Below are 143,469 nucleotides of genomic sequence, written 5' to 3' on the forward strand. Positions count from 1 at the left end.
GCTGCTTTATCACCGAGAGCACGTCGCCGGGCACGAGTGCTGCCAGCTCGTTCTGCCATCAGAACGCCGCAAGGAAGTCCTAGAAATGGCCCATGATTCCGCATGGGCAGGACACCTTGGCGAGCGGAAAACTCTACAGCGCATTAAGGCGTCATTCTACTGGCCAGGGGTAGCCCGCGATGTCAAGCAGCACTGCCGCACGTGCCATGATTGTCAGATGAGAGCCCCTATGCGAACACAGGACCGCGTGCCGATCTCACCTTTAGCTAGACCGGGCGTCGCATTCCAGGTGGTAAACATGGACTGTGTAGGCCCGCTCGAGCCGCCTTCCGCTAGAGGACACCGTTATGCTTTATGTGTAGTGGCCGTCCATTCAAGGTGGCCAGAAGTAATATGTTTGAAGGCCTTGACTGCGAGGGCTACTTGCGACGGGTTACTACAGATATTTGCGCGACTAGGTGTCCCAGAGACGATCTGCTGCGATCAGGGCACAAATCTCACGGCTAAGTTGACGCAGGAGCTCCTTGCAAAGCTAGGCGCATGTCCTCGTTTCTCTACGCCGGACCACCCGCAGAGCAACGGGTTAGTCGAAAGGTGGAATGGGACATTCAAGTCCATGCTGCACCACACCATAAACGAACACGGGAGAGAGTGGGACAAATTCGTTCCGTTCCTCCTGTGGGCCTACCGCGAGGTGCCCAACGCTAGCACGGGGAGGTCGCCGTTCGAGCTGATGTACGGAAGGCTGCCGGTGGGCCACTCACCATCCTACAGAAATCTTGGACGGGGGAATGGGCAGTTCCAGACTCATTGGGAGTCCCCGCGGCGCAGTACATGCAAAAACTACGGGAAACGATGGCTGAGGCCAGTGCAGCAGCCGACGAGAACTTAGACGCAGCTCAGCGCACTTATACCAGCCGCTACAATCTCAGAGCAACAGACAAGGGGTTCAGGGAGGACGAACAGGTATTGTGGCTCGAGAAGCAAGGCGGGAACAAGTTAACGGAGAAGTGGGTGGGGCCGGTCAGGATCGTTAGGCAGCTGCGGCCCTACACTTACGTCATTGAGCTAGAAGATGGGTCGCCCCGTTCGGTGCACGCAAATAAGCTGCGGCCGTACCACGCGCGCGTAAGTGCGGTCGGGTTAATATTCGAGGGCGATGAGGAGTTCGGCCACGTGCCGACGTTTCCTACCCCTGCGGACCCAATCAATGAGCTGCCGCCCGACGCATTAAGCCATCTGAACGCGTCACAACGCTCGGAGGTCGACGCGTTGGTGGCCCGAAACAGTCACGTTTTCGGAGACAGGCCAGGTACTTGCAACGTAGCAGTGCACCGCATCAAGCTCAAGGCAGGCGCGGAGAGGCAACCGGTCTATCCGTACAAGGTGCCGATGGCCTTTAGAAAAGAGGTGGAGAAGCAAGTTTCCGAGCTTAGGGAATGGGGCCTGGTTTACCCCGTGGAAAGCCAATACGCCCATCCGGTGGTCTGCGTGGCAAAGCGGGACGGAGGAGTGAGACTATGCTGCGACTACCGCAAACTCAATAGCATCACCGAGCCGGACGCTTACCCCATGAGTATACCTGACGAGCTCCTGCTGAGAGTGGCGAAGGCGGAGTACATCAACTTGATAGATATGCTGAAGGGATACTGGCAGATACGGCTGGACGAGGAGGCGCAGGCTCTCACCGCATTCGTGACGCCGCACGGCCAGTACGCGTGGCGGGTTATGCCGTTCGGTCTCAGAAACGCCGGCTCAACTTTTCAGCGCATAATTAACGAAGTGCTAGCTCTCCACCGCGAGTATGCCTGTGCATACATTGACGACCTCGCAATATTTTCCGAAACGTGGGAAGATCATCTCGAGCACTTAGAAAAGGTATTGGCTGCGATCGGAGCAGCGGGGTTCACCGTCAATGCGAGTAAGTGCCGCTTCGCAAAGAAGGAGGTGCGGTTCTTGGGGCACATCGTGGGATCGAATAGCCACCGCGCCGACCCAGACAAGTTGAAGGCAATCGATGAAATTCCCGTGCCGCAGACGAAGAGGCAATTGAGAAGTTTCTTAGGGCTTGCCAACTACTACCGCCAGTATGTGCCTCACTACGCGTAGGTGGTGCTTGCACTGACAAACCTCACTACGAGGCGGACACCGCAACAACTCCCCTGGGGAGACGAGGCCCAAAGGGCATTCGACGAGGTCAAGGCTAGGCTAAAGTCTGCGACAGAGCTACGCGCACCAGATCCCACGCGAGAATATGTCCTCGCCACAGACGCGTCCGACTTCGCCGTCGGCGCGTGTCTAGCGCAACTCGACGAGGAGGGTAGGGAGTGCCTCGTAGCTTTCCTGAGCAGGAAACTGAGTCCGGCCCAGGCTCGTTGGGCCACCATTGAAAAGGAGGCTTATGCCATCATTTGGGCACTAGAGAAACTCGAGGAGTGGGTGTTCGGCACTAAGGTGCGAGTGATCACCGACCATAACCCTCTTCGCTACCTCACCCTTTGCAGTCCACATAGTGCTAAGCTCACTCGATGGTCGTTGGCTCTGCAAAAGTACAACCTCACAATAAAAAACAAAAAAGGGATCCAAAATGCCAACGCCGACGCCCTGTCAAGGCTTGTGGGTGCCGGCTAATCTCCAGCGGGATCTCTGTGTGTACGGGCGAGGGGTCGTTTTTTTTTCTCTCTCTGTCTCTCTCTCTTTGCTTTTGCGGTATGGGGAGATAAGTGGGAGAAGGCTTTGACTTTGCACGCGGCGCGGGAGGCCATCGGGAGCTCCCGGCCGCCGGGGCTCGGGCTTGTCGAGCTATTCTGGTGTGTTGTGTTGCACGCTAGGAAAACCATGCAACACAGTTGGTGCGGAGGTGTTACGCTCGACTCCTTCCGCTAAAGCGCCGAAGCATCGGGACGGCCCCTTGGTGCCGTATGTGTTAAAGACGCGTAACGCCGGTCTACAAAGAATCTCCAGACATCTGGAAACTGTCAATAGACAGGACTTCGGAGAGGCGTCGGCGTGGCGGCCCCGGCACCCCGAAAGCAGGGAGCGGCGTCAACAAGGGGACCCCCTGGTGGTTTATGGGGGGACATCCGCTGCACGGGAACGGCTCAACTCCCATTAGCGGTGCCGAACCCAAACGAAACGCAACGGCATGGTGTGTCGGCGGCTGTTCTGTGTTGTTTGTGGCCAGCGCGGTTGCTGGCGTGCTCGCGCTTCGGTAACGGCTTCCGGTCTTCCTGGAACCTTTCGGCGCAAGTGCGACGCCGGCCCTCCGTCCCCGCGGCTCGCTGTGAAGTGCAGGTGTCAGACTTGTGTCTCGGCTGACGAATGGCTCGACCTTAACGGCTTGTCATCGTTTTTGCGAGGGATCGGCCGGACAGCATCTTCGAGGAAGTGGCGAGGGTGAACTGGGGGACGTCCTTGTGGGCGGACCACTACAAATGGACACGTGACCCAGTTCACAGTGATTCGACGCATGCTTGATTAACTAAATTCCCCAACTAGGGACCTGGGGACAGGACACCCTATTTAAGCCGCTGTTCGGCATGGAAAAAGGGGGCTTTTTCTTCAACCTTGTAACCTTGTCTACCTACTTTCCTTTTTGTCTCACCTTTAATCATGTATTAAACCTTTGTATTTTACCTGTTACCTTGTCTGGGAAGTTCGTTCTTTGTGCCGACAGAGAGAGAGAAATTATGGTAGGGAACACAACTGGGCCAATTGTACTTTGGCTAGTAACCATGCAACCAGTTGAATGGATCTTATAGTGGTGCTCCAAGTAAGTGGGACTAAGCTTAGTTAATTGCTTAATTCCCCAAATAGCCTATTAACCTTTCTAGTCAGGCCATATAAATAAATAAAACTGAGTAGGAGTTTGGTCGAGTTGTGGAATCAAACCAGGTTCTCCAGAGTGAGACGAGCACGCTACCACTCTACCATGCCAGCTCGATGGTTTGGAGTGAACAAAGGCGCGTCTAGTGAATACGGCGTCTTCCTTCACGTGCGAGGGAGGCTACGCAGAGACCCTACAACTTTATAGGGGAACTAGATTGAGGTATCCACCACCACACAGAGCACTGACTAGGGAAGAGGCTGTAGGATGGCGTAGGCTACAGACGAACACTTTTCCTAACCTGTACATATACAGCAAAATGTCACCAACGCAATTCAGATCAGACTGTCCCTGGTGCGGCTGTACACCTACACTCTATCACATTACCTGGGAGTGCGAAAGAAACATAGCATTCCACAATTATCAACCACCGAGTGAGGAGCAATGGGAGAGCTGTCTCTCCAGCAGCGAGCTCGAGGTCCAGAGGGCCTTGGTACAGCACGCTGTTGAAGCGGCACGACTCAGTGGAGCCCTGGACTGAGGGCCCACCCTTGCTCGAAGACTCAAGTCGCCAGCGCCCAAGCAGGACGACCAAGAAGTCTTCATCTCCGCGAATCTCTTGAAAGAGCAATAAAAGTTTTCTCTCTCTCCTTCACTCCCATCTCTCTCCCTTTCCTTACGGCGAGGTTCAGGTGTCCACAGAGCTATGCGAGCCAGATACATTTCCTTTCCACAAAAACTAATTTACGTACGAACAAGGCGTAGAGCCCAACGGGCGATGGCGTTCTGTGCACTCCCTGGCAGCGTTGCAACACGCTGTCGCGTTCCACTCTTAGAGGTGAAGCTGAACACAAAGGCTTTCGCTTCACCGTACTTTAGGTCAACAAAGTGCCCCCCAGAATTTTTATACGTTCTTGCTTCGGCCGTCGTTAGCTTGAGATAACATTTTTTTCCCGAGGACTCTACGCATAAAATATATTGAATGTGGCATTGGCCTGAAGAACAACACGGCGACGACGCCAGGCGGAGCACGTGACATGGGAACGCGGAAGGGCGTGATTGGCTGGCGCTCGGCCTAACGTGGCCTGCTGTCCGAGCACACACGTCAGCGACACTCTGGAAGGAGCTCGCCATTGTACAACGAGCAGGCCCCAACTTCAGAAGGTGTTGCATGAGGCTCCTGGAAGGCACCGTTGGGGCTGCGTAGGGCCTGAGGTGTGCCTCGGATTGGACGCAACCGGCAACTATCATTTTACAACGGCTCCCGAGGCAAGGCATCACTCAAGGTGAGAACAATGAGTAATTCTAAACGATAATTCACCCATGAATACTTTTGTTTTAAATATCCCCATAACGATGCTCGGCAGCTCTAAAGGAACTCCCCCATTACTCCGTCTCTGGTAAAGGGGCTTTGCGTCACCGTCCAAAGCGTTTTTTTCACTTGAATCGCTTCGGCGAGCAAAGCGTTCTGGTGCGTCCACCGTGTTCGACGGGCGTCTCTGGCGCACGTCTTACGTCCCAAGAATAGCTGGGTCTCGAGACTACTAAGGCGAAAGCCTTTAATGCCTCATACTGTCGTTAGCAGCCTTGTCGGCAGCCGTGTCGGCAGATGTGTCCGCGTTTTGACGGGTATCCACCGAGATATGCGAGACAGTTACTGCTTAATTTCCTTTCCGCAAATACAATTTTCAGTTTCTTCATTACGGCCCTTTTCTCCTTTCACCCGCCGCGGTGGCTGAGTGGTTACGGCGCTCGGCTGCTGGCCCGAAAGACGCGGGTTCGATCCAGGCCGCGGCGGCTGAATTTCTTTGGAGGAGAAATTTAGAGGACCGTGTACTGTGCGATGTCAGTGCACGTACCAGGTAGTCGAAATTTCCGGAGCCCTCCACTACGGCGTCTCTCATAACCTTAGTTGCTTTGGGACGTTAAACCCCATAAACCAACCAACTAAACCAATCTTCTCCTTTCACTCCCACTTCCTCCCTTTCTGTACAGTGCGGTTTGGGTGTCCACTGAGATGACCGAGAATTACTGCACCATTTCGTTTCCTCAAAAAGCGTTGCGTTCAAAGGGCAAGGCGTCGCGCCCAACGGGTGGTGGCGTTCCGTGGCCTGCCTGGCAGCGCTGCAACATGCTGTCGCGTTTCACTCCTAAAGGCGAAGTTTGAGCGTCATTAATCAGCCGTTAATTAGTATTTAGTCATTAATCAGCCGTTAATTAGTATTTAGTCATTAATCAGTAATTAGCCCCTAATTAGTTGGTTGGTTTATGGTTTATGGGGTTTAACGTCCCAAAGCGACTAAAGCTATGAGAGACGCCGTAGTGGAGGGCTCCGGAAATTTCGGCCACCTGGGGTTCTTTCACGTGCACTGACATCGCACAGTACACGGGCCTCTAGAATTTCTCCTCCAAAGAAATTCTAGCCGCCGCGGCCGGGATCGAACCCGCGTCTTTCAGATCAGCAGCCGAGCACCATAACCACTGAGCCACCGCGGCGACGCTAATTAGTAATTTGTCATTACTTCGTCATCAATTATGTGTGGCGTCATCCAGTGGTGACGTCACTAGTCTCACATAGGCAAAGTGGTGCTGTAAACGCTTTCGCCTCTACGCACTTTAGACAGCAAATGTGCCCCCTGAATTTTTTTCTTCACATCCTTAGGCGGTACTGGAGCACCTGTGAGCCTAGTGGCAGGCAGAAACCTAAGATATTTGTGCATTTAGCGGAACTGCACGGCCAGCCGTCGCACTTAGCACAGCTCGAGGGCGAAGATGCAGACGACCATTAATTAAGGCTGTGTGCTCAGTCGTGGAGCACGATTTCACACTTGATTCACAGCATAGCTCTACCTGCCGCTGAGGTTCAGTGATTGCGGAGTTCGGATACTGAGCTGGAGGTCCATGGTTCAATTCTGGCCATGGCGGCCGCGTTCTGAGGGAGGCAAAACGCAGAAATGTGGTATGTGCTGTGCGTACCACAGAATTTAAAAATGTGAATGTAATGTTTGAGTAGCTTTTAATAGTTTATCGTATGGGATTCTACTAACCATACCCATTTTTGTACTCTAATCTGCGTTAATTCACCAATTGGTTGGTTTGAAAGGAAAGGAAATGGCGCAGTATCTGTCTCACATATCTCGGCGGACACCTGAACCGCCTCGTAAGGGAAGGGAGGAAGGTAGGAGTGAAAGAGGAAAGCGAGAAAGAGGTGCCGTAGTGGAGGTCTCCGGAATAATTTCGACCAGCTGGGGATCTTTAACGTGCACTGCCGTGGCACAGCACACGGGCGCCTCTTGCGTTTCGCCTCCATCGAAACGCGGTTGCCGTGGTCGGGTTCGAACCCGGGTACTTCGGCTCGCTAGACGAGCGCCGTACCACTGAGCCACCCGCAGCGGGTCAAATTCACCAATTCCCACAAATCCGGTTGTCCTCCCCCATGAGTGGTTAAAAATGCCTGTTTGGTTGCCTTTATATTGCCACACTGTTGGCTCTCTGACGGCGCCACCTGGTGGCCGAACCTTGGCTCCAGGCGCGTGGCCGCGCGTGGCCGCGCGTCGTCTTCGTTCTGCATGAGCTCGGCGGTTCGGCGGGCTTCGTCCTAGGAAACGCTGCGACTTTTGGTGTGAAATTGTCGGTGACATTTGGTGGAGCCGTGCTGGGTACCATCCCATGTACGCTGACCCCGACGACAGCCGTGACGCTTCTCCCCGACCCGCGGACGCCACACCCGTCCACAAAACGAGCCGTCGCCTGCGAGGCCTGCAACCCGAGTTCGAGCCACTAACAAGGCCTGTCAGAGCGATGACGTCCACCACTGGCAGCCAGACAGGTCAGTCCTCCGGCAGTGCCCCGCCGTGCGTCCTTCTCGCACCTCGGTCGCCACCATCCTTCCACGGCGACCGGTTTGAGGATGTAGAAGACTGGTTGGCCAATTTTGACCGTGTGGCCGCATTTAACCAGTGGGACGACGAGCGGAAGCTGCTGAATGTATATTTCGCACTGCTCGACTCGGCGAAAACGTGGTTTGAGAACCACGAGGCGTCCTTTTCCAACTGGGCAGCTTTTCGCCGTGAGTTGCTCGCCACATTCAGCTCGAGTCAACGGAAGGAGAACGCTGAACTTGCCCTTCGCTCCAGGTCACAGCAGTCCAACGAGAGCGTGGCCATGTTTATAGAGGACATGACACGCCTCTTCAATCGGGCCGACCCTACCATGCCAGAAGCTACAAAGGTGCGGCACCTTATGCGTGGGGTGAAGGAGCAGCTGTTTGCTGGCCTCATGCGCGACCCTCCGCTAACCGTCGCCGCCTTCGCCAAGGAAGCTACCTCCATGGAGCGCTCGTTGCTGGAACGGAGCGCCAATACGGCCGTCAGGCAAATGTAGCGGCCACTCAATACTTCGCGCCCTTGCCAGGCCCCGGGGATGAGGCGCTGCGAGAGATTATACGGAGCATTGTCCGCGAAGAACTGCGACACCTCCGCATGGATGCTCCGTCGGCAAGCATACCTTCTACAGGGGACGTCATCCATGACGAAATTCAGCGTGTGGTGCAGCCACCACCAGCACCACTACCGGAGCCACACGTCATGTCCTACAGCGATGCCCTGCGCCGACCTGCTCCCATGCCGCAAGAGTTTCGCCCAGTTGCCGGACCTCGAACATCCCATCGTTACGTGCGCCCCGTCGAGCAGCAGCAGAACCTGCGCCCTCCTGTCAGCAAAGCGCACGTGTGGCGCACGCCCAACGACCGCCCGCTCTGCTACCACTGCGGGGAGCCTGGCCATATTCTGCGGCATTGCCCGTACCGGCGTATAGGTTTGAGAGGCTTCCCGCCCGACGCGCCTCGACCTCGCTATGGTGAAAGACCGCAGGACATCGACGAGTACCTCGCCGCTCACGTGCTGCCCCCGGCCTCGCAGCAGCGCCAATCGCGATCGCCATCCCCTAGGCGCTTTGCTTCGCCCAGTCGGCCCTCAACATCTGGTCAGTTCAGACGCACGTCCCCTCGCCGGGAAAACTGAAGACGGCGTCCTCCGGGGGTAGGGCCGCCGCCACTGTACAGAGTCAACAGCCTCCACCCGACGATTCGACGCCCCTGCCCGGGGGGTGGCGACCCGATCCGACGACCTCTCCGACGACCTCTCCGACGACCTCTCCGACGACCTCTCCGACGACCTCACCGACGACCTCACCGACGACCTCACCGACGTGCTGCGAACGATTAGTTTCATCTGAAATTTTTGTAACCGCCGACAGTTATCAAGTGACTGCACTCGTCGATACCGGCGCTGATTTTTCTGTGATGAGCAGTCAACTCGCCACGACTCTCCGTAAGGTTCTGACGCCTTGGTGTGGACCCGTCATTCGCACCGCCAGTGGCCACGTAGTGACGCCGATCGGCGCCTGCACCTGCCGCATCCAGAGTCTCCACTCACCCTGCCACCCTGGCAGGTGGCAGTTAGTGGCTGATCGCGAGAGTTCGCTCGCCGTTGTCAGCGCGAACGCAAACGGCTAGCCCACATCTGTCTCATCCCCCCCCCCCTACCCACCCCACGTACCTATAAGACCGATTCAGGCGTCCACTGACCAAGGGAGCCAGTTATGGGCACTTCCTTTCCTTAAAATGATTGGAGTGTAAAACGTTCTCGACGCCAACACCAATGAACACAATGAACGCCTGCAGCTTCTGGCTTCAGTGCCAGGCTTCTGGCACAACCTTCTCAATTCCTGCAGCGCGCATCTCTCTCTCATTACCTCACGCACCTTAAAGCGCGATTAAGGTGTCCGCTGTTCCAGGGAGCCAGTTATTTTCCTTTCCTTAAAAACGTTGCGAACGCCAATGAACACAACGAACGCCGACGGCCTATGGCTTCAGCGCCATCTTTCTGGCACAACGCTGTCAATGCCAAGCATGAAGCGCAGATCTGTCACTACCGCCACATAGATGAAAGGAAGACTGAGGTGTCCACTGTTCCACGAGAACAGTTGTGCGATTTCCCTCTGGTTCAGGTGTCCACCGAGATGTGTGTGACAGATAGTGCGCGATTTCCTTTGCCCGAAAAACAATTTACCCATTTTGCCCTCGCCTTTCCAAGCTCCCGCTCCATTGGTTTCGCAGCTTAAAGCGCGACTAAGGTGTCCACTGCTGGCTACAGCGGAGACCGGCGACGGATAACGGCGACGGCGGCGCCGCGAAACGGAGAAACGGGCTTCAAAGATCTGCTCTACAAAATCAACGGAGTCTACAACGTTGTCAACACCAGCGCCAGTGAACCCAGCGAACTCCGGCGGCCTATTCATCCAGTTCCGCGTTTCCTCCTCAGCGTGCAACGCCAATACAGGCAGCGCACATCTGTGTCTACCGGCACGCAGGTGAAAGCGCGATTGAGATGTTTTTCGTGGCCCACTCAGCGACTATTAAAGGCATTAAGTTAAACTTTTCATTTTACAGTGTAGGAGGCTTACTGCTTTCGCTCTAAAAACATCCATGTGATTATGTACCCCACTACACTAATTGGTTTGCAGTGAATTCGTGGTCCGCATTGGTCGTCATTGCATATTTCCAACTGCAGGCAACCAACCGCTCCTGTCTCCCGTCAGGCTCTGACATTCCTTGATTTAGCAGGTATGTGCATGATCCTCACAGGATTTTAAGTGGAGTTATCTTCTAGGCACGAACTTCCTAACATCGTCTCCCTTTTTTTTTTCTTTTCCTACATGGGTGCGAATCGGACATCAGTGTGGAAGCACTTTCGATCCTGTCATAGCGCGTGGAGTGCATTCATCACGTGGGTTCTCTCTGCTTCGATAACAGGTATGAGGGAGGGGAAAGGCAGCTCTCTCCACTTTGAGCTAACACCGGGCGCGTAACACTGCATATTATATATTGATATTACTGTGCAAGAAAAATAAATTGGTCCTTGAACACCAGGAACGCTGGCTCCAAATGTTGCATAACTGCATACCCACGAATTGCTTCTTAACGTCCCAAAGTTACTCAGGCTATGAGACGCCGTTGTGAAGGGCTCCGGAAATTTCGACCACCTGGGGTTCTTTAACGTGCACTGACATCGCACAGTACACGGGCCTCTAGAATTTCACCTCGATAGAAATTCGACCACGGCGCACGAATTTCCACCCCACACATTTCCTTTTCATGTACTAATAAGCATCAGCACGTCTGGATTACAACACAACCTTATAGTGCAATGCTGACCTGGACAATAGCCGTGTCTTAAAACATTTCTTTCTGTGACCCATCCTAATGTAAGCAGCTTCAGCCTTATGTGTTAAATTCATTAATGGTGATGATAATGGGGACACGCCTCCCTAATTAAGAAGCCTGAGGGCAATGGTTGCAAAGTTAACTATTCAATATTAGTGAATCAGCCTGCCAGTTAGTTGGCATGTCTAAGCTCTACATCGCTGAAAATGCTAGTGCCGAAAAACAGTGCTCTTGTAGCTCAAAAAGTCTGCTTTTAAAAATTGTGTAAAAACTATGGGGACACTTTGGCAGCATAAAACTGCGCTAGGCGAAAGCCTTTGCCGCGCTACTTCGACTGCGAATGACTGCGATTGTTTGTTACGCCCGTACCGCTTGTGAGCAATCCTCATCCACTAGCTGCCGCACACCGAGTGACGACGGAGCAGCGCTCGAAGCTGTCGCGCCAAAAGCTGCACTTGTCAACGAAGATGTCACCTTTTGGCAGCTGCGCTCGTCGATGGGTCACCCCAGGCGCTGGATATAACGCCGGAGGGACGTACGGGAGATCAAGACATTAGAGAGTTTTAGTATTGCGGGCTTTGCGTAATTGCGTGCATAGCGGAATAGCGGGTCCAGACTGCGCATGCGCAGAACGCTAACGGAGAAATAGCGTTAGCGTACGAACGCAATTTTCAGAAGTTACCGTTGCGGCTTTTGCACCCTTAGCGTGAAAACATGGCGGCGTCCTTCCAAGCGAGAGCCGCCCGCTTCAGCCGATTCAGCAGTCCTTGCGATTCCGGTCGGCATGTTTACCGGCAACTACTGGTGTAGTTGCTTTTCGCTATCACTTACCTTGCTTCGACGATAAAGTATAAGCTGCCATTCAGCCCAGTTTTTGAGCTACGCTCCGATTCTGGAGCGCATAAGCCTAATGGGACCTCCAGCTGCACTGCTACCGTCTGCAACTGCCCGAAACGCAGCCGAAACCTAGCACAAACGTCCGGAACAAAACAAAGTAGATTTTGAGCGTTTTTGCGGTGTTTTATGGACTTAAATGATGTAAAGCGAGTTTATATTGAATTTATAATGTTTTTTTTGACATCACACGTCATGTGATGGCAAATATCCTTGCTCGAACGGCTTCAAGTTAACATTGCCTTGACTAGATGGCGCCACTGTTCTACGCTTTTATTTCATTTTATTTAAATTTTGGGGTCATTTTGCAGATGAAAATAAGCACTACAGTAATAATTCGTTTAAAAAACTCGGAAATATTATACTTTGGCTAGTTAGCGCCAGTGTCGACCATTTTAGAAGGACCACTCGCATCCATGTCGAGCAGGTGGCGTTTAACGTTTTCAGAACGCTACACTAAAACTGTCTGTGGGGATAACTTGCTTGCCGTACGCTAACGTAATTTCCCTTAGGTCCGCTATCACGCTAACGCTATACTAAAACTCTCTATTAAAGGCTTTCGCCTTAAAATCTTAGTGTAACACCCTGTAGAAGTGCAGATGGAGCACCGTGCAGCTGTTTCGCGGTCAATGTGCGCCCTTTGTCTTATTCGCAGCCAGTTTGGCCCGCTGGTAGTGTTGATAATGTTTTGGATTTTGTGCCTTTGCTGTCATTCGCTTGTTGTTTGCACGCATATTTTTAACAGGTTAATTATAGTACGTTTTGCAATTTTACCCTCATTTAGGAGAGTGTAGGTGTTTTACAAACTGCGTCTAATAAGTATATATTGAACGTGTGTCTGCTACATGAACTGAAGTCTGTTTTTCTTTGCAGGTCCAGTGCCCATTGCAGGCCGAGAACAGCGCCGCTGGGCCGGAGATGCCACCAGTTGTTCTGAATATCACGGGTAAGTTCGTCGTTTCTTCTATTGAAAACGAAACATGTCTTTTTTATTTATAAAACCCAGGAATCCCTTAGCGAAAAAGAGGATGTGCTAAAAATGCATTTGAAACATATTGTGTTAATTTCATATTTATTTCACATTTTTTTCTCCGTATGCTTAAACTGCAATACGAATGCTTTTTAAGTGTACTAGGAATAATTTTTCGAACATTCTTAAAAATACGTGAAAAATACATTTTTGCCCGCTTAGCGCATTTATAATGCATTAAAAATATACATTAGAAATAGACTCAAAATATACATTTAATATATTAAAAATACATTTACTCGGGCTTAAAAAAATGCCTACTGGGCGGCTCGATGAAATGAGACGGGTTAATCAAATCGTACACGAGTATTTATCATCGATTAACAGGAGTCTGAAATTATAAGGTCACGTGACTAAATGGGAACGGCAGATACCTACACACAGCATACCAAGACGACGGTGACGCGGCAAACTAGAAATCCTACGACAAGCGTTGTTGTTGTTGTGACTGAGAGAAGGATGAAAAGGAAATTGCACGGAACTGCTACTGGCTCTAGCCAAGCCACCACCGCTGCCAACGTGCAGATAGAGGAGAGGTAAGAGATCAGAGGAGAGAGAAAAAGACAAGAAAAGACGCGCGTCGCAGCAACAACTGCGTCCGCCGGAGCGGACGCTGCTGAAAAAATAAGATAAGCGAGGTCAGATACGACAAGCGCTCTGCTTGGCATGCCTTATATATACCCACCGACAACGACGCACTATCTTGCCCGGTGAGGCCTTTTTTTGCGCAAAGACTGTGAGCTGCCAAATTATCGCAGAAGTACCCTACTGATCGCGTTCGAATCTGCAGCTAATCAAGAACGGATCTGCTAGTTGAAACGTGCGTCAGGCATAGGTCAGGAGTCGAACTGTCAACCAAAATAAACATGCGCGTCTAAGGAGCCGGTCGGCCTTGCCAGTCGGGGTCCGTTCCGCTGGCGTATTCGGGCCCAGAAGTACCGAAGGCGCTTTTGCTAGTATAATTCTATCACGTTCTCACACGGAAATGTTGAAATGACATCTGAGTCGAATGTCATTCGAGAATTGGAATGACATTCGGAATCGACGGACTCCCGCGGTGCTACACGACACTTTCCAAACGCATTCCAAAGCCTCAGCTCGTTTTCAGTGTAAGCGACGACGACGGCGGCGGTCACACTAGTCCGACAACGGCAGTATATATCACGCTCAACAACAGCATATGATTACAGTGAAATATCTAGTTTACTATAATATGATTGTAGAGGGACATGTTTTTCAGGCCAACGACACCGACGAATCCGGTCGGCGGACGTTCAGCCTTGTCGGCGGCTGAGCGAGAGCACGGTTATGAGGCGGCGGTGTGAATATGCTCGCGCTTCTAAATGAGCGAAACGAACGGCTATATTTCACATGTGCACACCTGAACACTCACCAGCGATAAGCGCTTGCCAAATCAATTTCAGTCGACGACGGCTCTCGTCCCTTCCGCGACGACTAGGCCCAGCGAGTCCGCAGGGTTGGATCAGTGATTGCGGCAGTTGTGAAGAGCGAATCACAAGCTTTAGCGAATGCAAATGGTCACCGTGTGTAGTTTTGGCAACAGTGACCTGAAATCAACTATTGCTTACATCGCAGGGCACGCGTACGGTGAACGGGAAATGCCGGTGCGACCCAGACTGCCGAGCCGTGCTTTACGGCCAGCAGCAGTCGTCGCCGTCGCTAGCTTGTGGATAACAAGTTAGGCCGTTTCAGTTAAAGCGAACAGTCGCCAAACATACTTCTGGATAAAGTAGTTTAAAAAAATTGCTGGTCACGTCGGAGAAACCCGGGACAAGAAGCGAGAAGCGCCGATCCGGCGCGATGCGAACAACCCGGCGGCCAAATGTTTTTCAGGCGTGCGATCGCATCATCGCTTCCCACATATTGTTGCACTGCGTGAACAAGCACGAGTACAACCAGTAAAAAAGAAACCAGATTGTTTAAGAGAACTAAAGCGCAGATTGCGTTTTACGTTATGAAAATAGCACTAGCTGTTCGTACGCAGCGATGTAAACAACAGTATGAGTGCAGTCGTCCTCATCGGCGCACTCCTGGGGAAATTTCATGCTGACGCGGTTAATATTCATATGCGTAATATTATGTTCAAGCACTCTATTAGACAGAGCACGTGTAGCAGCGTTAGATGACATTCGGTTGGAAGGCATTCGAAGCGCCCGTGTAGCAGAGGTATAAGTGGTGATCAGCCTCCTGATAGAGGTTACCATAAAGAAAAGGATGACAAGAAAGGGAAAGTTTTCTTTAAGGAACGAAACAGCGCAACTAAAACGAAGGACCAAGAAAAAGAGACACGAACACGCGCTGACACGAACACGTGGGAGCCTGTAGGTGCTTACCTTTCGCCAATGGTTTTCCTTTCTTTTTATGTTAGTAGTTTGCGACGACGACGTGAGGCTGTGACGCAGCGATTAGAGATTATTTTTATGTGGTTTCCCGATTAAAACAGTCAGTTGTAAGTCAGCGCGTGTTCGTGTCTCTTTTTCTTGGTCCTTCGTTTTAGTTGCGCTGTTTCGTTCCTTAAAGATGCAATACCAACTCGCCCACTATGCTATGTTGGAATGTTTTCACTCTTCGCTGAAACGTCATTTCGAGCCCTAGATAGTTCCACGGTTGCTTGAAGTGTAATGCAAATATGTTTTATAGAATTTAAGTATACTTCAGACTGATTAATGGAGTATTTACGAAAATACTCTTTAAATACATGGCCAACACCAAAATGTGATTTCCCGAAACTCGATTTCGAGCATTAGATTGCTCAACGACAGCTTGTAGTGCGCTGCAAACATGCTAATGCGGACTGCCAATTTGCTAGAATTTCAGTATTCCTTGGACGAATTAATAGGTATTTACGGAAGTGCACTTCAAATACATTGACAACACGCAAATGCCGTTCCCGAAACGCGATTTCGAGCCCTCGATTGTTCAACGGTAGCTAGAAGTGTGGTGCAAATACGTTAAAAAAACTGCCCATTTGTTAGAATTGAAGTATACTTCGGATGAATTAATTTCATATTTACGAAAGTACACTTTTAATACATTGACAAGATGATAAAACCGCATACATATACGTTTACAAGGACTGCCCGTTTTTTTGAATCGAAGTATACTTTGGATGAATTAATTTCATATTTCCGAAAATACACTTTTAATACACTGGCAATATGCTAAAACAGCATACATATTTTTTCACGTATTTGAAAAGTGCTCGAAGTCGGGTATTTTTGACACATTTTAAAAATATATTTCAAATACCAAGAATGAAATTTCAGCAACGTACTTCCTACATATATTTAGTGTATTCACGAATACGAAATATGTTCAAAATACAATTTAAATAGCCCACCGTATATTCCAAACGCATTAGTTTTTGCTAAGGGATGCCTAACAGGAGAAATGCCTGAAGCACTGTATTCCAACAGATAGTGAGCGGATAGTGACCGAAGTGCCCATCGTGGGAGGTGGCAATTGAATTAATGATTGGTCGCTCGGTAAGATCAACCTGGGCCGCAGGAGGCCTCCCTCTTGGACCACCAGCCATTGCGGGGCAGTGGCGCATCCCTTAACCGCGGCACCACTGCACCAGGAGAGGTATGAGGACTTGAGGGTATGACGGGATGTTGTAATGGGTTGATTCACATATATGCAGATGTCCATTCGCTACTTTGCATTCATAGATCCCTAGGAGTCCTCATACCTCTCCTGGTGCAGTGGCGCAACGCTTAACCGCTGCACCACTGCGCCAGGAGGGGTCTGAGGACTTGAGGGTATGACGGGATGTTGTAATGGGTTGATTCACATATATGCAGATGTCCATTCGCTACTTTGCATTCATAGATCCCTAGGAGTCCTCATACCTCTCCTGGTGCAGTGGCGCAACGCTTAACCGCTGCACCACTGCGCCAGGAGGGGTCTGAGGACTTGAGGGTATGACGGGATGTTGTAATGGGTTGATTCACATATATGCAGATGTCCATTCGCTACTTTGCATTCATAGATCCCTAGGAGTCCTCATACCTCTCCTGGTGCAGTGGCGCAACGCTTAACCGCTGCACCACTGCGCCAGGAGGGGTCTGAGGACTTGAGGGTATGACGGGATGTTGTAATGGGTTGATTCACATATATGCAGATGTCCATTCGCTACTTTGCATTCATAGATCCCTAGGAGTCCTCATACCTCTCCTGGTGCAGTGGCGCAACGCTTAACCGCTGCACCACTGCGCCAGGAAGGGTCTGAGGACTTGAGGGTATGACGGGATGTTGTAATGGGTTGATTCACATATATGCAGATGTCCATTCGCTACTTTGCATTCATAGATCCCTAGGAGTCCTCATACCTCTCCTGGTGCAGTGGCGCAACGCTTAACCGCTGCAACACTGCGCCAGGAGGGGTCTGAGGACTTGAGGGTATGACGGGATGTTGTAATGGGTTGATTCACATATATGCAGATGTCCATTCGCTACTTTGCATTCATAGATCCCTAGGAGTCCTCATACCTCTCCTGGTGCAGTGGCGCAACGCTTAACCGCTGCACCACTGCGCCAGGAGGGGTCTGAGGACTCACACAATCTGAAACAGAGAATGAACGTCTGCATATGTGGCAGTTAACCCATTAACTGGAAAGCTGTAGCAACGGCTGGAACATCTGTTCAGAAGGATGACTGGGATGCAGATATACTGGCTGAATCATCTGTTCATGGTTGTAGCACTCATCTGCAGCAGTCACCAGTCATGGCCATGACTGCCTGCCATCGCACTCTGCAGGGCTCTGTTTTTACCATCCCTGAACGAGTGAAGAAAAACTTGAGGGAGCTAGTGACTGAGGAGAATACCCCGGGCGGCATAAACGTAGCTCGGCTGGAGTGCTGAAAGCCTGCTTCAATAAGTTTGGAGGTGAGCACCCTTTTTACCTGTTCCGATTGCATTGAACATACAGGTGCCACAGTCTTCGGAAAACAGAAGCTACAAAAAATGCTTAATTTCTGGCCTGTCTGCCACGAACTGAAGGGCGCCCCTCACTGTTCAGTCGCACCTTCAAGCATCGAGCTTTTTCAGCTTTCTTGTGGCCTGCGTGTTCCGAAAACTTATCCTCTCATGCTCCTTGACCTAGCTTATGTCTGTGCTTAAGCCCCACTGCATTGATTTGCCTCTTCTTTTGTGTGTTTACTTTGTTTCTGTTCTCCTAACCATCTAACAATATGCTTTGAAATGACTGAAGCCTTGACTACGGATATACGTTTCATTTAATTCATTTACTAGAACTTATCTAAATAATGGCTTTTCGAAAACTGTATGAACGGGATGGGAACATTGTCCATGTACAGGATGACAGTTTTCGAAGAGCAATATTTAGAGACCACAAGGCGCTGTATTTGAGTTCCACGAAAGCCCAGAAATACAGCACTGAAGGTCAGGAACCTTTTGCATTGTTTTAATTTCTGTTAGGATGTCTGTGTCATTCATTACTTGCATGATAATGATGAGCATGGTTCAAGCAGATCCCTGGGTGTGGTTAAAATGCTGTTAAGATGCAAGGTATTCATCAAAAAAATGCCAGAAGGGACATATCACACCGTACATCAAGAGCGAAGGACAAGGAGCCTGGAACAACTGGCAGATGTTATCACAATGAAGGCTTGTTTTGCCAATTTCGAAAATTGGAATAAAAATGCAAAAAGATCAAGCATAATTTGACTGACAGCTGCACCTGTTAATGCACCTCATATATTTTGATTTTTGGATTGTAATTGTTGTAAATTTAGGCCGCGGTTCGGCATTTACTGGTCAAAGTCGAACCATCATCTAAACTGTGTACTCGGTGTCACAGCACAATGTACTGTGTAGTCAGTCTCAGCTTGTGTACGCAATGATCGCTGTGGATGCAATACTGTGTGGACATGCCCTTTGGTGGCCTCAGTTTGTCGGCATCATTAGAAAGCAGTTTTTCTCACCTGCTAGGAAATGGCAGTTGGGATGGGGATTCAGTGGATCTTTTCAGCCAATGTGTACTGGAATGAGTGCAGAAATAGCGTGACTCATTATCTGAGGATACTATTACGGTGGCATGTAGGTTCTATTGCAGTGCGCAAGGTTATACTATACTGTGCAAGCATAATCAGCCTGTGGAGTCTGGATGTGAAGTATTCTGCCCTCTGAAATTTGCCTGTCGAGGGGTTTCCTGTTCTATCCTTGGGCATGAATCACCAGTGGAAGGTACCATAGTCTGTTTAGTGCAGAGGTTAGAGATAGTTTGCACTTCAAAGAGACATAGGGTGTTTTCTGAATATTTTCCATTCATTACGTTGGAATCTATGTTTCACTCTCTCTGCATTGCACTAGATTAAAAATTATATATGAGTATTGATACAGTAGAAGAAATCAAAGCTGGGCTGCACTGATGAAGGTGTTGCTTTTTGTAACGTGACTATACAATAATGCAACAACTTCTTCACACCTGCAAACATAATACCACATTACTGAAACTGAGCTGCCTTTCTAAACTGCTTTCACCACTTGCTTTTGTGATGCAGTCTGGCGTTGACGCTTCCCCCACAATGAAATCCGAAGAAAACAGTACGACTTCCACAGTGCGCATCCATCTTCACTACTGAATGTGACGCCATTGGGGTAGCTGTAGAAAAATAGTGAAGGAGAACCTCCCGAACAGCATTATTTACTCGCTCAGTAAGTGTACTTACAGCCCTTAATTCTAAAAATGCAATTATTCCGCTGCTTTGTGCTGCCGGGTACCAAGTCATGTGCTCGGTACTCTGCTTTGTACCACGTCATGTTGGAGTTAAAGACAACGAGAGCGCAGACTTGTGCGTTGGTCAAGTACCTTTTAAGGACTGCATGAACGGTGTACACCATAAATTAAGCAGAAAATGCAGTTGGCTTGGAGCAACGAAGTAAACAACAAAGTACCCTCACTAACTCCACTTTTAGGTCATTGGAAGTCATGTTTGCGCTAGGAGCGTTTCATTGAAGTTATTTTGTCTTCTCCGTATAGGCCCGCACGCCTTACACACAACTTTCTATTGACAAATGAAGACAAACCTGTTTTTGAAGTTCAGCAATATATGGAGTGCACGAATATTTTATTATCACGCATAAAAGAAGAGAAACTAAGGAAAATGTATTTTACTCAGTTATATAATAAGCACACTCCTGTACACTCAATGCTACTCTAGGGTGAATATTCAATTATCGACATATCTTGTTTGCTTAGGTTTTTAAGAGAGACAGGTCTCCTTAACGAACTCTTAAATTTCACCCACTGCTTCGCTTAATTTTTGATACACCTCAGCCCCCTTCTCATTCCTGGGCAGAAGGCTGAGGTCTTGTTTTATTGGTTTGGCGGCTCAACATCCTTGCCCAGCCTGAAGCTGTCGTGGTTACCCGACCTTCTTTAAAGCTTTTACCATTAGCCATTCTTAAATTTCTTTTCCTGTATCATTACTAAGTAGCTTAAACTTTTCAGACCCTGTAGTCCACCCGATTACCTTCCACATTTTCTTAAAAGCCACAGAAAACTTCTCCTATACCTTGAGTTTGGCGCATGATGGCCTGAGTTGCCTATGCGCCATTAAACCCAACACAAAACAAAATCTTAACGCTTCTTCTTATGGCTTGTAATGTTACGTAACAAGGCAGGCAGCTGCAGAGTTTATTACGGTGAGGACCAACGTCAAGAAAATTTACTGCATGTAAGTAAAAAAAAGGGAGCATCCTCCGCAGACTTTTTTTCACTCTGCTTCTGAAATTCTACTCCTGAATTATATTAGTGTAAATGTTCCTAAGAAGTTCCTGTTGTTTCGTTTGCTGGTATATTCTTTGTTTCCACTCATAAATTGACAGTGTCTCGTGATATGTCTTGTGGCAAATAGGCAACCTCAACTGGCTCACGCAAGAAGTTTTGACATTATCCAGTGCTCCCACTAAAAGATATGTTTGAAATTTACAGCAGAATAAACCATTGTTCATTTTAAATTTGGTGTGATTTATGGCGCGATCAGTGCATAAGAATTGGGCAGCGGACAAATTCTTGTAATACTGATATGTATCGTGAAGCCTAGTAGAGTTTGTGTGCCTGAAATCTGTCTTTGAATCAGGCTGTAACACTGGTTCTTTTTATTTCTTTTCTCTTCCTTCTTTTTGATCTGAAACAATTTTAAGGCGCCGGCAACCAACTGTCTGAGGTGCTCGATTCTGAACTGTTTTCTTGGAACGCTGCAGAAGGCTTTTACTGAGAATTTTTTGATCTGTGGATGCACCCATTTTTATGTACGCATATGTCAGATACCATGATCAGTGAGGATGATGGTGATTACATAATGGCATGACCCTTTATACCCCAGCCCCTTGCACAGATGTGTGGGTGCATAAAAAAAATTATCTTCAATGCCTAGGAAAAATGTACATGTTCTGGCCCTGTCTTGCTAGTTTGGTACAATGCCCAAAAATGAGCCTCTAGTAGCTTCATCGAAAAGGCACACACTTATGGACTCCTCCATGAGGCTGGAAGTGTGACGTTCATTTGTGTTTTGCCATGAGAAGGAAACAGCTTTACAATTTTTTATGCCAAAGCATAGATTTCCTCTAACATGACGACTCTGATTTCTGCTGTGGTGATAGTCGCATCAATAAACTACTAAGCCATATTCGTGTGTGTTCATTTTCCAAATTAATGATTTAATTTTTCTGTGTTTTCATGCTAAACATTGTAAGACTACCTTTAAGAGCAATAATTTAGCATAGAAATGGGAGTTTTCTGGTTAGTTTTTTTATGGACATGAAAGGGATAAATGATGAACTAAAAGCTAATAGTTTCAGCCACCAGACGTTACACCTTCAGTTTACTGTAGCACCCATTTGAGTTTCCGCAACAAAGCTGCTGCAGCACAGTAATGTACACCTGTTCGACAGTAGTTTTAATAGATCGTAGTCGCCACTTCAACCAAGAAATGCAAAAACACTGTTATCGCATCTAGTAGCAGAAGCGTGACGCTTTTTACTGGCGATGCAAAGCAAACGGTGCCTTTCATCAAGAGTTGCATTGGAGAAAGTGTAAACTATAATGAAATTTGACCTACTCCTGAAAGGAAACAACACCACGCACTTAAACCTCATAATGCGATACACCGAAGAAGTCAAGGTTCTACCACAGGATGACTATTATGCTTGTTTTATGCAATTTTCGATGTGAAATTAAAATGACACATCCTTGTTTCGATTTTTCAATAGGAAGCACGATATTTTCATTTCCATTTAGTGGCGATCAGCTACACCCAGTGCTGTGGCTAGCACATTGACAAACTCCCTAGCAGTGCACGGCTTTATCTCTGTGCTCCATTCCAATGTGCTTTCTCCATATCATACGGCAGATAGTTCAGGTAAGCATCACAAGAAATTCATTCTTAATGAATACACCTACTGTTTATATGACAGAGCACGAAACCACATGCATGAAATTTGATTTTTGAACAAAGGAGCGCTAGTGAAGAAATACAGCTCCCAATCATTTATGACTGACCTCCTTCTGACATGCTGTTTCGGTTTTGGTTTCATCCACTGACTGCTGGCTGTTACGTGTAGTTGGCCTTTAGGTCACATGAGACGCGAAAAAACCTGAAGTCTAAAAGCTGATATGTAGTTTTAAATCACTACAACTCTTAAATCAGCCAGCTTCAAGTGCTTAAATGACAGCAAGCAACGTATCAACAGTTGTATAACCATTTTTTTTTGCCTTAGGTGACCCAAAGGCCAACTACACGTGACAGCCGTCGTTTGGTTGATGAAACGGAAACAGTGTCAAGAAGAAATTCTAGTTTAAATTTCTTAGCGGTTGTAGGCGAATATCATGCGGTGATGAATTTATATTCATGTCTAACGCATCATTTAAAAGACAAAAAAGTGTAAACAAGAATTTGCGTCTTTAGTTCTTTAAGACATCCATTAATAGATTATTGCTGCGTATTGTGATGCCACTCCTTCCTGCCACCATGTAAAGTTCTAGGCCAAGCAGTTTTAAAGAGTGTAGTGTATGAATTCAAGATGACATTCATTCACGGCAACCTCTGTCATAGAGGAAATGCAACGTAAAATGGAGGCCATGATTTTGAAAGGTCACGGGGTCTCAACCAGGCTTATAAGCCATGAATTAAATATTTCAGTAGGCATGGTTTTAAATATTTCAGTAGGCATGGTTTCCAGTGCGAGTCATGGTGATTTGATAATGTCAAAGAATCAGTTCCCGGTGGATGCCATGATTTTGTCACCTCTGCAACAAAAAAGGCAGTCTCTCTAGTCATCGACCACATAAAAAAACACTTGTGCTAGAGCCAAATAGTTATCCTATCCTATCCTATCTAGCCATCGACAGAGTATGTAAGCATTAAATGCTTTACCGTACTGGGATGTAGCATTGTCTGAAATAGGTTGTAGATAGTTCTAGCCACATTATTGAAATCAGCCATGTTTAAGGCATGCCATGCTTCATTACACCACAAAGCACGTCTGCTGTCGACCTCGCTGAAGTGTAAAAGGAGCCAGAGACGCATATGCTTACGAGTCAGCGCCCAGGCCTGTTAGGCAAACTGTGTCCCTAGTGGAACTAAACCTCGTTTCGAGGTCTCGTCCCTGCGAAGCACATGCCTAACGTCTATGGAGCTTCTTGTTGCATGAGCGTGCGCACTCCAAACATCCTTCTTTCCACCATCGTCACTGTTTGTTTATTGACACCCCGCGTCTGTTCAATATGTATCCTCAAGCTGGGGCACACACAGACAAAACTGGCTGGCGTCGTGGCTCACAAGCGATGAGGAGACGGAATTTGCATCCACACAACTTTAGGCGTTGCCTCTGGTAACACGACCTTCGTCGTAATTGCTGAGCCCTTGGAGGCCCACCGCCAGTGTCTCAGCGGTTATGGCGCTCGGCTGCTGGCCGAAAAGACGCAGGTTCGATTGCGGCTGCGGTGGTCAAATTTCGATGGAGGCGAAATCCTAGAGGCTCATGTACTGTGCGATGTCCGTGCACGTTAAAGAGCCCCAGGTGGCCTACATTTCGGAGCTCTTAACTACGGTGTCTCTCATAGCCTGAGTTGCTTTGGGACGTTAAACCGCCATAAACCAAACCAGCCTTTCGAGGCCCGCACTGCAAACTACTCTTCACGGAGCTCCATGTCTTGTAGCACTCATTTAGCTACATGTCGCTAAGATAGCTATGGGAGAATTTTGGAAAGTACGGTTTCAGTTCAGCGTGACTCAAGGACAATGTTCCCTGAATTTGCTGAGAGTGGTGGCTAAAAAGCATGACATGTTGCCAGGAATATAGCCAACAGAATTTAGATTGCCAAAAAAATCCAGGAGATTTTCATTCTGAAATTGTTCTGGGTGTTCAAACATAGATCCACCACCACGGTCCAGAGACCCAAGAAGAGTGCCTGTGTAGGGAGCACGAGGGGTGGCAAACTGCGAAGAAATTTCATGTTCAGTGGTCCCCTGGAGAGATGATGGCAACAGATTTTGGGATACAGACGTGTGCTTTATCATTACAATTCGTGTCAGAGAAGGAAATTACTGCGGACACTTAGGCGTCATTATTAAATGCATTATGCGAAAAGTAAATAAATGGTAAAGGTAAATCCAAACCATGTGACAGGTGTCAGCCACCTCTTCAGTGTTTTCACCTGCCAGTGAGCGCGGGATCGAAGTGTTTTAGTAGTGCTGGCACAGCATTGTATTCGAGAATAATTGGAGCAGAGCGCATTCGTTTGCTTTACCTTGTCCCCTTCCAGGGCCTGAGTACAGGCGATGCCCATCCTTATAATGGAATGTGAAGTCTTTGAAGGAGAGTAAGCAACCACCTTCAGGTTCCAGGTGTTTAGGAGCCAATGTGAACGCCAGGTGCATGTGTGCTCGGGCCGCCGCGTCTACAGCTTCGTTTCCTGCTAGGTCCTGATGGCACTAATCTCAATTAATTAGGCTTAATCCTTTGCCAGTGGTTGGCCTACTTCCAACATTTAGGGATTCCTTTGGAATATTTACGACTGGGTCAAATTTTAAATGCTGCCGCATTTTCGTAAAGTCTGTTTAAGGCGGCCCGATGTTTTTTCACCTCGCCGCTCTTTTAGAACACGCTCTTCTACCTTGGTGGAGTTTTCCTGGAGGTCATAGCAGCTTCGATCTTACCCTCCAAGCAGCCGTCATACTTTCGCGTAGCGTGTGCGGCGTTTGTTTGTCGCAGGCGTCGTCGGCACTTTGGCACGGCGAGCGTCTTTGATCTTTTCAAGTTTGCATATATACCTAGAAGTGGTGGCCCATTTGATGGTAGTCTACAGGCATCTGCACTTTACTCTTCTTCCCTCGGGCTGCCACGTGCTACTAAACTTTCTCGGCGGCTATTGCGCGTCGCAAGCTACGAGTTTGTTTCCTTCGTGCGTGTCATCTACAATAGGAAATCGTAGAACGAGAAGAAACGAACCCTCCGCGGTGGCTCAATGGTTAGGGCTCTCAGCTACTCAGCTGGAGTACCCTGGTTCGAACCCGACCGCGGCGGCAGCGTTTCGATGGAGGCCGAACGCAAAGGGCGCCCGTGTGCTGTCTGATGTTGGTGCACGTTAAAGATCTCCAGGTGATCGAAATTATTCTGAAGCCCTCCACTACGCCACCTCTCCCTTTTTTTCAGTCCCTTCTTTATCTTTTCCCTTAAGCAGCGGTTTAGGTGTCCACCGAGATATGTGATACAAATACTGCTACATTTCCTTTCCTAAAAAGCAATTCATTTCAGGAAGGAACGCTTACTGAAAACTCCGCTGTTAGAGTGCGTTCTTGGTTTTCGGCTTTATAGTCCGCGCTCGGCTGCTGTGTTTTTGATGCTTACTACAGCTAACACCTAACTCACATTTCAGCTTGTAGCTGTGACGAGATTCTTCAGTGAGAAATCAGAATTTAACCTCCTCCTCGTGCGTGAAGCCTCTAAGTCACAAAAGGAAAGGCGCATAGCTGGCTCCCTGGGGTCAGCGAACGCCTCAGTCACGCTTTGAGGTGCGTGACGGGGATGAGATTTGCGTTACATGCGTTGACTTTGACAACGTTCTGTTTTATGAGGTTCAGCGTCCCAACCCAACTCAGGCCATGAAGGACGCCGTAGTGAAGGGCTCCGGAAATTCCGACCACCTGGGGTTCTTTCGCGCACTGACATCGCACAGTACACGGGCTTCTAGAATTTCGTAGCCATCCAAATTCGACCTCCACGCCGGTACGAACCATCGTCTTAGCGGCAAGGCAGCAGTTGAGTAATTGGCCGCCGTCGTTCATCGAGTTCATTGGCGTTGGCGTTACAACGCCATTGATTTCGAGGAAAGTAAAGGCACATAACTGGCTCCCTGGGTCAGTGGACACCTCAGTCGTGTTTCGAGTTACGTGGCGGTGGGCAATGTGCGCTGCATGCATTGGCGCGTTGGCGCTGAAAACGTTGCAGCTGAAGCGCTGCAGTAGAGCAATTGACCGCCGGCGTTTCATTGGCGTTGACTATGTTGTAGACCATTGATTTTGAGGAAAGGAAAGTCGCATAACTGCTTCGCTGGTTTAGTGGACTCCTCAATCGCGCTTTTAGTAACGTGGTGCTGAAACGAGCGCTGCGTGTGTTGACAACACCCACGGAAGTGCCTTAGTGGTTGCGCGCTCAGCTACTGAGCAGGAGTTCCTGCGTTCGAACCCGGCCGCGACGCCGTGTTTCGATGGAGGCGTAACTCAGAAGGGCGCCCTTGTGCTGTGGAATGTCAGTGCACGTTAGAGATCCCCACGTGTCGAAATTTTAATGCGAAAGCATCAGATGCCTGTGTTAACGCCGGATGTGTCCGCAAGGTGCGCCGCCGGCGGTTCGTCTCCTGTGACGTCTTTAGGTATGTGATGTCATCAGCCATATGACATCAGGAATCATGTCAGTCATGACAGTAATAGCGAAGCTTGATATAAAGCACCCACGGTGGTTTGATCAGATGTCGCCTAGGCAGACGAAATCCCAGCGATGCCATCCCTGGTTGACCTCAGTGCTGTGGCAGTGTTCCCGAAAACACTCACGAAAATTTTGAGCAACCATTCGTCCTACAGCATTCCCTGTAGTGTCATAGCATTTCTCTTTTCATATAGCTTACATGTTTTATTCAAGTGGGAGGCTATCTTGCTACAGGGATCCAAAACGATGACATATGCACCTTCAGTTTGCATGCTTTAACCTTCAGTGTCAAGCATGCACCACCAGTTGCATGCTTTAGGTGTCCACCGTGATGTAGAGATTTGAGCGGTCTTCACCCTTTCCTTTCCTCAAAAACATTTCCTTTCCTCAAAACACATGCCTTTGAATTCCTCCATGTAAGCAGACGTTAGTGCCCTGAAAATTTTTTTCCAATAGGCCGCCGGTGTTCATTAGGTTTTGTGGGTTAACGTTGTAAAAAAATGGGTATTTGAGGAAAGGAAATGGCGCAGTATGTCTCGTATCTCGTGAGGACACCTGAACCACGCCGTAAGCGAAGGGATAGTGGAGGAAGTGAAAGAAGAAACGAAGAAAGGTACCGTACCGGAGGGCTCTAGAATAATTTATACCGCGTGGGAATCCTTTTAACGTGCACCGACATCGCTTAGCGCACACACACTTTCTTCTACCGCACTACAAGGGAGCGAAATTCCAATATTAGACTGTCTTGCGTCAGCATGCCTCCGTTTCTTTTTCCTAATCCCCGTTTTTATATATTTCCTTTTTCGCGTGAATAAACCTTTAGTTGAAAGATATCGCCTGTCTCGCCATCTTCTCCCTTGTCTTCGTTGTTTAGCACTATGATGTATAACCTCACGCAGCCATCCTTCTGCCTCTGCCAGCTATGCTTGCTTCCTCTTGGGATCCAGTCAGTTGCCTTTAAAAACCATCGGTTGCCTTCACATTGCATGACCTGCCCGAACCCATTTCTTAATTTTGATTAGGATGTCATCAACTTGATTAGTTCTCCGACCCACTTTGCTCATCCTGTCCCTTAACAATACATCTAACACTTTCTTTTCCATTGGCCGCCGTGGTGGCTGAGTGGTTACGGCGCTCGGCTGCTGACCTGACAGACGCGGGTTCGATCCCGGCCGCGGCGGTCAAATTTCGATGGCGGCGAAATTCTAGAGGCCCGTCTACTGTGCGAAGTCAGTGCACGTTAAAGAACCCTAGGTGGTCGAAATCTCCTGAGCCCTTCACTAAAGTGTTCCTCGTAACCTGAGTTGTTTTGGTACAGTGAACCCCCAATAAACCAAACCAAACCCTTTCCAAAGCTCGATGCGTCTTCCTTAGGCTGAACTATTTTAAGTATAGCCTCAAGGTTTCTGCCCCATAGGCTAGTACCGGTGAAATACCGCTGTTATAGGTATACTGTCCTCTTAAGGGATATTTGTAAACTACCATTCATGTTCTGAGAGAACCTGCCAAGTGCACTTTATCCCATTTTAGTAGTTATATTACTCTCGTGAGCTGGATCAGTAGTTACAACCTTCCCTTCCGGCCGCGGCGGCCGAATTTAGATGAAGGCGAAATTCTAGAGGCCCGTGTGCTGTGCGATGTCAGTGCCCGTTAATGAACCCCAGGTAGTCGAATTTCCGGAGCCCTTCACTACGGCGTCCACCATAGCCGGAGTTGCTTCGGGACGTGAAACCCCAGTAAACCTAGACCTAAACCATAATCGGGGAGAAAATATGTCGCCGGTAGCTAAATTCGCTGATTGGCTGTCGGGAAGTGACTTCACCCGAAGATCATTTCAGTTGGCTGGAATAAAGTCAGTACACCAGATGGAAATCACCAGACCGCAAATAACGTCACCAGAGTGATAGTGACATCACTTCTGGTGAAGGCAGCAACAGCTTCTAATGCTTTCGAATTGCCAACTCGTAATGAAAATGCTGTATGTGTAAATTTTTTCTTCTCTCACCCTGTCCTGATCCTTTTCTCACTCGGCCTAATGTGTCATCCAGACTGAGGTGGATACCACGCCCTTCCTTTCATCACTCCTCCTCCGAGAGGATTTGTATGAGAGAAAGGCGCTCCTTGTTAGCTGGGTGGTTATCGTATTTGGCTGTTGAGGGCGTAGACACGAAATTGAATCCAGGCGGTGGCGACCGCATTCCACGGAGGTGATGCGCAAAAATGGCTCGCGATTTAGCATTGCCAAGTACGAAATGTGCGAAAGAATGGGACTTCTGCAGGTGGACACCACAGCGAAGTACGTGTACCTGAATGCGTGACTGAGGCGTCCACAGGCCTAGGGAGCCAGTTAAGCGCGTTTAATTCCCCCCCCCCCCCCAAAAAAAAAAAAAAAAGATTGACGACGATTACGTTACTTCCTATTCCGAAGGTTGAGCGCAGCGGATCAGCTGTTCCAGCTTTTCGATAGATTGAGGGAAAAAATTGGAGCAAGACATGTATGTACAATTACAGACAACTTGTTATTTTTCACAGATATTCCTTTTTCAAGAAACACTCCGCTAACAGTTCTTCATTGTCATGAAGGAAGCTTTGCGGCAGGAGAAATAGATGGATTTATGCTCGACTTGCTGCACCAATGCCTGGTTCTGAAAGAAGAGGTTTTTGCAAGTATTTCTCAAGGTTGTCACAGTTGCGGGAGGCGTTACGAGCGATAGGAACGGGGTGTTCTCCCCCATAAGTGGTAAGCAATTTCTGTTTGGTTGTCGTTATATCTACATTAAAGTCCCCGCCCACCCTGCCACCCTGGCAGGTGGCAGTTAATGGCTGATCGCGAGAGTTCGCTCACCGTTGTCAGCGCAAACGCATACGGCTAGCCCACATCTGTCTCATCCCCCCAACGTACCTATAAGCGCAATTCAGACGTCCGCTTCTGGCTTCAGCGCCGCGCTTCTGGCACAACCTTGTCAATGCCTGCAGCCCACATCTCTCTCTCATCACCCCACGCACCTATAAGCGTGATTAACATGTCCACTGTCCCAGGGAGCCAGTTATTTTCCTTTCGTTAAAATGACCGGAGTGTTTAACGTTGCCAACGCCAATGAACACAACGAACGCCGAAGGCCTATGACTTCAGCGCCGTGTTACTGCCGCAGCGTTGTCAATGCCAGCGCATGCAGCGCAGATCTGTCACTACCGCCACATAGCTTAAAGCAAGAATGAAGTGTCCACTGTTCGATGAGGGCAGTTGTGCGCCTTCTCTCTTGATCAGGTGTCCACCCTGATGTGTGAGACAGATAGTGCGCCATTTCCTTTGCTCAAAATCCAGTTTACCCATTTTGCCCTCTCTTTCCAAGCTCCCGTTCCATTGCTTTCGCTGCTTAAATCGCGACTAAGGTGTCCACTGCTGGTTGCAACGGGGAACGGCGACGGACAACGGCGACAGCGACGCCGCGAAACAGGCGCCTAAGAGCTGCACTACAAAATCAACGGAGCCTACAGAGACTGGAGGTGGTGGCGAAGCGCGGCTATGGCCGCTTACCTTTTTTTTTTTTTCTTTGCAGCCAGCGTCCGCTTCGGTGGACGCGGTTGCTCCGACGCACGTCATTTTTTCTTTTCTTTTTCTGTTTCCTCTGATCTTTTAACTCTCCTCTATCTGCACTTGGCAGCGGTGGTGCTCGAGCTGACCCACAGGCCCGTGCAATTTCTTTTTCATAATTCTATCTGTCGCAACAACTACAACAGCAACAACGTTGTCACCACCAGCGCCAATGAACCCAGAGAACCACGTCGGCCTATTCATCTTGTTCCGCGTTTCCTCCTCAGCGTTCAACGCCAACACAGGCAGCCCACGTCTGTGTCACTACAGGCACGCAGCTCAAAACGCGATTGAGTTGTTTCGTAGCCTACACAGCGACTCTAAATATCTTTAGTTCAACTTTTCAATTTACAGTGTAGGAGGCTTACTGCTTTCGCACTAAAAACACCCGTCTGCGTATATGTATCCCACTGCACTACTTTGTTTGCAGTGAAGTCGTGGTCGGCATTGGTCGTCATACTATATTTCTTACTGCAGGCAACCGTCCCTGTTTCCCGTCAGGCTCCGACATTCCTTGATATAATAGGTATGTGCATGATCTTCACAGAATTTGAAGAGGGTCTCTCTTCTAGGCTTGAGCTTCCTAACATTGTGTCTTTTTTCTTTTTTTCTTTTCCTACATAGGAGCGAAGCGGACATGAGCGTGGAGGCAATTTCGATACTATCACAATGGGTGGAGTGCAGTCATCACGTGGGTTCTCTGCGCTTCGAAAACAGGTACGAGGGAGGGGAAAGGGAGCTTTCTCCACTGTGAGCTAACACCAGACGCAAAACACCGCATATTATATATTGATATCAATGTCCAAGAAAAATAAATTGGTCCCTACACACCTGGAACGGTGGCTCCAAATGTTACATAACTCATACCCAGGAATTGCATCTTAACGTCCCAAAGTGACTCAGGCTATGAGAAACGCCCTGGTGAATGGCTCCGGAAATTTCGACCACCTGGGGTTCCTTAACGTGCACAGTCATCGCGCAGCACACATGCATCTAGAATTTCACCTCCATAGAAATTCGACCGCGGCAGTCGAATTTCCATCCCACGCATTTCCTGTTTCATGCACTAATAAGCATCAGCACGTCTGGATTACAACACAACCATTTAGTGCAATGCTTACTTGGACAACAGCCATGTCTTAAAACATTTCTTTCTGTGACCCACCCTAATTTAAGCATCTTAATACCAGCCCTATGCGTTAATTTCATTAATGGTGATGATGATGGGCACATGCCGCTCTAATTAAGGAGCCTGAGAGTAATAGTTCCAAAGTTAACTATTCAATATTAGTGAACCAGCCTTCCAGTTAGCTGACATGTCTCAGCTCTACATCGCTGAAAATGCTAGTGGCGAAAAACAGCGCTCTTGTAGCTCAAAAAAGTCTAAGTTTGAAAATTGTGTAAAAACTATAGGGACACTTTGGCAGCCTAAACTGCGCAAGGCGAAAGCCTTTGTCGCTCTGCTTCGACTGCCAATGACTGCCAATGTTTGTTACTGCTGCACCGCTTGGGAGCCATCCTCCTCCACTAGCTGCCGCACATCGAGTGACGATGGAGCAGCGCTCGACGCTGTCGCGCCAGCAGCTCCACCTGTCGACAAAGATGACGTCACCTTTTGGCAGCTGCGCTTGTCGATGAGTCACCCGAGGCGCTAGATGTAACGCCGGACGGACGGACGGGAGAATGAACCATTAAAGGCTTTCGCCTCAAAATCTTAGTGTAACACACTGTGTAAGGGGTAGCAGCAGCTCTGAGAGAAGTAGCTGTGGTGATGAGATTTGGAATTAATCTAGGGCAGGGGGGAGTTAAAAGTTGTGCAGCTGGAGCACCGTGCAATTGTTTCGCCGTCAATGAGCGCCCTTTCTTTTATACACAGCCAGTTTGACCCGATGATTGTGATGATAATGGTTGTTGATTTACTTTGAATTTGCTGTTCTTCACGCGTTGTTTGCCCGCAATTTTAAACAGGTTAAATATAGGACTTTTTGTCATTCTACCTTCACTTAGGAGAGCGTAAGCGTTTTATAAACTGCGTCCAGTTAGCATGTATTGAACGTCTGTCTGCTACATGACCTGAAGTCTGGTTTTCTTTGTAGGCCGGGAACAACGCCGCTGGCAGGAGATGCTACCACTTAATCTGAATATCACGGGTAAGTTCGTCATTTCTTCTACTGAACACGAAACATGTATTTATTTATAAAAGCCAGGAATGCCTAACAGAAGAAAGGCCTTAAGCATTGTATTCCAGCTAGCCCTCTTTTATTGGGCCACGCCATCTGTTGGTCCACTTCATGTGCCGGCCAGGTCTAGTGTTCATTTCCGCTGGGGAATTAACTCGATTATGTTTTCTAATTTAAATTCCTCCTTTTTGTCTCTGAAGTTTCCAAAGTCCCTTTCTCTTTCCAAGAAGGCTGCGGTATCGTAAAACCGAGCTCCAGCATTTTCATTAGCCTCTGTGTTTGAGCTCGGTAGGAAAGTGCTGATATTATAAAACTGCTTTACTCACCTGTGTTTCTAATGAAATGTTTCTCTTGGCACGAGTCTAAGTGTTCGAACGGCAAATGGCGTAGTTATTAAATATCCAACAATGCATAAAAATAATTAGTCTGCAAATGTCGCGTGCGAAAGAAGTCCACCATCAGCTATTGTTGTCCCCCCAGGGCTGTCAAATTGCATTGTGTCTAGCTTTGCACGGTGGCATTCTGCAGGTACCACCTGTTTTAGCCATGACACTTAATAAAAGAAAAGTTGCGCGGCTTTAAAGACCATACGTAGACAGCTGATTAGACAGGGCCTTTTGGCAGTGCCCTTCCTGTTCACTGTCACTGCCTGTTGAAAGATGCAGAACATTTGGTTTATTACTGATCCGCTGGGAACAAATCGATGCTATTATCTCTCATGGTAAAGATTGATTGTGTGTCTTTTTAGAGGTGCGTGAATATCTATTAGTCAGCAGCAAACCTTATTATTACTGGGAAAACTGAATTAAAAAATTGTCCCGGCACAATGTTTGAAGTTGATGTCCACACTGAAAAGGACGAGTGCTGCCGATTTGAGTTCTTAACAGGTATAGCATAGCCTTTGGGAAAATTTGGTGTTGACGCATGCAGTTTAGTTCCAAAATTTACGACTGATGGCTGCACGTGTATTTTGTGCCTTTTGTTTCTTTAACTTACAAACGCTCTTTTTGGTGAGAGTGGCCTCTCCGTCATTAAATGCCGCACTCTATATCGACGCCGGTCGAATTTTCGTCAGCGTCCCTTTAAGAATCAGCCACCTTGCCCAGCATCGGATTCTATTAGCCTTGATGCGTTGAGCTGAAAACCAGTTCCTACAAGAATGCTTGAAGCTTATTCTCGCCACTTAGCACTTAGGCATCATTCATAGCACAGCGACACTTAGGTGGGTTTAGTGTGTGACGACGATTGCTAACCGCCCTTGAGTCTTCGAGTAGTCTCTCCTCGCAATGCTACATCCTAGGCAAGCTAATATGCAACCATTTGATTGCATATGCATCAGCATTGGCAAGTTTTTAGGGATAATGCGGAGATAGCATGCTTGTAAGTATTGGGGATGTTAAGCCTAAATATGCATACAGCGGGGCAGCGTTTAATGTCCCGTTACCCAGAAAATTCTGGCGTCGGCGTTGTGAGTGAAAAATCACGAGCATGCATCTGGCAGGTGATGTGCAGAGAACAACATAGGAGGCAGATTGACCACCAAGGTCACATGACCTTGCGGAGTCATTCACAACCAGCCCAACGGATAATGAGCGAATTGCCCATCGTGGCAGGTGGCAATTTAATTAATGATTGGTCCAGACAAGGGATGTAGCGCCGAAACAGACAACACGCAGCAAGATGGACGGGACAGGCGCAACTTCCAACTGATTTATTCACCGCGAATGCGAATGGATATGACATACAATCAAGAAGTATAGCAGGAACCACACATGCGCGGGAGGGTTATACAAAATTTGAAGAAATAGATGGGTCACACGGGTGTATCAATCCCGTGCATCTAAAAAAGCAGTTTCATTCTTGCATATTGCAATTGAGGGGGTACTAACACAGTCGCTACAGTTGCTTTAGATATAGAAAGCCTCTAACAGTTCACGGGCTGTCTGGTCCCTACTTCTGCTTATTAACTTAAGTTGCGCCTGTCCCGTCTATATTGCTGTGTGTTGTCTGTTTCGGCGCTACATCCCTTGTCTGGAAACATGCACCAACTAGCCCCCCAACAAGTATTACTCAGTTAATGATTGGTCGCTCGGGGAGATCAACCTGGGCCGCACAAGAACCGCTGCTGGGAGCACCTGCCATCGCAGGGTAGTGACGCATCATTTAACTGCTTCACCACTGCGCCAAGAGGGGTATGAGGACTACCACGAATCTCTGAGTCTAAAATAGAGAATGGCCACCTGCACATGTAGATAATCTATTACACTATCACATCATAGCCTCAAGGCGGAGCTTTAGTTAGTGTCCCCTTCATTTTTTTCTTTTCCGTCAGCGATACGTCCAGAGACATGTACGGGGCCGCTGGTGTGCACCATGAAGTCGCAGGTACCGGTAGCAGCACAGCATGGACTTGTCCCGCCCGTGCTCTGGTAAGTCCGTGTCTCTTCATCTCCTGCAAATGGCAGTTCCCGTAGGCAGTAACTTTTAGCGGCTCAGATGTCACCGAGAAACTACGCTGTGCAACAATGTTTTCCTTGTTGAAATATTCAAAGCTGTGACGTTAAGGACAAGCACTAATTAAAGACTCCAGGAGTGCGAGTCAAAAAGGATAGTGACGTATTTTCCATTCAGGCGTTGCCATTCAAACAAACGCATTGAAATCAGTACATTAAGATTTTGCGGCCTTTTCTAGTTAACAAGCGCTCCCTTTTCATTGAAGGTGATAACTTTTTTTTTTGGAGCGTGGTAGCCAACCGATATTGGCCGACATCAATCAGCCCGTTACTGATGTAAAGGGCGATGAACGGCGCGGGCACAAAAAGAAATGACGTTGTGAAACGTGCGTCGCCAAATACATTCTCGCAGCATGCATTATTGCTGCACCATAGACGAGCCGTGAGCCTTTTTAGAAACAAGTACAATCGACATCCTTTTCGTTAAGTGGCACCGATTGGCTTCGTAAGGGCAGGAATCAAATAATGTATGTGAAGCGGCTGCATTTGACAGCAACCAAAGGCGACTATCGCTTTTACGTCTGCACGCACTGGACCACTATGACCAAAGTGAGCTTTGGAATGATGGCGGTAGCTGGGAGGCATGTGTTTGCTCCTTCAGAGTAAATTGGTATTACATTCCGCAGCCTTCGCAGTTGGTGCTCATTACTTCTCTAGAGTATCGACGGCGAAATCATTAAAATAATGGCATCAGGCAGGAGCAGATTTGAAAAGCCACATGCAGGCACAGAATACCAGGAACACTGTACTGGAATTTTATTTGAGTTCTATATTATGGTTTTCTTTGAACAATGTACACCTTTTTCTTGGCCACCCTCAAGTTTAGTACCAGCACATAGGAAGTGCAGAGTATGTCACACCGCCGTAAATCATATTAGTAGTTGCGTAGAAAATGGTAGAAGAATTTGCACGTTCACCGATAGCAATGTGTTCAGAAAATTTAAAATACCGTTAAAATAATCAAGGTAGCTGCTTTGTACAGAATGTGAAGCCTGCGTTGAAGTACAAATATTTTTGGTACATCTACTCGATAAGTAACAAGCCAAGCAGAACTAGTAATCAGCATAACATTGCAAATGGATTGTTTTGCTCTGGTATTTTGTAGGACTGGACTTTGCCAATACATATCCAATATTATCCCTATTATATGTGCTGCTTGGGAACGTTGTTCTCATTCGTGAGAATGGGCGAAAAATGTGTTCACAGAGCCACTGAATGGACAATCGAACCGGCTCTCAGCCTTAGTGCACTGCCCCCCTCATTATTCTCTATACACACTGTATTTCGCCAACTCATTTGCCTATCACTGCAGTTAACTGGCACAGTTTCGATGGAGCGCCTTCTTTCCTGATAAGAAGAGAACAAAATATAGACAAGAAATGCACTTCACCGGTGTCGTGAGCACAAAGTGGGGCCAGAAGGTGGGGGCCCCTATGAGCGATTCACTGTAGCAGTCCACCTTTGCCCCATGGCGTTTCTATAAGGGGGGCCAGATCGGCTCCATGTGGGCTGGCCTCTGGTCATTCACATTGGTCCCATGAGGAAGCGGTGTAAGCAACCTAAGTGGAGCTAAATGCTGGTTCCGCTCTAAATTTGCCATAAATGGGCACACAACCAAGCTCCCCATGCGGCCCTGCACTGGACCCAATTGGGCATGAGGACGAACGACTGTTTCGTATGTCAGTTGGCTTTTGGAATACACACGTACAACCGATGATAGTTCTACAAGGACATGTCCGAGGTGCGCTTGGTCACACGTTCTCGAGAATGCATCGATATAGGCATTTTAAGCACGCCGCACTCTGAAGGACAACATACCTGCTACATGTGATATGCACGGCTAAAGCAGGAAGCCCGCAAACTCTACTGGGAGCTACTTTAGGTCTATATAGGCAGCTCATATCTAACTGCCCTAATGTGACATGCATTCAACGTGTGTGAGAAGCCCAGCTCCTTTAAGCGTCAGAGCAATCGGGTAATGCAGGCATCACGCACGTATTCTGCCTTTGGGAGAGTTAGGGAGTGCTTATGAGCAATAAAAACCCAACAAGCACAGAGAGAGAGACAGAGAAGACTGAATATGCTGAGACAGGGAAGACTGAATATGATGAGTTGACGTGTTTGCATGCCAGCGTACACGGTTGTGATTTGTCGCGAGTGTGGCTCACAGCTAACTTCTTCAGGAGAAAGCAGGGCTTCGAATATAAAGTTTACTTCCCAATCTGGGCGGAATACGATGATCTTTTTTAGTGGAAGGAAGGTCTATCTCAAGTTATGTTCATCGATAAAGTTAAAAAATAAAATGAAATGGCCTGGAAATTTTCAGCTCAAGCATCAAAAACCTGAAAGAACCCTTGCCAGCAAAAGATAGTCCTGCACCTAATTTGAGGTGAATGCGAACATCACCTTCCATTGGTCATATAGATCATATTTTGTCACAGTAGTGTCCAATGCGGGACGCTCCCCGTGCCTCTGGTCTGGCTCGCACATTCGGCGCTCCAGCTGGTATACGTGCTTGCCAGCGCTAAGCACCGGCACTACCTACGTCTATATGTGATGTCGTAGACTGCGAATGGTGTGCGCTGTTAATTAGAGTTCTATTAGCGGCGCTGACGCGAAACGCGATTGGGGTCCAATTGTTAAACATTCTACTCTCACATTTTGAACCTTTCTGGGAGCAAAAGAAAGGAAACGCAAAGAAAGCACCGGTGGCGGTTTACATCCTTTCTCGGGGACGTCCTGGATGTCCGGACAACTGTTAAGCCCATAGCTGCAAATTGGTAGTTCGCCCAAGTAATTTGTAGGAATGGATTTCGGTTTGTAGAAGCTTTTATCGCACTTACAGAGAGCATCTTTAAGCACTTGTAACTCACATTCTCTCTTTTATCACCTTACAGGGTCCGGCCTTTTTACAGGGTCCGCAGCCCTGTCGTCATGTGGGTGTAGGTGCGCCGACGTCACCCAGACCGACAACGTCTCGGCGTCGATGTTGGCCTGTGGAAGTCACCGCTCGGAGGTGAGGACGACTTGGGGCGTTTGTGGAACGAGTTTGCTCTAACCTCCTGACAATGTCATTGTGTTGCCTGTCGCAGTTGCCTGCACTGCTTTTTCCAGCACAGTTTGTTCCCTGGACAAAATGCTTGGCAAACAACAAAGCCTAACAAAAAAAGTCCAACACCATCTCGAAGACGTTGAAATAACGAGCGTTAGCTCTTTGGTTTGCTAGAATTGACCTCTATCCACCATGTTGGACCATGAAGTCATCAGTGTCACGTGGCAGGTGGCTGTTTGTAGATGGCGCTACAAGTTTTAATGCGAGATGTGCTGTTTTCTGGTTGCTGCCACAGATGGCGCTGTTATCTCAGGGTGGTAGCAGACCCCCCGAAATCTCCAAACGTGATGAGTAAGAGCTAACGCTCTTAAAAGTTTCAGGCGCGTTTCGAAAGCGTTGGTAGCAATTTAGAAAGATATTTAATGCAGAAGCGTTAAGGGTCCTGTTAAAAGCAAAACCCGTCGTCGTCGGCGACGGCATGAGCTAGAAATCGCAGGGAAGCAGGTGGCCCACCTGCCACATGGACGCGTGCTCTTGTGATACCATCACAACCTGCGCACCGTGGCAGCGGGCAACAGGCCCACCGGCATTTAAGGAAACCGGCCACTGTGGCAGGTAGCATTTAAATTATTGATTGGTCGGGAGAGGTTTCCCTGTCTCAAAAAGCCTCATTTGTGGCTGTGTTTCAAACAACCGCTCGGAGGGGCAGTGGCGCGGCGCTTAAGCGCTGAAGCACTCTGAACGTTCAATCGTCTGCATGACGGTACTAATTACGTTTACGCGTTTCGATGCCAACGTTGACGCCAAATCTGTAGGCAGTCAAATAAGCCCATATACGAGCAATTGTTTGGAAAGTGCCATGCTACAATGGCTGCCTACACAGGGATCATAGCTGAGGTGACACTCTGTGCTAAATTTCTGCTCTAGAATCAGGAAGGACATATATTTGTTGTCAGCTGTAGCGATATAAACTGAGCTTGGAAATGTGCGTTTATGCCGCGGGGATGGCATCAACACTGCGCCGTCTCCACGTCATGCAACAAATGATTTAATCTTGTTATAAAGATGGAAGCATTAAAATTTGTGACAGTGTCACCAGGAGAGACAACATCCGGTCCACATTATTTCCTTCTCTTTAAGGCTAAGCCGATTGAATTGGAAATTAATGCTTGCGAAAAAAAGAACAACCTGACAATCTTTCCTATCTAGCATTGCAGATCCCAAATATTCCTATATTTGAAGCCCCTCCCCCTGTTATCTTTTCACCGACAAATTTATACTTGAGGGCACCGTACCTTCTCAGAACAAATAGTCTACACAATGCATGGTGCATATTGGTTTTCATATCAAGGAGCATCTGCTCACTAAAGAACTAAAGCTCCGACGTCAAATTCATATTACGAATCCTTTTCGCAGAGTTTCAGGCCGTGTGGCACACTCTTGGCATGTAGAGCAAACCTTGTTTTCCTTTTTTCCCTACGCAGGCTAGGTTCTTTTCTTGCGATTGCGTTCTCCCCATGAATGACTGAAAGAAGGCTGAATTATGAAATAAAGTAGTTAGGTTAAGAACAATGCGCGAATGACGTGAATCCTAATTTTCGAAATTATAGCAAAGAGGGAGGATGGGGTCGAAACTGTTGCGGCCGTTGAATTTCGACGGAGGAGAAATTCTAGAGGCCCGTGCACTCTACAATATCAGTGCACGTTAATGAACCCTGGTTTGTAGAAATTTCTGGAGCCCTTTATCACGGCGTCTCCATAGCCTGGATTACATTGGGACGGTAAACCCCCCCCCAAAACCCATAAATGATGACAGTGATGATTGCAAATAATCACTGTTAATAACGTTACGTTACTCCAATAAGTTTCCGTTCTGAAAACAAAGAAATGTTTGTTATCGGAAGGCCTTCCTCCTTCGGTAGTCTTTTGACACTGACGTTTTTTTCTTAGTTACTTTTCCGCTCCAGACATAAACCAGCTATTTGTGGTTTGTGAAAGTATTATTTAGGGTATTCTCTTTTTTTCCTATCCTACTATAATTTCCAAAAGTAGGATTGCAGTATCTAAATCCTAAAAGACAATGTGCACACCGAGAAAATGCATCAGTGCAGAGTGCAGTTAGTATTCTCCGCTACATTTATACGACATTCGATAGGCTGGGGCAACCAAAAGGACATAAAAATAATATGCCCCTGACATTTATGCGACAGCCCCATTCACGAGGTGCTCATCGCAGGATGCTGTCGGCATTTGGACGTCACGACTGCTAGAATCTTCAATAATGTACAGCTCGCCAAACTCGCCATCTTGCTTCAGTATCTCGGACTTGTGGTTCAACCGTCGCCTTGTTTGTTGTGAACTTCAGGAGCTGTTCCGGTCCTCTAGGTTGACAGTGAGTCGGTAAGTTCGCGAGCCAATAGTTTTGTCCCGGCGTAGACTTTTACCGGGTCCTTGCAATACAACTGATGAGTGTATGAGCTACCTCGATGTGACCGCCGCGGTGGCTCACCGCCTGTCCAGGGCAGTTGCTCTAGCAAATAAGATGAACTGCAATTCTTAAGCCTTGTTGAAGTGATTCGTGCCATTTGTGAAGCCGCTAAGAAAGTACCACTGCTGCTAGGCGTACGATTCCCGGCTTGTAGAATACTTTTCGCTGCCGTTGAACTTCTCAGCAGGATTCCGTGCGCAAGTCGCAAGAATTTCATTGGAAAGGAGAAGTGTAGAAGCTATACTTCTTTCTGATCGAATATCGAAGGTGCCAATAAACCGGAAATGATAGCAGCTATTTTCCTGGTACGAAAATCATGCGAACACCAAGACCGCTTAATTGAGGTAGTTCTATACTAGAGGCCGTATTCTAAAGCTGCCCATTTAACGTACTTTATTTCGCGTCTATTCGTTTCTTCATCATTTGTCACTCATATCGTCTGTGCCGCCGAGCGTCTGTGGCAAGCGACCTGAGCTTTGAGTGATTGGCGACTGGACCTTATCATTGACTGAAATTGGATGCAGTAAGCAGTCATTGTTAATGCGCATCGCAGCGCTCTCTCGAAAGCAGGAGACCGGACCTGAAAACTGTCTGCCATTGGCTCCGATATGCAACTAATGGTGGCCGGGTCGCTTGCCAGGTACGCTTGAAAGCCTAGTGCATAGCTGACTGTCCGCTGACAGGGGAGCGAATGGGCTCCAAATGGACAACGAAATGTGGACAGCTTATAGGCTACTGCCGCTGGCTGCACATTGGATGCACCCGCCATACACAACTTATACTCATGCGAAAGAAAAAATTCTGGCAGAATTAGTGCTACGATCTCATGGAGACAACTCTAACACCTTGCCCTTCTGTGCATTTTTTTTAGCGAGTTCTTTTTTATCTCTCCATACTTTTCAGGCCTTCTGTTTGCGGTATTTTAAGAGAAGCATATATTTTGCCCCTGCTTACCACTTTTTAAATCATTATATTTTATAGAAATAACAATGCAACACCAAGAAATGTAATTTTGAACTGTTTGTTATAATATAATAATAATGCTTTATTTCCACCAAATCAAATACAATTTGATGGAGGAGGGGAGAAAAAAAGCGGCTATCCGCTTGACGGAGTTCTCCTCTCCTGTTCAGACGGCAGTGACATAAAACGAGGAACTAAATTGAACATCAAGTCACAGATGAATAAAAACATCAATATAAGCAATGTCTGTAACCGAACAGAATACGCAGAAATCAAAAGGGGGTATCAGCAACGCAAAAGGGGTATCAGCACAGTAGACGACCAGTCGTCAAATAACAAAAAGGGTGGAGAGCAATTCATAAAACAGGAGTTGATGTATTAGCACTTAACCAAATGAACAATCATACTACGCACAGAGGAGATGGTGATTTCACGGAGGTTTACGCCTGCTTCAATTAACTGGTTTTGTAAATACGGTAGTTGGTAATTAATTCTTTGACGACCGTAGCTAGTTCTTGTGAATGGTAAAACCCATTGTGGTTTGTGGCGATGCGGATATGGTGAATCGGACTGATGCAAAGGAGCCATAGAGGAAATGGTGTCAACATGGCGCTTTTGCTCAACTGTATACACGCGCAGCAGTCTGTAAGCACAGAGGTTTAATATGGTAATAATGTTGAGGTTAGTTATCAAATCCTGAGTTGTGTGTCTAACGGGCAAGTCATAAACTATACGAAGGACGTTTTTCTGAAGTACTAATATCTTGTGTAAGTTAGTATGTTTTTTTGTTGCCCACACTAATGTGCAGTAGTTTAGGTGTGAACAGAACAGGGAATTATATAAGAGAAGTTTGACTGTGGTAAAATATGTCTGTGGCGTGATAGAAAACCTTAAATGTCTTCAACATGACATGACTGACATGGTCATCCCACAGCATATTTTCGTGAAAATAAACACCAAGTGATTTGAATGATTTTACTATTTCAATTTTTTGTGATTTATAAGAGAGAGCTAGTTCTGCACCACAAGTTTTATTCTTCGGACGGAATATTACAGGCTTGGATTTTGACACATTTATTGAAAGAAAATTTGAGTCTCACCATTCCTATAGATTCTTTAATATGCGTTTAGCATGCATGTTTAGATCGTCACAGGTATCACCAGGTATAAGGATAGTAGTGTCATCGGCATAAATGATAAAGCGGGCAGAAGTGTCAATAGTTACAATGTCATTAATGTAGAGATTGAACAGCAGAGGGCCAAGGATGCTGCCCTGAGGGACACCGGTATTAACTGAGCGTTGTGATGATTTGCAGTTCCTAATCTGAACATATTGTTTTCGAGATGAGAAATAAGATTTCAAGAAATGCAAAGCTTGTCCTCGTATCCCGTATAGTTCAAGCTTTTCGAAAAGAATACTGTGACTAATCCTGTCGAACGCCTTCGTGAAATCCGCAAATATGCCTAGTACTAACATTTTGTTTTCAAAATGTTCTAATATATATTCCTTTTCGTGAAGAAGGGCAAGCTCTGTTGATTTATTATGTCTGAATCCATACTGTGAACTAGTAATTATGTTATGAGATTGCAGAAATTTTTCCATTCGTATTAGCACGATTTTTTCTAAACCTTTAGAAAATACTGGAAGAATACTAATTGGTCTGTAATTACCAAAGTCATTTTTATTACCCTTTTTATACAGGACAGTCACCTTTGCTATTTGCATATCTGAGGGGAAGGTTGTGGTTTCTAGACATAGGTTATATATATAAGCAAGAGGAGTAGAGATGTATTCAATGATATTGTTACGAGGTGGCAAGCCTAGAAAAAGGACGACATGATGACAGATGATAACATGATTTAATGGCTGAGGACCTAGCGCGAGCGCTCCGTCCCGCGCCACTGCCCTCTTTTTCTTCGTAACATGACCCGGGTCCTCCGAGCGATCGTCCCGATCGATTGCTTAAATTTTCAATGATGAGGTGGCGATGACCATGATCACAAAGGATAGAAGAAGAGGAAAGGCTTGCCATCAAGATGAACGAGATGATCTGGTGAACGGTTGTCCCCGGAGCATCAGGTCCAGCGGTCGGTCGCCACAGCCGAAGGTCAGGGATTAAGGACTCGCCGGACAGCTTGGGCGGGGGTGCCGTCTTGATTCGGGTCGTCGTCGGGTCATGCGGCGTCTGGTCCTGGTCGTCGTGTTTTGTGGTCAGGGCTGGGGACGGGGCGGGGTAAAGCGGCTGGTCGGTTTTGGTCCGGTCGGGCTCGGGTTGTGCCGGCGGCGGAGTCCAGGTCCCCTCGGCCAACGACGAAGGCGAGCAGAAGGTGGCGATGCTCCAGGGACCAGGATGACGATGTACCCCGAACCTCTACCAAATGTTACGAGGTGGCAAGCCTAGAAAAAGGAGGACGTGATGACAGATGATATAATTTAATGGCTGAGGACCTAGCGCGAGCTCTCCGTCCCGCGCCACTGCCCTCTTCTTCTTCGTAACAATATATTTCACAGGGCGAATCTGGATGTTGTTGACGTCACAAGAAGTGGAGTTTGATAATTCATGGAATGTTTGTATAATTTCCCTTTCATCAATAAGTGTAAGGAAAAGTGGCAGGGCACCTATTTATAGGATAGATCTATGGTGCCGTTCAGGTGCAGGTTGACCATATTGTGTGAAATGAGTGTTAAATGCTTCGGCTAAGTTTTCTCCTACATAATCTTTTCCGTCATGAGTCACCTTATCAATGGCAGCGTTGACATATTGGCATCAAGGGATCGCAGCTTTTTCCAAAGTATGTCAGGACGGTCGACTGAGCCAAAGTAATTCCCATAATAATGTCTCTTCCCATTGCGGATGTCATTGTTTAACTTATTTAAGTATTTCTTGAATTGTTCAAGAATAGAAATGTTTTTTTGATGCAACAAAAGAACTGTACAGTTTGTTCTTCTGTTTTATACGCGCAAGTAGCTCTAGTGATATCCATGGTTTCCGTACGTTCCTACCTTTTCGTTTGTTTTTAAGAGGGAAATGCTTGTTATACATAGAGTTAAACTTTTCTGCAAAGGCTTGATAAGCGTCATTCGCGTTGGTTTTGTTGTATACATCGTTCCAGTTTACACCGCACATCTCCGCACGAAAAGCGTCGAGGGAAGCTGCTGTTATGACTTGGATAAAAGATGCATTCTGCTTTCTGAATTTGGGTTTCACAATCTGATAGAATCAATAGATTCCCATGTGGTCACTCAAATCACAAGTTACCCCGGATATTATGGATGAAGGATTGATATTGGTGATAAATATATCAAGAAGTGTTTCGGAACTCGAGGTTATACGGGTCGGCTCTTTGGTAGTAATCGCCAAACAGAACCTGCGCAGAATTATACCGAAGTTGACACTATTTGCTGCATTGGATAACATGTCTATGTTAAAATCACCGCTTATGACTAGCTCATAATTATGTTCGTTTATAAAAGTAAGAAAGGACTCGATGTATTCAAAGAACAAAGAAATGTCACCGCTCGGTGGACTGTAAAACACAGAAAACACAGTATTATTGGTTATTACAGACAGAACTACCACATCTGAAGACATATAACATAGGTCTTCCACCATGTCACACTCAATTCGGTTGTTAGCAAGAATACACACTCCTCCACCTCGACGACAATCACGGTTCATAGAAAACGTTGAAAATGACGGCAAATGGAAGTTATTCGTATTCAGCCATGATTCTGAAATATAACAAAGTCAAACGAAAAGCCAAAACTCTGGAGTAAAATTTGAAACTCATCTAGTATGTAGTTTGTTGTTTAAGGATCGCACATTGAGATGGAAGCATTTCAATACAGACGAACACAGCCACTGTGGGAGCAACGTGTGGCTTATAGCACTGGGTAACTGATAACGTACGCTTGCAGCCATGATAGAAGTTGTGGTATGGCATTGCACTGAACAGGAAATTATCAGTTGACAAAGTTAGCTAGATCGCGTGCATCGGTGACCACCTGCACGTTGTCGCCTTCCTTCTTGCGGATGAGGACTTTGCCGTTTGAATACAAAACAAATGGCTAGCTATTGCTTTTGGCCCATTCTTTAGTTGAGAGAAGAAGCTTTGCTCGGCGTGTCAGGTTGTCACAGATGTACAGATTGCTGTCCTGCTCTCGGAACAAAGCTCGCTTTTTCATCCACTCATCTTTGAGTGTTTGCCTTTCAAACCGCACTAAAATAGCAGGCACTTTACTTGGCTTAGTTGGGAGCCTATGACAAGCCTCAACATCGCTCTCCTCGACCTCTGCTAAATCAACTAGTTTAGCCACCTCATTGACTTTCTGGAGGATGTTTTCCTGGTCAGTTACCGGCACGCCATGTATCTCCAGATTCGTTTTCCTGCTCCTAAACTCAAGGTCATTTATATCAGCATGCAGCTGGCGTATTTCTTCACCATTATTGGCATTTTCTACATGTTCGAGCCTTTTCTTAATCTGTGCGATCACTTTATCCTGGTTGTCAAGACGATTTAGGATATCACCAAAGTGATCAGACATAGTTTGAATTGAGTGTTCAATGTTGTCGACCTGTTCCTTAAGTGGCAAGAGGGCGTCGAGCTTGCGACTCAGTTCAGCGAACGCGGCAGCTACAATGAAGTCCTGAGACGCGTCTTTTGTATTCGCCGCGCCATTACGGGAAGCCGCTTTTTTGCATGTCGGACAAACTTTTTGCGGCAGTTCCCACTTCTGGTCTTCGCAGACGCATCTTTTAACCCAGAACAATTTTCTGCGTGGTATGGGTACGCGCACTGCTTACATTTAAGAATATTATCAGCAGGTTCAATATCAAGATTGCAGGCCAAACAAATTTCCTTTTCTGAGTCACTCATGGCAAGCTTAATGTAGCACACTCCGTAGGAAACAACAGCAAAAAAAGAAAACAAAAACAATCTAGCAAGCTTGGCAGCAGCAGTGGTTTGAGCATACGCAGCGAAGAAAAGTGTGGAAAAAGTACCACAAACCTGGGAAAAGAGCATAGGGACTTGTCAAAAACGCCCGTCCGTAGCTCGTCACTGCCGGTGCCGAACTGCTGTTAAAGGGGGGCGTAGCCAGTCGACGAAGATAACGCTGCGCAGTGTTTGTGATGCAGGATCCGAAAGCCACCGATTCATGGGCGTCCAAGAAAAGCAGGTCACTGCCGTTAGGTTCCATCCCTCGATGTAGCATCAAAACAGCATAGCCAGGGGCTTTCAAAGCTTGTGGCAGCAGGACTCGAACCACACAAACCTGGGAAAAGAGCACAGGGACTTGTCAAAAACGGCCGTCCGTAGCTCGCCACTGCCGCTGCCGAACTGCTGTTAAAGGAGGGCGCAGCCAGTCGACGAAGATAACGCTGCGCAGTGTTTGTGATGCAGGATCCGAAAGCCGCCGATTCCTGGGAAAAGAGCACAGGGACTTGCCAAAAACGCCCGTCCGTAGCTTGCCGCTGCAGTGGTAGCCAACGCTGTGGGTATAAAATGTTTACAGCAACAATTCTTGGAGTTACTGTTTTGGTACCTTTTCAAACACCGGTACCTTTCCGGTTGGTCTTCGTGTTGTGCTGCTGATCCCAACGTCGCGGCTTCGTTACCGTCCGTGGCTGCCCTATTTCGATGGAGGGAATTCAAAACAGCCCGTGTGCTAAGCGAAGGCAGTGCACGTTACATCGCCCCGGCTGCCTACAATAATACGTAGTCCTTCAAGCCGCTGCAGAGACTCAGTGGTTATGGCGCTCGGCTGCTGAACCGAAAAACGCGGGCTCGATCCCGGCCGTGGCGGTTCAATTCTGATGGGGTGGAAATTGTAGATACCCGCGTACTGTGCGATGTCAGTGCACGTTAAAAAAAAACCCCCGGCCTCCCTCATAGTCCTTGTTCCTTGGAGACGTTAAACTCCCATAATACCAAACGAATATCTAGGCCTTCACTACGGTGTCCTTCATAATCAACACTTTGCTTCGACAAGTTAAATCCCATACTCATCGTCATCACCATGATTATGGGATTTAACTTTCCAAAACAAAACATGGATTATGAAGGACTGGATTGCCCTTCACTACGGTGTCGTTGATAGTCCGCATTTAGCTTCGGCAAGTTCAATCCCATTGCATTTTTAATTTTCAGTCTGCCCTTTTGTGGAACTCTCTTTCCCCCTGACCAAAAGCGCAGTGTGCCACGAGCATCGAACTACTAATAGGAGATCGCCATTTTTCTATTGCAGTCACGGTTGCAACGCAGTAGGTGCGAGTATGCCCCAGTCGACGTCCACGGAGCCCACCAGGAGTAACATGTCCTTCTTGGTGGCCTGCCAAGATTGGGCCCCGTAAGTACGACTACCTGCGAAATTGCAGCGTTCGCGATTCAGGTGCGGGCACCGAGGCGAGGTGTTGAGTGACCGACTCCAGGCAGAAAATGCCCTTGTGCGTATAACCTCCGTCTAAAGCATACGGCCCAATGGGCTTGCTTGTGAGGCCGGCTGTGGGACTTGTTATGCATCTTCATGGAACGTAATCTCGCTAAAGATGAATAGCTTCGCCTCCTCAATCCTCGCAAGATTTAGACTCCTAGATGTGAGCGAGAGCCGTTCTAAAAGAAAATTGGAGGACGCTAAAGCTTCGCCTTTAAGAACAGAATGCCAAAGCGTTTTACTTGTTGCCGTCCATACTGCCGCCTCACCTGTGGTTGTGGCGCACGCGAGCTCTCCTTTTCAATCCTCCGACATGTTATCAGGCATGCGACATAGCTGGCGAGGCGTGCGGAGGCGAGCTCAACGACGAGGCAAGCGTTGTGACGTCATACCAAACGGCGGCGGCGGCTCCATGGTGAGGCGCACTGGTGACGTCATGCCAGATCGCGCGCACACCGCCAGCCGCGGAGGTTGCTAGGCAACGGCTCAAGGTCGGTTTCTGCCCCTGCTCGGAGCACTGCCACAGCGAAATCGGAAGTTTGTGGCGAATGTAGCTTCCGCTACAAAAAGTTGTACTAAGCAAACCCCTTGGGTTGTGTACATTTCACGGTGGCTGTACATCCTCGCTTTTTTTTTAGGGAGGGAGGCAGCTGGAACTAATCTATATAGGTGACATAGACAGCACTCAGCGTGGGCTAATGCTCTTGACAAAAAGGCGCTAGTGACAAAATATTAGGTGGGTGACCAAGCGAAGAGAAGATATCAAGGCAATCTCCCGAGTGCTTCCCAAAACATAAAACACGCAGGAAACGACCTTTTCTTTGCCTTTCAGAACTGTTAAAACCATTATGAAATTCCTCTCGCGTGCGAAATTCCTCTCGCGTGCGAGTAGGTAGGAAGATGGGCGGAATAGTACCTTCACATCATCCTAAGGGAAACAAAAACCACCCGATATTGGGCAGTAGTGATGCAAGAAGCCCAAGCATTGCCTTGTATTTACCGACTGCATCGCAGACTGTAGCGTCACTATACACACCAGGCATATACTGCTGTCTCCTGCCAGGCTCATGCATTCGTCGGCTCAGCAGGTTTGTTGTATATATTTGAGCTGTACAACGCCCCTTCCTTGACATTTAAGTGACGTCACACTCTGTGGAGTATAACCGTGCTTCAGTGAAGTAAAGCACTTCTCGGTGCTCTCAAAAGGTAAGTATGTGTTTACTGAAAACAGGTACTATCTTCAGAGCGCTTTTACCCCTTTGTTATACACAGCATTTCCTCTTCTGTAACTTACTCTAGAAGAGCGAGGTTCACGAGAATCTTTCTGATAGCATGGCAGTTAATTGAAGAGCTGGATCATTAAAGTTTGACTGGGGCATCTTGTCAGAAACATGTGCTTCATGTCGGAGCCCGTTTTTCCTGAAGTCAGACATGTTTTGCAGCGGACGCATTGACGAAAAAGAAGCACGGGATGGTCTTGGCTGTGCATTCGTCGCGTGGGTTCCGCCGCGGCACTGACAGCCAATTTCGGGAGATTGGAGACTTCTCCAGACTCACGGAAAACCAATTCCCGGAGTCTGGAGACCGGAGCCCAGCGAGAAAGCTTTCGCAGGTGAGCGGTATTCCGTGTGCCTTTTGGCTGCGTTGTCGTGCACGTTTGCGTTTCATTCATCTTTTTGTTGCGGAAGCAACACTATGCTAGGTGAGAGCGATTTCGCGGAGCCCCGGAGAGCTCCAACTGAGCATGCACGAGGAGCGAGTGTGAGACAATTACTTCGTAGTTTTCTTTCCTCATATACAATTTTCATTTTGTTCATTACGGCCCCTCTTTCTCTTTCTCCTTTCGCTACCACTTCCTCCCTTCCTCTACAAACGGATGACGGGTGTCCACAGAGATATGTGAGAGACCGTTACTGCGTAATTTCCTTTCCACCATTTCATTTTCTTCATTACGGCCACTATTTCTTCATTCACTCCGACTTTCGTGCGGTTCAGATGTCCACCAAGATGACAGAGCATCACTGTGCCATTTCCTTTCCTCAAAAAGCGTTGCGTTTAAAAGGCGAGGCATCCCGACGAATGAGTGGTGGCGTTCCGTAGACTCCCTGGCAGCGCCACAACACTCTGTCGCGTTCCACTACTAATGGCGAAGCTTAGGTGTCATTAACTAGCAGTAAATAATATTTAGTCATTTCATCGAGAAATCGGGCACGGGTGTCATGGTACATAGTAGAGCAGGTGACTAACGGATTGGAAGATTCTACTCGAGTTGGCGCATGTGCTCCACAAGCTCGCTAAGGCATGCTCGAGAAAATAAGCATGTACTGAATAGAGTTTAAGAAGTTACTCCTTAGTAGATTGAGTTAGAAATGGTAGGTTATGTCTGATAAGAACGCACAGAAGAAACTACGCCTTATAAAACACCTTTTAGAAGAATGGAAGTCACAGAGACTTCAAAACACTTTTCTTGTAACGGTTTTGTCCAGCGTTATTATTAGAGACACGCACATTGCGCACAGGTTTAAAATCATGAACAAAGACTGCGAACTTTTCGAAGAGAAGGTAAGATCCCAGTTAACAACCTTTTTCCACAAATCAACATGCACAAAACTTGAGATGAAGCAAGAGGCAGACAGGTAAACTGCGTTGCTTATGCATCAATTTACGGCCAGAGCTGGCTTACTGCTCCCTGCAAGGGAAGTCGCAGTAGCTGTCTCACTACTGTGTGGACACCTCAATTTCGCCTTTAAGAAATGGGGTCATGTGGGAGTGAATTAGAAAGAAGATGAAGAGGAACGTTCTACCTTTGACAGCGCTGCACCGGATGTATGAAGGGGCAGTAAAATCAGGTGTGCTGTGCAGTAGTAAGCACGTAAAAAGAGAGGTGGCATTTTCCGCCATCTTTCATTTATTGCTTTCCAGAGCTGACATGTACGCACATGTATATTCGCTGATGTGTGTTGTCAGGTCTCGTAGAACGCAGGGATTAGAACAGACAAGTCAGTGCACGTCTTTGTCTGTCGTCGGCTCTGCTGCGTCCGAAAGGAGCGGCAAACCGAAGTCACGCATATCTGAACCGTTAGGAACCATCTCATTTCTGAAGTGGACTCTCCCCTTCTGTCCTGCACGACACAGGTGGTGTGACCGTTTACGTAGGCATTCATGCGTACATAGATCAGAACGCTCTGAGCTTTGCGCTAACAGATTCTTTAGTTCATTCTAAATTTCTAAATTTTCCTTTAGTCCATATAAATGCTATATATTTGCTCACCCACCAGATCAGGCTGGTAATGAGGCTACTGAACGTGGGTGGTGGCATGCCTCCTTGAGATGCTCCTCAGCTCTTCCAAGTATTTGAAGAATTTCAGGATCAGGTCCCGTCACAGATTCTGCCTTTGTGTCTGATGTTGCCTTGGCCGAACCATGCTCCGTAGGCTGCTTTAAAAAATTAGGGGAGGGTAGTAAATTTCATCTTTAGGAAATGAGACAGAATTCTTCTTTTACTCAGCAGTGTATTCCAGTTCTGACTGTATTCCAGTTCTGAGCCCACTGTCTTTTGTTAAACAATATATTCAATTCCGATTTTGTTCTAATTACGACTACTCAACTACACATAATTCGTCCTACTTAGATCGCGGAGGTTCTTCAAATCACTACCGGTGCAGTGGTTAAGTAATGCACAATAGAATGCTCCAGCATGTGGCTGTTGATTAGAGAGGCAGTGGTTGGGCTTGTGTATCCTAGATAGCTCTTCTCGAGCGGCGTCTCGCAACCAGGGAATAACAGCCACCTGCCACGGTGGGCTGTTTGTTCACAAACGGATAGGGGCAGTTTATGATGGTGTCACGTGGTCACGAGACATAGGGGGCATCTGGGACAGCTGATATTCTTCGTTGCTCTGAACAGAAATTTTAACGCTATCTAAGTCGTTATCAGTTATTTTCATCTTTGCTGAGTCATCCTACACCACACCGTCTAGTGGAAGGGGGAAAGGAGAAGGTTGGAACCAGGTAGGTGCAGAGAAGGAAATCCCTTTAAACAATTCCTGCCACCACTGGCAGGCGGAGGCTTCCCGCAGATATCACTGCCGAACAGTTTTAGCCTTGATGACCCTCTGAGTTCTATCGAGTTAAAAGTTTGGTTTATTTGATATGATTTGATATGATATGATTTATTTCCGTCAAAGCGGTAGGGGCTTGAACAAAAGTGAAAAATAGTTCACTTGACGAGGTTCAAGCCCCTCTTTACAAGGCATACAACGGTTGCGCAACGTATTGATTAATTTTCCGGACACACTTTACACACACAAAAAAAATGAATGTGCAAAGCCACTGCACGAACTGAAGCAAAATAACAAAATAAGAATATTGCATTTTCATGTCGGAAGATAGCATAGGCACAATACATATATAAAGAGCAGGAAAAAAAATAAATCATCATTATACAATTCTTAGTGAAGGTCCCATCTCTATTATGACGAAAAAAAAAGTCTTCAACATTGACATGCTTATATTTTCTAAATGGATGTTATGACCGTGAAGATAGTTAAGTAACGATGGAAGGGAATACTCTAACATTTGACGGCTAAAATTTGTACGCAAAAAAGGAACCTTCCAAATTTCTTGGACGTCTCAAAGCGACTCATGCTACGAGGGACGCCATAGTGGAGGGCTTCTGAAATCTCGACCACCTAGGGTTCGTTAACCTGTTCTGACATCGCACTGTACACGGGCCTCTAGAATTTCGCCTCCATCGTTGTTCGGCCGCCGCGGCCGGGCACGAACCCGCGTCTTTTGGGTCAGCAGCCAAGGGCCATAACCAGTGAGCCACCGCAGCGGCCTTGTTGAAGCCCAAACACTTAACGTCATATGTTTGGTTCTGTTACGTCACTGACATTTTCTTCAGGTAGGGGCAGCATACCTTTGAACTAGAGGCACCAATAAAACTGAAAAAGGAAAAAAATCAAACGAATGACACGTGAAAAAAACTATCTATAACATAAGTATCCATTTTCCTTTTTCACCTCGGTGCTCTCTAATCTCTGTGCGTTTGTTCACTGCAGGAAGCTGCAACAGACTCCTGTCAGCCTCTCTATAGTTCGTTTCAAAAGGTACGTGGATGACAGTCCAAGAAATCTTGACGCGATTCTGCTTGCAGAAACGATGTCTGGACTAATTTTTTTCTAAAAAGTAACCACCACTTTCCGGGTCTCGATAGTGTGTCGTTCTGGCCTAATAATCCGCTGATTGGCAAAATGTTCTGTCAGCGTATTGTCAATATTTTTTTGCACTTCATACAAATTTCGGCAGATGCAAGTTATTGAAACACTGTTCAGTTTTTTTAGATGCGCGATATCTTCCCATTGCGGCATAGGCTTCGTAGAAGACAGGTTACACACATTCTCCCTTTAGCCTCAATCCACAGGCGCTTCCGCAACCGTGGTAGATTTGTCACTTGGGTGCCACCGACCCTTCTGATAATCAGGCTGATCTCTGATGTCAGAGGGCCACCCGGACTGGTGGAAGTTAATGGTTGAGAGTTCGCCCACCCAATGAACGCTGCGGCCTATGGCAATAGCAGAAATTTTCTGAAATTTGTCTGCCCTGTTAGCGGTATAAATTACTCTGCAAAGAGTGCTTATATATTACTCGTACTGATAAGCAACAGTGTTCTCATGTGGAAGATTCATATAGAGTGTGCCGCCGTGGTGGCTCAGTGGCTATGGTGCTCGGCTGCTGACCCAAAAGACGCGGGTTCGATCCCGGCCGCGGCGGCTAGAATTTCTTTGGAGGAGAAATTCTTGAGGCCCGTGTACTGTGCGATGTCAGTGCACGTTAAAGAACCCCAGGTGGTCGAAATTTCCGGAGCCCTTCACTACGGCGTCTCTCATAGCCTTAGTCGCTTTGGGACGTTAAACCCCACAAAACCAAAACCAATCATATAGAGTGTGTAATTGCTGCTGCACACTTAAAGCTGCTCTTCTTGTGGCATTCTCTAACTTTTTACATCTTAAATTTATCTCCTTCTCTACAAATCAATTGTCCCTCCTGCAATGGGTTGTGCTTCCGTTATCTGGGACCCTTGCCGTAAATCTAATATTGATTAGAGAGAAAAAACTTGAGGGGACAGATAAGCTCCGCTTTCAAGGTACAACGCGATTGTTCTAATAGGTATTTCTCTTATGTGCGCATTGGTCGTTCTCTAATCTACAGTCAGATCGCTGGGAGTCCTCATAGCAATCTGGGCGCGGTGGCGCAGTGGAAACTCTGGCTGACACAAACAAGGCATTCATTGCTACAACGACAATAACGCGAGCTAGCAACAAAATACGCTGAGGAATCGAGGACGTCAGACTCACCAGCTCGGTTAAGAGCTAACGTTTCACCACGCCAGGGCAAGTGGGAAACTCCGAGGCCGGACGGGACGAGCTGGCGGCAGCATGTTCCCACCACGAGGCCGGCCGCCGGCGAGGAGCGGGGCCTTTCGCGTTAGCGTCAGCGTGCGTCCAATCTCCTAAGCCTAAGCGCTGTCTACCCCTCGCGCACAACAATCACGCCATCCGTGGCGCTGCGACGCCCGCGCCCTTCCTTGTTAGTTAAGGGGTGCATCGCGGGGAAGGCAAGCAGAGGGAGCCGGCGAGAGCAGGTCCCCACAGAATATAATAGTGCTTAAACACCAAGATAATACAGTTTCAGCTATTGGGATAATCTACCTTTTAGTGGTAGCCAACAGAGACGCCGCGGTGGCTCAGTGGTTATGGTGCTCGACTGCTGACCCAAAAGACGCGGGTTCGATCCCGGCCGCGGCGGCTAGAATTTCTTTGCAGGAGAAATTCTAGAGGCCCGTGTACTGTGCGATGTCAGTGCACGTTAAAGAACCCCAGGTGGTCGAAATTTCCGGAGCCCTCCAATACGGCGTCTCTCATAGCCTCAGTCGCTTTGGGACGTTAAACCCCATAAACCAACCAACCAGTGGTAGCCAACACAATGGGCATAGACGGTTTGGAACGACTATTTGGGTGTGATTGTTTTGGTAGCTTTTTGAATGTGTGTACCTTTCTCGTTTTTCTTTGCCGCGACGTTCCTACATCGATGGAGGGGAAATGCAAAGCCGCCCGTGTTCGGAGTGAAGGCAGCGCACATTACAGAGCCCCAACTGGTCTCCAGCAATCCATAGCCCTTCACTATGGCGTCGTTGATAGTTCACGTTTTGTTTCGACCCAGGAGATCCCCCAATTTACAATTTGTTCTGTTTCTAATTTTAAACACCTTTTCTGTGATACTTCCCTCCCATTCCCCCCTTAAATGTGAAGAGAAAAATCGGAGGCCGGCCTAATTTTAATAGACGTGTCATGACCATTGAGGTACTAACAGGAGGCCACAATTTTCTCTTGCAGCCACCGCTGCTACACAATCGGTGCAACGATGTCCAGTCGAGGTCCACGGAGCCCAGCACGAATAACATGTCCGGCTTGGTAGCCTGCCAAGAAAGGGCCTTCGATGCAACACTATCTCTGCGATTCAGCGCCACTACTCTGGCGCAGACACCGAGCCGAGGAAGTAAGTAACCGATGAATCACTGCAGGCAGGAAATGCGCTTGCGTACATCCTGGTTTCTTTTTGGGAGCGGGGCAGCTCTAGCTGCTCTACATAGGCGACATATATGAGACAGCACTCAGCGCCGGCTAATGCGCACAAGACAGCGAGAGTGACGAAATAATGGGTTGGTGAATTGAAGAGCAGATATCAAGGGTATGTTGGCCGTGGTGTTTGTAAAATTCTTACTGTTGAACTCCGAGTACATTTTTTAATTTTTTACATTTTTTAAGAATAAACAATCCAGCCCCAAACATTTTTATTCAGCAGAACTTATCACTTCCTTGGTTAATTAAGTTTTTTTAGAGGGAAAAGTTTCTGAAACATTTTTTGGGCTTTCGTAAAGGTGCGAAGTAGTAGTGCAGATGAAATTGTAATATCAGGATTAAGGGAATTGATGATAGCTTCAAACATGTGTGGAAAACATGTGTGACGCATCGGTTTAGAGTATAAGAATTAAGTAGAGTAAATGCGTTTAAGCAATACTGATGGTAAATCCAAGTGCTTTCGCAAAATTATCGCAGTTGCCTGACGATTCTCCAACTTTCACGATAAAGTTTAAAGACATAGCAATGATTTGCTACAAAAGCCTGACTTCAGACCTTTACGGCAAGACCGCCATGTGCTTGTGTGGTAGTGGTGTTGAAGGTTTTCTCTCAAATATATCTCGTGCATCAAATGATCTGCGAATGAGCAGGTCTGGTCTCAGTGATGCGAGATATAGCAAAGTTACCTTTCGTTACTGATTTTTTAGAGAATGTCACAATGGCAGATACATGCGAAAAATTATAATACGGAGGAAATTTAACCGGTCCATTGCCTTTCGATGGCATTTAATTCATTATGAAATGCAGCGGCAAAATTCCTCTTGCTTGCGAGTAAGTAGTGGGGTTATTGGAGCAATCCCGTGAGATTCACCTCGCGAAAAATAAAGCCCAAAATCGACAACAATGATGCGAGGAGCACAAGCATTACCTTGTCTGCATCACAGACGGCCTGCGTCACTGACTGTCACGCAGCTCTGTACAGCTAACTTATGCTGCAGTCTCCCGCCAGGCTCATGCATTCGTCGCCCCTGCAGGTGTGTAGTATATGATTGCGCTATATAGCGCTACCGCCGTGGTCCTTGAGTGACGTCATTGTGTGTGGAGCGTAGCACTGCTTCTGGGAAATAATGCTCTTCTTGCCAGTCTCATAAGCTGCTAGTGTAGTTAGTGAAAAGAAACGTCTCTTTCGGAGCCCTTTCTATTGTTATCCGCGGAATTGTATCATTTTTGGCGCGGCTGGGGTGACGTTGAGAAGGACGGGGTTTACGAGAAGCTCTTTTTTGATATGGCAGTTGATTGTAACACTAGATTACTGAAATCTGTTTAGCGCGCCTTGTCAGAAATATGTGCTTTATTTCAGCGGTCGTTTCCTATGAAATCAGACAGGTTTTGGAGCAGACAGATTAATCGGGTTCTCATTTTCGCTTCCAACAAAAAGAAGCACGGAATGATATTGGCTGTGCTTTCTTCAGATAGGTGCCGCCAAGCCAGCCACCTACAGCCTGTTCTAGGGGACTGGGCCCTTAGAGGGAGCTCTCGCAGGTGAGGGGTATTCCATGTGCCTTCTGCCTGTGTTGTCGTGCGCGTTTACGTTTCGTTGATCTTTTTATTGGGAAATCCTAAATGAAAGACGTGGTGCACGGTACAAGAAGTGACTAACTGATTGCAAGATTTTGCTCGAGCTGGAGCATGTGCTGCACATGCTCGATAGAGTATATTGGAGAAAAGAAGCACACCCTGAAGAGAAGTTAGGAAGATGCTCCTTAGTGAATTGAATTAGAAATGGTAGGCTTTGTCTGATAAGAAAATACAGAAGGAACTATAGCTTGTAAAACACCTTTTAGAAGAATGGAAGTCACGGAGACTTCAAAGACACTTGAAAAAGGAAAAGATTGGTTTAGCTCTGGTTAAACCTGGAGGATTGCGAAAGCAAGGAGGAGAGAAAGAGAGAGGCGATGGAGAGCGCGCGGCAGCGGCAGCGGCGCTGACACGCTAGCTATGCGCCGCTACTGCGCATGCACAACTGGCGAGCGGGGCGGCGGCACCTCTGAGCCGTGCTTCTGAGTCACCCGCGCAGCGACGGCGGAGGCTCGCCAGCTGTGCGCCATGTGACGTCCCTGGTCGTCGCGCATGCGCAGTATGGCCTTTCCTCAGCTCCGTGAAATGTCTCGGCGACTCGCGTAGTGCTGCTTCCGCAACTAAAGTTCTCTGCAGCGTTCGTCCTAAGGCACATCTCTATGGGCCCATCCGAGGCGCACGAGCGCAGCGCCTGCGCGTATCAGCGTACGCCTGAGCCGGTCTGCGCATGCGCGGCGCAGAGGCGAGCTGGCGCTCTCGACGGAAATGGCTCGCTGGTTTGGTGTAACCAATCAGAGAACGCAGTTCTCTCGGCATTCGGTACGGCCCTTTGCGCCGATTTCTTCGCTGAGCTGAGCGCGAGTACCTGCGACAGGAGGCGACACGCCATCGAGTTGCATATGTTCTCCGACGCTTATCACGGCGCAGCGCTGGGCGCGTAGGCGCTGCGCTCGTGCGCCTCGGATGTGTCCATGAAGATTAGCCTTTAGACACATGCACATTGCGCACAGGATAAAATCATTAAAGAAGACTTAAAAATAGGCATAGGAAGTGAAGATAAGATCAGACTCAAGGGATTCTTTTTTTCATGCACAAAACTTGAGAAGGAAAGGCACGAGGCAGGCAGAGCTAAGCTTCGTTGCTTAATGCATCGATTTACGGCCAGAGCCAGCTTATTGCACCCTGCGCTGGGCTGTTAGGTATTTTTTTATTACACAGTGCAGAACAGCTGCAGTAGAGACACAAAAAAATGGTTTTGATACAAGGAAAAGCGTAGTAAGTGCCTCACTACGGAGTGGGCACCACACTGTCAGGAAATGGAGTAAGGTAGGAGAGAAAGAGAAAGGAGAGAAAGAGGAATGCTCCGGCTTTGACAGCGTTGATCCGAATATATGAAGGGGTAGTAAAAGCAGCTGGTGTGCTATTAAGTGGTAAGGGCGTACAAAAAAGACATTTTCCTCCATGTTTCTGTTCATTTCTTTTCTCAGCAGACAAGTGTGCACATATACGGGGTGTTTCAGCTAGCACTTTCAAAAATTTTCGTAGGTAAGCTTTTTGTGGTTGAAATATTGCTTTTGCGGAACAGTATTACCAGTGTTGGCAGACAACAGAAGAGTGGTGTCTTGTCTTAAATAGTAAGCTGGGTGACTAACTTCTAATAAACTTTTTAACTAGCAGAGCTAGGCGTCTTGCTGCAAATCGACATTTGTAGACGGTCATTGTAGTAACCATACCAGTTTTTAGAATTTTGAAAACGCGCTTACCCTCGCTGCTTTGGCTCGACAAAATCTGGCTGCATCATACGAAAGTACATGGGCTTAAAAGTTAATTCTTAAAAGTTAGTTAACCAGCTAACTACTTAAAGCAATACAACAATTTTCTGGTGTCCGCCAACACTGGTAACACTCTGCCGGAAAAGCCTTATTTTTACCCCAAAAATATCTATGAAAATTTTCGGGTTTTCGCTGGAGCACCCGGTGTGCTCAGTAATGTGCATGCCCATCAGCGTCATGTCTCGCAGAATGCTCTGAGTTGACAGGCAAGTCAGTGCACGCCTTTCTGTCTGTCGTTGGCTTTGCTGCTTCCGAAACAAGCTGGAAACAGAAGTCCCGCAAATCTGAACCATTTAGGGCCATCACGCTTCTGAAGTGTAGACGCAATGGACTCGCCCCTACTGTCGGGCTCAACACAGAAGGTGTGAGCCTTTACGTAGGCTTACATGCATAGGTAGATCACAACGGTGTGAGTTATGCACAAACAGATTCGTTTGTTCATTCCAAATTTTCACTGAGTCTATATATACGGTGCTTTGAGTTCACCCACCAGACCGCGCTGGTCTGGTGGGTGTTTGAAGAATTCTAGGATCATGTCCTGCAAGAGCTTCTGCTTTTTTAAGGTGTTCTTGGCCGAACCATGCTCCGTAGGCTGCGTTAAAAAGTCGGCGACCAGTATGTATTCATGCCGAGGAAATCATTCTTTTTTTATTCCAATTCTAATCCAATTTTGTTATTGTCTTGTACTCAACAGTCTGTACCAATTCTGATTTTCGTCCAGTTACGACTACACAACTGCGCAAAATCCGACCCAGTGGTAGATCGCGGCGGTTCCTCGTGTCGCTAGCGATGCAGTGGCGCAGTGGTGAAGTGATGCACCTCTGCAAGCATCGGTCAGTGGCCATTTCATACCCGTACAGAGGTTTGGCTTGTGCCACCTGGGTTTCTTGAGGAACCTTTCGCGACTAATCATTTTCACTGCAACTGGCAGGATGGGCAGGTTGTGATGACGTCACAAAGTCCCATGACATAGGTGGCATTTGGGCCACCTCCCACTCTTGGTTTCCGCTGGACTGAAATTTTAATGTTATCTCTGGTAATATCATAGTAGTTTTCATTTTTCCTGAGTCATCGTTTGTTCGGCGTCTACCTCCATCTGCCACTAACGGGGAGTGGTAGAGAAAACGGGGATCTTTGAACCTGGTAGGTGCAGGGAGAGAAATCACTCTAAGCTCTTCTTGCCGCCGAACAGGTTCCACCTCGATGGCCCTCCGAGTGCTATGACATTGAAATGTTGAAGCCCAACCACTTTACGTCATGTTTTGTGCTGTTGCGTCGCTGACGTTTTTTTTACACAATGTCACCATATCCTTGAACAAGGGGTGCCGCTAAACACTGAAAAATAAACCATACGAATGACACTTGAACAAAAATATCTATAACGTAAGTATCCACTTTGTTTTGGCATCTCGGTGTCCCCTAATCTTTGTGCCGTTGTTCACTGCAGGAAGCTGCCACTGCCTCCCGTCAGGTTCACTGCGCTCGAGAAGTGGTACGTGGATGACAGTCCAAGAAATCTTCACCCCAATGCACTTGTAGACAAAAGAATGCATGTACTAATGCTTTTTTCAGAAAAGTGACAAACACTCTCTCGGTCTCGAAAGAGTGTCGTTCTGGCCTAATAATTTCCTGGTTTGCAGAATGTTCTTTCTTCGTATTCTCATTATTTTATTCCCACTTGTAACGAGTCCAACGATATACAGGGTGTTTCAGGTAACTTGAACCAAGGATTAAAAAAATGGCGCGCAAGATCTATTTAAAACCACGTATGTTTCCTGTCGTGGCGCTCGTAAAAGTATTTTTCAAATTCCGCCTAATTAGCTACAAAAATTTAATACTCACTTCGCGGTCACTTGCGTTTCGTTAAGATGCAGAAGTTTTTTCTAGCAACATATTTTCTAGATGGGCCGCCGCGGTGGCTCAGTGGTTATGGTGCTCGGCTGCTGACCCGAAAGACGCGGGTTCAATCCCGGCCGCGGCGGTTGAATTTCTTTGGAGGAGAAATTCTAGAGGCCCGTGTATTGTGCGATGTCAGTGCACGTTAAAGAACCCCAGGTGGTCGAAATTTCCGGAGCCCTCCACTACGGCGTCTCTCATAGCCTTAGTCGCTTTGGGACGTTAAACCCCATAAACCAACCAACCAAATTTTCTAGATGGGCCTTTTTTCAAGCAATTAAAGATACAAAAAAAACGTGATGGCAGCCCTTCGCTACCACATTGTAGCGCTGTCAAGCGTGTCCTAAGTGAGAGAAGCTTGTGTGCTCAGCGTCCCGAAGTGAGCGGCCGACACCGCTCTCAGCATAGTCCTGAAAGTGCGTCAGCACATTCTTCCTAAACGTGAAAAGCCGGCGTGATCTGCGATAAGTGAGAAGTTGGCACTCCACAGCCAATTCTGATAGAGATTCTTACGAACCATCGCATAGGAAAAGCAGGAAAAGAAGGGAAAGCAGTGAAGTTGCGTATCTCAGGGCAACCTCCGTTTTTTAAGCGTGAAATGCTTTTAGCTGCCGTTGTCGGCAGTGTGGTGACGTCACGCCGAGACCGAGAGCCAACATCCCGGCACTGAAACGAGAGCATCCGGGCACCTTACGAGATTTAACGAGACTCTCCGAGAGAGGGCCGCACTTCCGCGCCGTTCCCAAGGATGGCGCTGCGGTCCCACACAGACGCATGTAAAAGACCGACCGCTGGGCCTTCAGCTCATGAAGGTTCCCCCTTTGGCAGGCAGACGTATACACGCTAGCGGAGTATTTGAGCGCGCTGCAGATACATTATTGTCAGGCCTGCGTCTCGTCGTGTCCGCGTACGCTTCTCCATCGTCCTGCATTTCATTGCCATTACCGTCACACCTGCTTAAGCCGAGCAATGGAGCCTGATGAAAGGAGAGATGGAAAGCGTCTTGCGGAAAGCGATCGCTTTGCGAGTGATACGACACAGCAAAGGACTGCTCGCCCCTACCGGCAACGCCATGATTATGCGGCCGCTCCCGAAAGCTGCAAGACCGCCACGGTTCGCGGCTGCCTACCTAAGCCTGCACTATAGCAGGCGATCGCTTCGACGCAACTAGAAGAGTGTGGTGTGGTGTGGTGTGTTGAACACTAGACCCATTTCAAGATTTTGACTAGTACTATCTACAACCAATGTGTTATGCCCGTAAACATTTCATGCTTACTCTACTCTCGGTTACGTGAGAAGCAGAGATTTTTTTTTTTTACCACTCCAACCCATTTAAACTGAACGGCGAATGTTCGCTTGCGCACGGTCAGCGCGCACGTTTCGTTTGTTCAAAATACCGTTGGGATTCCTGGAATATGGTAGCGTATGAGCGCTGTCACATGGTTTCTTTCATATTTCGTGGGCTTTACTTAAACGCCGGAAAAAAGCACCAGATGCGTCGGTGTAAAAAAACTGGATCTTTTCTTATTTAACCTCCTCTGCAACTTCAGGAACCGCTCGTGACACTACAGTAGGAAATTTGAATAATTAATCTTAGCTAATTAACTAATTAAGCGGAATTTAAAAATACATTGAGGAGCGCCACAGAATATCATCGATATGTCGGTTTCGCCCGGCTCTGATGAGCCACTTTTTTTTAAATGCTTGGTTCAAGTTATGGGAAACGCCATGTACATACGATATTCGCCAGATTCGAGCTATTGAAACTCTGCTGCGTTTTTTTTTTGGATGCGCGATATCTTCACGGTGTGGAGTAGGCTTTGTAGCGGGCAGGTCGCACACAGTCTCTGCCTTTATCCTCGAACCGCAGATGCTTCCGGCCACCGCTGTGCACTCGTCACGTGGGTGTGCCTGGCGTCCTGAGAGCCGGAACCACCTCGGTGGTGATAGGGAGCAAGCAGTTCGAGGTGAGAGGGCGCGCCAGTTGGTTTTTCCTCGCACCCTATGCACCACGTTTCCAGTGCAATCAGGCGGAATTAAGACGGCGTGCAGACCTCTTGAGGCATCCTCATACTACACTGCAAACACGAATACGCGTATATGGGCGTAAAAAGGGATTATACTGTCCTCTTACCCTGTCGTTTTTCAGGGCCAGGGTATGCTGCTCTAGCTCTAGCGCAGATTTCAGTCCCCAAATATCGGGGTTTGCTCATGACTACGGAGGTACATACCAAGAGTGAAGCATATTAACCTTATGCATAGAGTTAGCAATGGGAGTAGTAATTTAAACGCGGCGTTGCAATTCTCAAGGTTAGCAAATAGAGGCGGCTGAGGCATCGCTTAAAATGTTCATAACGGCTACAACTTCGTATATTTTGAAGGGGCAACTTGTTTCCTCTGCCAGCCGTGAGTATTACATGTTTTTAGCTGTGGAAATGTACCAAGTGCTTGGGCACCACACCCGTGCCGATAAGGGGGTGCTCAAGAGGAGAGCTTACTCCCATTTCACTCCTTTCGTGCTTCGCGTAAACCTCCGTAGTTTTCCGCGCACGTCTTACCACCCCATTTCTTCCCAGGTTGTGTATGCTCTAGAAGAGAGATTCAAAATATAAAATTCACTGCTCTAATAGGAGTTTCAATAATTTCAGCCAAATATATTTTATCTTTGATCTGTTCCCGGTGGTTTAATTTTGACGCGGTGATCAGGCGTTGCAGTTAGAATCCCACTCTCTGGGGAAGGTAGCTCTGTTAGAAAATTATAGGGAGAGTTTGGTTCGTATAAGAGCAGTAGGATACAAAGAAGCTGGCAACCGCCGCGGCAAGCTAGAACATGAAGACGTTATGCATGGCGGGGAGGCAGATGGGATCCCTGTTGAGTTACAATAAAAAACGGCTTGGGTTAAACGTGGCTTTAAGCTAGTTATTCGAGCGAAAGCTCTGTTAAGCGTGATCTCCACTGTCTCAAATCAAATGTCAAGAGGAAGGTCATGCGCCCACTGTTCTATATCAAATGTCAGGATTGAGGGTTAAGGTCAAAGTTCAAGGTCAAGCACCCAGTGGTCGTAGTGGAAATCCCGTGGAAATCGGAAGCTGCACCGAGAGCAGTAGAGCTCTCGATTTCAAAATCTGAGGATCTCGGATTGTCTTTCGTATCCACAAGAAACGTGAATCTCATTCTTATTCACGTTGGCACTGAAAACATTTTCTTCAAATGCACCACACATGGCTTAATACTCAAGCAAAAAAAAATTGACACCGAATTTCCTCTTATTTTTATGAAGCGGCAGCAAGTGCAGCTGATGAATAGCTGCTCCGAGAAAGAAGCTCAAGGAAAAGTACGTAACCTAACCTAACGTTACCGAACTTGACATGCTTGAAGCGGCCGTTCTGTTTTTTGCTGCGTGTTTCATGGTCTCAGTCCGTTACGTTTGTGTTAGATTGTAGATGCAAATTCAAGCTTCCCTCTATATATACCAACATTTTTCTTATAAACTGCCCTGCTCATTTTATGACCAGCTAATTTTGTGGACACCGATGTAACATTCGATGTGCTGATTGCGTTGGTTGTGGCCATCGACCGAATGTTTGATGTGCTGTTTGCGGCGGTGAAGGGCATGGTGACTGTTTGATGACATATATCGCTTCAACCAGAGGAAGAGGCATAAATCAACGGCATTATATATCTTTAACACAGCAGTCATGTCATAAACGCAACCAAAAGGCGTTTACTCATGTATTCCGCAGTAGTTGCTTCACATTTCTTTTTAAACTTGAGTGCTAAACGACATTAAAAAACATATTAACGTTGTGGCCAGTGTTTTCAAAATCAAAAACTCTCCGCTGTGGTGGCTCAGGGGTTATGACCAGCTGAGGTTAATTAACGTGCACTGGCATCGCGCAGTACAAGGGCCTCCAGAATTTCACCTTCATCGAAATACAGCCACCGCGGCCGGGATCGAACCCGCGTCTTTCGGGTCAGCAGCCGAGCACCATGACTACTGAGTTACCGCGACGGAGTTCGAGCGAGGAAGGTGCTGATTACCATAGCATAAAGTAAATGAGAAATGCACGTCTGGACATTTTGTCACCACGCAGTTCTGGAAAATATGCTCTGCATTCACGTATGCAGAGGAAGCACGAAAAAGTTGCTCATTCCCTAGCTCATTTGCTGTGAATGTAGAACAGAAGTGCACTTCTTTAGAAACCGGTATCGCTATCTTTAGTTCGTGTCCAGTTTTTTGGCTCCTGACATCGCTCAGTACACGGGCCTCTAGAATTTCGCCTCCATCGAAATTTAATCTCGGCGAAATTCCAGAGACACGTGTACTCTTCAATGTCAATGCACGTTAAAGAGTCCCAGATTGTCGAAGTTTCCGGAGTCCTCCACTACGGCGTCCCTCATAGCCTGAGTCGCTTTGACGTGAAACCCCAATAAACCTCACCAAACCAAACCAACTATTCTTTATGTCGGCCAAACCACAATCAGGTTTTCCTAAAATTGTTTGGAGATTTGTTTCTTTTTTGGGATTTTACATCCCAAAGCGATTCATTGTCTGACACCTGCCTAAACGACTCGCACACCACACGGGCCTCTAGGCTTTCGCGTCCATCGAAACGCAACTCCCGCGGCCGGTAACGAACCACCGCGTCTCCCGTGTCAGCAGCCGAGCACCATATCCAACAAGCTACCGTGGTGGACATATATTGTTCGTAGAGTTTCTAGGTTATGGTGCAATTAACGTCAAATATAAGCGAGAAACACCGTTGCTATACTGTGCGTTGTTTACGCGACATTATAATCTATTTGAGGCAAATTCGCAGGTTGCACTCGGCGTTTTGGATGTGGACTGAGGCTAGAATCCCAGGATTTGGCATTCAGCAGCCGGCTCGTACGTTCTGACTTCAGGAGCTGTCCAGTTTCCTCGGGTTGCCAGCGAGTCGGTAAGTGCATGGGGCGACTTTCTGACTGCAACTGAACTTTCTACTGCCCCGCTGCAACACAGGGGTTGAAACGTGAAGCTACCATACCTGCACCGTGAAGTTCGTCTCCGTTATCTAAACGAGTGCTTAACAAGGTGGCTATTTTCGATAGCAGCGTTGGCCATTACAGGAAGATTCAAAGCAAGAATTTTTCACCAAAAGTATGGTGTTGGAAAGTTCCTTCAGAATGCGCTAAATTTGATGTGCAGTTAACCTCGGATGCACATAGCATAACCAAAAGCGCATGTTTTATATGTCAAGAAACGAGACGTATTTCACTTCTACACTAACCACCTGGACCGGTATATGTGCTTTCATAGCTGGAGCTGGCAGTTTGTTTTAAACCTATCGAGGTGGAGGACACATGCTCATGTGCAGAGCGCCCGCTTGAAGAAAGGATAATTAGCGCAGCCGCTTGCAGGAAGTTTGTGCTAACCTCCTCGCGGCGCTCACGTGTTTCGGATTGGCTCGATAAGGTTTGCGGAGATGCAAGAACGTGAAACCTTGTAATTGACTTGATTAGGATTAGCACTGAATGTTGTCAGCTCAACAGCTGTCAGTAGTGCATTTCAGCTGCGAGTAGCCTGGGTTGACGAAAAAAGGGCAACTGAAACGGTTTTAGAATTCGATGAGTTTAAGGTTGCCGAATGAGCGAAATGTGCAGGTAAAGGCTGCGAAATCATTTAGCGCTAGCATTAGAAATGGTGACGTAATCGCCGAATAAAGTCGTTGTCGGCGTTCAGGCTTCTCTGAAGTGCACAGCGACGGTCAGAGACACCGATAATGACGTCAAGTAAGACGGTATTATGTTTCCAGCGAAGAAACGGTTATTCCATGGAATTAAACCGACGCAATCGAAGGTGAACCTCACGATGCATTGTTTGGCATCATCTGACGACGCACAGCAGCATGCAGGCGTAAGCAGCGGACATCTGAAATTTCGGCAACAATGACGTCACTGTCTAATTTCCTCGCACTCCTCCAACGTAGTGAGGAGAAGCCTAAACATCGTCACGGCTTCAATCGAAGATTATGTCACCATTTTAAATGCCAGTGCAAAAATCCTTTGCATGCATGGTTTATCTAGAAGCTTGATAGATTAGATTTCTTGAATAACCTCGAATTCTGAATACACTGTTTCAGTTTCCTTTTAATAAGCGTTTCATCAACATTGAGGAACTAATAGGAGACCACCATTTTTCCCTTGCAGTCACCGCTGCTGCGCAATGGGTGCAACGATGTCCCAATCAACATCCGCGGAGCCCAGCACGAGTAACATGTCCGCCTTGGTGACCTGCCAAGAAAGGGCCTCCGAGCAAGACCATCTCCGATGTGGCCGAATACGCTGTTCGGGCGCAGGCACCGATCCGAGATGTGAGTGATTCATGACCTGCTGTTGGCAGAAAATGTGATTATGTGCACACCCTCGCTCTGTTATGGGAGCGGGGAGCTCGAACGATTGTAGATAGGCGACGCATAGCAGGCGGCACTGAGCGCATGTCAAGAAAGGGTGAGTAGGTAGAACCCAGGCACAGCGGAGTGCTTGGGCAGGAACGATCCCTGATGCTCTCGCACTGCAGTCTTAAGCTTCATGTTGTGGCAAAAAAAGAAAAGTGTCCCTGGCTGCGAAATGATGTACAAAGAGCACCCTAGGATGCCGAAGGGACCCATTAGCACCCTTGCACGGTAACCTTAAGGCGGAATGCAACTGTCGCTTCCGGCGAAAGGTTATTTACTGCATTGTGTGCTGCTTTGATTTTTTCTAACACAGCGCTGGACTTCTCAGAGTTTGTGAATACAAGTATCTCGGTGAGCTCATAGTTTAACATCTGCGTTGAGACCTTCATGTTACCCAAATTGTCTTCTTATAGTTAAAGACCTGCGTTGGGACCGTCATATTGCCCACATTGTGCATAACCTCGTGACAAAATTATTTGCAGCGATGTTGTCGCAACTCCTTAAGATGTTGAGCTTCTAGAGAACAAATCTCTCATATCTTTCAAAACTAAACTCACATCTTTCAGCAAGGAGCCACACATTCCTTATAGTGCAGAATTCACAACAAGAAACCAGTGTATGGGCATGAATCTTCAGTCTGACTTGTCATGGAATAATCATGTTTTGCCTCTTCTTGAATATAGTAATATAATACGGGATTCATTCACGTTTCTCACTACCAATTAAGTCGACAGGGTGCTAAAGAAAGCAATCAGGCTTACCTTTAAACTACATGGTATCACGTCCTTTACTGAACTCAGGAAAAGAACTGGTTCGAGGGCGTTATTTGACTAAAATAATATTGTGCGCCTGCGTTTCCTATGTGAAGTTGAGGAAGGCCAATTGAAAAGCAACACTCATCAAAAAGTCGCATTTTCTTCTGGTTATGCTTTGTTGCCTTTTCACTTTGTTGCCTTTAGAAACAAGAATGTTTTGAAATACCCTTTCTTTCACGCACAATAGTCGAGTGAAACATCCTTGACAGTATGTGGGTTGAAGTCGATGACGTGGGTAACCCAACCTTTTTTGCCTCGAGTCGTCAATCTGGATGAGACCACCCTCCTTTTAACAAGAAAGGAAAACCTCCAGCGCCGCACACGTGCTCTAATCCCTCCACATGCGGTAACCCTCCCCAGCGATTTTTGCCAGTGCAAAGAGGGCTGTGCTTCGGAGGACCAGGGCCGGGGTTGCCCTAACTCTAGCCGCAGCACTAATGTGGCTGCAATTCCAATGTTTATATCCCTGTCTCGAGTGTCCAGTCTGCAAGAACAGAAATCTTGGGGCCGACATTCCCCACCTGCTGTGGCTTTGCCCGGCGCTGAAGCCGACAAGAATTCGCCACCTCGCGGCAGCGGGTCTTTCACCGAACACTCCTGCTTCGTACACTGCCTAATACAGGAACCACAACATTGTTCAGTCCTCGGTTTCATTAGATCAGCAAACCTTTTCTCATTTATTTAACCATCCTCGTCATCCATCATTACGTACCATTTTATGCCCTGAGGGAATAAACATCTCTTAACGAAAAAAATCAGCCTTTGATTGAACGTATGATGTGAGGTCTGTTTGTTATCATTTATTGTTTTTGAATCCCTTGTAGTTCCGTTCATGCGCTTAATGTTTTGTGTGCAATATCCTTACCAAACGTTTATTTTTGGTTTTGTGGTTAACTGTTCACTATCTACTGATGTATTTCTCACCCTGCCATGGCTCCTACTTTGGGGTTACCAATACTGTAAAAAGAAAGTAAAACGGCTGCACTAAAAGCAGGCGCGTTATGCTGTGGTTTCTTCATTCTTTTGTTAACGGCTTTTCAAAGCTCAAGTGCGAACATATTGTCTCTAAAGTGCGTACTCATCAGCTTCGCATTTCGTGCAACGCTGTGACTGCGAAAGACTAAGTTAGTAAACGTTTTTCTGCTTTTAGTTGGCATTGCAGCGTCCGAAGCCGGCTGCACGTCGAAGTCGCGCATCGTTGGACTACCCGCGGCAATCCAATTTCCGAAGCGTGCATGCCATGGACTCGCCCCTACTGTCTGGCTGGGCACAGTAGGCGCTCAGCCTTCACGTAGGCATTCAGCCATAGAAAGAGCACGAGGCTGTGGGATCTTTATTTGCTGATTATATTTAAAAAAATGGGAGTGGCTTAACTCAGCTAGGAAAGGATATACGTAGCGAGAGTGTGGTTAAACTTGATTACACCTTGTCGTTTAGCTTAGTTTCCCTCCGCCTATGTTCAGTGTTTAGCTTTGGTTGCTATCCCCCCATTGCGTCTTATTGCGGCTACATTAAAGCTGCACCCCCCCCCCCCCCCTTTTTCCTCCTACGGCGCATGCGCACAACTGTTGCAACTCGGTTTCGCCAGAACGCCGCGGGGCCGGCTCCTCCTGTGACGTCACGCCAGATGGCGCCTCGAGCGGCGGTTGCTAGGCAATGGCTCAAGGTCACGGTGCAGCCACGGCGAAACTGATCCCACGGCGATATGGCGAGACTTGCGCGTAATGTAGCTCTCGCTACAAACCTTCTACTAAGGTATAAAGTGTCTTGGGTTCAGGGGAAGAGGTGGCTGATCATAGGTGGTGGCATTTCAGCAGGAGGTGGGCCCCGGCCTCCGGAGTTCTGAAAAAATTCTAGGAGCAGGTCCTGGAACAGGCACCGTTGGCTGTTATCGAAATGTGGGAGCCCAACTACGTTTCTTGCCTTTTTTGGTTCGGTTGTTGCACTCCCATTTTTCTTGACATAACATCAACACATGTTTGCTACGCGGGCGCCGCTAATAACTGAAAAAGAAAATCAAGCGAGAGACCGGACCGAAAGTATTCGGAATGCAACCATTTCCTATCCTTTGTCATCTCTGTCCCTGCTAATCTCCATCTCATTGACCTCTGCAGATGGCCGCTACTGTCTTCCATCAGGCTCAGTATTTCCTGCAACCGAAGGTACGTGGATAATAGTCCTAAAAATAACCACGGCATACCTCTTTCAGAAAAGTAACCAGCATTCTTCCTGCTAGAAGATGAGTGTCGTACCCTAATGATCCCCTTATTGGCAAAGTGTTGTAGCCCCATATTATCAATATTTTGTTTTGCACCTGTGTCTGCAATGAGTACTACGTTATATGTGCGAAATTTGCCAGATGCGCGCTATTGGAACCCAGCTCCGTTCCTTGGACGCACGATGTCTTCCCAGTGTCGAGCAGGCTTTGTCCCAAGCAGATTACTCACGTTCTATCTTTTTCCTGAAACAGCAGAAGCCCGTGGCGACGGCAGTACTTTCGTTACGTGGGTGCAACCTACCCCTCTTGGAGCCAGAGCCACCTCGGGGTCCAAAAGGAGCGGCTTTGCAGAGGTGAGGCGGCGAGCCAGTCTCGTTTTGTTTGCACGCTGTGATCCATATTTCCAGGTAAATCAAGAAGCAGTGAGGAGGGTGCACTGACCTCTTATGGCGCGGTCAATGTGCCTTCCTAGTCTTCCGCACGCGTTTTACCTTCAGCAGTTTGGTTTTAGTTTGTTTGCGCCCCAGATAAAGCAGAGACAGGAATAACAGACAACCGCCGTGTTCTGCTTTACGTTTGCGCAAAAAAAGAGAGATCCAAAATATCACACTCACGGCTAAAATAATCGTCGGAGTCATTTTGTTGTTGTTGTTTTTGTTGTTGTTGTTAGTGGCTATTTATTGGTAATAAAAAAAATTGAGGGGACACTTTGTTGACCTAAAGTGCGGTACGTCGAAAGCCATAAGGGAGGTGTTGCTGCTTGGGTCACGGGCGTGTGGTTAATTTTCGCCTCTAAGTGTGGAACACGACAGCGTCTTGGAACGCTGTCAGGGAGTTCACAGAACGCCATCGCCGGTTCGGTAAATTGGTTTGGTTTTTGAGGGAAGGAAATGTATCTCTCTCGCATATCTCGGTGGACACCTGATCCTCGCCGTAACGGGAAAGGAGGAAGATGGGAGTGAACGAAGACACTGTATTCAGCACCTTTGTTCATTTCAAACCATCGAGCTGGCGTGGCGGAGTGGTTAGCCTGCTGGTCTCGCTCTCAGGAGACCTTGGTACGATTCCCCAACTCGACCAAATTCCTACTCGGTTTTGTTTATTTATTTATCTGGTCTGACTAGCAAATTGAGTTAATTAGGCTAATTATTAGTTAATTAAGCAATTAACTGAACCCAGTCCCACTTACTTGAATAATCACTATACGATATCTTTAATTGGTTCCATGGTTACTAGCCGAAGTACAATTAGCCCCGTTTGAAATTCGTGCACTGTGGCGTCAGGACCATTTCGACCAATTGAAACAAGGTCAGCGTAGCTACTGCGCCACGGCGGCGATCGGCCCTTTTCATCGGGACAACTGGAGGGAGTTATTTGAATGAATGCGAGCACAGAGCAAGGGGCGTTGCGAGCGCTTGACACCAAACTCGACTCGGCCAGCCGTTGTTTTTGGAACGCAAAACAACGCCATTATAGTCGAGTGAAAGACCGACAGTAGACGCCCTAGGTGGTCTGTTTTGCGTTTTTTGCGGGCACCAAACTACAGTCATGTTTTATACTAAGCAGAAACTATTTGGTTTCAAGGCCAAAGAGAAACATGGGCCATCTTCAGTGCACAATTATCGTCAGAACTAATAAAACCATGGGAGAAGACTAGAAAAAATAATGGTTTGTTATCATACCGGTGCTGGCACTCTGGTGCAGCGGTTAAGCGATGCGCCTGTGCCCTGCGATGGCAGGTGCTCTCAGTGGTGGGCCCTATGTGGCCCAGGTTGATCTTCCTGAACCATCAATCATTAAATAAATGCCAATTGCCACGGTGGGAAGTTTATAACTAAACAAGGGAACGTGAACCATGCGGCCCACCTGCCTCCTACGTTGCTCTCTGGGCACCGCATGCCAGTCATGGTCGTGATTTTTTGCTCGCAATGCAACGCTGGCGCCGAGGCCTTTACCGCTCTTGAGTTAAACGTTTTGCAGAATAGAGTAAAAAAATAAGGACGAAAATCGAAGTATGCCCGTTTGGGTCTCTTGTCGCGAATGTGATGTGAGTTGGCAGGTGAGCGATAAATATGATCAGACAGGCTTTCGTAGAGGATACTCGAGGACAGACCATATTCACACTATTATTCAGGTGATAGAGAAACGCAAAAAATATAGGCAACCCCTACAGAGAGCCGTGATAGAGAAAGAGAACGCACTTGACTCAATCGCAACGTCAGTAGTCATGCAGGCATTGTCGAATCAGTGTAGAAGAGCGTTAAAGATACCGTACGGTAACCTTGAATTCTGCACAGCTGTCAGTCTTCCATGAAGTCAGCAATGCAATACTGTTGACGAAATATGTCGGGCATGGCGACACGAAGTCGCCAATGTTATTCAACGCCTGTTTACAGTAGGCATTCAGAGACCTGGCTTGGGAACTGTTGGGGATTGATGGCGAATACCTTAGCAATCTTCGATTCACCGATGACACTGGCTTGCTAAGTTATTCAGGACAATAGTACAAAAGTTTGATCAATGAGTTATAGGTGGCAGGCTAAACGCTCACCACCGTCTACTACCCGCCTGCTACTACCGCGCAATGTTACCAACCATAAAAAATAATCCTAGGGGATTAATGTGAAAAAGGAGGAGCGGAGTAAGTCAGATTTCCATTTGTGTCGCGTGACCATTTTGTGGCCATGAAGTGAGCTCAGCCACGACTGGAGTTAGAGGGTCCGCGGGAGACGCGGGACACGCGCCTGCAAACGGGGACAGCAGCGCTCCGAACGAGCGAAGTTGTTGTGCGGAGTGCCCAACAGGGTTGTCATGAATGCGCACCGTCAAGACCTGGCTATGCGCGGACATGTATTAACGGTGTGGCGTCGGGAAGAGCTACCACCGGTTACGGGTGCGAGTCACAACCGGTTACGATCGGTTACGAGTCAGAAGCGACATTCGCAGAGCTAGATCGTTTTGAGGCGAGGTCATTGTGAAGCTCCATTACTCTTCCTCGAATTGTCCTGTCCTGCTTTTGCTGATCTGGACGCACCCTCTGGCTGCGTGGGACCCTTGCTTAGAGGGCTTCAACCACACAGGAAAATAATTGCCGCCTGCGCTTCTTACTGGCCAGGGCTCCTCAGCGGCCGAGAGAGTCCCTTTAAAATGGGGGAATCTTGGTAGTTACCTCAGACCACATATATCTTGTCTGACTGCAGACAGGGAGGTGTCGGTCTGTGTTAAGTTCTGACATTGTGTTTTGTTTCTTCTGTTTCAGGCAACAGAGGCGTGATCGTCGCAGGCGCGCGATCAAACAAGTGCAGATCGCTGGAATAGTGATCTTCTTTATCGCACTGACCCCTTTCTACCCCTGTTTCCCGCTTGAAGAAGAGAGTAAGGCTGTTTTCGAGAAAAGTTGACTAATGTGCGAACATTACGCGACGGCACACTCACGGCTTGCGACGGCTCAAAGAACTGTACAAAAGTACACCACACAGTTCTTACAACACGATTTGAATAATGAACGCAAGCATTCGCTTTTACTTTGTGATCTCTATCACCACTAACCTCCATGTCATTGATCACTGCAGCCAGCTGCTGTCTCCCGTCAGGCCCACCATCTGTCGGCCCAAAGGGTACGTGCATGATAGTGCTCAATAATCACCAATCAATGATTGTCCTGTTTAAGGATTGTTATCAGTATATTGCCGTTCTGGAAGCAGTGTGTGATCCCACCCTGATTAGGCTATGCAGAGAAAAATACGCTGTTGTCGTTGCCTTTTTGCATCAGTGTGTATATTATAGGTGTTCTAAAGGGCGTTTTGGAAAATGTGTTTTCGCTTGTATTTTGTTTTTTTTTTGAGGGGGGGTTCCTGTGGATAACTACATTCACCCCCAGCCACATATGATGTCCATAAAAATTAAAATCCGTGTGGACTATTTGCTTTCGAGAGACTCATCCTCAGCACTCTGCGATAGCCATGGAGAATTATGCAGTAAAGGAACACAGTCAACATAATTTTTATTATTCTGTTAAGACACGACTAAAGTAATAGATTGATAAAACTGGTACCTATTCAAGGGTCACATGTCATATTTCGGTAATAACAAGCATGAAATATGCGGGCTATGTTCTCAACTTGTGTGCTGTGGCAGGGGTGATGAGCACGGTTGTGAGCTCCGGTCAAACATAGACCGACTAGCAACCGGCAGATTTTTGAAGACAACTCTGCGTATTACTCGGCGAACGACAGAGCAGAAAGACCCCACGCGAATGGCTGATAAACACTCTTATTCCTGCTGTCCGAGGCAAAGTAGAAAAAAGAAGTGGGGAAGCCGTGGCGCTTAATCCAATTTAATAGCAAAATCGGCCACTCAGAGTAATAATTCGAAGTTTCTATGAATGCTTGGAGCCTGTTCCACAGCAGCACAGCTAATCGGCCCAATATTGGCGATGTATTGGCAAAGGCCGGATGTGCAAAGCATCATAGTGACGCTTTCCATTTCCAGTATTGGGCCGGTTACCTGTGCTCATTGGGTATATTGAGTTCCTACGACAAAAAGACGAACTGAAAATCGCCTTTAGTGCACCTTCAAGTCCCACGCAGCATGTGTGGATATCTCCAGGCGGAAAGCTACCCAAGTAGCTCAGATAATCGGCCCAATATTTTCAATAAAATGGCAAAGGCCGGTTCTACAAAGGTTCGTAGTGACGCTTTCCAATTCCAGTACTGGGCCAATTACCTGTGCTGCTTAGGTATTGGAGGGACCTTCGTTTTCGTGAGGGCGCGATATGTTCGCAGTGTGGAGCAGGTTTTGTCGCAGTCGGATTAAACGTTTTGTCTGTATTTTAACACAGAACAAGCTTGCCGCCGTCACGGAACATTTGTCACGTGGGTGTGGCCTGCTCTGCTGGGAGTCGGGACACCCTGTATCTACCCCCAGCCCTCAAAGGACGTGCCACAGGTGAGACAGAGCTAACAGCATTTTGAGGGCGTCCGGTGGTCTCGTTTCCAGGAGCGTAAATGACTAAAAAAGAATATATATAGCATTTTGAAGGCACCACCACTACAGTTTCATTGTACTCCAAACGACTTTGGTGAAATCAAATTGGTACGAACGGCCACTACTACAATGATACGTGGCAATATGGCGAACTCAAAATCGCCCTTGGTCTTGTTTCTAGGAATATAAACGACGAAAAGAATATATATATAGCATTTTAAGGCACCACCATTATACTTTCGCTGTACCACAAACGTGTTTGGCGAAATCAGCTTGGTATTATATAATGCTTGAGCAGGAAAAGGCATTCAGAACGAAAGACTTTATTCTACAGCAAGCGTTGCATTCGTTTTAAAACACCGCTATAAACCGACGTTTCTCTAGCTTGCATTCATTCTTTTTTTTCCTAGCTATTGTGTAATATCTTTATTAGTTCGCTTTTATTTGTGTATAACTCTCGCACAAATGCTGTGCATGAATTCTGTGTATAATACTGAGTTGTGTCGCTATAATTATTTTTTGAAATTTCTGCATGGGCCCAAGTCTAGCCGAGAAGGCTAAGCGCCCAGATGATTCGCATGTATTTTTTTTACTGGCCGTGGAAATCAAATTGATTTCGACCGACCGACCGACCGACCGGACAGTGGGCTGCTTTTGTTCCGTGGACTCCTTGACAGTACTGCAAGACACTGTCGCATTCAACTCTTAAAGGCGAGGCGTACGCATCCTCTAAAATTTTTCGATCCCTATACACCTGAAGTTAAATGTATTCCTTATTTTATTTTTGTAGTATGTTACCCCGCCCCAAACTGCCATAAAAAAACTGCGCTTGGGCTTAATAATGAAATTTCTTCCCGATCTCTACGGCAAATGGGCGGCGAAGTGTGCACAATTTTTCTCTTCTTGCAGTCATCGTAGCTCTGCATTCGGTGGGACGATGCCCGAACGGGGTCCATGGAGTCCAACACGAGTAACATGTCCGGCATCGGCGCTACCGAGACTGGCAAGGAAGCGCTGCCGAGCCAACTCCAGTCCCGAGTGCCACGTCCGCAATTCTGGCGCAGGCACCGAGCCGAGGCGGTAAGTAGCTGGGCACCGACACCCGTCAAAAACACCCTTGTGCTTCTGTTTTGGGAAAACAACTCGAACCATTCGACATAGCCGATGTATAGACGACAGCGCAGGACGATTGGCGATGTCGCCGACACCGCTAATGCTTGTTCATGCTTACGAAAAAAACGTGACTAGTAATGCGTGAATGACGAATGAAGAGATATGGGAGAGGCGTTTGCCCTGCAGTGAGCGTAGTGAGGCTGATGATGGGGATGACGATAAGCCCGCGTTTATTCCCTGAGGCACTCTGCCCTCTTTCCGTTTCTTAATACTGCATTTGAGAGAAAAACTGACGCCAACCAATATTTTAAGCTTGCCCAACGTTTCGGGACCAACTCGGTCCCTTCTTCAGGGGTGACTAAAGTGTGCCAGCAGCCGCGGGGTGTTGCCTTCGCTCTCCCTTTCTTAGCACCTGGCGGAGTCCACTAACGTACGCAGAGGGGAGCGTTCCTGGGGTTCTATTCATCGCCGCCTTTGTGAGCCGGATGTGCCATGACTCCACATGTCGCCTCTTGAACAGGTTTGGCTCCACGGCCAAGACGCTCACTTCCTCGAAGGCTATTGGGTGGTCGGCGCGCTCGCAGTGTTGGGTTGGCTTCCGAATTCATTAGCCGGACGTCATTCTTGTGTTGCCTTATTCTTTGGGGGAGGTTTTTTGTTTCGCCGACGTATGAAGCCAGGCTTCATACGTCGCCAGGCTTCATAAGCCGACGTATGAAGCCAGGCTTCATACGTCGGCTTCATACGGCTCGATTCACTCTCGTGATCCAGATCTGCGCTCACTACCTTACCTAACTGGGTATATCACTTACCACTTCGTTCACCTCACTACCAACTGTAAACAGCAGTTCTCTTCCGAAAGTGCAGAACTCTTTTGCGTACTAATTTTCAGACGCACAGTTTTGCTCTGCCTCTCAACGTCACTTATTATGCTTTGGAGTTCGTCCCTTGAGTGAATTAGCAAGGAAATCTCAGCAGGGTATCTGAAATTACTATGATATTCTTCATTAAGACTCATCTCCAACTGTTCCCAATCCAGGCCTCTGAATACATCCTGTAAACAGTTGGAAAATAGAAATGGCGATATCGTCTCCCTGCCTGACACCATTCGTTTTTGGAATTCTTTCCTTACTTTATGAAGGAATATGTTAGTTGTCTATGCCTGGTTGTCTATGCCTGTGCCTAGTTTCCTCTTCACTGCTTTTAGGCTACCTCCGCTTTTTACAGTATCCTTGATTCTCTCCGTACCAAACTTCCTTGTATCGGTTACGTTTAGCTTATTGATTAGCTGTGATAGCTACGCGAGTTCTCATCTTTCTGTGGGGTTACTTGCACGCTTCGGTGTTTCTTAACCTGTTCTTTCACCTCCCGAGAAAGTTTGCCATTATTGTGTCGGAGCATCCGGAGCCGCCGCGAAGGCTCAGTGCTTAGCGCGCTAGGCTGCATGCCCGAAAGACGCGGGTTCGATCCCGGCCGCGGCGGTTGAATTTCGATGGAGGAGAAACTCTAGAGGCCCTTCTACTGTGCGATACTCTACTGTGCGAAAGAACCACAGCGGAGCCCTAAACGACTGTGTCATCCATGACCTTAGTCTCTTAGGGATGCTAAACCTAGTAATAAGCCGTTTATGAGCATCCTTCCGGCTACTTCTACTGTCCAATCCATTATGATAGCCGTGAGCTCATTGTTCACTGCTGGAACACTAATGTCCTCGTACTCAGTTAAAGCCGAACATCTGTTCTGCAGCGACACCCTGAAATCCTCTACTTTCCCTCTTACTGCTAACTCGCTGATGGGCTTCCGTCTCTTTAGTTTCTTCTGGGCCCTCTGGTCTTGGATAATTGGGGAACTTATCATCCTTTAATCGCTACAAGGCACCTCTCCGAGGACCTCCACATCGTGCACGATGCCAGGGTGAACGCACAGTATGAAGCTTATTTTATTTTTTGGTCTCGCCAGTGACGTCCTTGCACGTTCAATTCCTGCTCTGCTGTTTTCTGGATGATCATGACCCGTAAATGTTTTCTGTCGGCAGCTCGACTAATAACCCATCCCGTGCTATTTCTAGAACCTATGTGATAGTGCCTCACTACCTGGTGTCCAGACTGCTTATTGCTTTTATTGGCATTGAAGTCGCCCATCTGTATCGTGTGCTGTGTTTTTACGCAGTAGCTTATACAGCTCGTTCAGTCGAAAAACCGTTGGCATTGTAGTAGTCGGTACCGCGTGTCCGGATATAATCGAGCGCTGCGTAAAAAGAAAAAGTATCATGGTAATTTGTGATTCTAGTGTTGACGATTAATTGGTGTGTGATAGACGATGACGAGATACAGAACTGTTCTGATTGCATAATTGATTAATTAAAAAATAATAAATAATAAATTGAAAAAAACGGGTTCAAAGGTGTAAAAAGGGTCACAATGAACGGCCAAGTTTTTAGCTTGGTAATTAAGAAAAGTATGTGTGTAATTAATCAATTAGTTGAATCAATTATTATTGAAGAATGCGTTTTAAGAGGCCTCCTAGAGACTAAGAGCAATTTTTCGAATGGGCAAGGTGCCGCGCCGAACGGGCGATGGTGTTCCGTGGCAGCGCTGAATGTTGGCGCGTAGGCCTGTACCACCTTCAGTTTTCACCTCTTAATTTTGAAGCCTAATTACGGTTACAGGGCATACCTCACTCTGTTTTATTGGGAAAGCGATACTACTGGCACTTTCACGCCTTTGCCTTGCCGCGGCGGTAACCACCATCGTGCCGCGGCGGTAACCAGCATCGTGCCGCGGCGGTGACCACCATTGACCTTTGCGAAAGCAATACTACTTGCACTTTCACGTCTTTGCCGTGGCGCGCCGGTGGCCACCATCGTGCCGCGGCGTTGACCACCATTGACCTTCATTTGACCTTGATTGCATTAGATTGGATTAGATTAGATTGGAGTGCACTGGATTGGACTGGACTGATTGGATTGGATTCGATAACATTAGATTACATGAGATTATATTATATTAGATTGGATTGTATTGGACTGGATTGGATAGGAGTGGATTGGATTGCATTGGAGTAAATTGGATTGGATTGGCGTGGATTGGATTGGATTGGATTGTATAACCGATGCATCACCACAAGTCTAACCACAAGCACCACCACCAGCTGTACCATGGCGTAGGTACGGATATTGCTTTCGCAATTACTGGGCTAAGCTAAGCCACAGCGAATTTTTTCTTCAAACTGCAGAAGTGCGCGGTGATGTAGCCAAACCTGCCTCCAGCTTCGAGTGTGCCTTCCTCACGTGGGTGCCACAGCAACCAGTCTTCGCGGCGTCGACACACCGGCCTGACTGGTCTCGAGAGGGAGGTTTGGCAGGTGAGGGGTATTGCCGAACTCTTTGCTGCTGCGTTCCTGCGCGTTTCCGCGTTTGTGTGGCCTTCCGAAATGCTTTTCAGGACATGTGCTGCCAAACCCTTGATAGCAGTCACGGCGTGCACTACATCGATTCACTACCCAAGGACATCTGGTAGAGTGAAGTGCAACAAGCTTGCAAATGAGCTCCACACAAGCTCTTCAAGGCACACTTACGGAAGAAAGCATATGCTAAAAGGTTTCGTGTTACTGCATAGAAAATTTTAATATAAACCATCGGCTGCATGGTGTCACAAAGTACGCAACAAGTTACACCTCGTGAAAAGCGCCTTAAGTTCCCGGCAGTCATGGTGATGTCAAAAACCTTTGTGCAGCTTTTGCGTATACACCCAATGGAACGTATGATCACTAGCGCATAGTAAACGGGATCTCTTTCCGACCACAGAAGTTGCGAAACAAAAAATATTTTCCCTTGTTTTATGTTACGCACACTTTCCTTCATTCTATTTCAGTTCTAGGAAAGGAATTCAGCTTGACAGCTGAGCTCTAAACGCTGTGGGAGGCCTGGATTAGTGATGCTTGCTAGGGTTTTTGTTTACCTAACGAGAGCGTCACAACCTCTGCTCGAGGAGGCGTTTGTAGGAGGCGTTTGTAGTTAGATCTGTCTTGGACCGTCAAATAATCAGCTCGTCCTGTGGGACGTGCACTACAAGACCCATCTCTCTAGCAGTCTCTGGCCTCGTTGGCCTTGTCCTGGTTTGTTCATGGTGCATTGTCTTGAATCTTTGCAGGAACTTTCTTCATTGCCCTTCTATTGTACTTTTCGTACAATCTGCTGAAGGGCCGTCCACTTCCGTCCTCCTCTGGGTTCTAAGCAGGGCCCATGGTCATCTCGACCTTGCTCCTGCATGCTCCCGCACTGTGCTACTTGTCGACGTGGCCAGATACGATGATGAGGGGTACGCTGCCTTGAGAGGAGAGTTCTTGGACGGTTGCACAATCCAGTAGATGAAGACGCAGGTTGAGTTCCGGAATCTGAACCAGTGACGAGCAGCTGAAACCTTTAGGTTATTAACAAAATTTACAACATAAATTGCAGCTTTCAGTTCACTCTGATGAGCTCAAGACAAGGAAAGTTTATTTTTAGCCCCGTGCTGGGGGCATGGTTGCCTTGGCTGTTTGCGCTCCCCTTTCTATTTTATCGCGATGGAGAGTTGCGTCCACAGAGCCACTATGCAGTCTGAGAAGGTGCAACTGCGCGTGCGCAGTTGGAGCCTCTGGTTGGGCAATGCTGCGGGTTTAGAGGCTTCCTACAGCGTGGGGTAGTTGCTCTCGTTAGCACTTTTGATTTTTTTAAGCTGTTCACTGCTCTCTCGTTACAGCCCTCTCCAGCGCTGAAACATTCGCAATGTCCACCGAATCCTGTGGTTGAGGAATGATGGGCTTGTGCTGGTTTTCTGTAGCCGCCGTGGTTGATATACTCTTGGTTGCTTAGGTGTGACTGCTTAGCCTTTGTAGTAGCAATAAACTTTATTGCCCAAATGAGCCCGCGAGAGTCTTCGCCCAAAGCGGGCAGAGTCCGTAGTCCAAGAGGCCATGGGCGTTGGCGTTCGCTGCGCCCTGTACAGCGGCATCACTGAGCCTCCCGGTCGGGGCTGGTCAGCCAGATCACACAGTTCTCATCGGAAAGTTATTGCGCAGGTTGCACAATTGCGCGCTTTTTGTTTTGCGCCTTCCAATGCTTTGAGCTGAAATCGTAGCTAATGGGGAACATCCTCTTTGTTCTGAGCCTCTGTCTCCAACAAATTTGATAGGTCAAATATTTAGCTTTCTTCTGGGGTAACCTTGATTCACGGTTTTGGTATGTATTCTACTTTGTCTTTACGCCTTCTTTTAGCTGATATACAACTACTTTCTTTACCAGTGTTAACTGGTTAACTTTAGCCATAGTTTATAGATAACCATCAGGAAAATGACTGTGTGCCCTTTACACAGTCATTGTATTATCGTCGCAACTAATAATCCCCACCTAACCAGGGCCCTGGACACTTCAGAACGCGAAACTAGGTCGCATTTGCAAGTCATGTCGTCACAAATACCAGCCGTAAGATGAAAAGTGCAAGAATTTCCCTAGACACAGTGCGACCGTCAAACTTCTGTTTCGTGCTGAACACAGATGATGCTGAGCCTTCACGCAGGTATAGCGAGATATAATGATCAATCTACGGACTATGTGTGGCAGGTCTACCACGCGGGTGCTTTGAGTTTATTTATTTGACCCAAATTACAATCAAGCAGGCTGTATTTATGGTGTCTTGGGTTTACCCATTTGACCGGTGCAAAGAGAGAGATTAGAGGGAGGTGAATGGCTGATCTCTCAAGGAGCTGTCTCTGACCTTCGAAGTGCTTTCGAATTATCGGAACCTAAGTCAGAAGAGCGTCTGTCAGTTGTGACGGGGGCTGTCTCTAAAATTGATTTGTGTGTCATAGGCTGCTGTAGAAATGTGAACGCCCAAGTACCGTATGTTACATGAGTGGGTATATTACTGTGCTTCTACTTTTCTTCAAATGAAGTTTGTCTAACTTGCGAACAGAAGTGACTCAAAGAACTGTACAAAAGTAAACAGGACAGCTGGCACAACACCATTTGAATATTGAACGCAAGCATTCGCTTTTACTTTGTCATCTCTATCACCACTAACCTCGATGTCATTGCTCACTGCAGCCAGCTGCTGTCTCCCGTCAGGCTCACCATCCGTCGGTCACAAGGGTACGTATATGATAGTGATCAATAATAACTAATCAATGATTGTCCGGTTTCAGAATTGCTCCCAGTATATTGCCATTCTCAAAGCAGTGTGTGATCCCAACCTAATGATGCTATGGAGTGAAAAGTACGCGGTTGTCGTTGCCTTTTTGCATCCATGTATATATTAAATGTGTTCTTTAAAGAGCGTTCTGAAAAATTTGTTTCCGCTTTTATTGTGTTTCTTGGGCGTTCCTGTGTGTCATTAGTTTCAGCCACAGCCGCAAATGATCTTCATAAAGATAAAATACGCGTGGATTTGATTTCGAGAGAATCAGTCTCGGCACTCTGCAATAGCCATGTAAAATTGTGTTGTAAGGAAACACACCCAACGTAATTTTTATTACTCTGTTAACGCACGACTAAAGTAATAGATTGATAAAACTGCTATCCATTGGCGGTTCACAGAACATATTACCCAAATAACAAACACGAAATACGCGGGCTGTGTTCTGAACTCGTGTGCTGCGGCAGGGGTTATGCGCACAGTTGTGTGCTTCGCCCAAACATAGTCCGACTAGAGACAGGCAGATTTTTGAAGACAGCTCTACGTATTACTCTGCCAACGACAGAGCAGAAAGCCCCCACGTGATTGGCTGAAAGGCACTCCTATTCCTGCTGTCCGAGGAGAGTTAAAAATAATAATTGGGGAATCCGTGGCGCTTAATCCAATTTAAGAGTAAAATCGGCCACTCAGTGTAATAACTCGATGTTTCAGCGAATGCACGGATTGTGTAACCGAGCAGCACAGCTAATCGGCCCAATATTGGAAGCGTATTTGCAAAAGCCGATTATAGAAAGGATCCTCACAGCGGGACCCTCAATTTCCGACGTTCGGACGATTACCTGCGCTTCTTCGATATATCGAGTTGCTGCGATAAAAAAGAACTCAATATCGTCTTTAGTGCCCTTTCAAGTCTCACGCGGTACCTGTGAATATCACAATATCTCCAGAGGGCTATCCGAACGGTCTCTATTTTCTTGAGGGCGTGATATCTTCGCATAGTTGAGCACGTTTTGTCGCCCTCGGATTAAACGGTTTTTTTTTTCTTTATTTTAACGCAGCACAAGCTTGCAGCCGGCACAGAACACTTGTCACGTGGGTGCGGCCTGCTCTGCTGGGAGTCGGAACATCCTCTACGTGCCGACAGGCATCAAAGGACGCGCCGCAGGTGAAACGGGCAGCCGACAGCATTTTGAAGGCGTCCGATGGTCTCGTTTCCAGGAGTGTAAATGACCAAACAAAGAATGTACATACCGTTTTAAGACGCCACCACTACACTTTCGTTGTTGCCCTAAGGAGTTTGGCGAACTCAGATGGGTATTAAGATATGCTTGCGCAGGAAAAGGAATCCTACAACAAGCGTTGCATTCGGTTTAGGGAGTCCACTTCCGAGCACACTGATGTTAAAAGGATGCAGGAATCATGCCTTTGAGTTTGTTCAATTTCCACTGTGGCCGCCACCTCCAGAAGTACAGCTAATTGAGAATGTATTGGCAAAGGCCGTTTATACCAAAGAGCATACGAAACCTGTCATTTCCAATATTAGGACAATTACCTGTGCAGCTTGGGTATACCGAGTTGCTACGATAAAAAGAGGAACTCAAAATCGCCTCAGTGCACCTTCATCCCACGCGGTAGCTGTCAATATGTCCAGGGGGAAAGCTTTTGGAGGGGTCTCCGTTTTCATGAGGGCGCGATATCTTTGCAGTGTGGAGCAGGTTTCGTGTCAGGCGGATTACATGTTTTGTCTTTTGTTTTAACACAGTGCAGGCTGGCAATCGACATGGTTCATTTGTCACGCGGGTGCGATCTGCTCGGCTGGGAATCGACACCCATCCAAAGACGCGCCGCAGGTGAGACGGAGAGCCAACAGCAATTAACTTCCGATGGTCACGCTTCCAGGAGTATAAACGACAAAAAAGACGATATATAGCTTTTTACGAGGCATCACTACACCTTCATTGTTCCCCAAGCATGTTTGGCGATCTCAGATTGGTATTAAGATGTGCTTGCGCAGGAAAAGTTATTCAAAACGAAAGACTTAAAACGACAGCAAGCGTTGCATTCCATTTAGAGAGTCCGCTTCTGAGCACACTGGTGTTAAAAGGCTGCAGGAATCCTGTCTTTGAGTTTGTTCTCGTGGAACTGCGACCGCCATCCCCAGCTGCACAGCTAATCGACCCAGTATCGGAAATGTATTGGCAAATGCCGGCCCTGCACAGGACCTGAGAGAAATTATCCATTTCCAATCTTTTGTCGATTACCCGTGGAGCTTTGGGATAGACCCGGTTAAAACCAGGCAGTCTGGATAGATCACGTGCACAGCGCTCTACCAAGAGTGTGGGTCGTATAAAAAGCTCAGCTACCGAAAGAGTAACGTTAAACTACCCCGGCTAGCACTAACAAGAGAAGACTGCGCATGAAAAGGTGACCGACGGCATCCGCCCTGTGGAGCGATATCCTTACACTGGTTGGTTGGTTTATGGGCTTTAACATACCAAAGCGACTCAGGCTACGAGAGGCGCCGTAGTGAAGGGCTCCGGAAATTTCGACCACCTGGGGCTCTTTTACGTGCACTGACATTGCCCAGTACACTGGCTTCTAGAATTTCCCCTCCATCGAAATTCGACCGCCGCGGCCAGGATAAAACCCGCGTCTTTCGGATCAGCAGCCGAGCGCCATAACCGCAGAGCCACCGCGGCGGACAACATAAAAATGGCTTCACCGAGTAAAGAGCGCGTGGAAAACTGCAAGCACATTCCTGGTCGAGCTTAAACAATTGCTTATCACTAATAAGGGTAAGGAATGACCTGGTTAACATGATCATTTGCATGCCAGGACATTTCCGAGCATAGGTTTAAACGCTACAATACGAGCTACAGCGGAAAAATTTTGCAATGCGCTTGTTTTGAATGAAAGCGCGAGGCGAGCCGCTGAACCCTTTGTAAGATTGCTAAATAGAAAAGCCTTTCACACAGTTTTCTCATTTTCTTGCTGTGCTATTACCTTTATCGTCGAGTGTTCTTCTCTAGCTATTTAACTGTTGATGACTTGTTACCTTCATTCAAAAGAAACACTTTCCCTAGTAATTCAATATATCCAGGCCGTCACGAAACCATTTTCTTAGTTTGACAACGCAACATACGAGTGGTTTATATTTTGCACGCTTTTGCAGAATCATACCAAGATATTTTGGACAAAAGCAATTTTTAATGAGAAAAGTTTATGAGCGCAGTTTTTTATATAAGATTTCTCTGTGACAATCAATATCTCTGCTTATCTACCATGCGCAGGCTTGAATATTTTTGTCATTGACGTTTTTGCTATTGTCAGAAGCTTTCTCCTTTGGTTTACTATGGCAGTTTTAACTGCTTCATGCGGGCGATGGAAACGCTATAAAAAGGATTTTTTTGCTACATATTGGAAAAATAGACCATTATCTTCAATATTTTTGTACCAGTACTTTACAATTTCCCAATATTAAAATTTTGTTTCGAAGAAGGTTTGAGATGCTACTGTGAAGTGAAACTACTGCTAGAAATTGCAACTCAATATACCAGCAAAGTGATACTCCAGGGGTAATGGAATATTTTCCTGCGTCAAAGATGCGCATGAGACGCTAAGAATTCTGAAAAAAGATTGGTCACCAGAAATACTGCAAGTGCGTTTACTTAGCTCACTTTATTAAGAAGTATCATCTGCGTTCCCCCGCAAGCTTAAAAACAGAGCGCCGAATTTACGATATTAAGGCGGCTAAATTAATCAAAAACAAGAAAATTTCACTTCCGCGCGCCCCACATTCTGAGAAAGCGCCGCTAGTGCTCTATGTACTGTCGAGCTCGTTACGAATGTCTTGCAACACGCCCGGAGTGAACCTGGTGAGGATTCCGTTGTACAGTCAGTTAATGAGTTCGAATACAGAGCACCCAGGCTGCACGAACTTTGAGTGTACAATGTTCTTTGCATCAACGAGGGAGCGCAGAAATTTTCAGTGGCACAAGGATGCTGTCTTGCAGCTAGCTCATTTTTAGCGGGATAGCACATAGGTGTTTACATAGCACCATTCGATGCGAATATCAAAAAATGCACATCGATCATGCTGCTCAGCGAAATTATGGAACCAGCAGCCACCCATTTTTAAGGCGAAATCCTTTAATGGCTCATACTCGCTGTGTACGTCCGTGGGCTGGAATCGTGCCAACTGTGGCCTCTCCTCCGCGCAGCGGCGCAACCTTCTCACCTCCTTATGAGCCGGCGCACCGGTGGGGGGCGCAGCTGTGCATAGCAAGCGTGACGTCACACAGTAACGGTAGAACGAGCGCGCGTGAGTCGGCGGTGGCATCTGCACCGCCGCTCCTTCGCCAGACATCTCCTTGCAGTCGAGTGAGTGAGACGCATGGCTCTGAAGCGGGCCATAGAGTCCCTCGTTCACAACAAGAACCTTTGGGTAGTTCAATGGGATATACGCGAACACTCTGGCCATTCCAATGGGGCGCCATGTACGTCGTGGTATATGCAGTAGGTTGATCAAAAGGCTTTCTCCAGCACACTTTAGAACCAGTGTCTTCGGTAATTTTTTTCCTGTTTTAATACTTCCCGCCTATTACGCTTTATGGAACAGCTGAATAAAAACATTCGTCATGCTTTGTAGGGTGGGCACGAAAGCAAGCATTTTAAAACTCCATCCATGTTTGTGGCGGTAGTCCCTCTTAATCACACCTCACGATGCTGGGGAAGAGATTTTGTTTGGCAGGGTGAATCCTCCTCTCCAAGCCTTCTGGTAGACTTCTCCCCAATCATCACCGAAACCACCCCTCTTCTGCCTCCTTCCCACAATCGCTGCGGACACGGTTTTGATGACAGAAAGCCACAGACATGGGCTAGTAATGCTTTCGCATTAAAAGAAGAGAAACTGCGCAGTAGTAATCTATGACTTTTCTTTCATTGTTCAGTTGCTTTGCGGCGGGCTCTAATTGGCCACTGTATTCAGTAACGTTTGAGATGGAGTAATTGTTCCGCCGTTCCTAAATGGGATAGCTCGCCTAATAAGCAAGCGGCTTTGTTGCTTTGACTTCAAGTGACGCTCCCGCGGCTTGTAAGCGGTGGATAAGAACACTGATCAGAAAAGTTGCAAGAATTGAAATCAATGGCGTTTAGTAAATCGTGCTACATTTTTAACTCAAACGCACGAAATTAAGCAGGGCTTGAAGGAGGGATTTTCTGCGTCGTTTAATGCGATATACATTTACCTGTTGTGTTCGCAGGCAGCCAATGGAGCCTTGGATGTGTGGGGGGTACCTTACGTCGCCTTGTCTGACCTGAACTGCTCGAGGTGACTGGCACCACCTCTTCGTAGTGCTGCTGTAAGTGCAAAGGGCTTTCTTGCATTTAGGAAAATTCAGTCCTTAAAAAAAATGAGCCGACGCTGAGGCAACGATCGAATGTCCATCGTTAACACATAAATCATAGGTCGCTAGTTCGAATCTCCGGGGTGCCCAAGGCTACAACTCAATTAGCAAGTTTATGCTGTCCGGAACGCAAAATCGTAAATCTTGTGCGACTACCCCAAACACACTGCGACAAACGATTTAGCTGCGATGTTGATATGAATATTCATAAAGACGTAGAACTGGAGGTACATAGTTCGCCTGTTCGCATCTCTGCTGTGAGCTAGGATCTTACTTATCAAGTAAGCTAGTGTTGCACGAAAAGGTGACTCTTATGACGCCATCCGGAATATTCTGCAGTAGGCGATTGGCCGACGAATTTTACACGAATGTCGGGGCTAAATGGCCCGACTTTAACGCCTGCCATGTAGGGACACACATACAGGATCGACATAGTTGCGTTTCGAATTGAGGTGTCCATTTTATACCCTAATGTGATCATCTCGGTAACCATGGCTGCCACTCGGTAACGATTTGCGTTATAACTCATAAAGCTGAGACCCGAAATGACAAGTCGATCTTAACGCTCTAACGACATGTCGTTGCTATGGAGGCCGCAATCTTGCATTCTATCCGTGGAATCAGCACAACTGGGAGGCTTGGAAAGAGAGGAGAGCTAACGCAACAAAATTCAGCAGAGAAATGTGGAAGGACAGACACACACACCACCTGGAACGCTGTACGACACACGGTTGCATCGCTGTTTTGGAGACTTAAGCGTGCCTTAAAGGGCCGCTGACCACTGTGGTCCAAAATATTTTCTACCTCTCTGGTAGCGAAACATCGTCTGTGGAAGGCGCGGCCGAAAGTATTTTTTGAAAAGACTCATTAATAGCGTAGATACAGCTATCGCAATCGAGCTACTTCGCCGTGCTCCTTCTCCTTCTGTCCCCTCCCGGTGATTTTTCCCTCTCGTGCCTCGCCGAGTAGGCTCCACAAGGGAAATCGCCCTTCCTCCACATGTGTTAGCGGAGGCATGGTGTCTGATGCAGTACCTCACATGTCTGTCATGGTCCCTCTTTGAAAAGAATTGTTGTCTTGCTTATTGGTACCCGGGATATTTCATGAAGTAGGCGGGGGGGGTGGGGGGGGGGGGTGTACGTCAAAATACCATCTCTGTTTTAGTCCTTGGGTCTCCTTACCGTGTTTCGCCCCGCTTTTTTTTCTTTGACCTTCCTCGCCCCACCCTCATTGAAGGAGGCCGATGCGTTGCAGCCAGACATGACTCAAGGCATAATCTTCTGGCAATCAGTGCCGGATCGTGGTTCGACTCCAGTTGGATATGTGCGCATCCAAACGTGTGCGAAAATGGAAGGCGCAACGGAAAGCGCGTGCCCAACGAGCAGACAACGCGAGGAACCGGCTGCGGCCACCCGTCGCCTGTCAGTCAAAGCGACGCACCAATGGAATGTCTTCGTGACATTTTTCAAGAATACCTCAGCTTGACGGCTTGGGAGGCAGAGTAGACGATGAGGATGTTTCTTCTCGAACGAAACAGCCAACGGGCTTTGATTTGAATTTTTACAGCTTTTCGGGACGCGCATGGCTCTAGTACTAATTTGGTAGAGGTAGTCTTCGAAGCCTCATCCATGCACTGGGCCTCTTTGTCTAAAATGTCCAGACCACTGATCAGTGGCCCTTGGGAAGAGGTAATGAGACTAGGAAGGCATACTATTGAAACTGCATATGTCGTTGGTTCAAATCCCTATCGCAAACTCGCCTTCAGCTTGACTACCACATATAAGTTATATGCAACGAGAAATCGTATGCACCACCCGGAACGCTCGTCACCATCATCATAAAAACTTTTATTTCCACCAAAATGAAACTCCTTTTTATAGCCCCGGCACACAGGCCTAATGGAGCCCTACTGAGGAGCCTCACAAACTAAGATCTGGTGAACAGCGCAGATGCGTCATTGAACAGCGCAGATGCGTCGGTGAAAAGAGCACTCCCTTCCTGGACCCTCGACATCGGATGGCAAGCGCAACCGCCAGCGACAACATCGACCCTGTCAACATATAAAGAGCACCGCCTTCCGCCCGCGCTCTGTGGGCTCGGTAGCTGTGCCATGTCGCAGCCTCCTCATCCACTGGTTTTCGCTACGCAGGTGCTCGCGCCTGCCTTTGCCTACATCTTCCCAGCCATCTTCGACACTTCGTGGCTTGTTCTACCAGACCCAGAGCAGCCGTTCTGCGCCGGGTACAACGGACCATTCAGTTTGAACAGCGCAGATGCGTCGGTGAAAAGAGCACTCCCTTCCTGGACCCTCGACATCGGATGGCAAGCGCAACCGCCAGCGACAACATCGACCCTGTCAACATATAAAGAGCACCGCCTTCCGCCCGCGCTCTGTGGGCTCGGTAGCTGTGCCATGTCGCAGCCTCCTCATCCACTGGTTTTCGCTACGCAGGTTAGTCCATCATACTGCCTTTTTTCTAAAAAATGTAGTGACCGTTGCCTGGTACAGCTGCCGAGCCTGCAGTGTTGCATTTCTATTGCTGGTGAATGCTTTTCTGTTGTAAAATCTCTTCTTCTTTTGTCCGGAGATGTTGAGATGAACCCTGGTCCGGACAAACTTGATAGTGTTCTTGCTGAACTCAAGAAGTTGTCAGCCGGTCAAGGCCAAATAATCGCGGATGTACAGGACCTTAAAGGTCAGATGCGTTCTGTCGACCAAACCATTTCCGACCTGAGCAAACGCCTAGCAGACCTGGAAAGCCTCTTTCAGGACATTGCTACCCTAAAATCTGATCTAGAATCCGTCAATTCCATTGCCGCCGGGACGGCAGCTCTTGTTACTAACCTTGAGGCCCGAATAGACGACACAGAAAACAGATCACGCCGCAACAACCTGATATTCTATGGCCTTCCAGATTCCAATCCGCGCGAATCATTCATCGAATCTGAAGAAATAATAATTAAGCACTGTCAGGATAAGTTAAAGTTAACCTTAGAGCCCAGTCAGATAGAGCGTGCCCATCGCTTGGGACGCCATAACGAGGACCGCCAACGGCCAATTATAGCAAAATTCGTCTCCTTCAAAACCAAAGAAACTATACTTTCCAAAGGTCCTATGCTGAAGGACACGAACTACAGCATTGGAGAAGATTTTACCCGCTCTGTCCAAAAAGCCCGCAAACATCTTGTCGCATTTGCAAGAGCAGAAACCGGACCGTTTTCTTTGCGGTACAAGACCCTATTTCTCGGCAAAAAACGCTACACTTTTGATGCTGCCACCGAAATGGTGAAAGAAATAGCATAGCGCTCACCGCACAGTCGTCACTTATCTAATCCTCGCCATACCTCCCCTCGACAGAATATTTCTTTTTCGGTTATCTATACTAATATACGCAGTCTGCTTTCAAAGCGCGATAGTGTATCCAGCCTTGTATCTTCAACAGAATCTAACCTGCTTGTGTTGACAGAGACTTGGCTGACCGATAATGTGGGCGACACTGAAGTTCTGTGCAACTTACCTAATTTTAACCTTTTCCGTGCCGATCGCAAAGGCCCCCGAGGAGGAGGCGTCCTTATCGCTACCAGCAGTCAACTACAGTGTTCCCACATTAACATCCAATCTGACCTCGAAATATTATGGCTGCTTTGTCGCGCCACGCCAGTGTCTATACTAATTGCTGTTTGCTATAGGCCCCCCCACAATAACCCCGAATTCCCTCGAAAGCTGCACAACGTTCTGAACCAACTTACAACAAAACACTCTAATGCACACGTGCTCCTTTTTGGAGATTTTAACTATCCTGACATAGATTGGAATAACCCTTATCAGCCTATTTTTAGACAGCATGAATCGCAGGAGTTTGTGGATGTGTGCTTAAATTTTAATCTTACCCAATTAGTAACCCAGCCTACACGCATCGCCGGTGACACCGCAAACATTCTTGACCTTATACTATCTAGCCACCCCGAATGCCTCAACTCCATTACTTATCTCCGGGAAATTAGTGATCACAAAGTCATACATGCGTCATTTACCTTCACTCCAACAATAAAAGAAACTTCCAAAAAAACAATCACCCTTTATAACAAAGGTAACTATGAGGCTATAAACAGGGCGTTGGAAGCTTATTTCCCATTTTTTCAGCACTCTTTCCCGGAACAAACCATCCACGAAAATTGGTCGATGTTTATTCATAAAATTAACGAACTTACTAACAAATATGTTCCCAAATGCAGCTTCCGTGCAACCAAACAGAAACCATGGTTTACCAAGGCTCTAGGAAGACTAGAAAACAAAAAGAAACGCTTGTTCCGCAGTGCTAAACAGACTGGAAATGACTACGCATGGGAAAAATATTACGCTGCCGAAAAGACATACCTGGTCACAGTAAAAAACACTAAACGCTCATTTTATCATACTGACCTACCCAACATACTTAAAGATAACCCGACTAAATTCTGGCAGCTTTTAAATCCGCAATCTATACGCACTATTACCTTAACTGATGATTCCGGGCGTGCTTTTTCCGATGTCGAGTGTGCTAGCATATTTAATTCTGCTTTCGCATCTGTATTCACTCATGAACAGGAACCGCCCCCCCTCAAGATAGCAAATGACCAAAGAAGTTTAATGCCAGCCGTTACTTTCTCTGAGGCCGGCATATCATGTCTCATAGATAAACTAAAACTGTCATCATCTGCCGGCTTTGACGAAATCAACACCAAGGTACTAAAAAACGTTAACCATACTTCTGCCAAATTTTTATGCCTGCTGTTCTCACAGTCTCTTTCTACAGGTGTTATACCCCATGACTGGAAAGTGGGGAAGGTCGTTCCGGTTCACAAGTAGGGTAACAAAGATTCACCACTTAATTACCGACCCATATCACTCACCAGCATACCATGTAAACTCATGGAACACGTCATTTATTCTTTAACAATGCACTTTCTGGATTCAAATAACTTTTTTCACTCATCGCAGCACGGATTTCGCAAAGGATACTCATGTGAAAGTCAACTAGCACTTTTCGTTCATGACTTGCATGCCAACCTTGATGCTAACCTCCAAACTGACGCAATTTTTCTCGACTTCGCTAAAGCATTTGACAAGGTACCTCATAACCACTTATTTCTGAAACTCTCTCGCCTAAACTTGCATCCCGACATACTAGCATGGATAAAAGAATTCTTAACTCACCGCTTCCAATCAGTCGTTGTCAATAACCAAATGTCTGACCTCCTACCAGTCTCCTCAGGCGTGCCCCAAGGATCCGTCCTTGGGCCACTCTTGTTTCTAATTTATATTAACGACCTACCTGAGAAATTAGATTGCCATATTCGGATGTTTGCTGATGATTGTGTTATTTACAGAACAGTCACTAACACCTTCGACCAACAATCCCTTCAAAATAATTTAACTCATGTGCAAGACTGGTGCAGTGAATGGCTAATGACACTTAACACAAGTAAATGCAAATATATGTCGTTCCATCGTCGCCGTTACCCTCTTCTGTTCCAATACAGCATATCTAACGTTCCTCTCGATCTTGTCCAATCATACAAATACCTTGGTGTCCATATTTGTCATGATCTTACATGGAATACGCATATTTCAAACATCATATCATCCGCCAACAGAACACTAGGATTCTTAAAGCGTCACCTACGCTCTGCACCTCAGCATGTCAAGCTCCTCGCATACAAATCATTAGTCAGATCAAAATTAGAATACGCATCTCCCATCTGGTCTCCAAAGCAAGCATATCTCTGGAATTCAATTGAAGCAGTTCAAAACCGAGCAACTAAATTCATTCATTCATCGTATTCTTTTGATATCAGCATATCATCCCTCAAATCACAGTCCAGCCTACCTACCCTTGCTTATCGCCGCTACATTGCAAGTTTATGTTTGTTTCACAAGTTTTTTTACTCTGAGCTACGACAGGAACCCTACATCTGCGCACCACCACCACGCATCTCCCTCCGCACCGGCCATCAGCAGCAAGTGTCACGACCTCGCGCCCGCACCACTACATTTTCTTCATCATTCTTCCCCCGGACCGCGAACGACTGGAACGGCCTTCCCCGAGAACTTGCTGCTATCACATGCCAATCATTGTTCATCGAAGAAATCACGCGTGTACTTGCTCAGTGATAATCTTATATTTGTATAACTTTCAACTTATTTGTTAGTCATTCTGTTTTTCATTTCTGTGTGCCCCACCCCTTATGTAATACCCTCTAACGAGGGTCTTTAAGGTATTAAAGTGAAGTGAAGTGAAGTGAAGATACATCGTTTCACGGCCTCAGCCGCCAGGCGGATGGCTTGTCACTGTTGAGCGGGGTCCTCACTCCGCAGCAAAGTCTACCAGGCTTCTCCATTTTCTATATTTTGTTCGGCGCCCGGGCTGCCAGCACCCAGAAGGGGCTTATATGATTTCCCCTTGTAATCTACTCCACGCAATTGTCTCCTCGTTTCTGAGGTAACGGTTGGTCCCTCCTGCTCAGCTTATAATTTTCCGTGATTTCGTGGTACCAAATCAAGCTACCTTTCATGTCTATGCGAGAGGGCTGCTCTACGGCTGCCCGGTGATAGAGAGCTCGGGCAAGCTCGTGTGCAGCCTCATTTCCTGCCATAGACTCGTGCGCTGGAATCCATATTATCTCTATGTTACGTTCTATCGGCCTCGCCTCGAGGACGCGTTTGGCCTCTTCCGAGATTCTTCCTTTCGCGAAGTTCCTCACTGCATTTTCGCTGTCACTTAAAATCGTCGCTGCCTTGCTACCGACGCAAGCAAGCGCTATCGCCAACTCTTCCGCCACGTTGGCATCTCTCGTGTGGCTCGAAGCCGCTACCGTTGGTACTCCTGCCCCGTCGACCGCCGCGGATACAGCCGCCCCGTGCTGTCCGCAGGGACGCGTCTACATAAGCGACCAGGTCTCCTGGTCGCTCCCTCATCCTCCTCTCGTAGGCCTTAGCCCTATGTTCTCGCCTTTCATGTTATACTCGTTGTGCATGTTCCACGGCATAGGTGGGACGCATATCTTGACTGATTTCTGCCGAGGTGTTTATCATCTTGTACGGGCTACTTTCTGGCTGAATTCCTACCGATTCGTGTTTTGTCCTGCCCATTTCAGACTGGCCGAGCCATGCTATTTGGGATATTTTCACCCCCTCTGCCAGCTCAACTCATCTCTTGTGTACCTCCATTTTCTCAAGCCGCTCGACCGACGTGCATATGGGGAGTCCCAGAGCTCGCATGGCGCATATCCTTAATATTCTGTCTACCTTCTTTATTTCTGCCTTGCTCACGTTTAGGAACAGCGTCGCGTAGCCGATCCGACTTATCAGTACGCCTGCGACATTCTCAGAAGATTCCTTTTTTTTATACCTCTCCCTTTCACCGCTACTCTCCAGAATATGCCTACCACTTGGTCTGCATATGTGGCTCATTTCTTTACGGTGTTGGTGTCGTCGCCTTTCTTGTTTATAAACATGCCTAGGGTCCCCATTTCTTCAACCCTGGGCACTTCCAGGCCTCCCACCACTACTTTAATGTCTACTTCTTTCTTCTTCCTGCCGTCGCTATTATACACAAAGAGCTCTTGACTTCTGCTGTGAGCGCGCCAGGCCTCTTTCGGCCGCCTACTTCACCACAGCGTCTGCTACCCTTTGAAGACTTCACTCAATTCCCGCGTCGCTTCCGCTATTCAACTGCGTGTTTATGTCGTCCGCGTACATGCTGAATTTTAGGTCTGGGATTTTATTCAGCATAGCCAGGTGACCTTTCATCGCTATGTTAAACAGGAAGGGGGACAGTACGGCCCCTTGCGGGGTACCTTTCATGCCCAGCCTTATGCATGGGGTCTGCGCATCTTGGAATTTAATCACCGCCTTCCTCCCTCGGAGAAAGTCCTTGATGTACTCGTATGTTCTCCTGCCCACGTTTACCTCCTCCAGACCTCTGAACACCGCCCCTTGTCGGACGTTGTCGAAGGCCTTCGTGAGGTCAAGACCTCGGATCACGTTGGCATTTAATCCTTTCTTTTCTATGATGTCATATTTGAGTCTGAGCATTACATCCTGTATGCTGAGCATAGGTCTAAAACCCACCATCTTGTGCGGCCACAGGTTTCCATTTTCCATGCATCCGTTAACTTCGTTTACACTACGTGCTCCGTCAGTTTCCCCACGCTCAACATTAACCAGATTTGTCTTAGGTTTTCCAATTTGGGTTCCTTCCCCGGCTTGGGGATGAGAACAGCCACTGCCTCTGCTCGCTTCCAGTCTTCCGGAAATTTACCTTCTTTCCATACTTTGTTCATGTATCGCCCAATCGCCTCTATCGAGTCATCTAGGTTCCTGAGCACGGCATTTGATAATTTATCCGGGCCAGATGCCGAGAGAGTCTTTATCCCAGCGATAGCTGCTCTGATCTCCGCTACCGTAATGTCCGCATCTAGCTCTTTATTTTCTGCTCATCCATATTCTGGCGGTCGTACTTCTGTCGCGTCCCCTATCTAAATGTCCCTGAGCGTGTTCAACAGCTGTTTTTTCGCCCCCTGGAAAACGTGTCTCACTTCCACCTGGTTAACGCTCGCTGCCTGTTTGGATTTGCCCGGGTCGAGGAGATGCCTCAGTATATTCCACGTCTTTGCTAGGCTCATGCCTCTTTCCATCTCGTCGCACCTGCCGTACTAATCTTGCTTGTTTTGTTTTATCGCGTACGTTTCCATTTCCTTGGTGTACCTGGCTAGCGAAAAAGTTTCTGTTCCATTTTTGAGACTTGAGTCTCTTCTCGAGCCTTTCCTTCTCCTTCCACATGCTCATTAGCTCGCTGTTCATTATCTCCTGTGCATCTTCTCCTTTGGCTACCGCTTCCACGTCCCTGGCATCTTCCCTCAGTTGTTTTGCCCAGTCTCCTATCTCGCCAATTGCCTTAGCTTTGTGGCTTCTGCGAATCGCCCGGAATCTGTCCCACTCCACGATTCTCGCCTCCTTGAGTTTCCGCAGCTTGTCTCCTTCTCCCAGTTTCGTGGCACGATGAAGTGGTCACCGCCCAGATTTTCCCTAATGTTTGCCCATTCTACTCTGCCTGCATTCTTACTGAAAGTGAAGTCCGGAGCGGTGTCTCTGCTTACACTGCTACCTACTCTAGTGGGCGCACACGGGTTGGTATTCAAGGTTAGTCCGAGGTTTTGGGACTCCTCAAGAAGACGTCTGCCCTTCAGATATTGCCTCGCGTACCACCAGTCCTGGTGTGCCGCATTAAAGTCCCCCACGATCACTACGGGCTCTTCCCGGCCAGTCTGATGACTTTTCTAAATAACGTTCCAAATTTCTTCTTCTGCTTCGGGTTGCTGTAGATTTTAAGCTGAAATATGCTTTTTGCTCTCTTGCGTCCCGTAATCATTTTTATCATTACCGCGCTTCTATGTTCCTTGTGCTCATGTCATGCTCTCGGGTTGCTATATTCCTTTCGACCACCTTGGCCACTCTTCATTTTTTACCCCTATTGCTACAGACGCTTTGGTATCCAGCCATTCTCACCTGATTTCGCCCGGTTTCCTGCAGTGCTATAGCAATCGGTTTGTCCTCTACATGTAAGGTTAAACGCTCTAGGGGACATTAAGGGTTCATTGACCTTGGCGTTGCAAGCGTTTTACACTCTGGTGATTTTAAGGAAAGTGCGCATAACTGCCTACCTTGGTTTGTGGACGCCTGAGTCGCGCTTACACGTACTTGGGTTGATGAGTGAGAGATGGGGGCTGCATGCCTTAGCGCTGGTAACGTTCTGGCATGCGCGGCACTGCTGCAATGGGCCGCAGCGTTAGGGTGAACAAACTCTCGCGATCAACCAACCAAGTCAACCATGGATATACGTGGTAGGTCCGAGTAAGGTCAAAATCTCCAGTACCAGGCTGGGATGTCCGTAGGGCATCACCACAGATGTCCCTATCCGGATATACCCATCGGAGAGTCTGAGTATGTCCGAGGGACATTTGTTACTGGATAGCTGGCGGACATCTGCAGGCAGATGTCTCAGGAGTATCCATATATATACCTCTAGAGATTTGAACTTACGACAATGCATATATATGTTTTTCCTCACACACGAAAAAAAATGAAAAAGTCGACTTCGTAAATGACAATTCACGCAATCACATTTCTACTAGAAATTAGTTTAATAGTAACATTTGATTAACATCACTCGAATATGGTATAGATGGGAAAGAACCTGAATGAATTAAACTAACTGTCTTTCTGACGCCAGTGCTCATAATTGTCGTCCTATTCTCCGCCAGCATTCCTTCGAGGTAACCGGGCATTTAGCTATGCTTGCAAACTTCCATGAAAACAGAACCGGCTAAACTCCTACCATGGACCGCGGCAGAGCGACAGGCCTAAAAGTCAATCCAGTCATTCAGTCAACATTTCCGGTCTGATCGTCTCGTTTTTCGCCGCGTGGGGCTCCTTTCATCCTTTACTTTTACTGAAGTGGGCGGTTCGTGTGTTATGTGGTTGCTTGGCTGTGCTACAAATGTGATGTGAAACCATCGCACACGAAAAGAACTTCTTTTACACATGAAGTTCTCGCGAAAAAGCTCCGGTGTCATACGTATTAGTGGCTAAATTTTGCCACATCATAGAAAGCGTAGGTAGCTGATCAACTTGTTTATTAGGCTTCCCGAATGGAAGTCTCCAACCATCTACTGCACAGTACTTTGCACTGTGTAGTAGCATCGTTTACGAAAGCTTAAGTGTTTGGCTAGATTTGCAAACTAGTCACACATTTTTCACTGATCTCCCAACCACTGACTGCAATGATATCATGCAGTGCGCTGGTATAGCTTTGTCAAACATGTTTATGCCCGCTGGTCTTAATGCTCGGCCAGAACGCAGGACCATATATGGCACCCCTAGAGCTAGATGTTCCTGGATAGTGAGCAGACCTCTCTCCCTTACTCCCGTGCAGCTGCGGATCATCAAATATGCTGTTGGTGCCCTGATATGTGATTCATCAGTGAACCCTATGGGCAGTATAGTTTCAAAAGTGGTAGTGTTGCTGCATTGTAGACAAAGTCCATTATAAGTTTCTCTCTCATACTTTATTTTCTTGCCCATGCAGTGTGGCTGTGGCCGACCTAAGCGAGCAGCTGTATGCTACCTCAGCGTACAGCAGCAGCCTTCAGGTATGTTTGAACCCTATGCAAGTTTCCCTCTACACATAATGCATACATGGTTTTCTTTGCTCTGTGCACGCAGTGTACTTGTACAGTGATGGATAGAAATTTGCGGGGTGAGAGTTAGTCGGAAAAATTTATCTTTGTGCTGTTAGCTAAAGCGATATAATGAAAAGCCTAAAATCATGAAGGGATACAAATACTCGATCTTATTGAACAATTGTCAGCTGGCTGCCTCGCGAGGCATTGTAAAGATAAATATTTTTCCGGAAATCCACATCCCGCAAACTTTCTGAGAGTACGTTGTGTAGCTTGCAGCTGTCTGGTAAGGATCCCTACTTTCACACTGCAATCTTTTAGGCCTTCAGTAAGGATGCGACTGCCTGTGGGAGTTATCTTTGTGCTGTTAGCTAAAGCGATTTAATCAAAAGCCTAAAATCATGAAGGGATATAAATACTCGATCTTATTGAACAATTGTCAGCTGGCTGCCTCGCGAGGCATTGTAAAGATAAATATTTTTCCGGAAATCCACATCCCGCAAACTTTTTCTGAGAGTACGTTGTGTAGCTTGCAGCTGTCTGGTAAGGATCCCTACTTTCACACTGCAATCTTTTAGGCCTTCAGTAAGGATGCGACTGCCTGTGGGAGTTATCTTTGTGCTGTTAGCTAAAGCGATTTAATCAAAAGCCTAAAATCATGAAGGGATATAAATACTCGATCTTATTGAACAATTGTCAGCTGCCTGCCTCGCGAGGCAATGTAAAATAAATATTTTTCTGGAAATCCACATCCCGCAAAAATTTTTCTGAGAGTACCTTGTGTAGCTTGCAGCTGTCTGGTAAGGATACCTACTTTCACACTGCAATCTTTTAGGCCTTCAGTAAGGATGCGACTGCCTGTGGGAGTTATCTTTGTGCTGTTAGCTAAAGCGATTTAATCAAAAGCCTAAAATCATGAAGGGATATAAATACTCGATCTTATTGAACAATTGTCAGCTGGCTGCCTCGCGAGGCAATGTAAAGATAAATATTTTTTCTGGAAATTCACATCCCGCAAAACTTTTCCTGAGAGTACCTTGTGTAGATTGCAGCTGTCTGGTAAGGATCCCTACTTTCACACTGCAATCTTTTAGGCCTTCAGTATGGATGCGACTGCCTGTAGCAGTAGTTGTGGTGTCTTTCTCTGTAAACGCATTTCTCATGAACTCGTATAAAGCTCTTTGCAGTAGTGCGTTTCATTGGCAGTGTATTTCGTAAAAGCAAAATAGAGTGCATTTTAAAAATATTCCTGCCTTCATTGCTTACGACTTACGAGCTGTTAAAGAATTAATCTTGCTCTAGCAGCTACATATAACTAGTTTGCTTGGCACAGTGTAATCACTGCATATAACTGAACGTGGTCTGTCAAATCCCTTTGCTTTAATGACATGTTCTGAGCTTACATAGTGTGGACTGTTTTCTGCAGAAAACGTTCTCAGTTTGGCTACAAATTCATCCCTTCTCTGTACGGTATCCTTCCTGCTGCGTGTACCAACTGTATGGACAGCTTGAAGAATTTCTCGTGATGACTGAAGACGGCCTTTATGTCATAATAAAATCATCTTGAATTTGATAAGTTTTCACATTTTGGTCGTTGATTGCTTTATATTCATGCATATGACATACGGCAAGGCGTGTGCCCGGTTTCAAACACTCTGCGGGGTTTCATTAGGCTCATGGGCCCTGCGAGATGTACTAATTCGTGGTTGTCGTAATGGCTTCCCTCAGGACTGTGGAGAAGGCATCACCCGCAAATATCTTCAAAAGATCTGCCGCCGGATATCCGGGAAAGATGTTTGTCGGCGGTCCGAATAATTATATTTTTACCTCCATCGGAGGTCCGTGTGAGAGCCGTTGGACATCGGAGGATCTCCCGCAGATATCCGTATATCCAGCGAAGGACATACTTCGGACGCCCGATGAATGTACATTGGTCAATTGGGAACTGCCACCTGTGAGGGTGGCAGGGTGGGTGCGCTGCCTATCCAGTGTCTGGAACGCTCTCAATGCTCTCAGTTGTCCGATACCCCATAGCTTTTCCTCTCTAACCAGGTTCAGCAGTAGTTAAACCCCTGCTAATTTTTGGGTTTTGGAATGCCCGCACACATAACACTGTTACACTTAGAATCCAGTCATTCACGTTATTTGCTATTTATATTGTGAAAATTTTGTGCCGCCGCGGTGGCTCAGTGGTTATGGTGCTCGGCTGGTGACCCGAAAGACGCGGGTTCGATCCCGGCCGCGGCGGCTGAATTTCTTTGGAGGAGAAATTCTAGAGGCCCGTGTACTGTGCGATGTCAGTGCACGCTAAAGAACCCCAGGTGGTCGAAATTTCCGGAGCCCTGCACTAGGGCGTCTCTCATAGCCTTAGTCGCTTTGGGACGTTAAACCCCATAAGGGGACACTTAAGCTCCACCTTAAGGGCCTCCACCTTAGAGGACCTTAAGGGGTCCTCGGGGCGCTCGAAAGGCAGGGATCCAGCGAGCCGGCAACGGCGAGCGGAGACCCGCGCCGAGTAACGGCAGCCTCGTAGACGACGTAGGCCCTCGTCGGGGCGCGCGAGCGTCCAACCGCAGGCACAAATAAAGTTTACTCCAATCCAATCCAATTGGGACGTTAAACCCCATAAACCAAACCAAACCAAAGTTTTGCTGTGTTTATCGATGTCTTGTATTAACCCAATCCCCTCTGTAATGTTCCCACCCTGAGAATATTAATAAATTTAAAAAAAAACTAAGCGGCTTGGCCTCTGTAGTGTTTAGTGCGCTCCAGGCACTAGATAGGCAGCGCTTCCACGCTGCCACCCTCGCAGGTGCCAGTTAATGGTTGATCGCGAGAGTTCGCTCACCCGAATGCTGCGGCCTATTGGAGCAGTGCCGCGTGTTCATAGAGATATGTTCCTCAGCGGCGTATCTGCCACAAGTTTCCAGCGCTGACTCATGCAGCCCACATCTTTCTCTCATCACCCCACGTACGTACCTATAAGCACAATTCAGGTGTCCACTGACCAAGGGGGCCAGTTATGCATCATCGCAGTGCAAAACTGCCAACGCCAGCGCCAGTGAATACAATGAACGACGAGTACCTATGGCTTGGTAAATTTATAAATTGGTTTTTGAGGAAAGAAAATGGAGCAGTATCTGTCCCACATATATCGCTGGACACCTGAACAGCGTCATAAGGGAAGTGAGGAAGGTGGGAGTGAAAGAGAAACAGGCGCCGTAGCTGAGGTCTCCCGAATAATTCGACCACCTGGGGATCTGCAACGTGAACGCATCGCACAGCACACGGGCTCCTTTTGCGTTCCGCCTCCATCGAAACACGGCCGCAGCGGTCAGGTTCTAACCCGGGTACTCCGGCTCGGTAGACGAGCGCCTTAAGCACTGAGCCACCGCGGCTGCTAACCTACGGCTTCACTAAATTGGCTTCAGTAAACTGGTTTTTGAGGTAACGAAAGGCGCAGTATACGTCTCGCCTATCCCGGTGGACACCTGAACCGCGCGATAAGAAGGGCGGAAGGTGGGAGTGAAAGAAGAAAGAGATGCCGTAGTGGAGGTCTATTGCAAGTTTGTTGTAGTGATTCTTTGCCTGTTGCTGATGGCAGGCAACAGCTGGTGCAATTACGGAGGTTAAATGCTTGCTTCCATTGCTATTCTTGCAGGCGCCTTGGTGAGTCCACCACACTGGTTACTCGGAAAAACTGGAGACAGGCTCACGAGCTAATCCGCATCTTGTAAGAGGCAAACGAAGAAATTCCTCTAGAAATTTATTCAATGGCTGAACGTTTCGATGCCCGCAGAAAGCGGCATGAAGAGAAGTGTGCCTTTGGCTCTGAACGTGGCAGCCGAGGTGGCGGTTTCCAAAGAGGCGGTGGCGGCGGTTGTAGGGGAGGTGGGGCAACCATAGCCGTTCACCACTGAAGGATGATTCTGAATTCTGAAGTGAAATAAACATGTTATATCAAGAAATATTCTGATGTGTTCAAATTTCTGCAGTTGTGGCATATATAGGCAAAAGTACTCTGTGTACTTTAAGTTTGTTGTAGTGATTCTTTGCCTGTTGTTGATGGCAGGCAACAGCTGGTGCAATTACTGACGTTAAATGCTTGCTTCCTTTGCTATTCTTGCAGGCGCCTTGCATGCACCCTGTGCGGCGACCCTCACGCCACACTCTCCCACATCCTTTTCGGCTGCCCTGCTGATCCTCCCCCGCAGGGACAGCCCGCGTTATCAAGTTGGGAGGACTGGGAGGTCGTGCTCTCGTCTCCGGACCCGCCATCGCAGCTTGCTGCGGTGCTTCGGGGTGCCGACGTCATGGACAAACACCGCATGAACGTTACGACGTAGAGTGGGACCGTGCGGTGGTCCAGGGACCCAAGGGGGGTCTAAACACACTTGCCATGATAAAGTTTTTCTCTCTCTTTCTCTTGGTGAGTCCACCACACTGGTTACTCGGAAAAACTGGAGACAGGCTCACGAGCTAATCCGCATCTTGGAAGAGGCAAACGAAGAAGTTTTTCTAGTAGTAGTAGAAGAAGACGTTTATTCGGCCAAAATTCAATTTTCAATTAGATTTTCAATTTTCAGATTAGATCGAAATGCTGGTAGGGGAGGCGGATTGGTAATCATGCTTTCTAAACACATATGTCATCAGGCATCTATCTCTAACAAAATTCTTCTCCCTGACTGTGAGCTTTTAGCGCTCAAAATTTCATTTCCGCAGTGTGCTGATATTACAATTGCTAATACCTACTTTCCTTTAGGTGTACAGAGGACAGACTGCTTAGACAGCTTGGTGGCTGGCGCAAGTAGTGTAGTTATTGCGGGAGATTTTAATTCCCACCACAGTGAATGGGGAAGTCGCACTGATTCCTGCGGCCAGCTTCTCTGGTCGTGGCTGTCTGCAAATGCTGTACGCTGCTGTAATTCAAGAGATATAACATTTATGCGAGGTGGTGCTCGCTCAGCCATTGACTTAACATTATCGGCAGGTAGGCTTGAGGTGACTGACTGGTTGACAGAAGATTCGGGTACTTCTAGTGACCACTTTCCTATAACTTTCACTATCCGGTTATCTCCGCACAAAAATAGTTGTGTAAACCATAAATTTGTCAACCACAATATTTATAAAAGTTTGATGTCCGCCTCACTTGCCTCTATAGTCAGTACTAGCCGGGATGACAGAGCTCAGCAGACGGTTTCATTTTTGCAAAGTGCAGTAGACCATGCAATATTCACTGTGCCCGCAGCAGTCTCTAATAAACAGCCGTCTCCCTGGTGGACACAAGAATGTGAGAAGGCCTATCGTTGCAGAAAAGCGGCCTGGAAGAGCCTATCCTGCAACCAGAGTCCAGCAAATTGGTTAAATTACAAATTTTTCTCTGCATCTTTCAAAAGAACAATTGCAAAAGCCAAGGAGGACTATAACCAAAATTTGAACACTTATCTTTCAAATCCTCGTAATCGGAAGGCCCTGTATAGATTTATGCAACGTAACAAGAGTTCTCCAGTCCCTCACCTTAATTCTTCAACAGTGTTATCCCCCCAACAGGCTCAGAAAACCCTGGATAGTATTGCTCAGGGACTAGCGGTACGTTTCCAGACTCAAAGAAATGTCCCTTTGCGCGCAATCACACCCTCTTCAGATTATACCGAGGTTGATGCGTCAGAGCTCCTCTCAGTCCTAGCAATGATGCAGCCTGCAGCTCCCGGGCAAGATGGTGTCACTGTTGGTATGATTAAAATTTTAGCCAAGGATTTCCCAAGCAACCTCTTAGATATTGTCAATACTTCATTGAACAATGCATGGATTCCAAGCATTTGGAAGATAGCGAAAATTATTTTATTGAGGAAAGATGCTGGTAAAGGGTACGTTTTAGATAATATTCGGCCAATTGCACTAACTTCAAATTTAGTCAAATTAATTGAAAGGGTAGTGCACAGCCGTCTCACAAAACATGTTCAGGATGTTAATGGCCTTAGCCCAGCACAGATTGGCTTTCGTCGCGGATGCTCTATATGGACCGCGCATGTGGATCTTGAGAGTAGAATCCGGCTCTCGATACGCAGAAGAGAAGTTTCAGCCTTGGTGACTCTTGATGTAGCAAAGGCCTATGATAGTGTAGAACATACTATTTTACTTGACAGACTTGCGCAGTTACATCCTCCAACCTACATTTATGCATGGATATCCGAATTTCTAAAGGACAGATACTTTTACTGCGCAGAGGGTACCCTACGTTCTAATACTTACCATCAATCAAGAGGAGTGCCGCAAGGCTCGGTACTATCACCGCTGCTTTTTAATATTTTGGTCAGTGACATCCCCATCCGTCCTGATATAACAGTTTTTGTGTATGCAGACGACATAGCTTTTTTCGCCTCGGCCACGGATATCCATTCGCTTTACCAGATTATGCAGGGATATTTGGATGCTCTTGGAGTTTGGTTGCACCGTATTAATTTATCCCTGAATGTTGACAAATGTGGCACACTGGTATTTCCTCCAGACACGCCTTTGTACATTTCATTAGCCCATCACTCTAATCTGATTCCACAAGTGGAATCTGTTACATATCTAGGTGTTACTTACCATCCAACCTTAGATTGGAGCCTTCATATCAAGAACAACGTGCGTAAAGGAGAACGCGCTCTAGGCCGGCTGACACGAATCGCCAATAAAAGGTTTGGGATGCGCCGCGACACATTATTGTTACTTTACAAAGCTTATGTAAGACCTATACTTGAATTTGGTTGCGTTTTGTTCTCTGGTAGCGCAAACTACAAGGTCCAACCCCTAATCTTACTGGAAAGGCGCGCTCTACGTCTCTGCCTTGGTCTCCCAAAATCAGTTTCAAACGCCCTGCTTTATCTCGAAGCCAGTATGCCCGATTTAATTTCCCGCTTTCAAATACTCACGGTGCGAACTTTCCTCAGGTCGTTGGACCCGATGACTAATGTCAGTACTCCTATTTTTGTGTCTCAGCAGGCCTTATTTTTTTACCATCATTGGCCACGGTATAAAATGCCACAAATTACCTTAACGCAGAAACTTTTAACCCCGATTGGTGTTGATCTCAGTTCCTTGCAGTGGGTTGACGACACGCCGGCAGCAGTGGAATTCCATTTTGACCACATCTTCCCATCTCATGCGAAACACATGCCCACAAACATTTTAAACGGCATTCTTTCTGGTCATATAGCGGAATTCCCCCATCATGTGGTGCTTTCTACTGATGCCTCCGTCAGCGGCCAAAAAGCTGCAGTTGGCATCTTTTCGCAGGATTTGGCATGGAGCTATTCTGTCCGCATCCCAGATTATATCCCCATATTCTTTGCGGAATTTTTGGCTCTTGGAATGGCCCTGCACAAAATTCCGTGTCATGTATCTCACGTTATCATCCTGGCTGATTGTTTGTCAGTTTTAGTCTCCCTTGAAACTTCCCAAAAATATTTTTTGTGCCGTTTCCTGCGATTTTTTGTCCCGTCCACTTTAAAGGAGGTCCGTTTTGTCTGGGTTCCTGGTCATGCAGGCATTCATTCCAACGAGGTGGCTGATTATTTAGCAAGGTCAGCTCTTGACGGGCCAGTAACGCATCCCGTCCCGAATTTCAGTCTGCTGGCGATCTCCAGGTTTCAGCGGTTCCAACACATATCAGCCAGGTTACGCGATCCCCTACTAAATACTGCTGATTATCAGCACTTAGCGTATAAATGGAACATCCGTTCGTGTAAAACCAGGCAGTGTGAGGTATCAATGACGCGACTGCGGTGCAGGATTCCCAGTTTAAATTTATACCTATGCAGATGTGGGTGGTCTCCAACAAACCTATGTGATTCATGAGGGGTCGTTGAATCTGTGGACCATTTCCTCCTCTGCTGTCCAAAGTTCGCACTTCTGAGAAAGATTTACCTGGAGGTCCCTCTCTCCAGGTTAGGGCTCCCGTTATCTATGCCAGTGCTGTTATCGTTCGGAGCGAGCGCCAAAGGATTTGCTTTGAGTTCAATTTGTGAGAATCTACATGATTACATAATTGCAACTGGTAGGTTGATTTGCTAACTCCTTTAAAAGTCTCGGAGTTTTTTTTGTTATTTTTTTAATTATTATTATTCTCGCCAAAATGTTCTTTGTTATTTCACTTCAAATATTCTTCTGTCGTTTTTCATGAATACATTTTTCAAAATTCACGTTTAATCCTATGAAAATTTTCTTATGTATACCACTACACCTTGGCCAATCCCCCCACGTGGGTATGTGCCATTATAAAGAGGTGAAGAAGAAGAAGAAGAAGAAAATTTAGAGGCCGAGCATATCGACCGCCTGGGCGACCAGAAGTCGCTGTTCTTCCTGCCCTTCAGCGCCAAGCCAGTCGAGCCAGGTCGTGATGGATAAAGAAGGTGGGGGGTAGGAACCCGACTGCTGAGCAGCCGGGCAATAAAGAGGCAATGGGCAAGGTCCGCATAGATACAGGGGCAGTTGGAACAGGAAGGGTCCGATCGATAGCGATAGAGAAAGAGGCGAGACGGGGTGATGATTGCATTCATTTGAACGTGCCGAAGAAGGCGAGCCTCCGGCACTGTGAGTGATGGATGAGGGGGAGGGTAAAGGCGTTTGTCGAGGCGGAGCTCGAGGTAGACCTCTTTTATGGTGCGGCGAAGGGTGAGTCTCGCACCGTCCTCCAAGGGCTTGGGCCAGGGGATCAACGGTGCCCGGAAAAGTGTGTCACGGGCGAGCTGATGAGCCAGCTCATTGCCGTCAATCCCTGAATGCCCAGGGACCCAGCGGAGGAAAACGATGCAAGGCTGCAAAGCGGAGACCGCTCGTTCGACCTCCTGTTGAAGAGAAGGGGTTAGGGTGCGTTTCTGTATGTGGTGTATAGCGGCTTGTGAGTCTGAATAGACTGTGTACTCTTGAAGAGAGGGAAGGAGGGCAAATGACTGGAGGGCATGCGCAATGGCGAGGGCCTCGAGGGACAATGCATCCGGAGGGCGTAGAAACGGCCCGCTGGTGTGAGTTTCAGGAGCGGGGAGGTGGGGGTGGTACAGGGCGTAGCCGCAGGAACCTCGAGGAGCCACGAAGGAGGCATCCGTGTAAGCTACACCCTGGGTATCAAAGAGAGGGGGATGGTGCTGTGCGGCCGCATGACGACGGCCGGCGTGCAGAACGGGGGACATGTTGGACGGAAGGGGGAGGATCCGAAGATTGGGAGCCGGGGTGGGAATAGGAGAGGTAAACGGGGCGCAGGGAATGGGCGAGATACCCGCTTGAGTCAGTAACCACTGACCCTGACGGGTAAGGGAAAGCCGGGCAATCTGCGAGTCATGATGGAGAGAGAGCAGAGAACTGAGAGGATGAAAGAGGCCTGTTGCAAAGATCTTTGCAGTAGAGGTAGTGATAGGGAGGTTGAGAGCTGCCTTGTAGAGGCCCACAAGGGCAGTCTCAAGAGCGTTAAGTTGAGTCTGATTGAAGGAAACGTAGGGTGCAAAGTACAAGACCTTGTTGAGGGCCAGTGCGTGGGCAACTCGGCACGCATGAGCCTCGTGGAGACCTGAGCGCCGAGTGACCACGCGCCGCAGGAGGTGAGTTACGGAGTGGCAGGTGGCGACAGCACGGTGGAGGGCTTGCACGTTCTTGGCTGCATGCAAAGGAAAGCCAAGAACTTTGCACTGCGTGACGACAGGAATGGGAGAGCCAGAAAGGTGGAGAGAGACGAATGGGTTGTGTGAGCGCTGGTATGATGAATGGTTGAGGAGAAGGAGCTCGGATTTTTCAGGAGCAGGAGAGAGGCCAGCAGTGGTGAGAAAGGAGTCGATGAGATCTAGGCCACGTTGCAGGGTGTCCTCTACGTGACCGGGAGAGCCAGACGAACACCAGAGAGTGATGTCATCGGCGTAAAATATATGATGCAGGTCGGGAATTTCAGCTAGCTGGGAGGCGAGAGGGGCCATAGCAAGATTGAAAAGGGTAGGAGAGAGAACAGCACCTTGAGGAGTGCCTCGGGTGAGGTTGTGGGGGTCGGACAGATAGGTGTCGACTCGAAAGTGAGCGAGATGTTTAGAGAGGAATGAGCGGATATAACAGTACATGCGGGAGCCACAGTCTAGGGAGGAGAGTTGGGAAAGGATGTGGCCGTGGCAAACACCGTCGAAGGCCTTGCGAACATCGACGGTCACAAGTGCGTGAATTTGAGTGGGGGTAGGTGAAAGAAACGTGTGCTGGAGAACCAGAAACATGTCCTGTGCACAGACGTGGTGTCGGAAGCCGATGAGAGAATGAGGGAAGAACTCCCTCGTCTCGAGAAAATTAGAGAGGCGAGTCAGGGCCATTCGCTCAAGGGTCTTACCAACATATGATGTCAGGGAGATTGGGCGGAGGTTAGAGAGAGAGGGAGGCTTGCCCGGCTTTGGAATCATAGAAATGAGGGAGGAGGTCCAGGAGCTGGGCAGGCAGCCGCTGTCCCATGCATCATTGTAGGTTTTAAGGAGGAATTCTTTGGCGCAGTCAGGAAGGTTGCGAAGTGTGGTGTATGTAATGGCATCCTCAACGGGAGCCGAGCGTGTAGCATTAGCAGCCAGAGCCGATTCGAGCTCCCGGAGAGTGAAGAATTGGTCCAGATCGGGGTTAGGTCCACCGCAGTACACCGGGTAGGAGGGTGCCAGAGGGGGCGGGAGATAGAGGCGAGCTGATCAAAAACATCGGAGGGAGTTCCTTGAGTGAGGGCTTTAGCTAGAGTGGGAGCAAGGGCAGGCTTAGTGCCAAGGAGGGATTTGAACAGAGACCAAGTAAATTTCAGGTTCTTCTTCTTCTTCTTTGCACCAGGGGTGCCCCGCCAGAGACGGTTGGTAACTCGAAGACTGAAGCTCTTCGCACCAGGGGTGCCCCGTCAGAGACGGTCTCTCGATGAGTACAGATGCAGGGATAAAGGGAATACTTATGTACAGTTTATGTACAGTGATTTACAATAGATACAAGTTCAGTCACTAGAGACAAATTAACGGCACAAAGAGACAAAACAACAAAAGGGGTGGAACTGGCTAATACTAGGGGAGGCCCCTACTCGGCGTAGCCGAAGATGCGTAGCATCTCACCTTAGCACAGAACCCCGCTTCCAGCTCCGGGGCCCGGTTTTAAAGCTCTCAAGGCCCGACCCACATTCCGTAGCTTCCAATCATGTTCTGCTCTCAACATGATTGGTTCTTCAAGGGCATGGCCAGCCCTCCGGCTTCAACAAGATAAAACCACCCTCTCTACCACTAAATAAACATAAAAACAAACACAAATACACATTCGTGCCAGCACGTGCTCGAATCGGTTCCGAGGGGTGGGGGGACACCCGTACTTGCCGGCGCGTTCGCGAGCGGCCTCGTTCCAAGAAAGGAGACGCTTCGCTTTGAGCGCCCCCAGCCGCGTTCCGATGACCACGCGTACATAACCGATCCCTTACACGCCCTTCCCAAGATTCTACAAAGGGCCCAAATGCCACTTTTAGAATTATAACAAAGGGATCGGTACGGGTCACAAAACCACCCTGTGAGTGACATCCCGCAGCTACACCAGTACTGGCACCAACACAACCAAAAGCAAAAAAATGCACACGGGCGCCAACACAACACAAGCAAATTGCACACTCAAACACACACGGTGACACGCTTGCTGTGCGCCGTAAAACGGAGTCCAAGTTGATAGGCTATACTCAGTTCACTTGCATTCACACTGTCGTCCTGCTCGCGAATGAGCACACACACGCACCGACACTCGCGACTGGAGCGTTCACTAGCACTCGTACGATGTCCGTAAGTGGCCACGTGAGCCTCCTTAGTCGCACCGAGCGCCCCTCTGTGCGTTCGAGCCACCACGCGTCTCAATAGACACGATCAACGCCCAATGGCCACTATGCCCATTAGGCGATGTCACAGCGGGGCAAGAACTCAACAGCTGGTGCCCTCCAGGATCAAACACGTCCTGGTCCTCGATGGGTCCAAACCCCTGACTACACGACGCACCTGAGGGCACGCTCTCTGCGGCGCACCAATACGAGACGCGTGCTGCGTAAGGAGCATAGCCCCTGTCCAGTGTAATCATATCAGTGCGGCCGCTTTTGCCACACGGGATTTGGCGTACTGCAGCACGGAACGTACCGCTCCAAGCGCTGACTTTCAACGTGAAGGCCACGCACCTGCCTCCAGCTACTCTGCCTCGCTTGGAGCCATTTGTACCTTTACTGCACGGGCAAACCTTGAAATTGCCGCTCCGTGCTTGATCGGCGCTTGCCGGCTTCGTGGTATAGTCTGAGGCTGCATGAGCTCCGTGGCAGTCGCTTGACCCTAGTTTGCCTTGTGGCAAGTCGACACGCATCTCGTCGTCGAAGAACCTGGTGGGACCCACGTCGGGTGCGTTCAACAACTGCGCGGCACTCGGTCCGCTAGGCGCAACAGATCCACCTCCGTTCTCTGGCTCGGATGGAACGCTCCTGCCAGCACTAACGTTACGGGGCGCGTCCTGCCACCTGCCCGACACCGTCTGCCGTTGCGGCAACGTTAGGTTTCCTGCTGTCACTTGCTCACCAATGTGACGTCTGTCGTCCCTGGTCGTTTCACGCTGAACCAACTGCTCTTCTTCGCAGCTGGCCTCAGACCGAGGTTTTATTCCTGAACTCGCGTCCGCGTCCCTGGTGTCATTTGGGGTAGAGCTAACCTGTGCAGCTGAATCGTCGGAGTGCGCGTTCACCGCCTCTAATACCGCGACGCTGCGTTCCGTCACGATACTTTCTTCACGAGAGATTCCAGTTTCGCGGAAAGCTGGCTCTCTTTTTACTTCTGCCTGGCAGTTTTCTGGACCTGTGCTTGACAGGCATATTATGCCTTTGCCTTCCAGCACTGGCGACCTCTCCGCTCGGGACTCGGAGCAGTTCTCCCTGGCTAGTTGACTAGCTCTCCTAGATTCTTTGAGCTTAGCCAGCTCAAACTCTAGCCGCTGGCGCCTTGCTTCTAACTCCTGCAAATCCGGAGGTTTTTCCTCGCATAGCGGTGCCTTTCCTCCATTCACTTTTGCAAGCTCTGCCTGAAAATAAGCCAAGCGCGCCTTCGCCAGTTCTACTCGGTACTTCACATCAAGTGAGGGCCGGCTTGGATAGCTTTCCATACCGCCTTCCGTACCCCTCAGCTGTCCTACCGGCTCGAACACAGGGACGTGAACAATGCGACCAAGGAAACTCACGGTTTCGATGCGTCGATCCGCATTGCCAGCTCCTTGGCGTCGGAGTCCACCGCCACTTTCCCCGGACGCTGCGATGAGCTGTCGCACGCCGCTGGTCCGCCGCCGGTGACCGTCGAGTTCCCGACGCGCTGCTTCCTTGACCGGACGCAGTCCCGCGTCGCTGGACTACAGCCGTGGTCCTTGCGTCCTTGCCGCCGTGTCTCCGCAGGTCCGTTCACGAACGCTGACCTGTCGCCTTGTCGTCGCCTTTCTCCCTGCGTTCAATCTTCTTCCTGCGCCGTCTTCCGATGGCCGCAGGATCCTGTCGGCTGCGCCAGTAAATTTCAGGTTCTTCTTCTTCTTCTTCCTCGCACCAGGGGTGCCCCGCCAGAGACGGTTGGTTTAACTCTCAAGACTGAAGCTCTTCGCACCAGGGGTGCCCCGTCAGAGACGGTCTCTCGATGAGTACAGATGCAGGGATAAAGGGAATACTTATGTACAGTTTATGAACAGTGATTTACAATAGATACAAGTTCAGGCACTAGAGACAAATTAACGGCACAAAGAGACAAAACAACAAAAGGGGTGGAACTGGCTAATACTAGGGGAGGCCCCTACTCGGCGTAGCCGAAGATGCGTAGCATCTCACCTTAGCGCAGAACCCCGCTTCCAGCTCCGGGGCCCGGTTTTAAAGCTCTCAAGGCCCGACCCACATTCCGTAGCTTCCAATCATGTTGTGCTCTCAACATGATTGGTTCTTCAAGGGCATGGCCAGCCCTCCGGCTTCAACAAGATAAAACCACCCTCTCTACCACTAAATAAACATAAAAAACAAACACAAATACACATTCGTGCCAGCACGTGCTCGAATCGGTTCCGAGGGGTGGGGGGACACCCGTACTTGCCGGCGCGTTCGCGAGCGGCCGCGTTCCAAGAAAGGAGACGCTTCGCTTTGAGCGCCCCCAGCCGCGTTCCGATGACCACGCGTACATAACCGATCCCTTACAGACCATGTGGATCGCGAGTGCAATGCAGAGTCAAGACGGTCACAAAGAGCACTCCAACGAGAGTGCTCGAGTGAGGCGCAGTGGGCGACGATCTCGGCCCGCAGAGCCGTGATCCGGGAAGAAAGTTGGGCATTGTGGGGTTGGCAGCGGAAGGAGCGTTGAAGACGTTTACGGCGACTCCATAAACGGAGTAGGTGAGGATCTGGGTCTGGGACTGGGTGACAAGAGCGAACACGACGGCTACTGGTCGTGAGCGCTGCAGTGATGCGCGACGTCCAGTCGTCGTAGTATTGAAAGGAGTCAGAGGAGAGATTAGCGCGGAAGGCGTGCCAGTCAGTATGAGTGACCGGATGACTTCGAGGGATGTGGGAAAGAGAGGTGGAAATGTGGAGAAGATAGTGGTCACTGAGAAGAGTTTCGGCTGTCACTTGCCAGTGAAATGAAAGTGAACCCCGAGAGAAAGTGAGATCGGGTGTCGTGGGACGCTGTGAGGCAGTGCCCGCTCGAGTAGGGGAGCCAGGAGTATTGAGAAGGGTGAGGTGGCGTTCCTGGGCCAGACAGTGGAGGAGGCGGCCGGGTTTGAGGGTTTGAGGGTATCCCCAGAGTGTGTGAGGGGCATTAAAGTCACCACCAAAGAGGAGATGGGAGTTAGAAGGAAGAGAGTGAAGGAACTTGCCCAGGGCGGAAAATAAAGAGGAGGTAACAGGGGTGTTGTAGCAAGACAAAAGGGCGAGTGAGACGCGGGAAGAAGGGTGGTAATAGACCACACCAACTAAATATTTAAGAAGGACGGAGGGGATATCAAGTGGCTCCACGAGCACGTCGCTACGTACATAAATAGACGCAAGTGGTGTGGCCGTAGCGGCATGGTAGGCGCGGTAGACTGGGACAGTGCGGGCCGTCCGGGTCTCCTGGAGAAGGAGAAAATGGGGCAGGGAGGGGCGGGCGAGTAGATACTGGTGGAGGGGGTCTTATTATGGCACAGATTTCGGCAGTTCCACTGCACAATCTCGAGGTCCTCGCCAAAAGCCATTATGATAGTGTAGAGGTAGAACTTCGTGAGGGTACGCGTTCCTTCTTTTTGGCCGGGGGCAGTGACTCATGCAGGGATTAGAGCGTAGAAGTGAAGGATTCTAATTGTTTGGATTGTGCTTGGAGGGTGGTAAGAATCTGCAGAACCGATGTCTATAGCTGAACCAAGCGAGTGTGGTGTGCATGTGTGGTGGTTTCGAGAAGATCAGCCAAAGGGGCGACCTGGGCGGTGGAGGAGGGAGTGGTGAGTGTGGCAAGGTGCTCATTTAGCTTGGTAAGCTGGGAGGTAAGAGAGGAGGTGGTTGTCTGGAGGGTTTGGGTCAAGGCGTGGATCTGTTGTTGTAGGTCGTGGGAAATTCGCTGTTGCTCTCGCTGCTGGCGTTCCAGCATAGCGAGCCGGAGGTCGAAGGAGCGGCTCTCGTCAGTCAGGGATGGAGAGGGTGGTGCAGTGGAAGAGACGCTGGAAAGGGACGCTGGAACCGAGGAGCCTTTAACTTTGGCGGCGTAGGAGCCTGCTGGTGACGTGACCGGAGCTGACGGAGGTTCATTATTAGAGGAGGAGGAGGGGGTGGGGTGGGTTGCGTGGCCCGGCGCAAAGCTAGGCGTCGTAGGTACGCAGCTTTGGCACACTCGCGTTGTTTACCGAGGAGAAAGGGGCGAGTGGGGTCGAGGGAGGAGTGGGTGTTTACCTTGCAATGAACGCACCAGGGCTGGGCACAGACATGAGCGGAAGGGTCGGCGGGTAGAGGAGCAGCACAGCGACGGCACTTTGCCGGAACGCTGTGGACACTGCTGGGCGCGGTGTCCAAGAGCGAGACAACGGGTGCAGGTGGGAGGCTTAGGCTTAAGGGGACGGCACCGGAAGGCAACGCGTTTGAAATACACAAAGTGGGGGATTACGGTTCCAGAGAAAGTTATGAGCACCGACTGAGTGGTGCCCATCATACGAGCAGCAAGAATATCGGTTTTGAATGATTCGATATCATGCATGAGGTCATAAGGGGTGAAGTGGCCACCGACGTTATGGATGACGCCGAGGCATGAGATGGGAGGATTAGGGGCATATGTTTTAATGGTGATAGGCTTACCGTGAAGCTGAAGATCCGTGATAGAAAGCAGGAGGTGGGCGGTGAGAGGGGAATGAGTTTTAAAAAGACGAGGCTTTGGGCTGGCTTGGCCTGAAGGGTAATCTCCGCACTGCTCTCGGATGACAGTTGTGCAGCGGAGACGACTGCGACGAGGACGTCGTAGAGCGGTATCTTGGGGTTTAGGGTGCCAGGGGGAAGCTGGATGCCAACTGTGATGAGCTCGGTGCGGGGCCGGGTGGCGGAGGCAGGCTTACGGCAGGCACCGATGGTGGTCCAGCTGACCTCAGGGGCCGGAATGAGATGGCCGTCGACCGGGGACGCCGTAAGGTCCATGTCTGCTGTGTCGTCAGCCTGAGCCGCAATCTGCGACGCAGGTACCAAGGTGCTGGACTTGCTGTCAGCGGGAAGTGTGGTCCGAGTAGGTGCGGCGGCACTGGCGGCGGCGACGAATGCAGTCGACTGCGATGCGTCTGTGGGCCCGAAGCTCTTGGCTTCCCTTAATGCGTGGAGTTGGCCAGCAGTGGACGCCGCGGCGGTGACGAACGCTGCCGGCTGCGTTGCGGCTGTCGATTCGGAGCTCCCAGCGTCGGTGAACGCGACGGGAATGGGCGCGGTGGTGTGGCCGGTGTTGAACGCAGCCGGTTGAGACATGGCTGTAAGCGTGGTTGGAGTAGGCCCCGCGGCGGCCGCGTCGGAAGAAGTTGACACCGGCGAGGTATGGGTGGGTCTCGGCTTCAGGGGCTTGTTGAGACGCTGCATGCCAGAGGTGCAGGCACGGCGCGTTAGGGTTAGTGAGGCGCCGCGCCGCAGCAGATTTTTGGAGGCGCTTGGAGCGCCAGCTCGACAGCGGGCCGTGATGCGAATGGTGTCCTCGTGGTGCGGATGTCTTCCTGACGCGATGGAGTGTATATCCAGGGGCGGGCAAGGCCCTGGACCAGGCCAGCGGCAGGTGAAAAACGGAGCACGATAGTCAGCCAGCTAACCAGGGCTGCGCCACCTAGCGGAATCTCGTTTTTCTAGAACTTTATTCAATGGCTGAACGTTTCGATGCCCGCAGAAAGCGGCATGAAGAGAAGTGTGCCTTTGGATCTGAACGTGGCAGCCGAGGTGGCGGTTTCCAAAGAGGCGGTGGCGGCGGTTGTAGGGGAGGTGGGGCAACCATAGCCGTTCACCACTGAAGGATGATTCTGAATTCTGAAGTGAAATAAACATGTTATATCAAGAAATATTCTGATGTGTTCAAATTTCTGCAGTTGTGGCATATATAGGCAAAAGTGCTCTGTGTACTTTAAGTTTGTTGTAGTGATTCTTTGCCTGTTGTTGATGGCAGGCAACAGCTGGTGCAATTACTGACTTTAAATGCTTGCTTCCTTTGCTATTCTTGCAGGCGCCTTGGTGAGTCCACCACACTGGTTACTAGGAAAAACTGGAGACAGGCTCACGAGCTAATCCGCATCTTGGAAGAGGCAAACGAAGAAGTATTTCTAGATCTTTATTCAATGGCTGAACGTTTCGATGCCCGCAGAAAGCGGCATGAAGAGAAGTGTGCCTTTGGCTCTGAACGTGGCAGCCGAGGTGGCGGTTTCCAAAGAGGCGGTGGCGGCGGTTGTAGGGGAGGTGGGGCAACCATAGCCGTTCACCACTGAAGGATGATTCTGAATTCTGAAGTGAAATAAACATGTTATATCAAAAAATATTCTGATGTGTTCAAATTTCTGCAGTTGTGGCATATATAGGCAAAAGTACTCTGTGTACTTTAAGTTTGTTGTAGTGATTCTTTGCCTGTTGTTGATGGCAGGCAACAGCTGGTGCAATTACTGACTTTAAATGCTTGCTTCCTTTGCTATCCCCTTCAGCGGCGGTGTGTACAATTGTACACATCAAATTTGGCGCCGCATGGCGCTCCCGCCCTTGCTTCAAGCGGGATGGTACATCACGTGGGCACGTAAACATGCCTGCTAAGTGGACAACTAACGCCATCTACTTTTTTTTCACCAAAGCTGAAGCCCAAGCACACATTGAAAATGGACGCCACCGCCTTTTACGGAGCAGCGCGTGAGTGCATTGCAATTCTTTTTCTTTTTTCGCTTGTAAATTGTATTTAAAACAATGGTGTTTATATTAGCGTAATATTTAAGGTTTGGGCTTTTCACGTGCAAAATGTTTTTGCAGCATGTGTTAAAGATGGCTGTGTGCCGCAGAGTGAAAGATGCGTGTGTAGAATTGTACACATGGCGCCTCAAGGCCGCCTCACCTGATAACGCTGTTTCTGCTTTTTATTTCGTTTCTAAGTGGTAATGGAGACCTTATGCACATCGTTTATGTATTATAGGTCTTAGAGAGCACTTAGTATGCCATCAAAAAGCATCGACTACGTACACTCAAGCTCTTTTGGGCAGAATAGCCGATGGAAACATCTCGGATGGGGACTTCTCAGACGATGAATTCGAAGAATCTGCCTAAATTGTGGTAAGTTTTTCCACTACACAAAAACAGCTTTAAAATTTACTTCATGATTATTTCTATCACTCTTTTATTTTATTCTAGCCTGCTTCAAACGGAGATCCTGTGCTAGTCGACCACAGCATCAGTAGCAGTGACGATGAAGAGAATGTGCAGCCACCGCCAATGAAAAGAAAGAAAATCGTGGTTAAGTGGATTAAGAAGAAATTATCACTGGTGGATACTGAGTGCAAGTTCATTCCTAACGGAGGATCTGAGCCGCTTGAGTACTTTATGAAGTACTTCCCAGAGAAAATTTTTGATGACCTGGCACATTCAGTTGTGATGCGGCTCGTGGAGGCGCTCCCACATGGTCTCAACATGAGATGCTACACGGACAATTATTTTTCTTTGGTGCCGCTTTTCCGAGAGCTGCAATTGCTTGGGATTTTGGCCTCTGGTACGATCAGGGCCAACAGACTTCTAGGTTGTGAGCTCAAGAGTGAAAAGGAGTTGAAAACGGAGGGGCGCGGAAGCTACGACTACAGGATTGTTGAAGAAGACGTAGTGATTGTTCGCTGGCACGACAATGGTCCAGTCAACATGGTCTCTACATTAGTTGGAATAGGCAGCATCACCAAGGCGAAGAGGTGGAGTGAAGCAGCAAAAAAACATGTTGAGATCGACTGTCCGCAGGTAATCGCCCAGTACAATCAATTTATGGGTGGCGTGGACAAGCTCGACTTTTTGATGTCCTTGTACCCCCGCCATTCAAAGACAAAGAAATGGCCAGTGAGAGTAATCGCCCACTTCATCTCCTTCTCCATCTGCAACAGTTGGCTTGAGTACATTCGCGGTGCTAATGCAGAGGGACTTCTCAAAAGGGAAATGAAGGACGTATTGGCGTTTCAGTCAGACATTGCACGGAGCTTGATTGCAAGCAACAGAACAGCGCCTAACAGGAGGGGAAGACCAAGCACGAGCACAGCAAAGCCTGCCCGAAAGTCACATGTCGGCACACCTCTGCCGACAAACTCCACAAGATTGGACGGAAACAACCACTGGCCCATTCACATCAACGCCAACTTTCCGCAAAGGTGCCGAAACGCGGGCTGTCTGTCAAAGTCTCGAATCTGCTGTTGTAAATGCGGAGTTTTCCTCTGCCTGAGTGCCACCAAGGACTGCTACTATGAGTTTCATCACAAAAAGTAGGAACCACCGAAGTAGGCAAGCTCAGAGGCATTGAAAATGCACTCTTAAGTACTTGAAAAAAGTTAACAGTACGTTAAAATGGTTGTTCCTTGAGTAAGTGGACATATACATATTTCGCGGCATAGAGGCGCCATGTGTACAATCGTACACATCAAAAAAATTTTTGTTCGCTCAATAAACAAGTTGTTTTTTCATATTACTCAGTTCGGATCGTTATTTAGAGGCAATATGTGAAGGAATCGCAATTTTCTTTCGTGTTTATCTTAATTCGCGCCCGAAGGGGATATTCTTGCAGGCGCCTTGGTGAGTCCACCACACTGGTTACTCGCAAAAACTGGAGACAGGCTCACGAGCTAATCCGCATCTTGGAAGAGGCAAACGAAGAAGTTTTTCTAGAACTTTATTCAATGGCTGAACCATAGTCCTTCAATGTTTTTTTCTGGTCACGAAACTCCGGCCAAAGTTTCACATAGGGACAGCGCACGCCGCTAGTGACGCGGCTGTCGGCGAGGGGGCACGAGTCGCTTCGCGAGCCCTGCTCGCAGCGACTGTTTTCCGGCCAACAGGCTCATATTCGCTTGGTCGTTGTACTTTCTGGTGGGGTCGGTATTTGGTCTTAGGATGGACGCTACTTTACTGGTTATCACCTGAAACCTTGGCTGCAACATCAAGACACTAAAAACCCTGCGCGATCGACGACGGTCGCTAGTGAACCTTGTTAGCGGCTGTTTTCTGGCCAACAATTGACGCGCTTACTTGCTCTCGTTGCTTTTTACAAAAAAGCGATTTTCGTACATTCGTCCAGCCTTCGCATTCATTTTTACCGCAACTTGCCTGCAATGTCATTCTGGAAGATCTAGCATAGCGATCAGTAACATATCTATATGTGTCAGAGTTGCGCCTGTCTCGGCCGAGTCCTCGCTTTCATCTTAGTGCACAAGGCTGCTTAAGGCTGGCGTTTACCTTGTGAGAAATACTGCAATCTCAATAATGCTGAAAACAAAACGTTATGGAGGCATTTTAAGGACCAGAGAGCGCGCTACAAAAGCGATAACATGCCGAATGCACCGGTAGTTTGATGGTGCTATCTCAATTTTTTTTCTCACACTTTCGGAGGTGCCAAAGCCAGCTGCTGAAGGCTGTTGCTACATAAGCTATTTATTTACACTTTGTCACGCTGTTACTACGGAGGCGCTGACGAGTGCAAGGAAATTGTGAGTTTTTGTTGTTCATTGCTCATGTGCTGGCTTCGCGCTACCAAAATAAGAGACAAGCAGTGGGCGGCCACGCAATAAATCAAAAATGAGCAATGATAGAAATCACGGAGAAACGTACAAAAAATAAAAAGCGCTAGGGGTTTAAAGTGGTTAAAGCGAGCAGACGTGCAAACGCATTTGTTTAGCCTGTTTGGCTCATGGTTTTGCTTTGCTGGGTCGTTGGCACGTCTGGCGACGATATATTAGACTGAAGTTAACCTCTGATCGAGGTTAAGCTGGTCTGATCTGTTCGTTCCGAAGGCAGACGTCGATGAAGACGACGGTGTACAGCGCGCAGCGCGACAGTGTGTTGCAGTTTAGTTTTTTCCTGTTTGGGCCTGCACGAAACTCTGGCATATCTCCCACCGTGGGTATGTGCCATCGTTTTTGAGGCAACAACAACAACAACACGAGGCGTGATCGGCTGCTGCGATAGCACAGTGCTGTAGTGCAGTGGCCAGCGAAGCTGATCCGTTTGCACCGCCGGGGGTTCGAAATTTCCATTCGCGGCAATATTTATTTTATTTCTGAACCCTTAAATTCAGGGATGCCACAAGATTCTTGGTTGGGTTTGACCCCATGAAGTAGTGCTTTCGCACCAAAAGCAATAAGCACATTGAAGAGTGAGGTCAAATTAAATCTGCGGGGCAAAATACCTCTCGAAGACACGGATATCCTTGGATTCGAAGCTAAATCCACCGCTTTCCTTTGGGGGTATCGCTCGCTTCCATATTTTACGCTGCTCGGCGTCACTCGGCAGACAGAACAGCGAGGCCTTTTACTGCGTACCTCCGTAGCCGGCGCGGCAACGCGTCAGGCAGCAAGTATTCGGCATCGCAGGCTTGCACGTCACGTGCACTGTACTTATTTTGCAAACAAAGGCAAAGTGAAAAGAGAAAATAGTTGCTGCCACACCGCCGGCGTCCCATTCCGCCCGTACACTCGCGGCCGTACAAACGCTCGCTTCCTAGCGTCGTTGCCCCCACAGGACTCTTAGCGCCGCCTCGCGGAAGGCGCGGTCAACATATGAAGCTCTCCCATAGCGTTACGGAGAAGTTTCATGACCGTAAAAGCATTGAAGGACTATGGCTGAACGTTTCGATGCCCGCAGAAAGCGGCATGAAGAGAAGTGTGCCTTTGGCTCTGAACGTGGCAGCCGAGGTGGCGGTTTCCAAAGAGGCGGTGGCGGCGGTTGTAGGGGAGGTGGGGCAACCATAGCCGTTCACCACTGAAGGATGATTCTGAATTCTGAAGTGAAATAAACATGTTATATCAAGAAATATTCTGATGTGTTCAAATTTCTGCAGTTGTGGCATATATAGGCAAAAGTACTCTGTGTACTTTAAGTTTGTTGTAGTGATTCTTTGCCTGTTGTTGATGGCAGGCAACAGCTGGTGCAGTTACTGAGGTGAAATGCTTCCTTCCTTTGCTATTCTTGCAGGCGCCTTGGTGAGTCCACCGCACTGGTTACTCGGAAAAACTGGAGACAGGCTCACGAGCTAATCCGCATCTTGGAAGAGGCAAACGAAGAAGTTTTTCTAGATCTTTATTCAATGGCTGAACGTTTCGATGCCCGCAGAAAGCGGCATGAAGAGAAGTGTGCCTTTGGCTCTGAACGTGGCAGCCGAGGTGGCGGTTTCCAAAGAGGCGGTGGCGGCGGTTGTAGGGGAGGTGGGGCAACGATAGCCGTTCACCACTGAAGGATGATTCTGAATTCTGAAGTGAAATAAACATGTTATATCAAGAAATATTCTGATGTGTTCAAATTTCTGCAGTTGTGGCATATATAGGCAAAAGTACTCTGTGTACTTTAAGTTTGTTGTAGTGATTCTTTGCCTGTTGTTGATGGCAGGCAACAGCTGGTGCAGTTACTGAGGTGAAATGCTTCCTTCCTTTGCTATTCTTGCAGGCGCCTTGGTGAGTCCACCGCACTGGTTACTCGGAAAAACTGGAGACAGGCTCACGAGCTAATCCGCATCTTGGAAGAGGCAAACGAAGACGTTCCTCTAGAACTTTATTCAATGGCTGAACGTTTCGATGCCCGCAGAAAGCGGCATGAAGAGAACTGTGCCTTTGGCTCTGAACGTGGCAGCCGAGGTGGCGGTTTCCAAAGAGGCGGTGGCGGCGGTTGTAGGGGAGGTGGGGGCAACCATAGCCGTTCACCACTGAAGGATGATTCTGAATTCTGAAGTGAAATAAACATGTTATATCAAGAAATATTCCGATGTGTTCAAATTTCTGCAGTTGTGGCATATATGGGCAAAAGTACTCTGTGTACTTTAAGTTTGTTGTAGTGATTCTTTGCCTGTTGTTGGTGGCAGGCATCAGCTGGTGCAGTTACTGAGGTGAAATGCTTGCTTCCTTTGCTATTCTTGCAGGTGCTATGGTGAGTCCATCACACCATAGCATAGCAATGCATGGTTACTCGGGAATTGCTGACCTAAAGTGCGTGAGGCGAAAGTCTTAAGCACGGTGTCGCTGCTTGTGTCACTGATGTGTGGGTAAGATGTTAGGCTTCGCCTTTAATAGTGGAACGCGACACTGTCTTGCAACGCTGCCAGGGAGTCCACAGAACGCCATCGCCCGTTCGGCTGTACACCTTTGCTCGTCGGTAAGTTGGTTTTTGAGGAAAGGAAATGTATCTGCCTTGCATATCGGTGGACCCGAGAACCTCGCCGCAACCGGAAGGGAGCAAGATGGGAGTGAATGAAGACACCGAATTCACTAGACGCGCCTTTGTTCATTCCAAACCATCGAGCTGGCATGGCGGCGTGGTTGCCGTGCTCGTCTCGCACTCCCAAGACCCTGGTTCGATTCCCCAACTCGACCAATTTCCTACTCGGTTTTATTTATAATTGCGAAAGCAATACTGCTCGCAGTTTGAGCCCTTCAGCGTCGTCCCGGCGGTGTAACCACGTCTTACCGTTAGCCATGACCTCCGCTGTGACGCCACGCCAGACGGAGAGAGACAGGGCCCCAACTCGTCTCGTCGCGGTCGTCCCAGCGGAACTACAGTGCGCCGAGCAGCATCTGCGCGCCGCTGCCGCGAATAAAAAAAATTAAAATAAAAATAAAAAGGGAAAGTAGAGGAAATAAAAAGTACAAAATAGAAAGATAAAAAATGAAAACAGAAAAATAAAAAGTTAAAGAGATGGAAACAAAAAAAAAGAAAGAAAAGGTGAGCATGGTGGCAATTGCCACCACCCCGTTTCAAAGGGGGCGCTCCTATCGATCCATCCATCGAGCGGTTATCCGCAACCTCCGCCGCCGGCTTCGGCCGCGTAGCTCGCAGCTTCTATAGACAATCATCCGTTAGCGTCAGCCGCTCGTTTTGGCGACCGAGGCACGCACCCAGCACGTGGGGGCCCTCGTGTGGTGAGTATAATGGCATGTAAAACAAATGGGCAAAACTTTGACAAACATAAGCTTTACTAAGAGCACTACCAAGACACACCACCAGCCAAACCAGGCGCAGCAGGGCTATTGCTTTCGCAACTTACCGGGCTTAACCAAGCTAATCCTCTGCCAATTCTGAACACAAGCCACAGCAAAGGCACATGTCTGGAGTTTGTGGTGCAACTTTTTATCTGGTATGACTACAAGGTTAATTATCACGCAGTTATCATAGAATACCTTAAATTGCGTTCCGATATCATTCGAATGCCATCGATTAAGTACCGATTAAGTAATGATTGGCATATGCCCATTTAAGGCGCGTAACCGAAACACACGGCTGCTAACGACTGTATGAGGCATTAAAGGCTTCCACCTTAAAAGGGAAGTTATGCGCCTTTCATTTGCTTTCCAAGCTCCCGCTCCACTGGGTTCGTAGCTTAAAGCGCGACTAAGGTGTCCACTGTCCCAGGGGCCTGTCGACGAAGCCTGGCTTTTGCTTTCGAAGCGCAAGGTCATTTGAAGGGAACACTAGGCACCCGGCGATCGAAGCTTCTGGTCCCGTAGAGAAGCTTTCGCTCCGAAAACGAAAAATCTTGCCGCGGTCGTGTACCGGTGCGGCAGCGTGTTCTGAATTGCTGGGTGTTATTGGTGGTCGTACGAGCCGTTTTTTGCAGCCATTTGTTCATAAGTACTGTGATCATGTCAATTTTTTTAGCTTTTACCCTAGTATCTCACACATTACGAACTGAGACGGCCGCTTCAGCCTTGATACTTCTGAAGTTTTATAATAGTAGTAGAGAACTTGGATTCATATTTTCCATGACTGTCGCGGCGCCGCAACACATGTCGATCTTATTGGCAAACCTAGACCACTCGTATGAGCGCAAACGAAACGTTTGTCAGTCGCCCGTTAGTCACTGAATCCATATGTCAGTCCATCAAACGAGGAACCCTGTCAGGCGCGCGTCTCCCATATTTCAAAAGGGGGTCTCTTCCTTTGTCTGAACAAACTGGCTGTGCTCTTTAGTCTTTGGGTGAGCAGTGCAACCATTGGATTGGTTTGGTTGAGGAACGCTGTAGTGGAGGGCTGCGAAAAATTCGACCACCTGGGGTTCCTTAACGTGCACTGACACCGCACAGTACACGGGCGTCTAGAATTTCACCTCCATCGAAATTCGGCCGCCGCGGCCGGGATCGAACCCGCGTCTTTCGGGTCAGCAGCCGAGATCCGTAACCACTGAGCCACCGCGGCGGGTGCAGTGCAAATATTGTCGCACCACCTGTATAGTGCAGCTTCGTAGTACGGTTTATGGTTTATAATGCTTAACGTCCCAAAGCGACTCAGGCTATAAGGGACGGCGTAGTGGAGGGCTCCACAAAATTTTGACCACCTGCTTTAATTAAAAAAAATTAGCAATTAATTAAATAACTTCAAGTGCAATGACCGCACAGTACGTACATGGGCTTCCAGCATTTCGCCTCCATCTAAATGCGACCTCCGCGGCCGGTATCGAAACCTCGTTTTGGGTTAACAGCAGAGGACCACAACCACTTATCAATTAAGGTAGTCGTGTTCCTCAACAACACTGTGAACGCTGTAGCGGCTTAAGAAAAGCCGTGGCGCCTTGACGGATGCTGTGGTGTTTTAGGCACACTTGTGTACAAGCTGTGAATGATTTCTTAAGAACCGAACGCAGTGTACTAAATGTATGTTTGTGTATGTGTAACCAACTAGCCCACCAGTTCGTCCTGAGCACTGTACTAGAGTGTGTGGTCGTCTAATAACCTCTTTAGATAAGTCTTCTTTGTACCAAAGTGCGTGGTATTCTAAGAACATCGTCAGATAAATCGTCTCTAAGCAAAATTATCATTACTTCCAAAAACGCAGCGTATTTGTCCTTCTTCTGAGGCTTCACCCCTGTGCTGCTAGCAGTGACACCCGCCGCAGTGGCTCACTGGTTAGGACCCTGGGCTACTGAGCCGTACTCAGCTTCGAACCCGGCCGCGGCGACCGCGTTTCCATGGATGCGAAACGCAGACGACGTCCGTGTGTTGTGCGATGTCAGTCATGTTAAAGATCCCCAGCTGGTCAACCAAAGAGGAGCAGCTATGGAAGAAAATTCAGGGGGGCACATTGTTCACCTTAAGTGCGGTGAGGCGAAAGCCTAAAGCGCGGCGTTGCTACTTGTGTCACTGATGCGTTGTTAAGATGTTAGGCTTCGTCTCACTGAGTGAAACGCGACAGCGTCTTGCAACGCTGCCAGGGAGTCCATAGAACGCCATCGACCGTTCGGTTGTACGCCTTGCTCGTCGCTAAATTGGTTTTTGAGGAAAGGAAATGGATCTCTCTCGCATATCTCTGCGGACACCTAAACCTTGCCGTAAGGGAAGGGAGGAAGATGGGAGTGAACGGAGACACCGTATTCACTAGACGCGCCTTTGTTCATTCTAAACCATCGAGCTGGCGTGGCGCTGAATGGCTCTCAAAACTAGAGCCGCTCTGTACATTGCCTGAATTTTAATTAGATGAAGCCAGATTCATGCTGGCTGACCACGAGTATGTACATAGCGTTTATTGTGTTTTGTTGATTGTTTGGTTTGTCCAATTTTCTGTGTAAAAGTCAGGCAATAAAGAAAAAAGCTGGCGTGGCGCTGTGGTTAGCATGCTCGTCTCGCGCACCGGAGACCGGGGTTCGATTCCCGAACTCGACCAATTTCTCACTCGGTTTTATTTTTTTATCTGGTCCGATTAGAAAGTTTAATTAGGCCACTTGGTTAATCAAGCAATTAACTAACCTCAGTCACTTAGGGCGTCACTATAATATACGATCCCTTTAATTGGTTGCATGGTTACTAGCCAAACTACATTTCGCCCCATTTGAAATTCGCACACTGTGACGTCACGACCGTTTCGACCAATTGAAAAGCGGGACATTTCTGTCGACAGCTGCTGCTTTCAACGATGAGGCATTAAAGGCTTCCGCCTTAATATTAAGGCGAAAGCCTGTAATGCCTCATACCGTTTTGACGGGTGTCCACCGAGATATGCGAGACAGTTACAGCTTAATTTCCTTTCCTCAAATGCAATTTTCAGTTTCGTCATTGCGGCCCCTCTTTCTCTTTCTCCTTTCACTCCCACTTCCTCCCTTCTTGTACGGTGCGGTTCGGGTGTCCACCGAGATGACAGAGAATTACTACGCCATTTCCTTTCCTCAAAAAGCGTTGCGTTCAAAGGTGGTTGTGGTGGTGGTGAAGAGCATTTATTTAGTAATTTACAGAGAGGTGCTCGGGGAGAGGCCCCTAATGGGTCTAATACCCCTGCCACACGGCAAATTTAATGTCATTCTCATCGAATGACATTTGTTCGACTTAATGTCATTTTTTCTGCGCGCTGCTACACGGCAAAAACTAATGTCATTTGCAAATGATGGCGATTGCGATGGAAAGAGAGTACAGTGAGTACAGCATACAAAAATTTCGATGTATGCTTCAATACGTTGCAAAAAGTATTGCTTTGCTAATGGAAACCGATTCTAAAATCTTTATCCTCATTTTAATCAACGTATTTAGATAGGCGCGCTGTGCGAGGGATCTAAAAACGTTGATTTCAATAACGTGTTGATCACTGCTATCCACCACAAGTCCAAGCCAAGCCAAACCTCAGCCAGCGGCGGCAGGCAAATGGCGGACGTCATATTGTGAAATGCTCTCTATGGTGAAATTAGACAGTATTAGTTGTGCGTCCGCAAAAGCTTTGCGCATGCTACGGGCGCACCTTGCGCGTACTGCCGCCCGTCCTCACAACAGTTTTGGTAGGGAGCACGGTGGTTGGGTGTGACTAGCGTAGCGCGCGAGAAGCATAACATACTGTGGCGCCATCTAGACGATAGCAAGTCAAACCTCCTGAACTGAGTGCCGAAAAAACGTTTTTCTCTTTTATTAACGGCAGTAATGAATGCAATCGAAGGCTTTGTTTTTTTTTAATGTAAATCAATTGGATGAAATGAAAATGCAGATTCTAGTGCAAAGTTGGAGAAATACTTCGCTCGGGGTCGTTGCTATGACGACAGTGTACGCCGTACATAGTTAAGCCTAGCATCAAGAAATTCTGAAATTTATCTCAAAAGCGACTGATATTTTAAACCTATATTGTTACGGAGGGATGAGAATCCACAAAATAAAAGCGAATACAACCGTTTAGAGCAAGCTATCGCGTCGAAAAATGCAGCGGCGACGCAGTATTCGGTCCGAAGCGGGCGAGCTGGGCGTCGCCATGTTATGAATGTTAACCACGCAAGGCTGGTAGCGAGAGTGAGTTTTATTTTTTTCCAATTCTATTTGGCATTTTTATATACATAAATGAACGACAGCACAATCGTAGGGACGCGGAAATATTACAGTGCTTGTGACGTTTTTGTAATCGTGTTTTTCGGTGTATATTCTCACCAAGTCTCTGGTGTCGAGGGAACACATTAGCTCGGACGTCGCAGGCGAATGTGTTCAGGGAACTCATTCGATACCTAATGTCGTTTTCATCGAATGACATTAGATTTTCTCGTGTGGCAGCAAACTAATGTCGTTTTGAACGAATGTCATTCGATGGGAATGACATTAAATTTGCCGTGTGGCAGGGGTATAACTCTAACTTGAGCTCTAACTTGAGAAAGGAAATAATAAAGGGCTACAACGATAAATTGAAAGGGTAAAAAAAGTCGTCAGTCAGGTGATGGAACATGGGGTCACAAGGGGCGGGGTAATTATAAAAATAAAATAAAGGAGACGAAAAAAAAAAACTTGGATCCATGATATTACGATCCACTGCTCTTCATGAAATGGAGAACTGCAGACAGGTGAAGGAAAAGAAAGGAAAAAAATAGATCGTGCGCGAAGCGTTTCATTAAACTGTACGCAAAAAAAAAAGGCGCTAGGTCCGAGTCTATTGACCGGGCTACCCCATGCCGCCCATTCACAGGTGCTATCCCACTACTGCTCAGCGCGGGAGTTTTTGCCTGCTGCGTTTCCGCCCTGGGCCGGTTCACTCCTCCTTAGGCGACCTGGCCACCCCGGGTTCCCCTGGGGTCGCCATATCGGCGCCCAGCTTAGCGCGGACACCCGATCAACATGGGCCGACATGGGGAAGGGCTCCCAGCCTCAACCCGTCCTCCAGCGCCGGCCTCCAAGTAGCTGGATTACAGGGGCACGCCACAACCCCCTTTTTTTATTTATTGCCTGACTTCGGCAAGAACCACAGTACACAAATACACTTACAGAGCGCAATGAGCAATAATTAACAACACTATCCGCCCGGGGGTGCGTGGCTTCACCACAGTACACAAATACACTTACAGAGCGCAATGAGCAATAATTAACAACACTATCCGCCCGGGGGTGCGTGGCTTCATCATATTAAAACTCCTTAAGCGTCACCAAAGGCTCGACTCTTTCGAGCCACTCGGGAGCTTCAGGAGCAAGTTTCTGAACTTCAATATACTTATGCATGCACTCCCGAAAATAGATCCGTGCTGGCCGTGCATCAGGATCGCAATGATATCCTGCCATTCTGGAGCGCCAAATACAATGGAGGCCCATTAGCATAATGAGGTCAAATGGTGTCCCATCCTCACTCTCTACAGGCAAGTACCGAATACCATGAGCGTCGAGCGGAAATTCCTTTTTTAAAGTCCGTTGCAAAATGTCCCAAAAGTATACCCCCTCCCAACAGTGCAAAAAAACGTGGTCTATTGTTTCTGGTTGTTTACAAATTAAACAATGTGATCCCCAAGGTAGAAATAACTGCTTCCTTTCTAAGAATTCCTTTACTGGTAGTGTTCCGGTATGTAATTTAAAGAAAAAAGTTTTTGCACTTGGCGGCACCTGCATCGCCTTCACACGCTTAAGTACGTCGCGTGGTTTTATATTTACCAATGACATATTATTGTCACCACACAAGTTCCTGATGCGAAAATTTGACATATTGCTGTATTAGGACCATTTTTCAGAATGGTGACCTTGTGTTCACGATTTTGTGAATACAACACGTGTTGTATGCAAATCCAGCACAATTAAGGAGTAGTACGTGCGCTCCATCTAGGGAGCATCACGCAAAGTCTTATAAAGTTACCTTATGGACTCCGAGATCCGCTAAATATTTTTTTAATATATAGACGAAGCAGAAGCCGCTCCTTCGAGGGGAGGTGGTGACGAATCGCGGCTACGGCCGCGTATCTGATTTTTCAGCCAGCGTCCGCTTCGGCGGACGTGGTTGTTGCTGCGACGCGCGTCTTTTCTTTTGTCTCGCTCTTTCCTCTTATCTTTTAACTCTCCTCTGTCTGCACGTGGCAGCGGTGGCGGCTCGGCTGGAGCCAGTTGGCAGGCCCGTGCAACTTCCTTTTCGTTCTTCTCTCAGTCGCAACAACAACAACTCCTCCGATTTTGAGAGACCTTTACACGGGCGGGGATAAAGACCGGGGCCAGATTGATAAAGTAAAACAATGTCTCTGAAGGAGTAAGCGGGAGTCAATTCGAGTTCCTGATCGTTGAGGCGGAGAGGAATGTCCGGTGAGAGAGCGCGTGGGCGGTGGCGTCAGCTGCCGCATTTCCCACCAAGGATCGACCACGGCGCCCAGTGACCCGTAAGGGTTAAGAACACCAATTTATTAACAATAAAGTTTTTTCCATCAATCCATCCATCCCTCAAGGCCCATGTGAGCAGGAGCCCAAACGATATGCCGGTGCGCGGGGTCCCCGGTGTAGACGCTGTTTTGGAGAATTCAGTAGGCTAGATACGGTACCCAGACCTGCTAGACGTTCCGACAGGCCCCTTGCGAGTCGGAAATAATTGTTTTTGAATTAGAATCAGATGCAGCCAACGCAATGGCGACCTCCTCCGCGCGTGTTATGCCACGGGCTCGGAAAGCAAGGCTGTTCACTGCTTTCGATTGGTGTACGACTGCGGCCGTGTACCATCCCCCATGGTGGAGGCCGGAGGCATCCACGTAGAATACGCCGGGTTTCGATTCATATTGATGGGCCAGGGGTTCCGCCCGAACCAGGTGCCGGCCATTATGGTCCTCACGGTTCATGTTCGCGGGAAGAGGGCGCACGTGGAGGGCGCATCTCCACTGGGATGGAATACGTACGCGCTCTTCCATAAGAGTGGTTTGTTGGATGTGTAGTCGGGCAAGCAGGCGCCCACCCGACGATATCTTCGAGAGACCTGTGTATTGGTTGGTCAAGTGGGCTTCCCGGAGCTCCCGGAATGTGTTCACCATGCCCAGCCCCAGGAGGCGCTTGTTGGAGGTGTTCGCGGGGAGGTCCATAGCCCGCCTAATAATTTTTGCGGAGGATGACTTCGAGTGAATCTTCGTCTTGCAGGTGGAGGTGTGGAGTCGAATATAGAATTCGACTGGTTGCAAATGCATGCGCCAGCCGCAAGGCGTCCTTACATCGTAACCCCCCACGCTAAACCCGGCGGACCAAGCGGCCCACATGGTCCCCCACCTGCCGGAGTTTGGCCAATGTTTTTCTGGCCGTCTGTCTTGATGTATAAAGAGTCCCAGTACCCGGACTTCAGCATTTTCAGGGATTGGACCTGTCTCGAGAGACAATGAAATTTTGGTTGTGCACTTTGGTGAGGGGCGTATGAGCACAAATTCAGACTTTTGGGTGGAGCATTTGAAGCCGCAGCGGCGAGCATAATGGTCCACTATGGTCGCCGCCTCCTGCAGGTTGGCCTCAATGTCTCCAAGGGAACCCTGTGTGGCCCACAGGGTGATGTCATCGGCGTACAGCGCTTGCTGCACACCGGCGACAGCGCCCAGCTGGGCCGGCAGGCGTATCATATCCAAATTGAATAACAGGGGAGAGAGCACCGCGCCCTGGGGTGTACCCCTGGTTCCTAAGTGAAAAGGGCCATTTTCTTTATCCTGGATTCGAATGTAAGATTGTCGTTAAGAACTTCTTGTTGGGCGAGTTGGTGCATACTGTTGTAGGTACGAATTGCGCACAAGACATACACAGGAGAAAACACGAGGGAGACTGAAAGAGCGCAAACTATCAACTGATGTTTAGTTGATTCAGTGCCGCTTTATAGGCAGTGTGCACACGTGCCTACAAAGACGAGAAGGAGAGGATAAGGAGGAAAATCAACCCTGCGCGACAATCCATCAAAAACGCTCCAAAAAATTCTTTCCGCGTTGTACAATGAAACGGAGGTGTCACTCACACAGTTATCACCTCTTGCCTTGCCTTGAAAAAAAGGAAACCGCGCCAACAACGAGGAGCGATTGCCGCGAAGAAAGACTATGGTTGTCCCGTATATGCACAAGGTGGCACACAACATAAAAAAATTGGAGGCTTATCAAGGTTAAGCCCAATGGATGCGAAGCATGTTATAGGCGTTCTTCGCGTTCTTCATCGGTTTCCGTAGCACGCTGCAGCCTTCGTTTTGCATTCCTATTATTAACGTCCTTAGCGTTTGAGGCATCTTGACCGCATACACGCCCGGCGCAAAGACGCTGGCGCGGTTGCGGGCACAGAGACTGACGCGACGGCGGGCGCGCGCCGCTTAATCCCTGGTGTGACGTCACATATCACGTGATGCAGCTATGGTGACGCCGCCGCGGCGTCGCGCGCGACGGCGCGAACCGAAGCGTGGAGGCCTCCGCCGGGCGACGTCCGACGGCGCGATATGAGGCCCCATCTGCAGCCGGTGTGACGTCATGTCACGTGACCTACGTGAAGGTCACTTGAAGGTCAATGGTGGCCACCGCCGGGAGGCGACCGACGGCGCGATATGAGGCCCCATCTGCAGCCCGTGTGACGTCATCACGTGACGTCATGTCACGTGACCCCACTTCAGGGTCAATGGTGGCCACCGCCGGGCGTCGCGAGAAGGCCCGACACCTACGTTAATATGCTTCGCATAAAAAGTGGCAAATAGGCATAGCGTCCCTGTGGTGTTTTCGGCGCCACGCAAGCTCGCCGGGTTGTGCCCAAGGATCAGCCCGGAAGGCGCTCGATGAAGAGCATGCGTGATAAAGCATGCGGCACAATTTGTCAAATGCGCCACGGGCGTTGTATATCTCATCCCGCTCAAGTGTGGTCGCGTGTACGTGGGCCAGACAGGACGCTGCGTGAATGAACGCGCAGGGGAGCATCAGCGTTCAATTAGGAATAGAGAAGGAGCAAATTTGCCCGCTCATTGCATTGCATGCACCGGTTGGGAGCCACTGCTAAATAATATCAGAATTCTGGGCAGGAGCAATGACAAAGTTTCCCGTGAACTTCTAGAGGCATACCACATCAAGGCAAGAGGTGATAACTGTGTGAGTGACACCTCCGTTTCATTGTACAACGCGGAAAAGAATTTTTTGGAGCGTTTTTGATGGATTGTCGCGCAGGGTTGATTTGCCTCCTTATCCTCTCTTTCCCCTCTTTGTAGGCCCGTGTGCACACTGCCTATAAAGCGGCATTGAATCGAATAAACACTAGTTGATAGTTTGCGCTCTTTCAGTCTCCCTCATGTTTTTTCCTGTGTATGTCTTTTGTGCGCAATTCGTACCTACAACAGTAATATTGTCTGTCGGTTAAAAATTTCCGTATGTATTGAAAGGCGTTTCCGCCGCAGTTAGTTTGAGATGGTGGTGGTGAAAAACTTTAATCGAAGAGAGCTTGAGGGTAAAAAACCCTGCTGCATGGTCGGTATCCTTAGTCCGGGACACCGCATAACGAGGCCCCGTCTCGCGCCCGCTTGACCAGAGCCCTTTGGGACTCCAGTGTGGAGCAGTTGAGGAGGGCAGTCTCCCATGCCTCTCGGGTGGGGGTGGGGGAGGGGGAAGGTGAGGATTCTGAGTACACGCCCACACCATGTGAAAGATATCGCAGATCTCTCCACAGTGCGCGCAGCGCCCATCTGTGTTCGGATCGAAGTGTTTTGCTATTGCAGGACAGAGAAGGGTTCCTGTCTGCAGGCGCCGCAGAGTTCGCTCCTCCGCCTTACTCAGCCCCTTGGCAGGTGGCGGGTAGAGACGGTGGCTGTCGCAATAATAAATTAGGATTGCGCGGAACCGCAGAAGCGGTTTATGAGCTTCTGAGCCATGAGAGCTAGGATGAGGAGCCCGGTGTGTGAGCGCTCGGGCGGCCGCATCAGCGGCCTCATTGCCTCGTAGACCCTGGTGGCCAGGAGCCCAGATCACTTTTGTGCAAGTTGGATCGGCGACAGCGCGTCTTAGAATTTGCGAGGCAAGAGGTGATATTTCGCCTGCAAGATAATGTTCACAGGCCCGGCGAGAGTCTGTGATAACCGTTTTCGATTTTGGATCGGCGGCAGCGAGAGCTATTGCGACTTCCTCCGCTCGTGTTGAATTTGGGGCCCGAAAAGATAGCCCATCGACATTCATTCCTCGGTGGACTACGGCAGCCGTGAAGAATCCCGCGGGCGACGGCCCTGTGATGTCCACGTAATAGACGCGCTCTTTATAGCCATATTGCCTCTCAAGCGTGCGAACCCGCGCTTGTCGTCTGCCTTCATGTGAAGCCATGTCCATGTTACGCGGGAGCGGAGCTACCAAGAGCATGTGGCGCCACAGCATCGGGATGTTCTCCGTCCCCTCTGATATGCATGTGTGTTGGATGTGTAAGAGAGGTGGGTGTGAATGATCTCGTGGGTGACGTTGTCGAATGCACCCTTCAAATCCATGGCGAGTACGACCTTGTCATTGTGAGGGCTTTCGACGGGTCGAGGGCAGCCCGATTGAGTTGTAGCAGGACATCCTGTGCAGTAGGTCCCGGTCCGCGGCGTTCTGTGTTACTCCGCTGGACAGTCGCAACAGTGAACAAAATCAGCTTTTTAATGTTTAACTCCATCAAACAAGCTAGCCAGAAAAATCCTTGAGCTTATAATTTCGTCTCGTGGCTAGCTTTTTGTCTGTTCATCAAAAAAAGCTTTAACACTGGTCTACATTTTGTCAGTGGAATTCTGTTCGAGGGTCCTGAATGTGGGTGGAACTTAAAGGTGCACTGAAGAGGAATCTGAACTCTTCTTTTTGCCGCGGGAACTCGGTGTACATGTTCCCAGAATTCTTAGAAACATCGGTTTATTGCCCTGTGTGGCCGATTTCCTGAATTAAATCGGATTAATGTCCGGGTCCCGCCTTTTTTTTTTTAATAGCCCGCAGACGGTGGGAGGAGTCGACCAACGCATGGAGTGCCCTTCAGGCAGTCGCGCGGCGACTTTGCTTTCGCTTTTATTTTGTTTCTTTCAGGTTTCCGCGAATAAATAGGTCGTCAGAGACTACACAGCTGCAGATGAGGCCCACGGAAATAAAAATGCACGTGGACTCTTTGCTTTCGCCGATCACTACATATCACCCCACCGATGGCAGAGCGGCAAGCCGCCACGGGACTGGCTGCGAGGTTGGTCGAATCCTCCCACCTTTTGCGGGGAATTAAAAAAAAAAGGCGGGAGCCGGATGCTAATCCGATTTAAATTAGGGAAATCGGCCACACAGGGCAATACTTCGAAGTTTCCAAGAACGCTCGGAACGTGTAGATTGAGTTCCAGCGGCAAAAATACGAGCTAAGATTCTTCTTCAGTGCACCTTTAACTGCCGAAAAGAGTTGTATCTGACTATATTGGCATGGCCGCCTGAAACGGGGAGTTTCTTCCGCACAGAGGGCCATTTCATTTCCTTCGTTCTTCGAGAGGTGGCGCTACACTCGGCAGCTCACTAAAGCCCTCTGCTTATTGGAATCACTGCAAATAGTGACACAACAGACAGCTACTATGTAAAAGGGAATAAAGACGGGGTGATGGGAACGTCCATGTATGGTAGGGCACAGGACGCATTAAATTGCTGTGGCTTTAAGAGGTGCTCGTTGCAAACTCGACTCCTCAGTATTTTGTTTCTCTTGTGTAGTTAATTAGCCGCTCCCGTATCAATTATCTCCCCGTTGCTCCACCGCGGTCATTGCTTTTTGCCGCAACGCAAATGAATCCGCGTCTTGTATTTCGCGCTACTCGTGATGCCACTGTTTCGAGCACATTCAATGTGTTGGTGAGTGGCGAAACAACTTAAAGGGACATTCAACAGAGCACAAAAATTTGTGTTCTTAGGGAAACTATATTAATGCGTTAAAGGACATTCAACAAAGCACTGAAATTCTCTTCCAGAGACTGAGCATGTCGCCGTGCTCTAACCACTGAGCCACCTTCGCTTACTTCAAAGCGTGATTGAGGCACTGAGGTGTCTGTTGACCCAGGGCGCCAGTTGCTTGCCTTTCCTTTCCTGAAAATCAACGGCATCTAAGCCTTCCACTGGTTTTGAAAAAAAGAAAAGGCGCAAAACGGCCTCAGTTTGTGTGTGGACGCCACCGCCTGCTGACCGTAGAGTCACTGGATAAACTTATCGAGTGACTCTTAACTCACAGCGCTACTGAGGTGATCACTGACCCAGTGAGCCATTTACACTTGCTTCTCAGATGCTTCACACAGACGCACACAGCTCAAACCCGGGGAGTGCGGCTAGAAATGCTTTAAATACAACAGCAACCGCGGCGTCGGCCGTCCAGTCCTCCCGGAAAGCATAGCAGGTTCCATTCCCGACGCCGCAGACCAATCTGCCATCTCCGCGGTCTCTACTTCTAGGTATTATGTGGTAGCCTCTCGCTCGATGTGGTCCAAGTCATTTTTGTAGCGAGGGCTACACTACGCTACCCAGTCGAGAATTCCGCCGCGAGCCTGTGAGGCCGATAGTGCGCATGCGCGAAACCCGAGAGGAGCAGCAGGTGCGCATGCGCGGCAACCGGAGAAGGGCAGCAGGTGCGTGGAACCGTACCTCTCGCTACGTATATCCTAGCATAGCTGAGCTAAGCCACTGCCAATTTTTTTTCTTCCGTTTGTTCTGTGTCGCGAATATTCGCTAAGGCCGCTGGAAGTAGGGCGAGCACTACGCCCCGTCAAACAGCGAAAGCAAGGAGGGAAGCTGAGTGCCGCACCTTGCAAAAAAATAAAGAGAAGTGGAGTCTCATCAAAGCGCGAAAGCCGCCACGGAGACGAAGCGCGTTGCTTAGATGGGAGAATAGAGTGTGCGAGAGGGGGCGACGGTCAGCAGCCAGAGACCTGGACCACTACACTAGTGCTGCTACTGCCATCTACGAGCTCCCCTAGAATGTGCACGCCCTAGCTGCATTGCAACTACAGTGTTCTAGAACACTGTAACTGCAACTGACGCTTGCACCCATCACCTGCGACGAGATAGACCAATATTAATGCGAAAGCATATGTTGGCTCGTCAGTGGCGTTCGTCCGACGGGACAGATCCATAGCCAATCCAACATTAGCCTCATAACAATCGATGCATCGGCAAAACTGGCCAAACAGTCCTATCTTGACAAACAAAACTTACGTAAAACAAAAATTGAAGAAAAAATAATAATAAAAAATAATTACGAAAGAAATGAAAAAAATTGGCGGGAGAAAGAGCGGACAGGGAAAGGTTTTCGCATTTCCGCTTTAAGAACACAAGTGCAAACCTGTAATTTTTCAGCCACAAAGTATTTGCACAAGTAAATTTTCATTGACCAGCACCTCATATTAAAAAAATTGAAACATTCTCCTGTGCTTTCCTTAGTTTTCATGACTGTTATACCTTCCTTCATTTAATTGGGGACTAGTTGGCTGTTCATGTTATACTCAGGACAAAACCTACCGCATTCGTATGCGATTCAAAGGGGCGTGTTATTTTTGGTTTCGCCCAGAAAAATAGAAATAAAAAAGAGCCGCAAAAAAAAAGAAATTGAAAGCAGGTGGCGCCACGGGTGCTGAAGGAACGAAAAGGTAATATTTTGAAGCGTTATAAGTGCAGTCAAGCAACCTAATTTTGAAGCAAAAATTAGCGGAGAAATTAAAATTTTAGAGTTCTAGCGGCGAACAAGCAGAAGTAGCAGAACTGAATGCTGGAAGCTTTCTCTTCGAGTTTACGAGTGATTAATAGCAGAACGCTCACTTGCAACGGCATGGCGGTCGCATTTAAGGGGCACGGAGGGCCTAGCGATTGATCGGCATACTTACCTGGTGCCGGGGCATCCTTGGTCAGGATGGAGGAGCCTCCAGGGTGAGATGCGGGCATTGCACTGCGCCCGCGTTGACCCCTGCCACTTCCTCAATGGAGGCAGGTGGGGCATGCAATTTTTGGTAGTGGGGGACTGCGTGCGCGCATCCCCCTAACCATAACCAAATTCAAAAAGCAGAATTTCACGAGATTCTATAATATTAAAAAAAGGCATAAATGACCACTGATGGCTTGGAAACCTCTACCATCGCACTTGCTATCACCTGCACGGAAGCCCGGTGCATTTTAAGTGACTCGAAAAGTGCGATTCTAAATTTTGCTCCAGTCCGACTTCATGTACCAGGGTCCCCGCACGACCCCACTGCATTCAAGTGTTTATGCTCCTATAGTCCATGACACTGGCAGCACGGCCGGGTCCTCCGAACGCAGCAGGGTCTCCCAGGTCTTGAGGTTCTCTAGGTCCCGCGGGGGAGGGTCCGCCGGGCAGAGGGAAATGATGTGGAGGGAAGAAGCGAAGGGTTCTTGGCATAGGGCACATGCCAGAGTGGGGAAGGAGGGATGATAGTGGGTTAGGGTAAGGGGAGAGTGTGTGTCTGAAGTCTGCGCCAGATGGTTGCGTGTTTTTTATCTAGGGAGGGGTGGGGCGGGAGGTAGAGCTGGCATAAGGCTCTGTATGCCTGGGTCAGCTGACTGAATCAGTGCATGCGCTCCTTCGCGAATCGTCGATCCGAGGCCACCTGAGCCCGGTTTAAAGTACCTTGGGCTAAAAGGTTGACCGCCCCGTTTCCGGGATTCTCGGAGTGCTCAGGCACCCATATCAGCTCCACTTGGCTGGGCGGGGGCGCACCGGGCGAGTCCAGTATGTCAAAAGCAGGGACACGAACTCGGCCTCGAGCAACATTTAGAATCGCAGTTTTAGAGTCACTTAAAAAATAGCGGGCTTCCATGCGAGTGATGGCAAGTGCAATAGCGGCTTCCTCTGCAGCCTCTGGGGACGTGTCTGGAGGGAGAGGTAGTGTGAGGAGGGTGGATGAAGAGGAGTCCACCACAGCTGCTGTCGCTTCATCACCCGTGCAGGCAGCGTCCACCCATACGGCGTCCGGCTCAGAGCCGTACGCTCGAGGGAGTGCCTTCGCACGGGCTCTGCGGCGCTGCTCATGGTGGGACGGGTGCATATTCCTCGGGAGCGGCCTGATGAGAAGCTTCCGGTGAAGGGGTCGAGAGATGGCGAGGAGGGTCGGGTCGTTGGCCGGTATTCTGATTCCCAGGGAGTCCAGGATATAGCGACCTGTGGAAGTTTGTGTGAGCCTGATGTATTGGGCCTGTCGGTGGGCCTCCACCAGTTCCCCGATCGTGTTGTGGAGGCCCAGGCCTAGTAATCTGTCTGTGGGTGTGTTGAGGGGAAGATTAAGTGCTACCTTGAATGCCTTGCGAATCAAAGCATCCAAAGCGTTTATGTCATGTTTGGATAGTTGTAAGTATGAGGTAGTGTACAGCACACGGCTGAGGACAAATGCATGAATGAGGCGACATAGGTCGCGCTCCTTCATGCCTCTATGATGTCCGGAAACTTGCGGATGAGGTGCGATATCGCGCCTGCAACCTGCTTGAGTTTCTTGAGGGTAGTGGTGTTCATTGTTCAGGATGTGCAGGCCCAATACACGGAGGGTGCCAACCTTAGGTACCGGGTCACCATTCAGTTCAATGGCAATGGGGGAGCGGGGACAGGGATGGTTCTTAGGCCGGATGAGGAGCAGTTCGGACTTCTCTGGGGAGTAAGACAGTCCGATGGTCCGTGCGTAATTCTGGGTCAGGGCGGTTGCTTCCTGTAAGGTGTTCTCTATGCCGCCGTCACTGCCGGGGGTGGTCCACAGGGTTATATCGTCGGCACAAAGAGTGTGCTTGAGGTGGGGAATAGCTGCCAATTTTCGGGCGAGGGGTTTGAGGGTAATGTTAAAGAGAAAGGGGGAAAGGACGGACCCTTGAGGGGTGCCGGTACTCTGAAGTGTGTAGGAGGGGAACACAGGTGGCCGAAGTGTAATGCTTGAATGTAGGCGTACGTGCGCGCACCCACATTCAATAGGGATAGAGCAGTCATGATCGCCTGATGTTCAATGCGATCAAAAGCTTCGGAGGGATCCAAAGCTAAGACTGCCTTGGTGTGACCTGGAAGAAGCGGGTCGAAAATGTCGTGTGTGAGTTGCAGCATGGCGTCCTGTGTAATAGATTAGGGCTAAATCCCACCATGCTATGCGGGTAAAGATTGTTTTCCGCCATGTGACTTGTGAGTCTCGCTAACACAAAATGCTCGAGGAGCTTCTCGAGGCATGAGATTAGGGAAATCGGGGGAAGGTTTTGAAGTGTAAGTGGTTTCTTGGGTCTAGTTATGAATATTACCTTCGCGTGGCGCCAGCACTGCGGGAGGTTACCCTCCGTCCAGCACTGGTTGAAGTATTTCGTAATGTGGGTGATCGATTGGTCATCCAGATTACGGAGCATGGAGTTTGTGATTTTGTCTGCACCAGGTGCGGAGTTGGCGCGGAGAATCAGGAGGGCCGCTCTGACTTCCGTCTCCGTGATGTCGGTGTCGAGTGTGGGATTTGGTTGTCCTGTGTAGTGGGGTAGAGGTGTGGGGCCGCCTGGAGATGTGTACATGGTTTGAAGTGTGTCTAGAAGGGTGTCGGGATCGTCAATGTGTTCATGTGTGAGGCGTGTCACGTGGTGCTGTGTTGCTTTTTTGGTGCGTGTGGGGTCAATGAGGTGTCGGAGGAGGTTTCCAGCGATGCCGTCCCATACGTGTCCGGACTTAACCTTCACTCGCAACATACGACACGCAGACTGGCTCAACACCCAGGAGACCCTCGGTAGCGACCACTGCATCATTAACACTACACTACGCACACGCCCCCTCAAGCGTCCCAGAACACAAGCCCATATCCCAGATTGGACGAAATTCAGGCAAAATTTTAACTCACTTGATAATACACCCATTTCCGCGCAAGGCTACACAGCATGTTCCCAACAGCTGCTGGCACACCTTTCATCGCATGAAAGACACATCCAGGTCTCAGAGGCGGTCACGGACGTGGATAACCACCTTCTACACCTCTGGGAAGCCCGTCGCAGCCTCGTCCGCCGTTGGCGACGCCAAAAACACAATAGAAAGCTTAAAGCTCGAATTGCCGAGCTTACCCAGAAAGCGGCAGAGTACGCGGCCCAACTCGCCGACTCCAACTGGGTAGATAGATGCAACACGGCCGCGCGACAAATGTCTAGCCGAAACACGTGGCGTCTCTTTCGAGCCCTAATCGACCCAACCCAAACACGAACCGAAACACAAAAACATTTGCACCGAGCCCTGCACGCTTTTCCTGGCAACACGACTCAACTGGCACAGAAACTTCGGGACCAGTATCTGTGTACAGCCCAAGAGCCCCGAGGATCTGCGTACTCTTATGCAGGCAGAGAGAACACGGAGCTGGATCAACCTTTCCAGCTCCATGATCTGCAGGCGGCTCTCGCCAAAATGAAACGGGGCACTGCGCCAGGACGGGATAAGGTCACCGTCAAGCTTTTGACGAACCTGCCCGACTTGGCATACCAGTCCCTCCTGGAATACGTCAATGCGATTTGGCGCGGGGACACTCCCCTGCCAATCGAATGGAAAACGGCTTTAGTCACTTTTATTCCTAAAGCTGGCAAACCAATTGACACAGATAACCTCCGCCCCATCTCTTTCACCTCATGTGTGGGCAAACTAATGGAGACGATGGTGCGGGATCGGTTATCTACATATCTTGAAAACAAACAAGTCTTTGCGAGCACCATGTTCGGATTCCGCCCACACAGATCCGCACAGGATGTCCTCCTGCAACTCAATCGGGAAGTCCTTGACCCCCTCGAATGCCCCCATAATGACCGGGTAGTACTCGCCTTGGATCTTAAAGGGGCATTTGACAATGTAACACATGAGATCATACTCACTAACCTAAGTCACACCGACTGTGGCCTCAACACATTCCAATACATAAGCCAATTTTTAATGGATCGTCAATCCTACATTCGAATTCAAGATAGAGACCATGGTCCTTACCTACTCGGCACGCGGGGAACCCCTCAAGGCGCGGTACTTTCCCCGCTGCTCTTCAATCTGGCCATGATGCACCTGCCGGCCCAGCTGAGTGGTGTCGCCGGCGTACAGCACGCCCTGTACGCCGATGACATCACTCTGTGGGCCACGCAGGGCAGCACAGGAGACATTGAAACCAGCCTGCAAACAGCGGCGACGATAGTAGACCGCTACGCCCGCCGCTGCGGTCTTCAATGTTCCCCTCAAAAATCGGAATTTGTGCACCTCCGCCCCTCACAGAAGTGCACAACTAAAATATCTCTTTCTCTTGAGAGTGGTCCCATACGCGAAAGTGATGAGATACGGGTACTCGGACTCTACATGCACAAACACAGGCGGCCAGACACTACATTGGCCAAACTCCGTAAGGTGGGGGACCAGGTGGGCCGCATGGTCCGCCGGGTTTCCAACAAACGCGGAGGGTTACGAAGTAAGGATGCCTTGCGGCTGGCAAACGCCTTCGTAACTAGTCGAATTCTCTATTCGACTCCTTATCTCCACCTACGGAAACAAGAGGAGGACGCCCTTGAGGTCATCCTTCGCAAAATTGTTAAACGTACCCTTGACCTCCCCATCACTACTTCAAACAGCCGGCTTATGGCTCTTGGGGTGGTGAATACTTTCCGGGAGCTCCGGGAGGCGCACCTTACAAACCAGTACACGCGCTTGTCGCTAACGGAGTCGGGTCGCCGCCTTCTTGCTCGACTCCATATCCAACACACCCCTCCAATGGAATACAGGTTTCGCATCCCGGAACTGTGGAGACGTGCCCTCCACGTGCGGCCTCTTCCAGCAAACATGTCACATGAAGACCATAATGGTCGGCGCCTGGCACGAACGGAAGGGCTAGCCCGATATTATGGCAACAAAACAGGTGTATACTACGTGGACGCTTCCGGCCCTCACCACGGGGGATGGTACACGGCCGCGGTAGTTCACAACAGCAACACAGTTAACGGCCTAACTTTCAGAGCCCGCAGTGCAACACAAGCAGAAGAGGTCGCGATTGCTCTCGCGGCCTCACATTCCAATTCAAAATACATAATCACCGACTCGCGAGGGGCCTGTCGGAACGTCGAACAAGGCTGCACTCCCTTCCTAGCCTATCGAATATACCAAAATTGCATACGGGATACGGACCCCGCACA

At 48.3% G+C, this 143,469-nt stretch overlaps 2 protein-coding genes, 2 non-coding genes and 1 pseudogene across 35 annotated transcripts; 3 read left to right on the plus strand and 2 right to left on the minus strand.

Annotated features, from left to right (window-relative positions):
* Positions 1-4,559: 4,559 nt before the first annotated feature.
* LOC149347689 (uncharacterized) lies at positions 4,560-67,594 on the plus strand. 17 transcript variants are annotated; one of them, XR_016292606.1, is made up of 13 exons: positions 4,560-5,112; positions 10,399-10,451; positions 10,566-10,640; positions 12,819-12,891; positions 31,023-31,071; positions 31,170-31,262; positions 32,625-32,695; positions 38,136-38,254; positions 55,571-55,733; positions 57,289-57,358; positions 62,993-63,089; positions 65,944-66,063; positions 67,313-67,594. XR_016292606.1 is itself a non-coding variant. In XM_089587341.1 (12 exons), exons 6-12 carry the CDS (start codon positions 31,183-31,185, stop codon positions 67,376-67,378), a joined length of 666 nt encoding a protein of 221 aa, XP_089443467.1. In that variant the 5' UTR covers positions 4,560-5,112; positions 10,399-10,451; positions 10,566-10,640; positions 12,819-12,891; positions 31,023-31,071; positions 31,170-31,182; the 3' UTR covers positions 67,379-67,594. The 17 variants fall into 17 exon arrangements, 14 of the variants coding, with proteins under 14 accessions (XP_089443467.1, XP_089443470.1, XP_089443469.1 ...); XR_016292608.1 differs by lacking the exon at positions 65,944-66,063 and adding an exon at positions 60,674-60,718 and having other exon boundaries at positions 67,313-67,351; XR_016292607.1 differs by lacking the exon at positions 67,313-67,594 and adding an exon at positions 60,674-60,718 and having other exon boundaries at positions 65,944-65,980.
* Positions 67,595-70,262: 2,668 nt separating this feature from the next.
* LOC149347690 (uncharacterized) lies at positions 70,263-103,917 on the plus strand. 16 transcript variants are annotated; one of them, XM_089587347.1, is made up of 10 exons: positions 70,263-70,946; positions 73,853-73,968; positions 74,166-74,210; positions 75,434-75,540; positions 76,489-76,659; positions 79,702-79,858; positions 79,927-80,055; positions 88,127-88,225; positions 99,400-99,463; positions 103,155-103,616. In XM_089587347.1, exons 1-5 carry the CDS (start codon positions 70,717-70,719, stop codon positions 76,495-76,497), a joined length of 507 nt encoding a protein of 168 aa, XP_089443473.1. In that variant the 5' UTR covers positions 70,263-70,716; the 3' UTR covers positions 76,498-76,659; positions 79,702-79,858; positions 79,927-80,055; positions 88,127-88,225; positions 99,400-99,463; positions 103,155-103,616. The 16 variants fall into 16 exon arrangements, 13 of the variants coding, with proteins under 13 accessions (XP_089443473.1, XP_089443474.1, XP_089443472.1 ...); XM_089587348.1 differs by lacking the exons at positions 79,702-79,858; positions 103,155-103,616 and adding an exon at positions 103,623-103,917; XM_089587346.1 differs by lacking the exon at positions 79,702-79,858 and having other exon boundaries at positions 103,155-103,613.
* Positions 94,524-96,416, minus strand: LOC149347691 (uncharacterized; annotated as a pseudogene).
* Positions 103,918-129,038: 25,121 nt separating the features above from the next.
* Positions 129,039-129,333, minus strand: LOC149347692 (signal recognition particle RNA). The gene has a single exon (XR_016282616.1).
* Positions 129,334-138,183: 8,850 nt separating this feature from the next.
* On the plus strand, positions 138,184-138,346 carry LOC149347693 (U1 spliceosomal RNA). Its single transcript, XR_016282589.1, has one exon. It is a non-coding gene; the product is annotated as a U1 spliceosomal RNA (small nuclear RNA).
* Positions 138,347-143,469: the final 5,123 nt, after the last annotated feature.

The sequence above is a fragment of the Amblyomma mixtum genome, chromosome 4 (genome assembly GCF_055824585.1).
Source record: "Amblyomma mixtum isolate Tamu chromosome 4, ASM5582458v1, whole genome shotgun sequence".
Taxonomy (NCBI): domain Eukaryota; kingdom Metazoa; phylum Arthropoda; class Arachnida; order Ixodida; family Ixodidae; genus Amblyomma; species Amblyomma mixtum.

Excerpts from the sequence above, each read along its gene's own strand:
- LOC149347689 (XM_089587330.1), top strand. The coding sequence starts at position 31,183 with ATGAGCGTGGAGGCAATTTCGATACTATCACAATGGGTGGAGTGCAGT. Across the intron at positions 31,263-32,624 it reads TCTCTGCGCTTCGAAAACAG|TCTGGTTTTCTTTGTAGGCC; the intron begins GTACGAGGGAGG and ends CATGACCTGAAG. Across the intron at positions 32,696-38,135 it reads ACTTAATCTGAATATCACGG|GGTCCGGCCTTTTTACAGGG; the intron begins GTAAGTTCGTCA and ends ATCACCTTACAG.
- LOC149347690 (XM_089587348.1), top strand. The coding sequence starts at position 70,717 with ATGTGCGAAATTTGCCAGATGCGCGCTATTGGAACCCAGCTCCGTTCC. Across the intron at positions 73,969-74,165 it reads TTTCCCGCTTGAAGAAGAGA|CCAGCTGCTGTCTCCCGTCA; the intron begins GTAAGGCTGTTT and ends TGATCACTGCAG. Across the intron at positions 74,211-75,433 it reads ACCATCTGTCGGCCCAAAGG|AACAAGCTTGCCGCCGTCAC; the intron begins GTACGTGCATGA and ends ATTTTAACACAG.